At 40.5% G+C, this 144179-nt stretch overlaps 3 protein-coding genes and 1 long non-coding RNA gene across 9 annotated transcripts in view; 2 read left to right on the forward strand and 2 right to left on the reverse strand.

Moving 5' to 3' along the window:
* Positions 1–39718, forward strand: part of UGGT2 (UDP-glucose glycoprotein glucosyltransferase 2) — a 178333-nt gene extending 138615 nt beyond the window's left edge. For both annotated transcript variants that reach the window (XM_025875171.2, XM_073894385.1), the window contains 13 exons: positions 1802–1985; positions 5001–5159; positions 5718–5803; positions 7699–7783; positions 12435–12520; positions 14334–14432; positions 15979–16063; positions 19275–19457; positions 21432–21592; positions 22225–22339; positions 26486–26602; positions 30705–30831; positions 39494–39718. In XM_025875171.2, the coding sequence (XP_025730956.1) occupies positions 1802–1985; positions 5001–5159; positions 5718–5803; positions 7699–7783; positions 12435–12520; positions 14334–14432; positions 15979–16063; positions 19275–19457; positions 21432–21592; positions 22225–22339; positions 26486–26602; positions 30705–30831; positions 39494–39516 (1510 nt within the window). In that variant the 3' untranslated portion in view covers positions 39517–39718. The remainder of the gene's footprint in view (positions 1–1801; positions 1986–5000; positions 5160–5717; positions 5804–7698; positions 7784–12434; positions 12521–14333; positions 14433–15978; positions 16064–19274; positions 19458–21431; positions 21593–22224; positions 22340–26485; positions 26603–30704; positions 30832–39493) is intronic.
* LOC141373099 (uncharacterized) lies at positions 1871–11314 on the reverse strand. Of its 3 annotated transcripts, none has more exons than XR_012378750.1 (5): positions 11097–11314; positions 10837–10919; positions 4603–4796; positions 2198–2382; positions 1871–2005 (listed from the first exon to the last, which is right to left on the reverse strand). It is a non-coding gene; the product is annotated as an uncharacterized lncRNA (long non-coding RNA). The 3 variants fall into 3 exon arrangements; XR_012378749.1 differs by having other exon boundaries at positions 4236–4796; XR_012378748.1 differs by lacking the exon at positions 4603–4796.
* A 7600-nt stretch (positions 39719–47318) lies between the features above and the next one.
* On the reverse strand, positions 47319–116649 carry DNAJC3 (DnaJ heat shock protein family (Hsp40) member C3). Its single transcript, XM_025874670.2, has 12 exons — positions 116434–116649; positions 98973–99083; positions 89786–89910; positions 87738–87812; positions 71981–72133; positions 70067–70248; positions 69513–69632; positions 66044–66149; positions 65836–65956; positions 51327–51459; positions 50346–50494; positions 47319–48764 (listed from the first exon to the last, which is right to left on the reverse strand). The coding sequence occupies exons 1-12, from the start codon at positions 116513–116515 to the stop codon at positions 48607–48609; spliced, it is 1515 nt and encodes a 504-aa protein (XP_025730455.1). The 5' UTR covers positions 116516–116649; the 3' UTR covers positions 47319–48606.
* A 20277-nt stretch (positions 116650–136926) lies between these two features.
* DZIP1 (DAZ interacting zinc finger protein 1) overlaps positions 136927–144179 on the forward strand; it is a 49375-nt gene continuing 42122 nt past the window's right edge. For 2 of the 3 annotated variants that reach the window (XM_073894389.1, XM_073894390.1), the window contains exons 1-5: positions 136927–137203; positions 137865–137961; positions 138330–138543; positions 139493–139736; positions 139844–140401. In XM_073894389.1, the coding sequence (XP_073750490.1) occupies positions 139701–139736; positions 139844–140401 (594 nt within the window). In that variant the 5' untranslated portion in view covers positions 136927–137203; positions 137865–137961; positions 138330–138543; positions 139493–139700. The remainder of the gene's footprint in view (positions 137204–137864; positions 137962–138329; positions 138544–139492; positions 139737–139843; positions 140402–144179) is intronic. The other variant, XM_025874669.2, reaches the window with a different exon arrangement.

Below are 144179 nucleotides of genomic sequence, written 5' to 3' on the forward strand. Positions count from 1 at the left end.
CTATAAGTAGAGTTCTTCTCCATAGTATCTCTATAAAGCTTTGGGTTATATAATAAAGAGTAGGAATATTGAACATAAGCATAATCCATTAGGAGGGAAAGAACTTGACCTCTCTACTGTGAAATGACCCTTAATACTTTGGTTAATGACTCTGCACAGCGCGAGAACTCTGAAACTAGTTTGGAACTGTGAACTCAAAGGAGCATTATTGGCTCAGTAGCATCAAGCAAACAAGATAACACATTGATCCGCAGGCCTTTACTTTTTAGTATACTGCCCCATCCTTCTCAGAGCGGGGAGAGGTCATGGGCTGCTTCCTCCTGCGTCTCTCATCTCTCCTGTGTCCAGCCTTCCTCCGAGGCAGTGGCAGGGGGTGCTCTCTCTCATCATCCCTCCCTTTCTGTTTGAGCCCATGCTTTCCCACTTGTTCTGGAGCCTTCCTTCATCACATAGTCCCTTTGTTTTTAACCTCCCTGCCAGCCTGTTTCTTTCCATCCTGAGAGTTACTCAATTTAAAAAGAAAAATAAACTCTTAATTTCCTCTCCCTGGAGCCCTGACTTTTGTCTCCTCTTCTGCATTCTTTCTCTTCACAGCTTCTTCACAGATTACTCATACCCCCGTTCATCTCTTATTCACCGTACCTCCCCCTGCAGCTTGCCTTTAACTTCCTCTTTGCTGCTGGATTGTTTTTACTAAATCACAGACATGTTACTGTTGGCAGCATCCTTGGAATACTTCCGACTCAGTGACTTTTCCGCTGCATTGGACGGTACCGAGTATTTGTTTTGTCCATTTTCTTCATGGCTGCCTTCTCTCCCATGTCACCTCTTACAGACCCTCTTCTCCTTCAGTCCGCCTGCCTGCAGTAGGCAGCTTTGGACATGGCTGCCAGGGATCATGGTCTCCTGGGATTCATCTGCTCTGTAGCTTCTCCTTGAGCTTGGGCTGCAGCTAGTGATTTGCTTCTCATGGAAAGCACGAGGTGAAAGTAATGGAAGGTTTCTTCAGCAACTAGGTTATAAAAGGCTGTGACTGGTGTCTTGCTAGCATTCTCCATCTCTTGCTCTTCTTGCTTGCTTCTCTGACCAAGCGAGCTGGAGGGACCCTTGTGGCAAGGACCCGAGGGCACGCTGCAGACAGCTGCTGTAACCAGCTGCAGTCCTTTTTCCAGCAGCCCTGGGGGGGGGCGGATTGCGCCGGCCTCAATGTGGGTCCCCTCCACTGGGGAGGGGCTGGAGCTGACTACAGCACAGCTGACACCTTGACTGCTATCTCCAAATAGTGAAAGTCACGATTCTTAATAGTAATAAAGCTAATTCTTCATTGGGGGATAAGGCCAAAATACTCTAAAGCTCTGTTAATAAGCAGCTGTTTTCAACTCAGTCCTGTTTTTAACTGAACTTTTACCAGAATTTTAATTTGCTTGCATTTAATTGCTTTGTGGTTATCATTTCTCTTCATATGATTAGTGGTGCTAGGATCCAATAAAATGGCTGAAAAATGGGCCATGGTCAAATCTGAAGAAGGATCAGTGAGCAAATACAGATCATAAACTAGCAGAACTGACATAAGTCAGTATATGTTAAAGGCATTCTAATCGTGTTCATCAAGGAATAATTAACAAGGATATATAATATATATAATCTTATAGTAGATGATTGTCTACTGTTTATAAGCATTTACTCTCCTGCAGTATAGTGTGTTTTGGTTTTTTTAACGTGAGACTTTTTTTGGTCATGTTTACAGAAGAAATCTCAATTTTGGTCACATTATGTATTTTTATTTATGTTCTTTTGACAGCTTTTATCGTTTTGTTCTGGAACCAGAGCTGGTGTTAGTGGCTAATGGCATTACTGGACCCGTGGCAACATTCTTGGATATCCCTGAAGCACCCCTTCTAACCCTCAACATGATCACTCCTGAAGGCTGGTTGGTTGAAACAGTACACAGCAACTGTGACCTTGATAATATTCATCTCAAGGATGTAAGTGGTCCTGGAAAGTCCTGTCAGGAAAGAGGAAAAGGGAAAATTCTTAGCGCCCGTAGCTGCAGCAAGAGTGTGATCATGCTGTGGCTGCTCCCAGGATTGTCTTCCTTATGGTTCTAGGTCCTGATCCAGTCTTTCCTTTGATTTTTGAGTTGCTCTAACTTCCAAATTCAGCTTCCCGAGTTTCCCAGGTTCCTAGATGCTCTCACCTGCTTTGTGGCTTCAGCCCCCTGGTTCACAGGCACTCCTCTAAGATGAACAATGTAGAGAATACAGAGATGGATGCACAGCAACTTAGAATGACACCATGAAATACCTTGTTTTTAATTCTGAAAGGAGCAGTTTCATCTCAAGCTCTTGTTTTGCCCCACAACTCAAGGCCAGAGAAAGCAGCCTGAAAAGGTAGAAAGCAGGGAACAGTGCCCACTCAGATCTGCAGGCTGGGTGCTCTGCTTCCCAACCCTTGCTCTCCCTACCCGCCCTCTACCCCACTTCTCTGCATCCCCAACCCCACTCTGCCCCAGCCCCCCTCCACCCCACCCCCCTGCATCTCCACCCCCACCACCCTCCACCCCACCTCACTTCATCCCCACCCCTCCCACCACCCCCCAACAGTCGAACAGTCAAAAATTCACATAGAACTTTTGACCCCCCGCCAAAAAACTTAACTACTGATAGCCTACTGTTGACAGAAGTCTTACTGATAACATAAGCAGTCAATCAATACCTTTTTTTATGTTATATGTATTATATATTGTACTCTTAATAAATAATTTTTTAAATTCTTTAAGCTGAAGAAGAGAAGACATAATGAAAATTCTTATAAAGAAGAGAAAATACATTTACAGTACTGTCCTGTATCAAAAAAAACTCGCGTATAAGTGGGCCCGCGCTGTTCAAATCCGTGCTGTTCAAGGGTCGGCTGTAATTTAGACACCGATTGTCAATGTAATTGTTAAAGAACTCCTATTTCAGGGGCACTTGGGTGGCTCAGTTGGTTAAGCGACTGCCTTCGGCTCAGGTCATGATCCCAAGGTCCTGGGATCAAGCTCCACATCGGGCTCCCTGCTCCATGGGAAGCCTGCTTCTCCCTCTCCCACTCCCCCTGCTTGTGTTCCCTCTCTTGCTGTCTCTCTCTCTCTCTCTGAGTGTCAAATAAATAAATAAATAAAATCTTAAAAAAAAAAAACTCCTATTTTAGCGCCATTGATAATTGTAAATAAACCCAAATGATAATCTTTATAATTAAACTTACACTTCTTTTAAAGGAAGAAGCTAACTTCTTTACTATTTAGCCACAGAACAATACAATAAACACTTCTATTAGAGATATTAATATGCACCCAAAGTTCTACTTGAAAGGTATTAAATTCATTTCTCATATCAACAGTTAATATTTAGAGCAGATAATTAAATATATAAAGGAGATGTAAACATCACAAAAGATCACAAATTCCCATCCTTGCTAAAAATAAACCTTGATAATAGGAATGAATTTAACTTAAATTACCTTTATGAAATTATCAATAAACTTAAAATATTCACTAGAAAGAACTCTTTGGAAAACACATTGGGCTATTTGGTGTTGTGGTTTGAGTAAATCCACAGAATTGATGTCTGTTATACAATTCTATAGGGATGAGAGAAAGTTTCACATTAATATAAAATAAAGGTTTTATTAGTCACAACCTGATTGAACATATTTGGGCTCTGCCCTAATATCTAATTTATAAAGAAAAATATGTAAGCTTCATGACCACTGTGGGGTATAGTTCCCTTCTCTAAAATGAAGGAGTTGAACTAGATGAGCTCTACAACTTTTTTCTAACTTGTAATATTCTCACATTCTGAGACTGTCTCGTGTGAATGTTTCCATCCACACATGCGCACAGTGCTGTGAGAGCTGGGGACATGAGTCAGTGAAGTACATGAAACTCATTACTAGGCTAGTAAGAGTTCAACAGCTGATTCAGAACCCAGCTAAAGTTGAAACAAGCACTGTTGTCAAAGAAGGTACTTATTTCTTGTCCTTAAGAATTGGACTCAGAAATGCTATATACACAGGGGTTATAATTATTTCTGTGGTAATTACAAAGAAAAACAGCTACACAGTATAGAATATTTTCAAATACTTTATAGCCTAAACACATTTAAAAAGTGTCAAAACCTCGTAATGAAATAAGATACAGATAACATCACTGTCTTATCTGTTCAACAAAATTACCAAACTATGTAAAAATCATTTACCGTTGGATTTATTCTTGTGTTTGCTTATGTTTTTCATATGAAGTAGAGAAAAAGTGTTATCTCTAAAATATTAGGACATTTGCAATAGAGGAAAAGCTGGAAACAACTGGAATGCCCAGCCATTCAAAAGGATTTTTGTAGAGACAGGGATATGTTCATAGAAAACTATAATTAATGAAAAAGCAGGTTGTACATATTCAGAAAAAAAATGTATGGAAAAGAGAAAGAAATCAATGTGTTGATATGTATAGGAATGTTTAGTCTGTAGGTGATTTCTGTTTTTCTACTTTTCCACATTTTTTATTTGCTAATTTTTTTTGATGAGCATATACTATTTTGAGCACAAACATTAATTTTTTTAAATTACAAGAAAGATGATGGATGATGATAGGTTGGCTTTTTTGCCAGATCTGAAGGAGCTCTAGGGCAACAACCAGTGAAGCAGATTCTTTGAGGAGTTTCCCATCTCACTCTGCCTTGAAGAGATCTTCAAATACTACAACTTTATGACCTCTTTCCTGCTTGTGATAGTAGTTCATATATCATGAGGCTGGAGTAGAGCTGATGTCATGGGAAAGGAAAAAAAAAAAACTCATCATGAGTTTTGGTCTTTAAGAAATTGATTCAACTATTAAGTCACTCATATAAAAGACTTGACGTTGCCCCCACAATACATTGGCTGATATTAAAATAATTACATTTATTTATTACAAAATTTGTATGATGAGAGTACTAATACCAAAACAATGACCTATTTTCCCACAGATTGAGAGAACTGTTACAGCAGAATATGAACTAGAATATCTGCTACTTGAAGGACATTGCTTTGATACAATGACTGAACAGTCTCCTCGGGGCCTGCAGTTTACACTGGGCACAAAAAACAAACCTGTTGTGGTTGATACAATAGTGATGGCCAATCTCGTAAGTATTATACATAGTCAATTGTATTTAATTACACATTTTGATGAAATCCTCTTAAGTTTCCCTAATAATAAGATGAAATCGATTTTGTCCTGCTGTTGCTGAACAGCTCCCAGAAAACAAAATTGAATCCTTAAATAAGGTAATTAAATAAAACAAAAATGAAGGGAATCATACTTTCATGATGTGTTATTCAGGGTATTGCAGAATCTCCCTTTTGGAATTCATTTATAGATTTTATTCACTCCAGTTACTCTCTCTCTCTTTTTTTTTAAAGATTTTATTTATTTATTTGACAGAGAGACATAGCGAGAGAGGGAACACAAGCAGGGGGAGTGGGAGAGGGAGAAGCAGGCTTCCCGCAGAGCAGGGAGCCCGATGCGGGGCTCGATCCCAGGACCCTGGGATCATGACCTGAGCTGAAGGCAGATGCTTAACGACTGAGCCACCCAGGCGCCCCTAGTTAACACTCTCTTGAGTCATTCATGTATAATCGTTTTTGAGCAATTGGATGTTTTTAGTCTTATAACTGTCATCATATTTTTCTCATCCTAAAAGGGATATTTTCAATTAAAAGCAAACCCAGGTGCTTGGATACTGAAATTACGTGAAGGAAAATCTGAAGATATTTATCAAATAGTTGGGTGAGTTATATAAACCACTTCAAAGTTTTTATGTGTAAATTAAGTTTTTAGTCTTTTGGATAAGAAATGAGAAGCAGGGTGATTTATTTTTCCTCTACAAAAATTTAAATGATTTTTATATTTTATATTTAGAATTCCCAGAAAAATAGGTATGTGTCCTTTTATAAAAAAATATAATGCTTCCTGAGATGTAGTGAATCCTTTCATTTTGAGGTAAATGGCTTTTACTGAGATACAATCTTCTTTGAAATCTCATTGAGTATATAAATTATTTGAATTCTCCCCCTTTTTTCTGCATTCTTTCTGAAGTGAAGTCCATGTCTTCTGCTTGCTTGCTTAGCTTGTTCCCTTCATTTAAGCTGCTGACTGTACTCATGTATGCAATGAGTTTTAGTTGCTTAGCTTTACCTAGGAAGATCAAATAGTACAGTTGGGAAGATCCAGGCTACCTGGGCTGTTTGGATCTAGGATAATAATTGTACCCTCCTCAAAGGATGATTATATGGATCAAATGAGTCTACATCTCTAAAGTGCTTGAAATGATGCCTGAAATAGAGTAAGAGTCTTCGTCACTACTACCTCTACCATCTGGTTGGATGGAAGGAGTTTGCTTTAGATCTTGTGTGGGTCTAGCTACAGCGTGTATGACCGGGGTCTGCCCTGCTCTCGCCAGACAATGGATTCAATGGCTGAAGTTGCTGATGCCCTTGAGCAACATTTACGACTGGAAGCTCTTGAAAAATTTAAGAAATTTGACATTACTAGTACATAAGTTGGAACCATTTCTATTTCCTAGTGGTAACTGGTGGGTGTGGGTGTGCCTTCTGCTTTGGTTTAACCACTTCAGCTGGGGAGTTGGAAGAAAGGGGTCAAAGGCATAGTCAGCATAGTCCTATAACCCCTCAGAATTTCCTTTTAGGAAAGTATTCAGGTGTGTTGTGAATCTGACTAAACTCAAAGTATCTACTAATTTGACCTCTGATTGCATTCCCTCTTTGACAAAATTCAACTTTCTTGTAAATGTTTTTAACGGTATTTTATGTATTTTTGTATACATAGAATGGTATCAAAAATTATTGGTCAGAGCTGTCATATTTGATTAAGCAGTTTTGAAAATTAGACAATGAAATACATTATAATATAAAATAGAAATATTCAAGTGATGCAGGTGACCATCATAGACACATTTTCAGTCTTATAGGTTTAACAGTACACTTCAAATTTTGGTATTTGAAAATGGCTGCTGAATATTGAAAAGTTGTTGGATGGTATAGAATTCCTTAGATTATGATATATAACAACTTATTTTAAAGTCTCAAAAACATTTCATATTTTAATTATCATTGTAATATATCAAAGATATATGGTAGATTTGACTTTTGTGATAATCTCGGTATATAGTAGCAAAGATAAGCAATAATTGGAGCTTGCTCAGTGATTAGGCAATATTGAATTTAGTGAGTAGCTTTTGTACAATTTTAATTTGTATTAAGTTAAAATTGGATAATTTTGAAAATTGTAGTTGTAGGGGCGCCTGGGTGGCTCAGTTGGTTAAGCGACTGCCTTCGGCTCAGGTCATGATCCTGGAGTCTCGGGATCGAGTCCCGCATCGGGCTCCCTGCTCGGCGGGGAGTCTGCTTCTCCCTCTGACCCTCTTCCCTCTCGTGCTCTCTATCTCTCATTCTCTCTCTCTCAAATAAATAAATAAAATCTTTAAAAAAAAAAATTGTAGTGTATTATAGTGTATCTTAATTGACTATAGAAACAGCAAATATACACAGTGATCTTATGTTTATGCTTATTGCAAAATGAATTTATTCTGTTATTTATACCATCATAATTATATGTCTTTTCTGGAGCTGATTATGGACATTTACACGTTTTTCTGCTTGTAGGCATGAAGGAACTGACTCTCAACCAGACGAGGGAGATGTCATTGTTGTGATAAACAGCTTCAAGAGCAAAATACTGGAAGTACAAGTGTGTGAGGCAGAAACTTGCTGTTTTGTTCCTAATATTAAGAATTATCTTTTTTGCCCTTAATTGATTAATATTATTTTACAACTAATTTTGCAATTTTACTACCTAAAATGTTATATTGGAATTCTGGCATGAAAGGAAGAAGAGGATTAAGTTCATGAAGGGAAGGCAGAGAGCTTGAAGATAAAAGAAAAGGAACAACGTTTTCTAAGTTAGAATGTCTGTTATATCTGCTGTATCCACAGCCAGCCAGATAGTGTTCCAAATTAGGCTCTAGACATGAGCTCAGGAGCACAGGTTGAAAAGTTAGCCTTGAAAAGAAAAAGTGATGTTTCTTTCCTTTACCCCCCCCCCCCCCCCAAAAAAAGGAAGAGAGTGAGAGAAGAGGAGTTTTAATGATGGCAGATTTATCTCTTTGGACCAACTTACCACTCATCTACTTAAAACTAGTAAAAATGTTGGGTGTTTTTGAAACATCTTAAAAGCAATGAGGAGCTGACAGTAACAAAATAATAAGGATAACAAGGAACTACAAAACCAAAATTAAAGGGAAAATAAGAGCCTAATGAAGTAAGCAAGCACAGAATCTTCTCTTGTCCTGAGAACATTTGTCCATCCTGGTACACCTGAACTATCATTTTGATTTAATTTGCAGGGTGATGGGGACAGAAAGTAAAACCCTGGACCCATATAAAGTGGGTAATGTATTAGAAGACCCTTTCAGCAATAAGCTGGCTGTAGCTTCAGGGTAGGGATGAACCTAGTAAATTATTCCACACAGTCTTAGCCCAAATTTGTTACCTGCAAGTAGTCCAGGAAACTCTGAGCCTTGAATTTGCACTATACTAGTTCTAGATTGATGAGGATGTATAGGGCCAAATTCCTATACGTCTCTGGAATAAGATTATACTGTATCCAAATACATAGAGAAAACCAGCAGAAACAACACAAAGCAAACATATAAACACTCTCTATATTAGAATTATTGACACTCTGAAACAACTGTTCATACAATATTTAAAGAGATAAAAGACAAGCTTGAAAACAATTGCAGGGAACAGAAAACTATAACAAATTCATATCTGATTTTTTTTAAAGTAGAACTTCTGAAACTGAATGATACAATAACCCCAATTAAGAATTCGATGGATGACTTTTACATGTCTAAGGAGGGAATTAGTGAATTGGAAGATAGACTAGAAAAAGTATTCCTAAAGCAACAGGGACATCAAAAAAGAGGATAATGCAGCAGAGAGCATAAAAGGCATAGAGAATAGACTGAGAAATTAAAGATTCCAGGATTGCACTGAACCTGGCTCCACCACTCTCTAGCTGCGTGACCTTGGACAGATTGCTTAGCCTCTTTCTATTTTCTTCATCTATAAATTGTGATTAATAATGGAGCCTACCTTACATGTCTGTTATAAGGATAAGATAGTTCAGTTTGTAAAGCGCTTTGTGAGTATTGAATAATTAAAATCATTTTAAGTGGAGTTCCAAAGGTGAAAGAGTGTGAGGTAAATGTAACATGGTGTGTCAACTATACTCACATTAAAAAAAAATAAGAGGGGCGCCTCTTTTTAATTCTGTATATTTTAAAAGAGAAGCCTGCTTCTTCCTCTCCCACTCGCCCTGCTTGTGTTCCCTCTCTCGCTGTGTCTCTCTCTGTCAGATAAATAAAATCTTCAAAAAAAAAAAAAAAGATACATTTAATATTTGAAGCAATAATGGCTGAGAATTTTCATGAATTGATGAAAGATACCAATTTACATGTTCAGGAAGTCCAGTGATTCCCAAGCAAGATAATTAAAATTTACACCTATAATCTGATAAAACTGCAGAAAACCAAAGGAAAAAATCTTGAGAGTAATCAGAAAAAAGGAAAAATTACCTTCAAAGAGCTATAGATAGTCTGATCATTGACTTCTCAGCAGTAAGAATGAAAGCCAGAAGATACTGGAATGATATTTAAAAGCATTGAATGAAAAAAAGGAATGCCAACTTAAAATAATTTACCCTGAAAAGATATCTTTCAAGAGGAAACATAAAACAAGGTATTTTCAGACAAATGAAAAAAACTGCATTTGTCACCAACACACTTACCCTAAAGGAAGTTCTAAAACCTGAGCTGAAATCAAGAGTCAGACACTTAACTGACTGAGTCACCCAGGCGCCCCTGGGATATTTTTAATACCCGTCTCTCAGTACCTGATATAACAAGCTGACCAAAAAGCAAGAGATAGAGAAAATGTGAACAGATTAGAAATTCTGACCTGGACACATAGAACACAACACCCAGTATCACCAAATGAGCGGTCTTTCAAATACACAGGAAATGTTGATAAAAATTAGCTTTACATTTAGTTGAAAAGCAAGTTTCAGTAAATTTCAGAAGAATGAAATCGTACGGAGTATATTCTCTATCTACAATGCGGTAAAGTAGAAATTAATTTCTAAGTATAACTAATAAATACTATGTGGTTGTAATTTCTAAGATCCAATAATTATAGGCTACCAAAGCTCACACCTTACATATTGCCCGGATTCTAAACTACTGTATCACCAAATTTTACCTTGCATCCCACATCATAACCTGTTCCTAGTCACCTTTATCCTGTGATCACTTATACATGTTGCTTCACATTTATCTTGATTCTCTTTCTCCTGTATTGACCTTGATTTTCTTTCTCAATAGTAACATAGTCTCTCCTTGAATACATTACTTTCTGGCCATTTCAGATGAAAAACCCCATGAAACCCAGACCAACTACTTAAGATACTAAGGTCCAAGCCCCGTAGGAACAGTATTCCAGATAGTTTTATCCTCGTCCTGTAAACAGGAGAGAAATACCATTTCTGCCAGGCTGGGGGCAGGAAAGAACATATCCATCTTTGAGCTATTTTGACCATTGAAAACCTGCTTAAGTTCTCTTGAGCTGAATTTTTTCACTCTGTGTATTGGTTCTAATTTGACTTGTTGGTCTGTAGTACAGAGCAGGTCGAACTCTTTGACCATAGCCACAAAATCTTTAAGGGTAATAATCATGCCCTACCTGCGTCAGATCTTCTGCAGCCCAACCACCTGGGTCTTTCAGTTGATTTTAATAACACAGTTTTATCTCCTCACTGTCCATCTCTCACAATGACATAGAAAAAAAGCAGAAAAGATAACATTAAGGATCAGCCCATCAACCCCAGCAGCCTATGAATAGGAATTCCCACAGAGAAAGAACAGAAAATGGAGGAGGGAAGATATTTCACAGATAAGAAAAGAAAAATATGTTCAGTCAAAAAGAGAAATATATTCACTCACAGATTAGCATGAGTAAAAAATGGCCCCCATGAGATCCTAATAACTATCAAGGAGGAAAAGCAGGTCACAGCCGTAGAATGACACCAACACTAGCATTGGACTTTTCATTTTCAAGATGGATGTTACAAGACAGCAAGACAAAGCCTTTAGTGTTCTGAGAATTATTTTGAAGCTAGGATTCTTTAGCCAAATTCTTAAACATAAAGACAAAGTTATTTTCTGAAGAGTGAAGATTTAGAAAAATTATTTTACACACCCCTTCTTGAAGGTGTTTGCCAGCACAATGAGGGTGAAGACCAAGAAAGAGGAAGATAGGTATTTTGAGAAACTGTGAAATTAATCTGAAAACCAATGCAAAGAAAGCCTTGAAAAAACTAGGCAGTTATTGGTTGAGCTCCAAGAAAAATATCTTCAAGAAGACAGGAATTCCATACAGTGACCATGAATAATAAACTGGAAAATATTAGATATATGGTAAAGAAGAAATTTATCTCACCACAAGAAAAAATAAATGCAATAAAATTCTAAGGAAAAGTGTCTTTTGGAGGAATGTGAGAAAGCAGAATCCATTTGAAATATCAAGAGTCTCTCGTGAGAGGCACAGTGGTCACGTTACTGTCACTACACAGAGGTAATCCAGTGCTGGTGGCCTTGCAGACTCAGTGAATAATATTTACATTGTCACAATAAGCACTGTCTACTGACTTTCAGTTGTAGAATAAACATAGCAAAGTGCTGAAGTTACAATTAGGTTTTACCAAAGTAAATGTAGTTGTTATCTGTATTTACAATGCTAAAGTAAAATTTGAGCTAATGTAAGGCAGGTGGTGGAGGGAAAAGGTAGAAATATTATGAGTATCCTTATCTTACAGAGTATACAAGGGAAATTTGAAGTTGTTGGAGCAAAAAAAAGTATGTATTATCTGAAGCTACAAAGACACTCAGTAGAACTAATGATGATGATATTACTGCCAAAACTTCCAGAGAGGAAGAGTGATATAAATGAGTTACTCCTCTGTCATCACAGAGAATGAAAAAGGTCTAAACCCTGTGGTTCCAGATATGCTAGTAGATAACGTCTGAAGTTGATAAATCAGTAATTAAAAGTATAAGCACATTATTTAGCAGTATGGAGGTAACCACCAAAAGAACTACCAACAAGAGGTTGACCTGATGATTGAAACCAGATTGTGTCTGTTATGTACTTCCCTGGCTCTGTCACTGCCCCTGTCTTAGATTTACAGGGGTCACCTTGCCCTGTGTGTTTCACTTTCTAACTATGTGGCATAATATTTAAAGCCGCACAGTTCTAAGACTTTCCTTTACCATGCTATCTAGGTGCAAAAAGAACCAGACAAAATTAAGGAGGATATCCTTACTGATAAAGATGAAAAGAAAAAAGGAATGTGGGATTCCATTAAAAGGTAATTACTAGTGAATGTTTTAACCTATAACAATAGATCCATCAGGAATCTAGTATGTGGCAGGCCTGCAGATTGTAAACATCTAAGTAAAGCACAGATCCTCTCCTCTTGTGGGATGAGATCGGTACATAAATGTTAATAAAACAGGACAGGAAACTAGAACTGTAAGACAGCTGAGAGTAAGGTGCTCTGTGAACCCTGGGAGCAAAAGACCGTTTCTAGGGAGGAGGAACCTCCAGAAAGATTCCATAGACAAGTGTGTGGTTAAGATGTGCTCTGAAGGAGTGATAGGATCTCAGAAGTTGGAGATGGAGCGAAGGTATGAAGTCAAAAAGGTTGAGTATGTTCATAGGAACAAAAAGTAGCCCAGCTTCGCTGAGACACTGGAACATTGAATATAATAGGGAATCTATAAATTAGGTTGGGGCCTATATTAGTTAAAACAGGACTGTGTTGGCTCGCATGTGGAGAGTCCAGCTTTGGACTCTGAATGCCGGCTTTGGGCATTCAGGTGATGTGGTCTAGAAACTCTTCCTCCATGTCTTAGTTCTATTCTCTGTGCCTCCTTCATTTTCAGATAAAGTTTTAGAAGAAAAAGTTTACCATCTCCAGTGGGAAGAGATTGGTTCTTTCCATAAAGTCCCAGGCTGACTCATAGGTCCAGTTGTTAACCATTTGTCCCAAATGGGGGTCACTGTAATTCTGATTATGCTTGGGTCGTATGCCTACCTCCAGAGCCAGTGAGAGGGCCTGTCACACTAGACCTCACAGAATGAAAGTGGAGGAGGAATGCCCCCCTCCAAATACTAGGTTACTGTTACTAAATGTATAAAGGATGTTATGTGAGCAAAAACAAAAGCTGTGTGCTGTAGATCCACATGGTAGAGAACTTTGAAAGTCCGTTTCAGAGATCTAAGCTTCTTGTGAGTTATGATGGAGAACCAGTGATCATTTTTATCAAGGGTAAGAAATAGATTCTTACTTTAGGCCAAATAGATTCAACAACATAGGCAGATTTTATCTTGCCAATCAGAAGCACTCCCATCATTTAGGATTGTGCCCAGTTTAGGCCTCTTTCTGTAGTTGACTTCTTGTTTGATAAGAATGGTGTTCCTATTCCTTTATGTGCATTGAACTGTTATTGAGAAGGGCTCAAGCCCCCTCATTTTGAGATCATTTGGAGAGTAGGTATGTTTGAGAGGATAATGAAGCAGAATAGGGGCATTTTAAAGGGTATTTGTCCATTAGCTTCCATTAAAACCAGAGGGTGGAGACCAGAATGAATACAGATGACCATCAAACTCTAGCACAGCCACTAGCTGGACAGAAGGTACCAGAAGCAGACACTGCTGTGGGAGGAAAGGCGAAGGTGTACCTTCGGGACGGGAACTCCTCCAGTCACATGAGTATTTAATGCTTTCACTTTTTTATCCTAAGTTTAATCAGCTCAGAGTATCAACTGTGTTTTTCTTATTGAGGAAATTACAAAAAAAGATTTGAAAAATGCTGTCATACAATTCCTATTTGGCAAAATATATCTGTAGTGAATTCTAAGTTTATTTTGTTCCAAATCTTAGTCATTCTAAATATCTGTGCATATAAAAATTTTAATTGAATAAAATTTTTCCCTAGGAAGAAAAAAATTTTACATTATGAATACCCCAAATAAAAGATTCTGTCACTTTTGTATATGAGATAGGGCTTATTTTGAGAGGCCTCCCTAATTTTATTGCATATTAAATTTAGTATTTAGGTATGTACAGTTTGTAAATCCATATTAAGAAACTGTCAATCACTACTTTCTTATTCCAAGTTTCACAAGAAGTTTGAATAAAGAAAAAGACAAAAAGGAAACAGATGTTCTAAACATATTTTCAGTTGCTTCTGGCCATTTATATGAACGCTTTTTAAGGTAGGTATATATTTTCATCTAATGCTTTGAAAAGTAATACATGGTTCAAAAAGAATTTCAGAAGTTCAGAAGAATAAAAGAATGTATGGTGAAAAAATCCACCTGTTTTCTTATTACCCAGTCTCCTTCCAATGGGAAACCAATACTATTATTTTCATATCTTGCCAAAGATATGTAAATAAGCAAATATATTTTCTTCATTTTTAACTTCTTTTACTTAAGTAGTAACAAAATTTATGTTGTTCTGCACCTTGCTTTTTTCTTTCTTTTTAAAGATCATTTGAGAGAGAGAGCGAGAGAGCGAGCGTGCATGAGCAGGTGGGGGGAGGAGCAGACGGAGAGGGAGAGAATCTCAAGCAGACTCCCCACTGAGCATGGAACTAGATGTGGGGCTTGATCTCGTGACCCTGAGATTACCTAAAATTATAAGAGCAGTATATATATATATTTTTAAGATTTTATTCACTTAGCGCAAGCAGAGGGAGGGTCATAGAGGGAAAGAGAGAATCTCAAGCAGGCTTCAGGCTGGGCATGGAGCCCAATGCGGGGCTTGATCCCATGACCCCAAAATCATGACCTGCACTGAAATCAAGAGCTGGATGCCTAACCGACTGCACTACCCCAGTACCCCAAGCGGTATATTTTTAAAATACAGTGAGGGGCACCTGGGTGGCTCAGTTGTTTCAGCGTCTGCCTTCAGCTCAGGTCATGATTGAGCCCCGTTTCAGGCTCCCTACTCATGGGGAGCCTGCTTCTCCCTCTCCTCCCCACTTAAGCTCTCTCTCGCTCTCTCTCAAATAAGTAAAATCTTTTAAAAAAGTAAAATACAGTGACATTTCATGAGTTTGATTGATTTAGAATGCTGGTGTTCTGTATGGCTAGGAAATGAACATATGTTATAACAACATAATATGTGAGGAAAAGTATATATAGTAAATTTCCCTTTTCTGGTGAGGAAATTCCTTATTTTATAAAAAAAGATGGGTGGAGTAAGAGGAGGAAAGCTTAAATTCCAAACTACAAAGGGCTATTTTTTTAACTTTGTATATAGAAGGATATCAGAGAATCCCTCAAAAATACTTGAATATGTGTTGATACTTTAATATGGAAATTTAGATACATCTGTATCTTCTCTAGTCAGAGACCTAGCATACCAAGACAAGTGACCTGTCCAGTGAATTTACTAATACAGGTTCTTCAGCTCTTGGAGTTTTGTACACCTGATATTAATGATGTAGTAAAAGAGTGGAGATTGGAGTGTAGTTCACCTAAACAAGATTATTTCAGAATCAATTGGAAAAAATGAAAAGCAATCTGTTTATTCTGCATGGTATATGTGTGTATGTGTGTATGTATATATCCTTACACATTACATACTTGATGAGGAACCATAATTTGTGAAGGTTCCTCAGTCTATTTCTCCATAATTCATAGTGAAAGCTTAATATCTTTAATTATATATATATATATATAATAAAAGCCTTAGGAAAAGCAGAGTGAACTCCTATTAACGTTAACTCACTGGGTTTAACGTTCCTTTATACAGAATTATGATGCTTTCTGTTTTACGTAACACCAAAACACCCGTGAAATTCTGGTTTCTAAAAAATTATCTCTCACCAACTTTTAAAGTAAGTACATTAATCTTTTTATTATAGAATGGTTCAATGTTTGAATAGTAAATTCTTTATATCATTGTAAGTTCACATAATTTCAGAATGAGTCTTGAAATTACTATTTTTAATCAGTTTTTAAAACTGATATTCACTATTCTTTTATCTAAAGAAAAATTCTGTGCTGTTTTTATTTAAAGAAGTGTTTAAAGGGACAGAAAGAGATGGTTTATTTTAAACTAAACTCAAAATCAGAAAGATTAGTGGTATTTCATGATAATATAATTAAATAAAATTTGGCAAAGAAAGATATGCACAGATTGTCAATAAAAAGACTTAGATTCTGTCATAATTTTACAAAGATAGGCTGGAACAGTAGTATCTGGAGAATATGAACACTGTACCGTAGGAAATAGTTCGATAGTCCTGAGAATAAAGAGGCTCTTTTATCTTTGTGCAGCACGGTGATTGCTGTGGTGGTGGTTCGGGTACTACATTTAAAATGAGGCATTTTAACTTGGGAAGTTTTCAGATGGTCAACCACTGTTACCCTTTACTCAGCCTCACACGCCTGCCACCAAGTGTACCATGTGTCTCCCTATTCTCATGACAGATTCATCAAATTTCATGTAAGTTAGGCTCTCATTCAGTAGCAGTTCAAAGGAGTTCTCTTTTTCTAATCCAAAACCAGTGGTAAAAGCAGAAATAAGACTAGCCAGCCATGTTTTTATTCCTATTGCAAGCACATTGCTAAGTGCTTTACCTACATTATTTAGTTGCTCTTCATAAAGTTCTATTCCCAGAAAACCGAGACTCAGAAATTACATAACCGGCCTATACAGCTGGAAGGTATCCAAGCCCACCCTTAGGTTCAGAGACTAACTAGAAGGACTCACAGAACTAAGAATAGCCATATACTCCCAGTTACATTTTATTACAGCAAAACAATACAGATTAAAATGAGTAAGGCAAAGAGATGCATATGCATAGGGCAGGGGAGACCGGACCAAGAGCTTCCAGCTGTCCTGTCCCGGTGGAGTTGGCGGACAGAGCTTATCTCTCCCAGTAAATGTAACAATACACATGGAGGGTTGCCAGTTAGGGAAGCTCACTCAGACTTTGGTGTCCAGACTTTTTACTGGGGGTTGGCCACATAGACCCACCTAACTGTCACAGTAGCTGACCTTCGCCTACAGCCCCCCAAGAGGTTGAGCTGATACCTTGTGGCTCAGAGTCCCAGCTGTAAGTCGCATTGTTAGCATAGACTATTTGGTGTGGCCCAAGGCAGGACAGGGCAAGGGTAGAGTTTACCTCCCAGGAGTGCAGGGCAAAGGGCCCAACCTTTCTTTGAACAAGATTTGTCCTTGAAAGCCCAGGCCTGAGATCAAACAGCTAATTAGGAACATAGCTGAGATCTGATCCCAAGCATCCTGCCCTCAAAGCCCAGGTGCTTAACCCTATGTCACAGCCTCTCCCGCCACCACCACCAAGGGTGCCACCTCGCGTGCTCATTTAGCAGAAGACAAACAACTGAAAAAGAACCTATAAATACAAACAAGAAGTCATACTAGTTTGTTACCAGCTTTTTGATGTTATCCTACTAGGCAAACACTACATGCTGGGATTATTTCTACATAAACTGAGCTACTACAATCTGAAGATTCTCTTAGCAGGCAGTGATACCATTCAGTAGAAATATATGCTGTGCCTGCATAAAGTTCTTGTTCTACCACATGGCCAAAAGTAATAGCATATCTGAAATAATATTTTTCTTCTTTTGGGAATTTCATTCCTTTCCCTCAAAATGTTTATCTTTTTGAAACTTTTCAGTGAAGTACAATGTGTACAAATCATAAGTGTGCAGCTTTGATGAATTTTTACAAAGTTAAAACACCTATGTAAACCAGCAGTCCTAAACAGAAATTACTAGTACCCTAGATCCTTTCGTTCAGTTTTCAAAACATCTCTCTTCCTTCAAATCTTTGATGAATTATACCTACTTAGGGAATAATCCTTTCCTGACTGCACAGTCTGAAATTACAGTCCCTTCTGATTTTTCACTCTGCTTTCCTCCCCTTTTTACTTTTCCCCTAGCACTATGTGCTATAGATGACTTACTCTTTCATTTATTTTCTACCTACCACCTCTAAAATGTAAGCCTTATGAGGGCCATGATTTTATATCTGTTTTGTTCACTTCTGTATCCCTAGGCCCTAAAATAGTGCCTAGCACCTAGTGCATGCTCAGTAAAAATATTAATGCATATTTGCTGATTAGAGAGCTTTTCTGCTTTCTCCTAATATATATTTTTAGTTTTGAAATCAAAACAATGATTCTCAGCAACCATTCTAGCCATAATTGCAGCATTTCAATTCACAGATAAAACCAGTGCTTACACTACAGAACGTAATTTAAATCTACACTGTTCTTACAAAAGCAGGAGGAAAATTAAACTAGGTGTATAACCAGCAACAAGCTACAAATGAGAACTGAGGAGGAAAAAGCGAAATCTCTGCTAACCAGTCTCCCTCCCTACCCCCACCTTTACCACTCTCCCTCTCAGTTTGGGGCTTATGAACCAAACTTAGCCAACAATGCATTTCATTAACTGCTCTGCTTTAAATAGAATAAGATACTCTAAGTCTGTAAGACTATGAACCAAATACCAAACATCCAGAACCACAATGACTACCCTGTATTTTTAATTCTTGAATTAAATAGGTTATAAATCTCAAACATGAAACTCACGTAGAAAACCTAATTTATCAATTTACGACTCATTTTGTGGGTTTTTGCACTCCCTCTTCCTATTGTGTCTGTCTGAGCAGCCAGCATGTTGACATATACACGAACTGTGTGATACATCGGTGTTCCAAGATCCAGACGCTTTTGCTTGTATAGTCAGGCTTTCTCAAGTCAAACATTGGTAGTAAAAACTAGGGGAACATTTTTTTTACTTAAACTTGCTATTCAATATGGTGTACCTATTTTTTAATGTCAGTAGATTATATAGTTTCATGTATACTTGTATTTTTGTATTTGTCAGTGTTTCCATATTCCTCATTAATAGGTATAAGTTGTAGAAGTAGTTTAGGCATTTTCCCAAGTCATTTGTAACAATTTATAGTAAACTCTGCTTTTTAAAATGTTAATTTTTTTCTCTAAAACAAAAACTACTTTCTCTTCCTTGAACATATTCTTTGACTTGTGTTTATGTGTATGTTTTTAGGAGGTCATTCCTCACATGGCTGAGGAGTATGGATTCCAGTATGAACTAGTGCAGTATAGATGGCCCAGCTGGCTTCATCAGCAGACTGAAAAACAGAGGATTATTTGGGGTTACAAAATTCTTTTCCTCGATGTCCTTTTTCCTCTAGCAGTGGACAAAATCATTTTTGTTGATGCTGACCAGGTAATAAGATTAACTGTTGTTTTTAGTAGTACTTACACTTTTTCTGCACTTCTGTTTGAGTGTAGGGACTCAACTGATATTGCTGGTGTTCATTATTATCTTTGTTGCCATGCTACATAAAAATATACGACATACATGAGGAAAGCGTCTTTAAAAAAAAAAAAAGTCAGAATTCCAGGGGAAAATGAAATGTTGTATTGCAAGAAGTACCATTCACTATTTAGGACATTGCAGTTTTCTCTCTGAAATAGTAGTTTTTTAATTTTGATAATTAAAAAATAAGTACTGATACTAGTCACAGTAAAAGTAGTTGTCTGAGTTCCTATGAATATGAGCTGCTTATTTAAAATGAGCTATTTCTTCTTGCTGAAAAAATTAACGATTACAGACATCTCTCCTTTCCTTCCTCCCACAGTATTCATGGGCATTAGCCAAATCCTCCTCATTCTACCACTTAAGGGGAAAAAAAGTCCCAAATTTGGCCCCCAAAAGCCATTATAATACTCAGCTTTCAAAATTTGTATATCTAAAAATTATGACTTTTCCCCTTCCCTCCCTTGCATGCCTTTGTAATCATTAATGGGAAAAAATAATTTGAAAAATACACAGAATTTTTAAGAACAGTAAAATGTAAATAGTAACATTCTATAAATTAAGTGTACAAGTTAGTACAATTTCTATTTAGGACAAAAAGTATATTTTTCAAATCCTATATTAGGATTTACTTATATTGTAAATTTTTATTATTTTTGTAGTATTTTCCAAAGTGATAAATATGAATCATTATAATTAAAAACTAAGAAAACAGGCAAATGGGGGTAATGACTAGGCACTTCCAAACATACCATCTAACATAAAATATATTTCTCCTATCTTCCCCCAACTTACACAGTGATACTTTCCAGCAGGCCTGAATCTGTTCAAAAATGCTCCTGGGTGGCGCAGTTGGTTGAGCATCCAACTCTTGGTTTCAGCTCAGGTCATGCTTTCAGGGTCATGGGATCGAGCCCTGCATCAGGCTCAGCACGGAGTTTGCTTGGGATTCTTTCCCTCCCCCTCCGCCCTTTCCCCTGTTGTGCTCGCTCTCTCTCTAAAATAAATAAAATCTTAAAAAAAAAAAAAAACACTGTTATTTCATTAAAGCCATTGAGGGTAACCAAGAGGGTTTTCTTTATCATTCAGACTAATATTTGCCAATATTACAATAATAGAGATTTATCATAAAATGATTTTGAATTATTCATCTATATCTTGATAAACTAAGAGTGATGTACTTGTGAAATATTTCATTTCTTCCCAAAATACATTTTGTTTAAACTATCTTGATTAAAGTGGTGTAATAAGGGGCCCCTGGGTGGCTCTGACTTCAGCTCAGGTCATGATCTCAGGATCCTGGGATCAAGCTCTGTGTAGGTCTCTGCACTTGGCAAGGAGTCTGCTTGTTCCTCTCCCTTTCTGCCCCTCCCCCACTCATTCTCTGTCTGTCAAATAAAATCTTTAAAAAAAAAATAAAATGACATAAACTATTCTTATTAATGAGTAAGACCACTGTTGTATAGACTAGGCATATACATTTTAGGTTTCTTTTCATCTTTTTTTTTTTAAAGATTTTATTTTATTAGAGAGAGAGAGAGAGAGAGAGAGAGAGCACAAGCAGGGGGAGGGGCAGAGAGAGAAGCAGACTCCCTGCTGAGCAGGGGCTCTATCCCTGGACTCCGGGATCATGACCTGGGCTGAAGGCAGACGCTTAACCACCTGAGCCACCCAGGCGCCCCGGTTTCTTTTCACCTGTAAGAACAAGAGAAAAAGGAACTTAGTAAACTCCCTACCACTTGAAAGAGCTGTGAGAAAAACACAATTCTCTTTATTTCTACAATCAGGTGATTTGAGATTCACATAAAAAGGGCTTTTTATATTATAACAACATAATATTATTTTATAGTCTTCATCAGAGAAACTATTTTAATTATTTAGATTGTGAGACATGACCTAAAAGAACTCCGAGATTTCGATCTGGGTGGAGCACCTTATGGGTATACTCCATTTTGTGATAGCCGCACTGAAATGGATGGATATCGTTTCTGGAAAAAAGGATACTGGGCATCACATCTTTTAAGAAGGAAATACCATATCAGGTAAGAAAATTTATATTCCTACTTTTTAGTAACTAAATAACTTACTGGATCACAATACTCAGTTTTCTTAGAAATCAGACAGTAATGGCAACCAGTTAGTGTTTATGGCATGCCAGTCACTCTTACAAGACTTTACATGTATTAACTCATAAAATCTCTATGACAACCTTTTGAGATACTGTTATCCAGATACCATTTAACAGATGTGGAAACCACAGCATGAAGCATTCATGTGAGTTTCCCAGGCTTGCACAGTTAGTGCATAGCTGAGCCGGCAGTTAAACCCAAGTAATAGGACTCAAGTGAGAGGCTCCTCACCACTACAGAATCAACTGGTTTGTTATGTAACAAAATGAGCATACTGTCTTCAAAACTGTTGTTTTGTAGAGCTATGACTTTCATGGTATCTTGGAAAAACTTGAGGTGACTCTACAAGGATATGAATCCTAAAGTATTATAAACAACTTCAGACCCCTCGGAAACAGTGTGGACATGGGGAGAAAACTTTTGAAAGGATCCATTATTATTAGACCTGGGGAGATCTAAGTCAGTCCCATTACTGTGGACCGTCACTGGGGGAAAGTAAAAATACATGAACAACATGGGCCACCACAGACTCTTCACTTTTGCAGCGCCTTGTATGTGGTGGATCTCAAGAAGTTCAGGAGAATTGCAGCAGGAGACAGGCTCCGGGGCCAGTACCAAGCTCTCAGTCAAGATCCAAACAGCCTTTCAAACCTCGATCAGGTAGGTATAATGTTCATAGACTCGTTTTCAGTACCTGGATCCAGACTGCTCCAGTTCCCTTCTGGTAGACTTCAAAATCTGACATTTTCAGCCGCTTTCTCCCCTTGGTACAGTTTTGTATTAGACATCTCAGCTGTCTCAACTTACATATAATTTTTCACTTTCAGCTCAACATTTTCAAAACTAACCATATTTTATCTTCACTTTTCCATCCTTAGGCCTCTTCCTCCCACCACATGCCCTGGCTCACTTCCTGTACCTTTTTCTTACTCACTTCCATCATCAGTTAAATATGTCTCTGTCTCCGATCTTTAAGACAGACTCCCTTTGTCCTGCATCCCACCTGGCTACTGCCTTATATTTTGTTTTACCTAATAGATAAACACCTTTTTTCTCCATATCCGACTAGTTTCCAGAGTCACTTAACCTAATGAACCTCCCAGAATTATGGGGATAACAAGCACAGCTTCCCCAAGCGGGTCACTGGGCATGTGGATGAGCAGGGCCACTTCTACTTTGCTCCCTTGGACCCATGTCATTCTTCCATGTGGTGACACAGCACCATATAGTGGTTGGTGATTTAGAATATAATGCTGCACCCCACTTTTGCAGGGTATTGTCTCCAAAAATCATTCTATTGCTTTGTCAGGCCAGCAGCTTCTGGGTGATGTAGTATGAGATGGGACCATGGGATCCCTTGGTCATGTGCCCTCTGCCAGGCTTCCTTTCCTTGCTATCAAGTAAGTCTGTTGGTCTACTGCAATACTAAATGGAATCCTCTCTCAGTGGGATAGCTCTACAAGCCCTTGGATAATGGTGCTAAGTCTCTGCGAGCAGGAAAGACAAACCCATACACAAAGTATCTGTATATTTCAATTCAGAAGAATCTATGGTTCCTAGTTAGTTAGAGTCCAATCTAGTCAGCAACTTAAAAGACACAAACTACCAAAATGCACTCAAAATGAAATAGTCTGAATAGTCCTATGTCAGTTGAGGAAACTGAGTTTAGTTTAAATCTCCATGCCCAGATACCTTCATTAGTGAATTCTACCAAACATTAAAGAAATAATACCAATTCTACTCATTCTACAAAGCTAACATTCCCTTGACTTTAAGACCATACAAAGACATTACAAGAAAGGAAAATTATAGACGAACATCCCACATGAACAGATGTAAAAATCCTTAATAAAATCTCAGGAAACCAAATCCAGCAATATATAAAAAAGACCCTATATCATAACTAAATGGACTTTATCCCTGGGTTCGTTCCATTATAGAATACCAGTCAGTGTAATTCACTATATTGACAAAAAAAAAAAGAAAGAAAAACCACATGATCAGCTTAATACAAAAGAGCATTTGATATATTCCAATATCCATTCCTAATAAAAACTCTCAGCCAACTAGGACAAGAAGGGAACTTCCTCAGCCTGATAAAGGACACCTATGAGGGGGCGCCTGGGTGGCTTAGTTGGTTGAGCATCTAACTCTTAGTTTTGGCTCAGGTCATGATCTCGCAGTCGTGGGATTGAGCCCCACATTAGGCTCCATGCTCAGTGCAGAGTCTGCTTCAGATTCTTTCTCCCTCTCCTTCTGCTTTTCCCCCCTATTGTGCTCGCTGTTTCTCTCTCTCTCTCTCAAATAAATAAATCTTAAAAAAGAAGACACCTATGAAAAACCTATAGCTAACATACTTAATGGTGAAATACTGAATACTCTCCCCTTAAGATCAAGAACAAAGAAAAGATATCTACTCATCATTTCTATTCAGCATGTAGTAGAGGTATTAGATAGTATAGCAAGGCAAGAATAAAAGGCATTGGATTGGCAAGGAATAAGTAAATTTTTTTCAGACAGCAGAATCATCTATGTAGAAAATCCTCTATAATCTACTAAAAAGTTACATGGAGTCAATAAGTATATTTAGTAGTACTGCAGATAAAAGATCAATATATGAAAATCAGTTCTGTATTTCTATTTACTAGCAACAGTTGGAAATTGAAACTAAAAAGACGATACTATTTCTAATAGCATTTTTAAAATTACATTCATATAGAAATGCAGTAGACCCGAAATAGCCAAAACAGCTTTGAAGAAGAACAGAGTTTGAAGACTTGTTTTGCCTGATTTCAAGACTTGATATAAAGCACTGTAATCAAAACGGTGTGGTTTGGTGTAAAAATAGTTCTAATCCATAAATAGGAATAGAGATTCCAGAAATAACCCACACATGTGAACAGTTGACTTTTGACAGAGGTGTGAAGGCAGTGCAGTGGAGAAAGGACAGCCTTCTAAACAAATGGTGCTGGAAGAATTAGACATCCACGTACAAGACAAACACTCCCATCCATAACACATGCCACATGGAAAAACTACCTCAAAACACATCATAGATCTAAAGATAAAGTGTAAAACTATAAAACTTTTATTTTTTTATTTTTTTTAAAGATTTTATTTATTTATTTGAGAGAGAGAGAGAGAGAAACAGCATGAGAGGGGAAAGGGTCAGAGGGAGAAGCAGGCTCCCCGCTGAGCCGGGAGCCCGATGTGGGACTCGATCCCAGGACTCCGGGATCATGACCTGAACCGAAGGCAGTCGCTTAACCAACTGAGCCACCCAGGCGCCCAAAACTATAAAACTTTTATAAGACAGGAGAAAATAAATCTCCGTGGCCTTTGTTTATGCAGATGCTTTCTAGACCCATTAAAAGTATGATTCACATAAGAAAATAATTGACAAATATATAAAAGACCTCTTAAAACTTCTTAATAAGGGGCACCTGGGTGGCTCAGTTGTTAAACGTCTGCCTTTGGCTCAGGTCATGATCCCAGGGTCCTGGGATCGAGCCCCACATCGGGCTCCCTGCTCAGTGGGAAGCCTGCTTCTCCCTCTCCCACTCCCCCTACTTGTGTTCCCTCTCTCGCTGTGTCTCTCTCTGTCAAATAAATAAATAAAATCTTAAAAAAAAAAAAGTCATTAATAAGAAAACGATCTCATTTAAAAGAATCAGATTTTAACAGACCCTTCACCAAAGATGATGACCAAGTGGCAATAAGTCCATGGAAAGATGCTGAAGATCATTAGTCATTAGGGAAATGAGAATTAAAACTACAATGAACTGTTCCACACACTATTAGAATGGTTGATATTAAAAAGACTGACCACACTAAGTGTTGACAAGGATGCAGAGCAGCTAGAACTTACATACACTGCTGATGAGCAGGTAAAATGCTGTAGCCATTTTGGAAAACAGTTGGCAGTTTCTTATGAATTTGAATTTACACCTACCCTATGACCAGTCACTCTACTTCAAGGGAAATAAAAGCTTATGTCTATACAAAGATTTGTGCATGAATAGTTGTAAGCAGCTTTATTTGGAAAATCCAAATCCTCCAACAACCCTATATTCATTATCTATCACTCCCTAACGGCTTACCCGAAAACATAACCGCTTGCAATAACACAATTTCAGTGGGCCAGGAATCTGGGCCTGACGTAGCTGGCGTTCTACTCCACAGTCTCTCACGAGGCTGGAATCATTGTGGACCCGGGGATGGCCATCTCCTCCCAAGACTTGACTGGGCTCGGTCACATACGTGCTTGTAGGCAGCACTCCGAGCTCTCTTGCCACTTATGAGGCTCATCTGCCTTAGAAAATTTCTTTAACTCAGGTGCCAGCAGTCTTTGCTTAGAAAGCCCGGAACATGAAGGGATGTGAGAATCCCTGGAACATTGTTTCCTAACAGGGAAATGAAGGGTCACCTCCAAATCTGGAGGGTGTGGTGGTGGCTGACAGCAATGGCAAGAGCAGGCCCAGTGCGGGTGACCAGTTGCACTGCTTTGGGGCAGGCAGAGGCAGGGAGGCTGTCCGTTTGGGGCTGTAGGGTGGTGGGTGTCTGGGCTTCCCGCTGTATCCCTGACACCTGGGGTGATGTCCAGGACAGCTGTGGGTGTAGTTCTAGTGCACAGGTTCATCATGACACAAGATGATTGGGTCATATTAAGTATTTAATAGCCTAAAAATTGGTACCTTAGATCTGTGAATGTGTTTTTGAACCTGTTTTTAATCTAATTGACATCATCAACCTTGTTCCCTCTGACTAATTTCTGTACCCCCTCGTTTAAATCATTTGTTTCCATAGGATCTTCCTAATAATATGATTTACCAAGTCGCCATTAAGTCTCTTCCTCAAGACTGGTTGTGGTGTGAAACGTGGTGTGATGATGACTCCAAACAGAGAGCCAAAACCATTGATCTGGTGAGTGTGTGTGCTGTACTCTGCGTGCAAGCAGGTGTGAACGTGTTCCAATAGAATCGTTTCTCTTTATAGACAGAATGGCACCCCTGTGGCACCCGGCTGCTTCGTCTGTTATGTACTATTCTGTTTACTTAGGTCGGCCAAGTACGGGGCTGTGTCAGGGGCCTCCAGGACCACCCCCAGCTTTGAGGAATCATAAGGAGGATTCCCAGGACTCAGGATATTGTCCTGCTCATGGCTGTACTGTATTCCAGGGGCTACAAATCCATGTCCACAGAGGGAAGAGGTGTATGGGGCAAAGTGCAGAGCAAGCCAGGTGCAAGCTTCCAAGAGCCCTCTCCCTGTGCAGTCACACAGGAGCAGCTTAACCCCGTAAGCTGTGAGGAATTCCACAACACTGGTGAGGTGTTGTGTCCCAGGGCAGCTGGTTTGGAACCCAGGGCCCAGGATTCCTACGGGGGGCTACTCGCATGAGCACTCCCCCTGCCTGTTGCATTGACCAAGCACTTAATACGTAAAAACACTGAAAATTCCCAACATCCAAAAGGAAAGCAGGTTCAGCATAAACCACGGGGTTGTCAGGGTTTAGGCACTGTGAGCCAGTCTTACCAGGGATGGTGGGAACACTGCTGATACCCAAGTGCTCAGACGCCAGCCAGGGGTCATCCTTGCAAGCAGGCCTTTCGAAGGATCCGATCTCGGGCTTGCTGCGTTACTCTTTTCAGCACTTTTCAGGGGCTTCTGAAAGAAAGGCCAGGAGCTGCCTGAAGTGTTCATGGATTAACTATCATCTTAATATATAACCAGTTTGGTTCCCCTGCCAATATTTTTCCCAAATTAAGACAACCGAAATAATTCTGTGTCTACTAAATTATCCTATACATGTCTGTTTTTCTTCCTTGTGAGAATTTTTTTTATTTTAATTTTAAGTAGATTATGCTACACAGTGTAAGTCTCCTAAACGTGAAATAGTTCAAACTAATTTATTGTCCAGCTGTCTCAAAGTCACATTCCAATACTTTATTGTCTTTAGTAGTTACGAGATGTTGTCATTCTTTTTCTGACCATCTTGTTTTTTGTGCTAATTTAAGTTTTTAAATAATTATTTACAGGATCTTCAGTAAAAAATAAGCTGTCAAAATATTAGCATGAACAAAAAAAGGACAATAAAATAGACATTTTTCTAGGTATGTGTAGAAATGTATAGAAAAAAAAGTAGCATGCCAGTATGTTAGGTTGCAGTCAAAGGTGATAGAATGTAGCAGAAACAAGTAAGATGGCACTGTTAAGAAGAAAGCAAGGGAATGTTCTAAAGCGAGGTCAAGAACATAACTGAACGAAACTCCTAAGAGATTGTTAAGGTTGTGCTGGGATATAAAAGGTTGTGACTTGTACATTAGGGACGGAAGGTCTCCTTGGGATCTCTAATACTTAGAGATAGTTAGCATGAGCTAACTATGACAAACCCCAAATTTCAGTGGTTTCTCACTCACCTGAATACAGATCTAAGTGAGTATTCTGTCAGTGAGTAGCTTCCCTGTCCATCATGACTCAGGGACCAGCCTCCATCCACCTGGGGCTACTTCGTCCTCTGAGGTCCTGTCATCATCTATGTCCATCTGGAGCTGATCTGTCCAGGATGGCAGCCACTTGCCACATGTGTCCAGATTCAGCACTTAAAATGTTGCTAGTCTGAACTGGGATGTGCTGTAAAGTATAAGATACCAGATTTTGAAGACTTGGTACAATAATAAGAAAGTAAAAATATCTCATATTACTAACTTTTATATTTATTACATATCGACTGATAATTTGGACATACTTGGTTAAATAAAATACGGTATTAAAATTTATTTCACCTGTTCCTTTTCTATGTGGCTACTGGAAAATTAAAGATGACATATGTAGTTTCCATCATATTTCTGTTGTCTGGAGGGGAGGTAAGAAGTGTGAGGAATGCTTCCTGACTCCTAAAAGCCGTGGCCCCTTGGGTGGGAATTGGTTGTGTGGCCACATCTAGATGTCAGAGGAGTTGAGAAATGGCATTCCCGGATGGGCTACTTCCTAGTGATGGGTCTACATAGAGAAAAGGTGGCATAAATTTTGGTGGACAGCTAGCCATCCCTCCCATTGAGAGAACATGCTAATTTGGGCCAGCTTCTTGGAGAAAAAGTTAAGGGAGTGCAGAAAAATCCCAAGGAAATGGCCTAATGAAGAGAAGAAAGCATGATTAATGGTATTGAAGGTGAGAAGGAGAGCATTTATGAATGTCATGATACTGTCTCAGCTCCATTTCAATAATCAGGTTTCTCCACCTGGGCATTATTTACATTTAGGACCATATAATCCGTAATTGTGGGGACCGTCCTGCGCTTTGTAGGATGTTTGGCAGCATCCCTGGCCTTACCCACTAGATGGCAGTATCACCCCACCCCCACCGCACCCCGAGTCGTGACACCCAAAATGTGTCCAGACCTTGTCAGAGCTCCCTTGAGGGGCATATAGCCCTGTTTAAGTACCACTGATAGAGATTATAGGGGAAAAAAATTATAGCACAAAAAGAATAAGGAAAACATAGTATTTTTAACAGTTTCTGACACAAAATGAAAGAAAATATTTCCATTATCTTCACTTTATAGAACATATTGTCTGTAACGTTAATTTCTGCAAAGAAAATCCTCTTTTCCCACTTACTTCAGGAATATATTACTATCGAAAAAGTCTATAATGAACTGAAAATATTTGGTGAGGAAAGGATCAAGATAACAGGTTCATGGCTCATAACCAATAGCTTTCCCACAAGGAATTAAGGAGAAAGCAAGCTGTGGCAACTATAAGAGAATGTCACATAGAGCGAGCTTCGAGATGCATCCTCTCTGAATGCCTTGTAGAGAGCGAAGGCGAGGCTTGTGGAACTTGGGGATGTTCGTGCTCCTCCCACCGTCCTTCATGTCTCAGTCAGTGGCATCTCCATTCTTCACATGGCTCCAGCCAAACACTCTGGGGGCACCTGTGACCTCTCTCCTCACAACTCCCATGCAGCCCATTAGCAGACCCTTGTCAGCTGTACTGTCCCCTACATCCAGAATCAGATCCTTCTCCTACGATACATTTTGCCTTTTAACCTTTTAACCTTTTATTTTCCCAAGGAACTCCATAGTAGGACCAATAGCTCACTGAGTAGTTTAAATGGATCCTGTGTCAGTGGAACCTTGGAGATTATCTACCTCCTCTATGATGAAGCACTAGACCCCCCCCACACACACACATATAACACACATGGACATATAGGTGAAATGTATGGATCTCACTACTAGAAAGAGTGGAGTTGGAACTGTGACTGAGGATCTGAATCCACTGGTTTCCCACTGTGTCTGTCAGATAGACTAGTTAATACTTTTAGACATGAAATTTATAAACTCTGAATTTTCACATCTATCAATATTTTGACAAATGAGTTCCAGTTAACTGATTTTTTTTTCTAGTTAACTGATTTTTAATATCATCACAGTTGCTAATTAGAACAGAGGCATAAGAAGGGGAATGAATGTTTTTCCTAAAGAAACTCAAGGAATTTCTAAAGGCTAACAAAATACTTTTGTCTGTGGAAAACATAAAGCATATAAACCAGACTTTAGTCCAAAGAAAAGATAAGAAAATATTTATTAATGTAGTCTCCTGTGGTCTTTTACAAATGGTCATGTAATTAGATCTTTTGTCAAAACAGTTTGCAGAATTGTTTGACAAACTGTTAACCATCAGAATGTTTTTAATTAATTTTTGTTTAAATTTCTGATTGAGGCGTTTGCATTAAACACTTTTTGCTTACATAAAGTATGATTTGTCATTTCACTTTATCCTTTCCCTGTTAAACTAATTTTAGTACTTTAAGTATTTAGTACTTAGGACTCAGCTTTTTACAAAATGTGTTTTGTTTGCTCTCAAGCATCTCCTTTGTGTTTTCTGAACAATGGTCAGTCAGTCCTTCCTTCCCTCTTCCCTCCCTCCCTCCCTCCCTCCCTTCCTTCTTTCCTTAATTGAAGTATAATTAACATACAAGGATAATAGTTTTTCATTAACAAAACTTTATTTAAACTTTTAGTGCAATAATCCCAAAACAAAAGAACCCAAGCTAAAAGCTGCTGCGAGGATTGTCCCAGAATGGGTGGAGTATGACACTGAGATCCGACAACTGTTAGATCATCTTGAGAACAAGAAGAAAAATGCAAGTAAGTCATCATTCTGCGGTGGTGTATGAACCATGTGTTGCATTAACTGAGATTATAATAGATTACAAACTCATTTCTTGGTGAATTTATTAAATGTAAATGTAAATTAGATCAGAATTTAAGAAATTTGTGACAATTATTAAGGATTTCCTTTTTGTATGGACTAAGCTCCCAAATTAAAAACATGGATAGAGAATCTCTTCCCCCATGGATAGAACTTCAGTTCATGTCACCACAGATCCGGGTGCTGTGGCATTAGCTTCCTGACACAAGTGGTAAAAAATAAAAGTAGAAAAAATGTTTGTCTTTAAGATTACATCAAATTTCCCAAATGGTAAAATCCAAGCCCTGAGATTTAGTAAAAGACTTACATAGTAACTAGAAATATTACCTCCTATCTCCTAAACTAATCTCCTACAGAATAGGGATTTCCTGTGTGTTCCTGATTCTCGCAGCCTTAGGGCTGGAGCGTGACTCAGATTCGATGTGCTTCCATTTCCAAGATTAAACTCTGGTTACCTGAGCATTTCATCACTCAGCATAAACCTTCAACAAATAAGTGTTGAATATGCCTTTAAAGCTGATATAAACTTCTTGATTGCCTCGTAATTCCTCCCTCATCAATGCCTAGTTCTCTGTTTTTCTTTACTCTTTTTTAAAAATAGCACTGAGCTCTAGTCCGTGTTAGAGACTTTCACAGGTTATATTAATCCTTAACAATAATTCTTTCCAGTGGTTCAGAATAAAATTCTTAATTTCCTCAGCTTTATTTTTTCAAGAAGTTCAAATGTTAAATATAAACATAAAAATGTTATAAATAAACTTTCTCACATAAGCATGAAATTGTGTTTCGTCTTGACTTTCTGTATTCCTTAACAAAACTACTGTGGTTATTTTCTGAGAAGGTCAGTATTTAAAACACACTCATGGGGGTGCCTGGGTGGCTCAGTCCTTAAGCGTCTGCCTTTGGCTCAGGTCATGATCCCAGGGTCCTGGGATCGAGCCCCACATCGGGCTCCCTGCTTGGCGGGAAGCCTGCTTCCCCCTCTCCTGCTCCCCCTGCTTGTGTTCCCTCTCTCTCTGTCTCTGTCAAAAAATAAATAAAATCTTAAAAAAATAAAACACACTCATGTATTTTTAATTAATAAATAATTTAAGACACCATTTCAATGCAGAAGAAGATTCTGTAAGTGGTGTGATGTAACTGTTTTGAAGGGAAAGAGATGAGAGAAGGGAGAGAAAAGGAAAAAAGTAAAAGGAAGAGAAAAATGAAATTTTACATAATTACTTCAAAAATTTTTAATGCACAGAACATGAGATGAAATGTTTCTCTTATCCTATTAGAAAGAGTTAAAGGATTAATAATATCCAGTGTTAGCAAGGGTAATGACAAGTGAGCACTCTCATGTACTCGTACATTCAGTCGCTGTATAAATTAAGGAAATATTACAGTATGTATAAAAATTTAAAATATGTGTGCCCTTTGACTCTGCAATTCACTTTAACAAATTTACATTTAAAAAAGAGAAATGACAGGGTGCTTGGGTGGCTCAGTCGGTTAGGCCGACTCTTAATTTCAGCTCAGGTCATGATGTCAGGGCCGCAGGATCAAACCCCACATAGGGCTCCATGCTCAGTGAGGAGTCTGCTTGAGATTCTCTCTCCTCCTCTCCCTCTGCCCCTCCCCCCACACACAGGCTCGCTCTCTCTCTCTCTCTCTCTCTCACTGAAATAAATCTTTAAAAAAAATGATATATGTATACACATGATTGTTACCATTGTTTTTAGTGAGATAGAATTAATTTATCCAATGGGGCACCTGGGTGGCTCAGTTGGTTAAGCATCCAACTCTTGATCTACTCAGCTCAGGTCTTGATCTCAGGGTCATGAGTTCAAGCCCTGTGTTGGGCTCCATGCTGGGCATGGAGCCTACTTTAAAAAAAGAAATAAATAATTTATCCATTAATAGACTATTGATTATATAAACATCATTACATACAAACAATGAAATATAGCCTTTCAAGAGAATTGAGATAAATGTGTTTTGCTGACAGAATATTTTAAGTTAAAAATATAGAGTAATATTTGTAATATGATTGACCCCATCGTAAAAAAAATGGCATGTTTGTATATGTTTATGTATATATTTGTATAAAAATAAGTTTTATGAAAGATTGTTGAATTTTTTACTTAATTTTGAATTACAAATGTAAGGTATGTTATAAACATTAAAACAACATGGAAGTATATAGGATAAAGTTGGAAGACCTCTTTTACTCAAACACAAAGAGGCAATCATTTTTAAGGCTATGGTATATATTTTATAACTTTTGCATTTCTCTTATTGCAAGCTATATTAGTTTTCTGGGGTTGCTCTAACACAGTACCACAGACTAGGTGGCTTAAACAAAAGAAATTATTTGTCTCACGGTTCTGGTAACTTGAAGTCCAAGATCCAGGTGTCATTAGGGTTGGTTCCTTTTGAGGGCAGTGAGGGAGGACCTGTCCCAAGTCGTCTTGACTTGTAGGTGGCCATTTTCTCTCTGGCTCCCTTTACCTTGTCTTCTCTATATATGTCTGCAGATTTCCTCATTCAACAAGGACACCAGTCATGTTGGATTAGGGTGTACCCTAATGGCGTCATTTTAACTTCATTACCTCTGTAAAGACTCTATTTCCAAATAAGGTCACATTCTGAAGTCCTGCAAGTTAGGATTCCACCATATGAATTTTGGAGGGAAACAGTTCAACTCATAACCTCAATGGAGTTGAGGCTGTTATCATGTTTAAGGGCCATTTGTAATTTCTTCTGTTTTCCAACTGTGTATTCTTTTCCTTTGCTCATTTTTTTCTAGAGGATTGTTGTCCAACACTGGGAAAAAATGAGTGATGTTTATTCCAGAGATTTGTGTTACCACCTTTATCGTATATTAAATTCCTGTATTATTTATCTCTCATTTGACACATTTTTTTATCCTGTTCCATTGATCTCTGTCTATACATGTACCTATTTCACATTCCTTTAATTATTGAATATTTATAGCATGTTTTAATGCTGAGTAGGGCTTCTCTCCCCCCATTGCTATTTTGTTGTTGTTTTCCGGGTACTCCTATTCGTTTTTCCATATAAGCTTTAGAATCATCTTATCTAGGTCAAAATTTTTCAGGGTTTTTTTGGGGGGTGAGGGGCTGGAGGGAAGATTACATTAAATTTATTAATTAGGTTAGGGACTATTGACATCTTCATGAAAACTGTTCTTCCCATTTAAGAACATGTTGCATCATTCTTTATGTTCAGGTTCAGTTTTATGTTTGTCAAGAATCATAACATTTTAATCATCTAAGCTTTATACATATCTTTTTAAGCTTGTTCCTAGGTATTTCATCTTTTTGTTACTATTTATGAATGGGATCTTCTCTTACAATGTATCTTCTTACTGGTGGTTACTTGTACATAGAAAGACTATTTTCTGCTATGAATTTTTATTTCTGTGATCATACTGAATTCTCATTTATAGTAATATTTAAGTTGATTCTCTTGATTTTTTTCCCTCCCAAGATTATCTGCAAACAAAAATGGTTTCTCCTCTTCCTTTCTAATCATTATACCTCACGTTGCTTTTTCTCGTCTAATCACTTTGGCTGACATTTCTAATATGATGTTAAATAACAGTAGTGCACTAGGCCTCTTTCTCACTTTGCCTGGCCAACCTTCTGTGTTTCCCTATTAAGTAAGATAATAGCTTTGGACTACAAAAATTTATCATGTTGAGGAAATAGCCATTGATTTCTATTTTAATAAATGTTTTTATCAGTAACGGGTTGTATTTAGCACAATATATAAACTAACTAGAATTTGAAAAGAATAAAAAGAATGGGTTGCATTTGATTGGCTGCTTCTTCAACAGAAATAGAGGTGACTATCTGGTTTTTATATTTGATTTATTAATATGTCAAACTATATTAATATATTTCCTAATACTGAATCATCCCTGTGTTCCAGGATTAAACTCAGCTTGGTCATGACGTATTATTCTTTATTTTTCCTTTTTTTTAAGTTGAGATATAATTAACAGATAAAACATTATATTAGTTTCAGGTGTATAACATGATTTATTATTGGTATGTATTGCAAAATGATCACAATAAGTCTAATATTCATTACACAGTTATAAATTTTTTCTTGTGATGAGAACTTTAAAAGTCTTTCTTAGCAACTTTCAAATATATAATACAGTATTGTTAAATACAGTCACCACACTGTTCATTATATCTCTATGACATTTATTTTATAACTAGAAGTTTGTGCCTTTTGACCCCCTAACCTATTTTGCCCATCCCCCACCCCCTCTGACAACCACTGATCTAGTCTCTGTATCTGTGAGCTCAGTGTTGTTTTATTTCAGATTCCACATATAAGCAAGATCATAGAGTATTTGTCTTTCTTTCTGACTTCATTCACTTAGCATAATGTCCTCAAGATCCATTCGTGCTTTTGCAAATGGCAGGATTTCCTTCTTTTTATGGCCAAATAATATTTCACTTTACACACACACACACACACACACACACACACACACACACACACACTCCCCACTTTCCTTATCCATTCATTCATACATCAATGGACACTTAGGTTGTTTCCATGTCTTGGGTATTATAAATAGTGCTGCAATGACCATGAGGACATAGATACCTTTTCAGGTTACTGTTTTTGTTTCCTTTGGATAAATACCCAGAGGTAAAATTCTGGATTATATGGTAGTTCTTTTTGTAATTTTTTTGGGGGGAACTACCATATGTTTCCCATAGTGGCTACACCAATTTACATTTCCCTCAGCAGTGCACAAGGGTTCTCCTTGTTCTCTCCACATCCTTGCTAACACTTGTTGTTTCTTGTCTGTTTGATAATAGCCATTCTAACAGGTATAAGATGGTATCTTATTGTGGTTTTGATTTTCATCTCCCTGATGATTAGTGATGTTGACCTGTTGGCCATTTATATATCATCTTTGGAAAAATGTCTCTTCAGAGCCTCTGTCCATTTTCTTAATTGGATTGACTGGTTTTTTGCTATTGAGTTGTATGAGTTCTTTATATAGTTTGGATATTAACCCCTTATCAGATATATGATTTGCAAATATTTTTCCCTATGCCATAGGTTGCCTTTTCATTTTGTTGATGGTTTCTTTGCTATGCAGAAGCTTTTTAGTTTCATGTAGTCCTACTTGTTTACTTTTGCTTGCTTTTGCTGCCTTTGCTTTTGGTGGCAAATTCAAAAAATATTGCCAACACTGATCTCAAGATGCTTGCTGTCTGTTTTGTCCTGGAGTTTTATGGTTTCAGATCTTACCGTTTGATCCATTTTGAGTTAATCTTTGTGTATGGTGTAAGAATGGAGCAAAGTTTCATTCTTTTGCATGCGGCTGTCCAGTTTTCCCAATACCATTTATTGAAGAGACTGTACTTTCCCCATTGCATAGTCTTGGTTCCTTTGTTATAAATTAATTGACAATATTTGTATGACTTTATTTTTGGCCCTCCATTCTATTCCAGTGAACTGTATGTCTGTTTTTATGCCAGTGACAACCGTTTTGATTACTATAGCTTTGTTAATGTAGTTTTAAATCGGGGAGCCTGATGCCTCCAGCTTTGTTCTTTCTCAAGATTGCTTTGGCTATTTGGGGTCTTTTGTGGTTCTTTATAAGTTTTAAGATTGTTTGTTCTATTTCTGTGAAAAATGGTGTTGGAATTTTGATACGGGTTGCACTGATCCTATAGATTGCTTAGGATAGTAAGGACATTTTAATAATAATGATCCTTCCAGTCCATAATCATGGAGTATCTTTCCATTTATTTGTGTCTTTATCAGTATCTCCTAGTTTTCAATGTACAGGTCTTTCACCTCCTTGGTTAAATTTATTCCTAGGTATTGTATTATTTTTGATGCAATTGTAAATAGATTACTTTCTTAATTTTTCTTTCTTATAGTTTGGTATTACTGTACAAAAAACACAACAGAGTTCTGTATATTGATTTTGTGTCCTGCCACTTTACTGAATTCATTTATTAGTTTTAACAGTTTTTTGGTGGAATCTTTAGGGTTTCCTATATATAATATCATGTCATCTGCAAATAGCAACAGTTTACTTCTTTTCAACTTGGATGCCTTTTTTTCTTCCCTAATTGCTATGGCTAGTACTTCCAATACTATGTTGAGTAAAAGTGGCGTGGGTAGGCATTCTTACGATGTTCATGATCTCAGGGGGAAAACTTTTAGCTTTTTGCCATTGAGTATGATGCTATCTGTGGACTTGTCATATATGGCCTTTGTTATGTTGAGGTAGAGTCCCCTCTATATCCACTTAGTTGAGAGTTTTTATCATAAATGGATGTTGAGTTTTTTCAAATGTTTCTTCTGCATCCATTGAGATGATCATATTTGTATCCTTCATTTTGTTGATGTGGTGTGTCGTGTTGATTGATTTGTGGATGTGGAGCCATCCTTGCATCTCTAGAAAAAAATCCCACTTGATTATGGTGTGTGATCCTTTTAATGTATTATTAAATTTGGTTTGCTAATACTTTGTTGAGGATTTTTCCATCTTTGTTTATCAGGAATATTGGTCCGTAATTTTCTTTTCTTGTAGTGTCTGGTTTGGGGATCAAGTTAATGCTGGCCTTATAAAATGAGTTCAGATGTGTTCCTTCCTTATCTATTGTTTGGAAAAGTTTAAGAAGGATTGGTATTAATTATTCCTTAAATGTTTGGTAGAATTCACCAGTGAAGCCATCTGGTCCTGGACTTTTGTTTCTCAGGAGGTTTTGATTACTCTTTCAGTCTCCTTACTAGTAATTGGTTTGTTTAGGTATTCTGTTTCTTCATGAACCAGTATATTCATGGTAAGTTGTATGTTTTTAGGAATTTATTCATTTCTTCTAGGTTGTCCCAGTTCCTTGGTGTATGATTGTTCATAGTAGTCTCTTACAGTCCTTTGTATTTCTGTAGTTATATTTTCTTTTTATATTTCCTAATTTTCTCCTCTGTTCAGGGGATTTTTTTTTTTTTTTCTTTTATTTTTTTTTTTTTTTGAAGGGGGCAATCCCATCTTAATTTTTGCAGATCTTTTTCTCTGCTGCCTTTGAATTTCAGTTTCTTCTTGTTTTATGGTTTCATCGAATTTCATTTTCAGAATAATCTGGAAAATATTAGAATTATCTTAAGTACCTCTTTGGTTCTCTTTGTTACCTTTATTTCTTTTGGGTATGTTGATTGTTCATTTGGTCCTTTTTTCTTTTGCTATTGGTCTTCCTCAAATGCCTGGAGATCCTCGGCTATTTTTATATTTTTAAGAATAAAAGATTAAATTGATCAATACAGAGAGCTGGCAAGCGTTTCCTCTGTCTAAAAATGTCTGTTTTTCCAATAGGCTTCTTCCCTGAGTGGGAGGGTTAATCAGTAGCTCTAGGTACATCAGCATGTGCAGAACTGACAGACTTCTCTGGATGTACGGGCATGGAACAGATAAAAGTCCGTGCTACACACCAGCCTAGACAAAAGCCAAAATGAGGGCATTTTATTCAATAGCATTGACACTCATATGAAAAGCAATCTCTGTCTCTAAGTAGATTGTTCAATTTTTTTTTTTTTTCCAAAAATCATCCTCTACTTTTTGTCTTGGAATAAACAGCCTGACCAGCTCTCTGTGAAACGCATGGACAGAATGAGAGTGGGAAGCCGAGAGGCACAGATTTTCCTGACAGTGTTTCAGTTATTGCTTCACCTTCTCACTCACGTCCCACCAGTGTTTGCTGTTAAGAGGTTCTCCTCTGTCGGGAAAATCAACTCCTCTTCCCAGCCGTATGCTCTTGTATCAGCTATAGGTTCTGTCTTCAGTTTTTAGAAATTCATTCATAACTCTGCTCCAAAGATGTTTCATAACCACTTCCCCCATTCTCATTGTTACTCCCTTTTATATTTCTTTATTATCTCTCAAATGGAATTTAGTGAAGAGAGAAACATAGTCTAACATCTCGAATTGTAGAAGAGGATGCATCTAAATTGTACTTTAATACATTTCTGCCTGAAAATGTCATTTTAAATATGTTAGTTTTAAAACCAGCATGTGACAGCTCAGTGATGCAGAAGAAGAAATCTTTTTGGTGTCTAAGAGTCTTCGCTAGTACTGATCCTCACATTTGTGTCAACTTCTGTCAGTGTTTGAGTGCTCTTGTCTCTCCCATCTCAGAAGAGGACCACATATGGCTTCTGCTCTGTTGTTCCATTATGTTAACCATAGGCTCTCTGTACATGGTGAGTAACCTATCGGTATTTTTCAAGGCTTCCATTGCCAGGTAGGGTGCTAGGCTATAGAGATAACAGAGATAAAAAAGATGTGGTCCTTGCCCTCCTAGACCCATGAGAACTCCCCTCTAAGTGGTAAAATGTAAGTGCTTGTGATACAATCTAATAAGTACCATAATGTACAAAGAACTAATCTCATTTCACATAAGGAAGCAAATAGGTACTAAACAAATGAAAGGATCCTCAGTCAGCACCTATGCTGCTTTTTCTGTATCTCTTAATTTGGTGAGATTTATGCTAATAAGCTAATTTGATATTTAAGATTTCAATAACTAAATAAATTTTCCTCCTCTGCAGTTTTGACTCATGATGAGCTCTAGCAGTGGCTTCTAGGAGAAGAGGAAAGTATGACAAGAAATCTGCCACCTGCTGGGGAAGTGTGGAACTACTGCTAAGACTTCTGGAACTTTCATTAAAGATCAGCGACATATTCTTCAATTTAAATAATATTAATTATTTAAAAATACATGTATTGAATAAGTTTAAGTTATATAAAAAACGGCCATCGAGTATTTAAAACTAGATTATTTCTTTTTCTTTATTGCTTGAAACACTGGGTTTTCACCCATTAAAGCGATACTTTGCCACATTGCCCAGTAGAAGAACATAACTGACTAGCTGGTCCTCATTGGGATTTATCAGACCATCTACGTCTGTGTTATTCCCTCTTTGTGCATCCATATTTCTTTAATCGCAAAATGCATTTAAAATTAGAGAAACCTCTTGTGTTTTTTTCTTCTAAGAAAGAAAAAGGACTCATGGTTACCTCTGAATAATAAAAAAAATTTAAACCCATTTATAACTTGCTTTAAAATGAGAGAAGTGTGATACTATACTATAATCGTTTACTTATCTTAAGTGATATGATACAATTCTGAGCTGTATTTGTATTAATGTTTCTAATTTTTATTTCACAAAATTATATTCATGGGCTTATGAGGTATGTATGCTTTTAAAAGAAGGAGTATAAAAAGTATCAAGTAGTCACTTTTATAGAAACTAAGTTAAGCATATGAAGTTTGTTTTCTTGCTATGTATTAATAATAGATGAATAGAAATAGTCAATGTTCAAAAACTATCCCCCATTCTAGAATCTGGATCTTGGGAATGGAAGAGACCTCAGTGTCACTTGAACCCCATCCCCTGAAGAAGCTGATTCGATGGGCGGGACTGCGCACGGGCAATCGTGATTGTGTACGGAGCGCCCCCTATGACCTGCCGAGTGCGCTGTGGGAAATGTCTCACAGAGGTTCGCCCCAGCCACGGCGGCACGCCCCCTCCCGGGCCCCGTCCACTGGAGCTGGGGACACCTGGGAGCCCTGCCAGGCCACAGGGAGCAGTCTGCTTCAGGAGACAGGCAGGTCCATCTGCGCTCCACAGTGAGCCAGAGCTATCTACTGGGGTCTCTCCCGTTCCTGGAGCTCTTTGGAACGGGGCTAGCCCTCTATTCGGCAGCACAGCCCATAGAGTATTTGAAAATAGCCTCCCTGTTCCCAGCTGCTTCCTTCATTCCTAATGAGAAGTCACAAGAGCCCTCCCTCTCCTGGTCACTCTCCCTTTGTCACTTGTTCCCCTCTGTGGTAAAATGGAGTGTTCCAGGTGTGGCCTGCCCTGATGGAACTAGATTATTCCTGTGAGTGCGTTCCAAGGATCCTCAAGGATGCTGTGGGAAGGCTGGAGTGGTAACTTAGCCTGGGGTGGCCAGCTCCGTGGTGCTGACTCCTCCAATGTCTGGGCTTGTGGAGAGGTAAGAGACTCTCTAAGCTTGTGTAGACCCAGTCAACTGAGGCGTGCCATGGGGTTTGGGGCAGAATCCCCACCTGATGGTAAGATGGCACTGTGCTTTCCTTTACTGTCAGCTCAATTTCACTTCCATAAGAATCTTGTGGGGAGAAGGATCGGCTAGCCAAAGGCACCTGATTCCCGTGCTCGGGACTAGCTACCATCTCCAGTATGCCAGACTTCCTATTTCATGGACTATAAGCTAAAATTGCAGAATAATGTAAACGGTCTTGGTGCTCCCCTTCTAGTTTGTATGTTGTGATTCAAAGGGCACAGTGTCCATGTCTCATTTCCAGATGAGTGAGAGCTTGTATCTAAAAATCCAGATTTAAGGGGCACCTAGCTGGTTGTCAGTAGAGCGTGTGACTCTTGATCTCAGGATTGTGAGTTCAAGCCCCATGTTGGGTGTGGAGCCCACTTAAAAAGAATAAATTTAAAAAATTTTAAAAATCCAGATTTATAAATAAGATACTTCTTTACAGGCAGATTCTTTTATAAAATGGTTCACTTTTAAATTTCTACGTTAAGTGCATATAGACTGCTGTGCGATACAAAAATCCGCTCTTCTCAGGGGCCCAGGGCGGGAAGTGACCTGCAGCCCTTATAGGGAAAGCCGCCAGCTCCCGTGAGCTGCAAATGCTGACGCGTAGCCTGGGGCCTTTGCGCCATTCTGGATCCCGGTGCAGGCCCGCTGTCAAACGATAACAAAAGGCAAATCCTGAAAGAAAAAGGAAACACTTTCTATGAGAAGTTATAATCCACTTGTCTTTCCCCCTCCTTAAAGGAACCTGTCAACAGTTTATTCAAGAATTAGGAGATTTTGAGCTTATGGAAAGACCTGTAAGCTTTAGGCATAAAGTAAACCCAAAATATGAGACTGAAGACCATCCAGTCTTCTACCACTCGGAAGCTTACATTCAAAAGGTTAGATTTTGGAAGTGCCCATCCTTTGGCTCCAGGTATCAAGTTCAGAGGACAGTGGAGCCTCTAGAGAGAGAGAACTTTGGAAAACACGTAGGCCATCTTAGCCTGGAGTTATAGATAAAATCAGGCTTTTCTTTGATGGGAAAAATGTAGTTTGACACAAGCGGGAGCCAGGCCCCAACTCCGGCCCCTGGGAAGCGGCCTGGCTGCTGGCCCTGCCCCAGGGCATCCTTCGGTGACTAAAGCGTGGCTGAGACCATTTTCTGCTTTGCTGCTGTATCTCCAAGAAGTTAGTGACATTTAGGGGGCAGGGGGAAAAATTAATGACATTTAACTTTCCACTAGAACAAGTAAGACTATTCACCAAAGGACTCGGACAGGTCTCAGCTCCAGCGATGAAAGGCGCCGATGAATCAGATCAGGACCACAAAGTCTAAGCTACTGTCCCACCCCTGTCTTGCCCGCTTCTCTCACCTGACTTGGAAGGCTTAAGGCAGTCCATTCACTTCCAAAGAACCGGTGGGATTTGTTAAAATCTTACCGTCGATGGCAAAGTGAGGGAGGGGCGGCAGGAAGGCCCAGGCTCTGAGAGCCCGAGCTCAGCTTACAGGAAACTGTGTGGCCTGGCGGTGCTTGGCCGTGGGTGCGGGGCCGGCGGTGCGCGGTCGTGGGTGCTCGGTCGTGGGTGCATGGCCCGCGGTGCTTGGTCGTGGGTGCTCGGTCGTGGGTGCGGGGCCGGCGGTGCGCGGTCGTGGGTGCTCGGTCGTGGGTGCGCGGCCGGCGGTGCGCGGTCATGGGTGCTCGGTCGTGGGTGCGCGGCCGGCGGTGCGCGGTCATGGGTGCTCGGTCGTGGGTGCGGGGCCGGCGGTGCGCGGTCATGGGTGCTCGGTCGTGGGTGCATGGCCCGCGGTGCGGCCGGCGGTGCTTGGGCGTGAGTGCTCGGTCGTGGGTGCGGGGCCGGCGGTGCGCGGTCGTGGGTGCTTGGTCGTGGGTGCGCGGTCGGCGGTGGGCGGCCGGCGGTGGGGGGCCAGGCTGCCGCTACTCAGGAGTCTGGAGGGATCCTGGAAATGGGACAGCCGCTCCCGTCTTGTAGCGGATTATAAAGCTCAGATCATCAAACACAAACTTCTGTTCTCTGGAGAATTCCAGAGTGGAACCTCTTGACTTAAAAGTTACTGTTAACAACGTTGTTCTAAGATTCCAGATTTGGGAAATAATCTTGTTCCCTACAGTTCTTAATTACTTGAATTTTAAAATGTTTCTTTGATCACATGGACATGCCCAACTATATCAGGCTTGTTTCCTACCTGATATGATTCCACTTTAAAATGAAAAGTTTTTAATTAGAATTGAGGGAATAAAAATTACTCAAATTTTGGAAAGACTGGTTCAAAACCAAAACATTTGAACCACAAAGATCAACCTCATGTTTACTCGGAAACTGAGGAGAAGGCAGAGAAGGCATCATCACAAGCCCCGCTGAGGAAGGGGAGTTGTGAGGTCAGCGTAACTCATCACTGGGCGGAGAATCTGGACCAGAACAGCACAGACTTTCTGCAGAAGTCGTGAACGCTCCCCCGCACGTGGCCTTTCCTTTGTCTTCCCACCGTCCGTGGCTACCAGAAAATGTTTCTAAAAGGCTTCCTCTGAGGAAGGCCAAAATAGAAGTCTCCATAAAACCTGGACCAATCCAGTGACTACTTAAGTACCTACTATGTGACCTTTTGAATTTACCAGACCAGCATAAATGGCATTAAATAAATATCCAAATGAAGAGGTTATGGAGGGAAAGTGTCAGGAGGTGACACTGGGCATGAAGAGGTGGGAGAAGCCTGCTAGCCAGGAGGGTTGGGGAGGCGGGGAGGCACAGAGTCCTGCAGGGGAGCTTGTGAACCACGTGGACAGCTTTGGTGCTCTGGGCCTAAAGTGCTGGCATGGGCTTTGGCATCCGCTAACACTTGCCCAGGAGAGCTTGGCGCGGCTCTCTCCGGATCTCTCCGCCTGCACTGTTTCCTGAGGGTCCTGTTTATGCTGGGTGTGTGTTCTACAGCGGCCTGTCGGGCCACAGCTCTTGGACACCGGGACAGACAGGCCGATCTGGGATTTGGTGATGCCGTTCTTCGCCGCCGCACAGCATCCATCATAAAGTTGGCCTGCTGTAAAGGCCACGGCCCCGCCACGTTAGCGTAGCAGAGGGCATCCAGTAGGAGGAAGACATGCTGTTTTGTGTGCACTAAAATTGTACAATTTCCACTCTCTTGAGGTCCTATGAACTTGAGGTAATAAAAGGCATTAAACCACAGGAAACAAAACATTACAACAGGTGATAGGGAGAGGTAATAAAATCCTAAGAAAAACTTAACATGGTGAAATGTCGCTTAGAAGAGCTATCCTTTGCTATCTTTAAAGCATCTTTCACACCGAGAAGAGTCCTGAGGATCTGGGAAGAGAAAATGGATCTGCCCTCCCTCCCTCTCTTCTGGCAGCCCTCATGCCTGGGGGGATTTTCATAGCCTCAGACGCAGGCTGAGTGCTCCTATATTGCAAAGATAGCATTATTAAGAATTTGGAAACTGCACTTTCTGGGAAGGTTCTAAATAAGTGTTTTAGTCCTTTAATTTTAGGGTGTGTGGAATACTTGAGAAGAAAGCTGCTTGGGTTTGTAGTTAGAAATCTGTGACAGGGCACCTGGCTGGCTCAGTCAGTAGAACATGAGACTCTTGATCTCGGGGTTGTGAGTTCAAGCCCCATGTTGGGTGTAGAGATTACTTAAAAAGAAAAAAGAACTTTGATCGAGATAAACAGCATTCCCCCCACCCCAAGCAAAACCCTTTTAAAGACTTTTACAGAAATGTGCAAATTATGGTATAAAAACCAAAGGCTTCAAACAAAGCCAATTTAAATACTAGATTTTAATAGTATTGAAACCAAAGAACTGTCCACTTAAAGTCCTAGCTGTCCTAGGACTTTTGGGGTTAAGAGGTTTTAACCATTTCTGCTTTTCGTGCTTGGACTTTCCTTCAGCTCCACATACATGGGCCGCCCTCCCGTCACCCCAGCTCTGGACTACATGCAAAGCAAAGTTGGAAGATAGACTTCTCATGAATCGAAAGCAAGAAAATACTGATTTGACCATAAATATTTTTATTAAATGTGAAAATACACGGGCATAAAAATAGTACCCATATTTGAAGACATATGAGATCCATTTCAATTAATTTTCAGGTTTTTTTTAATTAAAACACTAAACTGAGATGGATTAAATTAGTCTTGTCTCAGAACCAGCAACAGCCTTACAGTAGGAGTGGTAGTTTAACTTCTCAAACATCTCCACGTTTTTCCTCGTCCAGCTGCTTTCCACTGCAGGCCAAGAGGTCACCACAGATGAGCGCAACACCTGTCACTATACATAAAGCCACGCAGTGGCTAACTGTACTCTTAAATCATTCAGCAAATGAGATCGATCATTAAAAAAAAAAAACCCCACCTATTAATATCATTTGCAATTGCAGAACAGACTCTGCTACTAACAAAAGGAATGATCTGATTTAGAATAAGGATATTATTTGTTGACAAATTAGCATTTGCCTTCCTCCCTTTATAAATATGGGAAAGTCCACTACGTTCAACGAAGTTGCATGAATTTCTCTAGGTCACACCACGCACGGTACTTAGAGCTTTTGCAAGGCCCGTTGCCAGCACCCTGTGCTTTAAGGCAGGCAGCTCTAACCCAACCCGACTGAGGAACCGGTTTCAACTTAAGCCATCTTATGCATTTTTTCCATAGTAAATGTCACAACTTCTGACCAATTTCTTGTGTTTAAAGTGAAGTCTTCCATTTTCCACCATGAATAGGAAATGCTGCCAATTTCAAATTGTGATTCTGTTAACTTTTTTCACACTTGGTTGTCAGTATTTTTCCCTTAAAAAAAAAAACAACTATGGGTAGTTTTTACATTCCATTATCAGAGTCCCAGAAAGTTGTTTTCATACTGGCATTTAAGATAAATTTTTAATACTGACTAAAGATATTTTAAAGTTAGCATTACATCCATCCAATTCACAGTAGTAAACTGTTGGTTTTCGTTTTCCAGTTTTCATTTATCCATGCTAAGAAAGCACAAAGTTTCAAAAATGGGCAATAAATTTATTCTTTTTAGAACCATCTCATGTCTATAGGCTGATGTGTTTAATACTTGCTGCTGTGGGAAATATCCACGATGTACAGACAAGGATTACTTCATTTCAGGAGCTTACCAAAAAGGAAGGAAGGAGTTTAAGAAAGGAATCTACTACAGCGAAGGCTAGGCAGCCTTGTGAGTTGACTTTTCCAGAAACAGCCGTCACGGTTACCGGGCAGTTACAGGCCCCAGAAACAAGAGCCAGGAGACTGGCAAGTAGAAGGAAGCCAAGAACAAGTCAAATGTTCAGTCCCGAGCTCTCCGGAGTGTGAGCGTGAGGACGTTGCCCAGCAGGCCGGCGGGACGCAGCTTCTGTCGGCGCGGGGCTCACAGTCACAGGCCGCACTGTCCTCCTCGGGTCTCTCTGTGGCGCTGGCACTTGGCCCCGTAGCTCCTCTCTCTTCACTGAAGACCAGCAAGTAGCTGCGCATTTCAGTTACGGTGACTAAACTGAACCCACGGTAAAATTTCAGGACCAGGACTTAGAGTCATTACCAGTGCGGACAGAATCATGCAAACGGCTGTGTGGGCAGCACCCGGACGCATTGCCCACCGGCCAGCCCGCCACCGTCCTGACTCCCTCCGGCTCCTTGGGGCGACTCCTCGTCTTCCCTGCGTGGAAAGGCAAGTGATTTCATATTTCCTTGTTCTGATTTTGTGTGAAAATTCTTACTTTAAAAGTAGGTAGAGGCCATTGCTAGATCGCAAAACGGTCACAGTGACCTCATGTACCAAAGAACCAGGCTGGCAAACAATATCACTGATATAATGCAGTCATGAGCATACTACGATGAAAGAATAAACAAAACTGAATTTCCCTCGGAAATCCTTTCAGCACTGACTTGAATTCTGAGACCTTAAAACGAAAGGAAAGCTGTGAACTATTCACTAATTTTCAAAATGCATTAAGTTTATTGGTAAGAAATAGACTTCTAAATAGATGCAAAAAGCACACAGGCGTTTTGCTCAGCTCAACTATGTGATTTTTGCCCCTCCACTTAAGGAAATCTCCCCGTCTGTTTCAGGATGACTGCGGAAGGTAAGGCCCTGCACTTACTTGGCTGCTATGGTCAGGACACCTCCCGCCACTGAAATTAAAATGCTTGATTTCATAAAAACAACATATTAGACCCATACTCATCAAAATGCTCTGAGGCCAAAACAAAAAAACCTTTCCAGAATGAAGGTAGTAATTCTTATCTAAAGTAATTCTCTCAGAGTTTAAATGCAGCATCAATAGTTCCATAAATATTTAATGTTCTTGATTAAAGTAACACTCAGTTTTTAGGGAAAAAATTATCCAGTATACAAAGACTGAATAAGTTCATTTCTTAAAGGTAAGAAGGTATCCCAAGAAGAGATGCCATCGCGATGGTGGAAATGTAGCCAGAGCTGACTAGATTTGTAAACGTGTATTTTTTTCTAGGCAGGAGAACATCCAGAGGCATCAGGGTCGGGTCAAGGGGCAGGTCTCCTGTGTAGCGCCCACCTCAGACAGTCCCACATGGGGGGCGGAGGGACTACGGTTCAGGAGGGTCGGTCAGGATGAACAAGCTGCTGCCCCACTGCCTTTATTAAAAGTGGGGAACATGGCATTCTGTCTCTGTCAACCGAGGCAGTTGTACATTTCTAAGGCAGTCCTGTTAACAGGAAATTCTGTATAACTCACAACTTCAGTTCTTAAAATATTACATTCTGCACTTCAAGCTTGTTTTAAGTGACACCACTGCTCTATTATCTGAACCTGTGTTTCATAGTCTCTCTTAATTTGTTTCACGTTATTAAACAAAAGGGCCCATATGTTTTTACGGTTAATTCTATGTCCGTGGTCTTCTGTGTTCTCTCGCAGGTACCCGACATAAAATACATGCTTCACATCCATCCAGACACTGCACCTGGCAACAGCAACTACCGTTTGGTAGCAAGTTTTCTAAAAGATGGGCTCCGTCCCTCCTCCTGTGACAGCCACGCTCACGCCAGCAGAGAGGGAAATGCATGTGGATTGGCCGAGGCTCTGTAATTTACAGGTATTTGCAAGCAACCGGACTGACCAGAACCTAAGCAAAGGTGTCCCCAAGGACGTACAACTCAAAATGTTGATACTCTCCTTAAGAATCCTAAAACACAACCCCGTCTCATGAAGCTCCTGGCTCCTCCTCGCCCACGTGGGCACTGCTGCCCTCTGCAAGACTGGGAAGAAGAGTCTCGGCGGGCTCCAGCGCAGACACATACGGGAGCCCTGCCGCAGGTGCGCCTACCGCAGACCCTTCTTCCAGGCCCTCCAACCACCTGCATGGGCTGCTTCGTCAGAGACACACCCGGTCTTCGCCCCCCTGCCTCCGTGCACCCGTCAACCTCCAGTCTAAAAGGGACATAGAACGATTTTTCCTATTAAAACAACTCTTTGGTCAGGGACAAACTAAAAGATTTGAATTTTCTTTTTCATTAGGATCCCGGAACAAGGTTTCTTTGTGTTTAATCTTTAAAAAAAAATTAAGGAAGAAGAGCAGAAAAACAGCTGGTTTAATTGAAGTGGAATTTAAATCTAAAAGGTCCGCCTGAGCTGAAGGGATTGAACCCCTGCCATGAGTTCCAGCTCCTGTGGAAAGGGTTGCCGCCACCTCCTTGTTGGCTCTCTGCATCCAGCGGATCTTCTCCGTCATCAAACTTCTTCCTCATTTCTAGGAACGAAACGAGCAAATTAAGACCCAGGTATTCACTAAGCATGGGGGTGGGGGGAGGACTACTTCCTCTCCTCTTATCCAAACGGTTGTGCCTGATACACATCCCGTTCCCACCCAGCCCCGAGGTTTGGTCTCAGGAGAAAGGTCCTAGAGGGGACCCATCACGGAGAAGGGGTTGACGTTCAGGGCTGACAATGGGAATTCGTTGAAATTCAGGCCCCCTGAATCTTCTCACCTCACAAGCATCTACCCAAGGAAATTCTTCTCTGGAAAAAAATAACTGCAGTGGAGGAGACCTCCAAAAGTCCCACTCAAAGAGCCATGTCACCATCCTGGCCCCAGCAATGCAGTCCCAACCTCGCCAACACTCCAGGCGTCTTTCTGGGCCTCCGTCTTAGATCCGAGCAGAACTAAGGTTCCCTGGCGTACAGCTCAGGAGGCCGCCCCGACTGCCATGCCCAGCAGTCCCGAGGAAGGTCTCCGATGAGACCGAGACTAATGCCGACAAATGGGACAGAGGAACACGTCCGGGGGGGGAGGGGGGTGGCTAGGAGAGCAGACTAACATCCTCAGAGACCAAAAGAACTATTTCATCCTTAAAATAAGAACGGGGCTAAGAAAAACCAACGGAACACAAAAGAACCCTTAGTAATGGCAACTGCAGTTCCTGATGCCTCTGTGACCGCCCCCCTCCCGTGTGCACGGGGTGAGCTCGGAGGACAGACCAAGGGGCGGCCGGCACTCAGCTGCTGAGTAAAAGAACGGAGCATCCTGCTCTACTCCGTAAGTACGGCTCGACCTCTCGTGCGGGATCATAAATGAGCACAGAGGCTCACAAAGCTTCGCTTCCATAGCATAAGCAGATGTTCAAAAAAGATTGGCCAAATGGGCATAAAATGTCATTTCCTTCTATTTCCGATGAATTCATCTAGCCCTAGTCATAGTTCCTGCTGACATGGAAAGACAGAAGGAATAGTTATTAGCTTAATATTCAATTCCCTCTGCAAATCTCTCAACATTGTTCACTATTACCTAATTTCTTTGCCTTCTCTCTCATTTTCCAGGCTATTTTAGCATATGATAAAAGCATTTCCAGCAACTGGAAAATCTAATGAATATTTGACTTTGGGCAGGATTCCTGGGGAACACAGGATAAGCTAGTACATTCCAGCCTGGCACCCCGGTTTCCTAATCACGCTCCTACAAGTTTGGTATGAAGAGTTCATCATTGGGGGGGAGGGGGGAAGAACCTGAGACCTCCCCCTCACTGTTGTGCTTTCCTATCGCAAGTGGACGAGCGGAGACTCAACAAGCTCTAGCCACTTGTGCAGAAGAGAGGAGTCGAACCAGGCTTCCTGCTTCCGTGTTTGCTCGTCTTCCCCCTGCGCCAGGCCCACGGGGCCCTGAGTCTGGCAGGGGCAGGCCTGAAACTGGACTTCTGGAACTGCCAGGCTGGGGAGCAGACCCCAGCTCCTGGGGTGGGGGGCAGCTTGCCCACCCCCCACGTCTAACACCGGGAACAGAGCTAGTAGTAAGTCACCAACCACTGACTCAGCCACTTCGAGAGACAAACAATACCTGGATCAGAGAGAACTTCTTTAGCAGCTGCTATATCAATGAACTTTTTCTCCGCTTTTTTCTTTTCTTCTTCATTCTGGAAGTTATCTGGGTGCCACTGCAGTGCTAGTTTTCGGTATGCTTTAATGATTTCTTGCTTTTTGGCGTTTCTGAGCAGTATTAAAATTAATGCTCATTAGTCAAAAAGTGCCAGACATACCACCCCCAAAAACTGACAGTTACAATCCCACTGGCAAATCAGCAGCCTAGTTTTCCTAATCGTGCCAATGTCGTCACAGGCCAAAAGCTTAATGTCCGGTTCAAGGCGATCATTAAAGCTGCTCAGGCTTCCGAATTTCAATGGGAAGAAATTACTTTTGATCTTTGTGATTTTTTTTTTTTTTTTAAGAGAGAACTGCACAGACCCATTTTTAAACTTTCTGGATTTCCAAACTACCTGATACAATTCTTGGTCTTAAGAGCTAACGCTGACTCTGAACCACACTTCCTGTTTTGCTTCTGGTTAGCTTCCTTAGTTCTGGTTCAGACTTTTGATTGAAAGACTGATGGTTCCCTTGCTCAGGGAAGGTGGATCTCGTATAATTTACCTAGCTTTTGTCTATCTCGGTGCCTTTAAGTTAATTCTCAAAGCGCCACTTTATAATTTGGCCTAGAGAAGTTTGCTTTTCCAAAACCCTCCTGTCCCCACCAAAAGAAAGCTCACTCCTCTTTACCCTTCCCGAAAAATCTAGGCTAGGGCCTACTCATGCTACAGTGTCATCCCTCTGTCACCAACTACTTATTCCCCCATCATTGCAGTACTAGTCTAAAGAAATCCACCTGTAACAAAATGATGGTTACGATGTGAAAAAGATGCTTAGGTTTAACCCAGGACTGAAATTATATAAAGCAAGGAACTGAATCAGAGGAGAAAAAATAAGAGCAATGATAAACTTTAAAACAGTTGATTAAAAATAACAATGTAAATTTTAAATAACTCACCTTTTTACTCCTAAGATTTTATAATAATCTCGTTTCTGCGACTGTTTCAATAGCCTCTGTGCCTTCTCTAGACCTTCCCGAATCTGCTGATCATTTTCATTGTGTTCCTGCGCAGTTTCATAATCCTGAATAGCTGTCAAAATGTTTAAGATAATGCTGTTAAAGGAACTGGAATTTATAAACTCTACTTATCCCGTAAGATTGATACTCACATCACCATCCCAGCCCCTTCACTCTTTTGCCATTACTGCTAAGAGCCTAAGGGAGATGGTGATGATTTTGTTAGCCAACTTACAAAAGGCCTAATGAAGGCTGAATTTAGGTAGCTTTTTACTCCCATTCAATAAAACTCACTGCTGTTTACTCACCTACCTTCCCACCGCCACACCTTCATATCCGTACTTTATACAAAGCAGTCTTTCCATCACTACGACTGAACTGATCGTTACATAGGAAAATAAGACCGTGGCAAAGAAAATCTGCATGGTCAGCTACAGGTCCACAATTCAGAAGAATCAGAGGCTTAGAAAGGGAGCAAGAAGAACCATCAGCAATCAGAATGTCTAAGTCATCTAGGGGTTTCAAAAGGAACTATTACAAACCTACTGTTTTTAAGCTATCGATCAAAGCAGATGACATTGTCCTGGTATGGGAAGTCTGGTAACAATCCATATTACAGTTTTTGCCTTATTTTAGAATACTTTACTTGACTATCTAGAACACAAGGCATCAGGATATCTGATGTAGAAAAGAGTCAACATAGCAAGCCTGAGACCGTTATCCTTAGAAAGGCCTCCTGGCAAGGTTGGTCCTGGCTGGCAGATCAGAAGATGGCCTTCAGGAGTGTTCCCACCATTTCCTGGTAGGAATGGCTCACTGTGCCTCAATGTTTGTACAGACAACGTGGTTTACGTTAAACATCATCTTTCTTTCTGGGAATCTGAGTGCTGGCAGGGCAGAAGGTGCCTGGCTGACCAACCCCTCATGAATGCCCCGGGCACGGGTGCTCTAGCAAGCTTCTCCAGCAGACAGCACCTTGCACGTCTTAAGGAATTACAGCTTGTCCTATGATTTCAAAGAGAAAGACTCTTGGAATCTTCTTCCTGCTTTTCTCTGGATTTTGTGCCATGTGTCTTTTCCCTTTGCTGATGTTACTTTGTATCCTTTCAGTAGAATAAATCTTAGCCTGGGTACAACTGTGTGCTGAGTCCTATGTGCCCTCCCACTGAATCACCAAATCTGGGAGTGGTCTTGAGAAGCAGACATCTCAAATAAGGAACTGTTGGAGTCCAAAAAACCTCTCTCTGGACAACTTGTCTGAGGATTTGTCTTGGCAACAGCTAATCCTAGAAGGCATTCAGGAAGGCCCGTGATCCTTCTGGCATACTGCTGGAAGGTCACTAGCAGCCTAATGCCATGTCACAATGCGTAGGTCATGTCTTCACTTTATCTCATCACGCAGACATCAGCCATTTTATTTACCACCATCACAAGAACAAGGATGAATACAGCATAATAAGATACTTTTGAAAGAGACCACTTTCATATAACTTTTATTACAGTATACTGTAACTGTTCTAGTATTATTAATCTCTTACCATGCCTAATTTATAAGTTAATCATGGGTATGTATGTATAAGAAAAAACAATATATATCGGGTTGGATATGATCAGCAGTTTCAGGCATCCACTGGGGGAAGGTACCCCCTGCAGATAAGGGAGAATGACTGAAATCAGCCTGCACTACAGAGAAAAATGAACCAACGCTACCTCTGGTCCAGGGGTGGGGGGAGGGAGGGGTACGTTTTAAGCTTTTATCTTAATTCCTGCCTCAATGCATTAATATTAAATATTAATATGAAACATTACTAGTCACCCAACCCACAGTGACAACATAAAATACCTTTCCAATTTAGTACACAAAACTATCATAGTAGTGAGGTTTAAATTATCACAACCTAGTAAGGAAATGTACTTTGAAGGAATGTAATACAAGGGGAAAATGTTTCAATACATGCAATCTTGCTATTTATGCAAACTCTACATTTAAAACATGTTTTTCATTCTTAAATGTTCAGAGTATCTCCCCCAAAGCAGTCTTCTATATCCTACCCTTTTATTAAAATTTAAGGTAGACACATTTTCCCCAATCCAGAAAAAATACAAAATTATAGGTTGTTTCCTACTTCACATCATTACAGGTAGGTAATTTAATTAGAAACAATATGGGTGATGTTAAAACTTCCCATAGACATAAACTAGATAGATCATTTTTAATTATATTTTCTCAGATTCTACACTCCAAGGAGTCATCTTTTTTTTTTTTTTAAGATTTTATTTATTTATTCGACAGAAAGAGAGACAGCGAGAGAGGGAACACAAGCAGGGGGAGTGGGAGAGGGAGAAGCAGGCTTCCCGCCGAGCAGGGAGCCCGATGCGGGGCTCGATCCCAGGACCCTGGGATCATGACCTGAGCCGAAGGCAGACGCTTAACGACTGAGCCACCCAGGCGCCCCACCAAGGAGTCATCTTTAAAGAAAAACTAAGTAACATCCAATTATGTTTACCCTATACTGTAATTAAGCATCCACGAAAAGTAAAGTCAGAAATATTAAGGCCCTGAAAAAAAAAATTATTACGTATTAGCCAATTCATTTTCTATCCTCTGAACCTAAGAAAAACGTTTTCTTCCCATACTCCCCCCACTCATTCTGAAGGGACAATGCAAACAAGGGAAGTGCATGAGTGTGCCTCCCTTCCACCCCACTCCCCCACTGAAAGGACAAAATTAATAAAAAGAATAATAGAACTGTGGCAGCACTGAAAACAGCAGACCAGAAATTTTCTTAATCTGAAAGAGAGGAAGCAAATAGGATCCTAATAATAATGAATAAACCTAAGTATAGAGAAGCACCATCCAAGTAGAAGCTCTAGCAGATTTGGGAGCCATTCTTTTTGGCCAAGGATCCTCAGTTCAGCATTTAGCAGGAGCAGCTTAAAGGCAACCACCAGGACAGTCTGTGGATGACTAAAGCTCTCCCCTTGGGTGTGGAGCAGCTAAGGCACCCCCCCCACCACCACGGGGGCCCAAGAACCAGTGTCTAGACTGAATCACAGCTGTGTGTGCGGAGGGGCCACGGAGGGGGCTGCTGGGACCAGGAAGAGCTGCAGAACCAAGCCCACAGGCACTCGAGATCTCCACAACGGATCTGGAACAAACCAAGGAAAAGCAGTTCCACCCAGAATTTAAATACACCAAAGGACCCCAGCAGGTAAGTAAGGAGCTGCTCACTTTGGCAACTGGGCAAGATGGCAAGGCCCGCGGGGGAAGTCTTCCTGTGAACCAGTCCTACCCACAGAGAGCCCGCCCGCAGCTCCCCAGGGCAAAAGCAGCATTTCAGAGACAGTTGTGCATGGCTGCAAATGACTGGGCTCCTTCACTGCACAGTCCATGAGCAAATCCCCAGTCAGCTGCCCTTCAAAACAGACCCAGGACCGCACTGCTGCTCACCACTGTACCGCAGCCCGTCATTAACACACCTGAACGGCTGCTCCCAGCTTCCATGCTCATTCCCTCAAAGTCTGTTCTCAGTACGGGGCCTTGGAGAGCCTTTTAAAGAGCACATCAGACCCCAGTATAGATATGCCCATGGAATACTCATCTTCTCATCCAAAATATCATGCAAAACAAACTGCACCAGGCCCGCTAAAATGAGCTAGTATCTGCCATGAATCCAAGATGAGGGGGGAAGCAAATAGTGAGAAAGCCCAATGGCAAAAAAATCACAGAAAATGCCAGCAAAATACACTTTCCAGGTGTATGGGCTCACCCCAGAGTGACAACCCCTATCCTTTGCATATCACGAGAACCATGAAATCCAGAGCCAGAGAGTGAAGATAAAGCAGAGGCCTTACTGGGGAAAAGATAGGGGGGAACAAAGAGACGAGCAAATCACCGTGGGCAGCACATCTCAGGAACCCCCAGCAACCATGTGCTCTGTGAAGGTGAGGGGTTCACCCTCAAGTGCAAAAGATCTACCCCCCTTTGGTGTAGCAAAGGAAGTGGGCAGACGAGGAGCCGGGCTGGCAACGGAGGACCTCCTGGACATGGTCTGGTTCAGGGAAGCGGAGAGGGCAGGGCCGTAGAGAAAGGCCCTTTTAGTGGGAGGCAGAATGTCTGTGGAAACTGAAGCAGAGAGTATCGCAACTGTTAAACACAGAAGGCTGCCCCGGGCCTGGCACTCCCTTACACACGCATGCGCACACGCACACAGCCAAGGCGCTTTCCCACAAATAGGGCAGGATAAGTCAAGTCATTCTAGGGTCATTTTTTGTAAATGGTACAGCATCAATTCAAAGCCAATTTTTAAACTGAAACAGGAAAAGAGCACCTAAACTTACCTGATGAACATATATCAGGACAAAAGCCAAATACATGAAAATTCTGAGCAGACATTATGGCATGATTTTTTTTAAAAATCCAATCACCTCGGGGCGCCTGGGTGGCTCAGATGGTTGGGCGTCTGCCTTCAGCTCAGGTCATGATCCCAGGGTCCTGGGATCGAGTCCCGCATCGGGCTCCCTGCTCGGCGGGGAGCCTGCTTCTCCCTCTGCTTCTCTCTCTGTCTCTCATGAATAAATAAAATCTTAAAAAAAAAAATCCAATCACCTCTTTTAAGGGTACTCACAAAACAGAATAAGAACTCAGCAAAGAGACAAAGAGGAGATAAAAACGTGAGTAGTCAATACTCAAAAAGAAGACCAAAATGATCACAGAAGCACAGATGAAATGAAAAGGAGCCCAGGAAGCAGAAGCATATGGGAAAAAAAGAAGGACCTAACGAAATGGAAATAAAGAGTTTAAAGCGCCTAGAGAAAAAAATGGCAGCTTGATAGAACAATCGGCTGGGAAAGCGAGAGCGCCCAAACCATGTGAGTTCTTCCAACCAGTGGTGCTTGAAGCCTGGGGCTTTAGGGCTCAGCCTGCTGGGCTCTGGGAGCGCCGAGGAGCGCCAGACGCGGCGCTGCGCCTAGAGAACGCGCGGGGCAAACCGGCCACCGGCACACAGCGCCGCGATGGCCCGTCTGAAGACGCCTGGGGCACACAGCCGGGGGCTTGCTCACTCATTTCAGAGTGTGTCCCAGAGAGGCCGCGTTCCCGGAGAGAATGCGGGGCACAAAGGCGCTGGTGGCCCGTGCCCTCTCCCTGCCCCGTGGCTCAGCAGAAGTACAGAGCCACTAGCAGGAACCCGGCAGCGCCAACACTCGCCACCTAACATGCTTATACCAGGTCCCCCCAACGCTGTGCTCCAGAAGAACCACCCATGCTAGGCACACCTGCCTCTGTCCCAGTAGGGTGAGCAGCCTCCCCGAGACCCCACAAACTCCGGCTGGCACCACATCTCCCCCTCTGGGAGTTGTGCACCTCGAGGCCTTGGTCCAAGCAGCAACAGGTCACATTTTACAAGCCAACCAGAGCACATGGGGTTAAAACTCACCGTCTTCAGGCCAGGGACCACACACTGCCCCCGACAGGCAAAGAGAGCCTCTGCAGACGACCGGCCTGAAGGACAAAGCGGCCAGGACATAAGAGCAGAGCTCATACCAGACACACTCCGGGGAGCGCCAGGCCCTGGGGGGCAGGGGACAGCATACGGCAGGGGCCCACAGCATGTCTTCTTCATAAAGCCATCACCCTCAAGAACAGGAGACAGGGCTGACTTTCCTAACAGAGAAACAGGCACAGAGACTTAGACAAATGAGAAGACAGAAGACTTTCCCAAATGAAAGAAGAGGACCAGGCCACAGCCACAGATCTAAGTGAAACAGATCTAAGTTACAGGCCTGATGGAGAATTTAAAGCAATGACTGATCATAAGGCTACTCACTGGACTGCAGAAAAGAGCAGAGAACATCAGTGAGATAATTAACACAGAGATAAGGAATAACATAACAGAGAAAAGGGGCTTAATAAACAAAATGAGAAACACACCTGATATAAAGAAGAGCAGGCTGGAAAAAGGAGAGGAAGGAATTAATGACCTATAGAAGAGTAATGGAAAGTGATCAAGCTGAACAAAAGAGAAAAAAAGAATTACGCAAAACAAAAATACACTTAGGAAACTCAGTGACTCCATCCAAGGTAGTAACGTTCATATTAGAGGAGTCCCAGAAGAAGAAAGAAGAGGGGACAGAGAATTTATGTGAAGAAATAATAGTGGAAAACTTCCTAATCTGGGGAAGGAAACAGACATCCAGATCCAGGAGACACAGAGAACCAACAAAATCAACAAAAGATCCACACCAAGATACACTGTAATTAAAATGGCAAATATACACGATAAAGAAAAAATATTAAAAGCAGCAAGACAAAAGAAGATAGCTGCATACAAAGGAAAGCCCACGAGGCCATCAGCGGATTTTTCAGCAAAACCTTTGCAAGCCAGAAAGGAGTGGCATGACATATTCAAAGTGCTAAATGGGAAAAATCTGCATCGAAGAATACTCTATCCAGCAAGGCTATCATCTGTACAGATGGAGAGACAGACTTTCCCAAACAAACAAAAACTAGAGTCCATGACCACTACACCAGCCCAGCATGAAGTATTAAAGGGGATTCTGAGTAGAAAGACCAAAAGCGACAGTATGAAGGTAGAAAACACAAAAGCAATAAAAATGAATATTTCTGTAAAAAATTGGTCAAGGAACTCACAAAATAAAAGGATATAAAATATGACACCATATACCTAAAACATGGGGAGGAGAAAAGAACAGATTTAAACTTAAACGACCATCAACTTAATAGAGATTGCTATATGCAGAAGAGGTTATATACAAATCTAATGGTAACCATAAATCGAAAACCACTAATAAATATACAAAGAATAAAGAGAAAGAAATCCAAATATATCACTAAAAAAAACCCCAGCAAGCCATGAAAGAGAGAAAGACAAGAAAGGATCACAGAAAATCTTCAGAAACAATCACAAAGCAAGTAATTAAAATGGCAATAAATACATATCAATCAATAATTACACTGAATGTAAGTGGATTAAACACTCCAATTAAAAGACCTAGGGTGACAAAATGGATTAAAAAAACAAGACCAATCTATATGCTGCCTACAAGAGCCTCATTTTAGACCTAAAGACACCTGCAGATTGAAAGTGAGGAGACAGAAAAATCATTAATCACGCAAATGGATATCAAAAGAAAGCTGGAGTAGCAATAGTTGTATCTGACAAACTAGACTTTAAAACAAAGACTGTAACAAGAGACAAAGAAAGACACTATATAATAATAAAGAGAACAATCCAGCAAGAACATATACAATTGTAAATATTTATGCACCCAACACAGGAGCACCCAAATACATACAATAGCTAATAATAAACATAAAGGAACTAATCAATAATAATACAATAATAGTACAGGACTTTAACACCCCACTTACATCAATGTACAGATCATCTAAACAGAAAATCAATAAGGAAACAACGGCTTTGAATGACACACTGGAACATACGATTTAACAGATAATATACATATATATATTTTTAAGATTTTATTTATTTGACAGACGGCACAAACACACAAGCAGGCGGAGCAGCAGGCAGAGGGAGAGGGAGAAGCAGGCTCCCTGCTGAGCAGAGAGCCCGCCCTGGGGCTGGATCCCAGGACCCTGGGATCATGACCCTAGCTGCTGAAGGCAGACACTTAACCGACTGAGCCACCCCAGCACCCTGGATTTAACAGATATATTAAGAACATTCCATTAAGAAGAATACACATTCTTTTCAAGTGCACATGGAATATCCTCCCCACAAAAGATCACATATTAGGCCACAAAACAAGCCTCAACAAATTTAAAAAAGGCTGATGTCATATCAGGCATCTCTTCTGATCACAGCACTATGAACCTAGAAGTCAACCCCAAGAAAAAATCTGGAAAGACCACATGCTACTTAAATAACATGCAATTAAACAATGAATGGGTCAACCAGGAAATAGAAGAAATTTAAAAGTACATGGAAACAAATGAAAATGAAAACACAACAGTTCAAAACCTTTGCACAGAGCAAAAGCTGTTCTAAAAGGGAAGTTTATAGCAATACAGGCCTACCTCAAGAAGCAAGAAAAATCTCAAACAGCCTGACTTTACAACTAAAGGAGCTAGAAAAAGAACAAACAAAACCTAAAATTAGCAGAAGTAAGGAATAAAGATTAGAGCAGAAATAAATGATATAGAAAATGAAAAAAAAAATAAAACAGAGCAATGAAACCAGGAGCTGGTTCTTTGAAAAAAAAAAAAAAACAATAAAATTAATAAACCTCTAGCCAGACATATCAAGAAAAAAAGAGAAAGGATGCAAATAAATAAAACCACAAATGAGAGAGAAGAAATAACAACCAGCACCACAAAAATACAAAGTTATAAGACCATATTATGAAAAACTATATGGAAACAAATTGGACAACCCAGAAAAAATAAATTCCTAGAAACATATAACCAACCAAAACTGAAACAGGGAGAAACAGAAAACTTGAACAGATGGATTACCAGCAAAGAAATTGAATCAATAATCAACTCCCAAAAAAAAAAGTCCAGGACCAGAAGGCTTCACAGGGGAATTCTACCAAACATTTAAAGAAGAGTTATTACCTATTCTTCTCAAAGTATTCCAAAAAATAGAAAAGCAAGGAAAACTTTCAAGTTCATTCTATGAGGCCAGCATTACCCTGATACCAAAACAGATAAAAACACGACAAAAAAACAGAACTACAGGCCAATATCTCTGATGAACATAAATATAAAAATCCTCAACAAGATACTAGCAAACCAAATCCAACAATACATTAAAAAGATCATTCAACACCATCAAGTGGGATCTATTCCTGGGTTGCAAGTGTGGTTCAAATCACAGCATGATACATCACATCAATAAGAGAAAGGATAAGAACCATATGATCATCTCAATAGATGCAGAAAAAGCACTTGACAAAGTACAACATCCATTCATGATAAAAAAAAACCCTCAACAAAGTAGGTTTAGAGGGAACATACTTCAACATAATAAAGGCCATATAGGAAACACCCACAGCTAACATCATCCTCAATGAGGAAAAACTGAGAGCCTTTCCTCTAAGGTCAAGAACAAGATAAGGATGTCCACTCTCAACACTTCTACTCAACATAGCACTGGAAATCCCAGCCACAGCAGTCAGAAAACAAAAAGAAATAAAAGGCATCCAAATCAGTAAGGAAGAGGTAAAACTTCCACTCCTTGCAGATGATATGATACTACACACAGAAAACCAAAAAGACTCCACCGAAAAGCTGCTAGAACTGATAAATTCAGTAAAGTCACAGGATACAAAATCAATCTACAGAAATCTGTTGCGTTTCTATACACCAATAATGAAGCAGCAGAAAGAGAAATTGGGAAAACAATCCCATTTACAACTGCATCAAAAATAGTAAGATACCCAGGAATAAACCTAACCAAAGAGGTAAAAGACCTGTACTCTGAAAACCGTAAAACACTGGGATGAAAGAAATTAAAGACGACACAAAGAAATGAAAGACATTCTGTGCTCACGGATTGGAAGAACAAATACTGTTAAAACGTCTACACTACCCAAAGCAATCTATACATTTAATGCAATCCCTCTCAAAATACCAACAGCATCTTCCACAGAGCTGGAACAAACTATCCTAACCTCTGTATGGAACCACAGAAGACCACGAATAGCCAAAGCAATCTTGAAAAAGAAAAGCAAAGCTGGAGGCATCACAGTTCCAGACTTCGAGTTAATTACAAAGCTGTAGTAATCGAACCAGTATGGTACAGGCACAAAAACAGACCCATAGATCAAGGGAACACAATACAAAACCCAGAAATACACCCACAATCATATGGTCAATTAATCTTTGACAAAGCCAGAGAGAAGATCCAATGGGAAAAAGAGAGTCTCTTCAACAAATGGTGTTGGGAAAACTAGAGAGCCAAGTGCAAAAGAATGAAACCTGGCACCTGGGTGGCTCAGTCATTAAGCATCTACCTTCCGCTCAGGTCATGATCCCAGGGTCCTGGTATCGAGCCCCGCTCGGGCTCCCTGCTCAGCGGGAGGCCTGCTTCTCCCTCTCCCACTACCCCTGCTTGTGTTCCCTCTCTCGCTGTGTCTCTCTCTCTGTCAAATAAATAAACAGAATCTTTAAATAAATAAATAAATAAATAAATAAATAAATAAATAAATAAAAAGATTAAACCAGACCACTTTCTTACACCATACACAAAGAAATTCAAGGTGGATTAAAGAACTAAATGTGAGATCTGAAACCATTAAAGTCCTTAAAGAGAGCACGGGCAGTAATATCTCTGACATTGGCTATAGCAACTTTTTTCTAGATATGCCTCCTGAGGCAAGGAAAACAAAAGTAAAAATAAACTATTGGGGCTACATCAAAATAAAAACCTTCTGCACAATGAAGGAAAGGATCAACAAAACTCAAAAGTAACCTACTGAATGGGAGAAGATATCTGTAAATGACATATCCAATAAAGGGTTAGTATCCAAAATATATAAAGAACTTATAAAACTCAACACCCAAAAAACAAATAATCCAATTTAAAAATGGGCAGAAGACATCAACAGACATTTCTTCAAAGAAGACATCCAGATGGCTAACAGACACCTGAAAAGATGCTCATCATCACTTCTCATTAGGGAAATGCATATCAAAACTATAATGAGTTCTTCACCTCAAAGCTGTCAGAATGGCTAAAATCAACAACACAAGAAACAACAGGTGTTGGCGAGGATGTGGAGAAAAAGGAACCCTCCTACACTGTTGGTGGAAATGCAAACCGGTACAGTCACTCTGGAAAACAGTACAGAGGTTCCTCAAAAGGTTAAAACTAGAACTACCCTACGATCCAGCAATTGCATTACTGGATATTTACCCAAAGAATACAAAAACACTAATTCAAGGGGATACATGCACTTCTATGTGTATAGCAGCATTATTCACAATAGCCAGGATATGGAAGCAGCCCAAGTGTCCATGGACAGATGAATGGACAAAGATGTGGTATATATCTGCAATAGAATATTATTCAGCCATAATAAAGAATGAAATCTTGCCATTTGCAATGACATGGATGGAACTAGAGAGTATAATGCTAAGTGAAATGAGTCAGTCAGAGGAAGGCAAATACCATATGATTTCACTCACTGAAATTTAAGAAATACAACAACAAAAGGAAAAGGAAAAAGAGACAAATCAAGGAGCTGACACTTTTTTTTTTAAGTAATCTCTACATCCAAAGTGGGGCTCAAATTCACAACCCCAAGATTAAGAGTCACATGATTTACCGACTGAGCCAGCCAGGTGTCCTTCAGGCTCTTAACTATAGAGAACAAACTGATGGTTACCAGAGGGGAGGTGGGAAAGGGGATGAGTGAAATAGGTGATGGGAGATTAAGGAGTGCACTTGTCATGATGAGCACCCAGTGATTAAAATAAAAACTTGGAGGAGGGGCGCCTGGGTGGCTCAGTTGTTAAGCGTCTGCCTTCGGCTCAGGTCATGATGGGATCGAGCCCCGCATCGGGCTCCCTGCTCACAGGGGAGCCTGCTTCTCCCTCTGTCTGTTGTTCCCCTTGCTTGTGCTCTCGCTCTCTCTTTCTCTCTGACAAATAAATAAAATCCTTAAAAAATAAGTAAATAATAAATAAAAATAAAAACTTAAAAAAAATGGCTAAGATGGCCAATTTTATGTTATATGAATTTTCCTACAAGTAAAAATAAAAAATAAAATAAATAGTATAGTCAGACTAAAATTCAGGACTAATTCTAAATCCCATACTCTTTCCACTATGCCCTTCTTGATAAACTACATTCATTCATTCAGCAAATATATGAGGGCCTGCTACGTGCCAGGCACAAGTAGCAGAGACGGATCAATTAATAAAATAGACACAGGTCCTCACATAGCTTAACTTCTAGCCAATATAACTGCTTATCTCAGAAGGACACCTGAATCATCCCTATATTCAAAGGAACTTTACCTACTGTTTAGTAATGCTTCAATGTCAGTTTGCTCCTCTCAAAAGCTATGAAAAGAATTACTTGTATAGATCTGAAGAGCCTCCTTCATTTTTCATGATCTCAGAGGCATCCTCAAACAACAGGCTTACTTTACTTACTTTCTAGTGAATGGAATCCCCTAATATCTTTCCTGATAATTCTGTCATAATCCCCAAATTAATAAATCTCCATGTTCCATTATTCACTAACCTAAACCTTTTCTCTCTTTATTCATTAGCTTCCTATCATCATTTTAAACTGCTTATTTAAAAAAAGATAAAACCAGTAAACAGAATATAGAAAGCCCTCATATTTTAGCTCGGGATTTCAAAATATGATTTAGCCTAGCTAAGTAAGATTACCACTCATCTATCTCATTTACTAAACCTCCAACTCAAATCTAAACAAGTAATACCCTTCAGTTTTAGTTATACAGGCCTCCTTGGCACCCCTCCACCCCCCAAACTGAGAGACCTAGCAATCCCATTCTCAATCTCTCCATGAGGCTGCTTAGTTGCCATACTTGTGACTCAAACAACATTTTATTCTAAAACAATAATTCAGAAAGATTCCCCAGTGTATAATCCAAACATACCAACGAAGACAAAGAATAAACTCCTATTTAAAAGATATTTTTAAAGGAAAAAACAGACTCCGAAGACAGATCTATTCTATTAAATTAGTACTAAGCATCTTTTTCTTCAAGAATTAAGCTGTCAAGTTTCCCTAAAAAACAAGTCAGTTTAGCATTCAAGTTACAAAAGCATCTTCAAATTACCTTTAGCAGCCTACAAGATTTAACCTTCTTTTAACAGCTAAGCTTTTTATATTCAGCAAATTCTCTAATTTCACAATTAGAGCTGAGGATTTAAATACAGAAGACAAAAGTATCTTTGATGAAGAGTTCCAAAAACTAATGGGAATGCAAAAATCCTAGAGTACAGCCAATCTCACTGAGTAGACACAGTAGCTCAAAAGTGAAAAGAAAAGGATGCTAACAGGATCTTCTTGAAGATCATTTCCATTACATACACTTCAAGCCTCAATCAAACCAAGGACTGTACTACAAAATGTCCCACAAATAACAGTAACCAGCGCCGTCATCACTCACAGGAAACTGCTTAGGAGCAAGATTCTTTTCAAATTGTGAAAAACAGGAAAAAAGTGAATGATCAGTGTGCCTTAAAAAAAAAAAAAAAGAGAGGCACCTGGGTGGCTCGGTCATTTAAGTGTCCCAACTCTTGATTTCAGCTCTGGTCACCATCTCAGGAACGTGAGATCGAGCCCCACTGGGCATGGAGCCTAAGATTCTCTCTCTCTCTCCAACTCCCCCTGCCCCTCCCCACCTGCATGCTCGCTCTCTCAAAAAAAAAAAAAAAAAAGAGTACCACAAACCTACCTGAATTATCACTGTTCCAGATGCATTCTCAGTGCATTTAAAATGTTATCCAGGATTACCACTTACCATAATATAATTACTTTAACATGACATTAATACATATTAACAGCCGCATGTTTTATTATATAAATATTCAGCACTTAAATGGAGGGGGGGAAAAAAGAGTACCACAAGCCAAGTTTCACCAGAAAAATACTCTTACCATTTTCAATTTAAAATGCTTTTACCTGATTTGAAATGAAAACTTTGCAATAAGGGCTATAAGGCTCACTTCTTTTAAAAACCATCGTACTTAAATGTTCATAGCATAATGTCACAGGAAAAAGTCACAAAACAATAAATGTGAAAGGATTCTTTTTTTTATATTACTGTATGCGCCTTAGTTCTCTTCCAAAAATAGGATACTGCTCTTGTTTATTCAAGGCCCTTACAACATCTAACAGGAAACTCTTTCTGTTACTTCAACTTGAACAAAGTAGGATAAGCAACTACCCTAATGTTACTCAACAGCTCAGTGGTCACAGGAGATCATTTTATATGTAGGCATATATATGACATATATTTGTATGTTGTAGGTGTAACATGTGTACCATGCATATGCATAGAATATATATATATACATACACATGCATAAAACATAGACTAATATACATGCACAAAAAAAGTCTGAAAGATATAAATCCCAGATGAACAGTGATTACCTCTGGATGATATGAAATCTAACACTTAAATTGTCTATGTTGCTATTCAACTATTCTAACTTGTCTACAACAAATAAGGCTAAAATTTTTATTTTTATATGCCACTGAACTGGTTTTAACAGCAGAACGCTCTCCTCATACAGTATACCTTTCAAGTTCCACTAAGGAAGAATAATTTTCAAGTTCTCTGCCATCTTCCTACAGTTGTCAACATTTCTAGCTACTCTGGCAAACTCGTTCTAAACAAAAGGATGTTAAACGTGCTGATTTCATATACATTAACTTTTAGATACTGCAAATCAAATTCCTTAAAGATTTACCTTCATCATACATTTCTTCTATTAAATAGGCCTCTGCTCGATCTTTCAGAGCATTCACATTGTCGGGTTCCATCTGTAAAACTTCAGAACATACTCGAATAGCTTCAACAGGCTGCTCATCCTATAATAAATAAATGTGAGAAAAGGATTTATGGTTGTTATTCCATATATGAAGTTTTTACATTTCTGGGAACCATTCAACTGTTACCTTAGAAAAGCAGTGGCAAATCCTTTCTTTTGAACGAATCGTATATTCAGAAACACTTGGCTCTGTTTTCATGACAGATTCATATTTGCTGGTTGCATCTGTGTATCTAATGAATGAGCAGATCATGATGAGTACCTAGAGCTAAAGAAAAGGACCCTCTACTCTTCACTATGTTACTTAATCAATTCACCTGAATGAGCCAGTGCCTTCAAACACTGTTTTTACCTTATTAATCTAGAGTGGCAAAGAAGGTACCTCTGCCAGGAAAAGTTGGGAGATAAAACACATGACCACAGAAAATGTGTATGTACAAATCAAAGCATACCTGTGAATACCAAACAAAGTGACGAATTTCTTTACAGGAAAATGCTCACAATTTCGAAACTGAGTAAAACACCTTGTTAAAGTCTGACTCACACAAAGCAATTTCAGCAAAACAGAGATCAGGTTTTATTTCTTGGTCACTACACACCTTCACAAAATAAGAGAGCCCATTAGCTACAAGCCATTTTAAAATAATGAATGTCAATCTTCACAGCTAAGTATAATGTAGTTCCCTGCAGAAGGAAACTGCTTAAATTCCCAGCTTTCTAAGAACGATAAAAGTTATTTCAGCATTTAAAAAAAAACACTAGTGAAAAGTATTAGTAATGTTATACACTAAGTTACTTTCCTTAGTAATGGCAAACCAGAAGATATTATTTTTATAACACTGTGGCACATTATTCCCAAAATGCATTACAATCTTCACATTTAAATGCTGATATATTAAAACACAGACTTAAATATAACATTTAACATGGAAGCTATCAATGTCAAAATTGTAGCTGAGATATTATTCTGTAGTTTTCCAAGATGGTCCAACAAATGTAGGAAACTGTACAGAGAATACAAAACCTCACTTTATGTCTTACAACTACATTTGAAACTATAATTAGCTCAAAATAAAAAGTTCAATTAGAAAATAACTGCATTTCACTTAAAAAAAAAAAAAGCTAGCTTCTGAGAAAGTGAAACGGATGTACTTTCCCCAGTTCCTCCAACTAGGTACAATTAAATTAAAATACCTAGACATTGCATATTTGTAAAAATATGAAAAGAGTCAGAGAGAGAAGAAAAGAAGGTAGACCATTTGAGGATGGCACATTTAGACTGAATTAATCCCAAATGCTGGGTTCTTTTTAATGCTGATATGCTTTTATGTTTTATGCATACAAATCATAAAACTCTATAGATGATAATACAAATCTAATATACTTGTTAATTCTACATTGGGCACTTGTGTTGCTCTTTTTGACCTGTCTGGGCAGGTAGCTGTAGTTGCGGGGCTGGAAGCTTAGAGGTGGGGTGGGAAGAATTCTCATGTTCACCATCAATATCTTGGTCAGACCTGAACTCTTCAGTCTCTTCACACAAAACTGGATAAGAAGACAGTTATGCCTGTTTAGAGTTAACTTCCAATTTGCATACTTTGCTTAGAATTTGGGGGAAATTTTTTGAAAGATAATTGTCAAATTATTGGAAATTTATTATGGTAATACTAGTATGACATTTTGTCATATAAAAGTCATATTTACCTCTTACATCTGTTAGAAACATTGTTGCACATAATTTGACTTATGTTGATTTTGTTCACTAATTAAAACGATGGTAAAACTTGAAGAAAAAAAAAACAAAACCAACAGCTAGGGACCTTGGGACCTGAGGGAAACATACTATGGTAAACTTACTGGATTTTTTTTTTCTTCCTATACCCCAGATTTGGAGCTAAAGCAGCCAGCAACCCAGAAATGCCAATGGGTGCAGACAATAAAATCAAAAACCCAGCAAGAGTCTGCTCTCTCAAGCCAAAAAACCTGGGAAGGGCAGCCTAGCAGGATGGAAAACTTTGACAATAACAGCACTACTCCAGCCGAACACCACAGAAAGAGAGTAAAAGCCCGCCTCGACCAATGCCAGCCGGTCAAGTGGACAGCCTTGACTTCCTGCTGAGGCTCTGCCAAGGTGTGCCCACACCTGTACCAAGGTGGTACAGAGAAGGCCAAGTGGGGAGCCAGGACTTTCATCCATGGCTACAAATAGTCCCGAAAACTCTCACCTGCTCCAAGCAGTAGTGAGAAGCCCCACACCTCAAGTATCAACAAACGTCAAGTGGGAAACTTCTACCTCCCTGACAGTAACAACGCAATGCCCATCCTCGCTTCGCTGGAACAATGTCAGAAAAAAACAGCCAAAACGGAAGATTTAAATTAAAAAAAAGTCTTACAAAATCAAAGTGTCCAGGTTTCAATTAAAAACCACTCAGCATACCAAGAAACAAGAAGATCTCAAACTGAATGAGAAAAGACACTTCCAACCCTCAAAGGACAGAGGTGTTAGAATTACCTGACAAAGATCTTAAAGCAGCCATGGAAATAGCAGCAGTGACAAACATGCTTAAAGCAAATGAAAGCAACAGACAGCCCTGGCAAAGTAACAGAAGAGATACAAGAATAACCAAATGGAATCTGTTTATTAGAACTGAAAAATAGAAAAACCCAAATAGAAAGTTCATTGAATGTGCTTCCACAGTAGAATGGAGGTGACAGAGAAAAGAATCAGTGAATTGGAATGATAAAAAATGACCAAATCTGATCAGAAAGAAAATGAGCTAAGAAAAATGAGGAGAGTCTCAGGGACATGAGGGGCTATAACAGAAGAGCTAACATTTATGTCAGTTGGAATCTAGGATGGAAAGGAGAGAAGACTGAAAAAGTACTCAAGAAATAATGGCTGAAACTTCCCAAATTTGACAAGACATAAACCTACATGTTCCAGAAGCTAAGTAAACTCCAAACAGGATAAAAACAGACACCCACACCCAGATACACCACAATTAAACTTCTGAACACTCAAGACAAAGAAAAAAACCTTGAAAGCAGTGAGGAAAATGCCTTATTTTTAGGGAGAAGACCATTAGAATGACAATGGAAACCAAGGAGGTCACAAAGAAGTGGTACAATATTTTTCAGGGCTGTAACAAAAGGGCTGTTAGCCCAGAATCCTACACCACAAGAAGATCTCTATATACTCTGTATACACCTCTATCACTCTAGATACCACATTATCTTTTAATAATCAATTTCTATGTCTGTCTCCCACCCTAATCTAGAAGCTTAAGACCAAAAACCATGTCACATTCATTTCTACACCACTAGTACACTGTCAGTGCCTGACACAGGAGATAGTCAATAAATATTTGGTGAAATATAAATAAATCTGCCGGTAAGAATACTATGCAGTTACTATTATTTATATTCTGCCATATTAAAAAAATGTACAGTTGTAGTAGTTTTGCCAAGGCCCAGTGCTTTCTAGGATATTCTATCCTCAATGGCTAACGAGTAAAAGAGCGAGCAGTTCAACTGTTTTTTGTGCCCAGAAAAGATGTGTAAGGGAGGCTGTACAGTGCAAACAAGCGTATTCTTACCTGCCATCTCTGATGAGCTCTTCAGCTGACTCAATTAGCTTATTCAGTTTCTTTACTTGTTTATAGTGTGCAAAACACCTTTTATGATCCTGGTCAAGTTTAAGACATTCACGAACTTCGCTGCTCATGTATTTAAAAAGAGGAAAATACTCCAAGTCAAAATAATCAGAGTAGTTTTCCATACCAAATACAGAAATCACAATAAAAGGTATTTTTTTGGTAACAATTAAACAAAACACACAGACCTAATAATCTATCATACATTTTACATATGGTATTGTCACACACACATATTAATTCAAATTAAAATGACTTAAGTAGGTTATACATAAAACACCCCACTTTGCTTCTGCAAATATCTCTAGTTTCATAAGCATAGCTCATGAAAATAAACTATGTGGAAATAGAATAACTTAGGGATAACACAAAATATATAAATGAAGAACGCAGAAACAGCCTTAACCACAGTTTTAACTTAAAATTAAAAAGAAAATGAGATTATTATCTTACTGCCAACAAGAAAAAGATGAGACATGCATGTCAATGGAACTGACCTGAGGGACAGCTCATGGTCTCCTAGTTGATAGTACAGTGTGCTAATTTTATAAAAAGCCTCAGTATTATCACTCTTCAACTTTGATGCAGCTTTTAAGTCACTTATCGCTTTCCTAGGTTCTCCTTCTTTTATGAAACATTCAGCTCGAAGTTCCCGTAGTTCTGCATCCCAAACACAAACCTTGAGAAACAAGAGAACTAGACTTTAAGAAACAGTAAACTATGCATACTCATGCTTCCCTCCCACATATTTTGCCTACATATTTATCAACATGAAACCATCTTCAGGTAATGTGATTTCTACCTCGTAAATAGTATTAAAAAGTCTGATACAATTTAGATGTGACAAAATAATTTCTCCAAGGATATCTTAAATAAAGTATATACTAATGAGGCCCCTTTCCCACTTCCTTCAATTATAAATTTTAAAACCTTGAAAATAAGAATACATAGCATTACTATTAAAAGGCTGTTCCTAGTTAAGCATATCTGATTTTGAAAAGAATATTCCATAATCAGATTTTTGTACTTAACAATTCTAATTTCTAGTCTCAAAAAAATAAAATCTAGGTTCTACATCTGCAAAATATTTCTGTTCTACTAACTAAATAGAATTCTTTTATAAATTGTTGTCTCTTTGAAATTAAATCCTCATATCACAAAAAGAAAGAAAAGAGGAAAACAATGTGGGAAGGCTGAGGCTTCACCATTTCTACTTTATCAAAAAGTCAACAACGTTCATAAATGGACTAGTATCCTTTAAAACTTAAGCCCAGGGGCACCTGGGTGGCTCAGTTGTTGAGCATCTGCCTCTGGCTCAGGTCATGACCCCAGGGTCCTGGGATCGAGCCCCACATCAGGCTCCCCGCTCAGCAGGAAGCCTGCTTCTCCCTCTCCCACTCCCCCTGCTTGTGGTCCCTCTCTAGCTGTGTCTCTCTCTCTTCTCTGTCAAATAAATAAATAAAACCTCTTAAAAAAAATTTTTTTTAATAAATAAATAAATAAAATCAAACCCAAAAGTCCACCAATAAAGCCTGTGGAAGGATCTTTTATATATTTCTCAGAGTTGTTCTTTCTAAAGTCATGTCAACTCTTCACATATATTAAGATATCAAAATCAACACTGTACATTAATTAAATATCTTGACTAATAAGCTAGGTCAAAATGGAGAGTCTAGCTACTGGAAGGTAAAAATTTTAACTTTGTATTTCCTTAATAAAGGATTAACAAAACACTGTAATAAAACATGAATTCCGCTAGACCACACATGATTTCCTCTACAAAATCATCAAAGAAGCACCTACTCTACATACATCCCAAGTTCATTGCCAAGATTAAGTGAAACTATACATCAAAGTGCTATGAAAATGATAAATAAACATGAATTATGATTGCTTCTACTGTAATATTTTAGTAGACTTCCTTCTGAAGCCATGTGTCATTCAATCCTTCAGAGGCAAGCAAACTACAGACTTAGGTTTCCTATCTAGAAACTCTGGATCTTGTCAACTCCATCTGCTTCTTCCCTAGAAACTTACTCTCAACACTCCTCTTCACCACAAACATTATTTTTTCTTTTCCTTCAAGCAATTCTTTCATCTTTTATCCCATTATCTAACCTCCCAAGTTCTCTCCCCCAAACACAAAATGTAAAATCAAACAAAAATAGCAAAGCAAGCAATATATAAAAATATGTTAACTCCTCCACAGTACATTCAGTACATTTACTGAAAACTTCAGTTCCAAATTTTGTTCTATCTAAACATGTCAGAGCTAAAAGCCCAAAGACCAATCTGATTTTATCCTGTCTAGGTTTATTTGTAATACGTAACATGTCAAAGTGCATAAACATGCCTTAGAGTAAAAAGCAGTGTGTGTCAGGCCTGCCAGCTGCAATGTCTGAGAAACTTACCTCTAAAATCTTATCAAGGAAGGTTATAGCAGCAATATGATCTGAGCTCTCGAAAGCATCAAGTGCTTGGGAGCGCAAACGCTGCATTTCATCAGATTTCACAAGTTGCAACTGGGCTTCCTTTTCTTCATTTTCACTTGGGTTAGATTTGAGCTGTAAGAATGAGAAATTAATGAGAAATTTTTAATCTCTTAAATCTAATACCTGCAGTACACACCACTATCTGACCATTTTAAATCCTTAAGTTCACTGGGGGGAAAGGGTAAAGAGACGCTGGCCACATGGGCTCCTCCCAGGACTTGCCCTGGCACTGACCAGCGGGAGGGCATCTTTGCCTCCACTCGGGCCGACAGTACACAGGCGCAAGCTGGAAGCTGGGGGCAAAAGACCCGGGTCCCCCGAACCTGACCAGGAAGCAAACAAACACATTTAGGAACGCGAAAGGGCAGAGAAGAACGAAGTATGGAGAGCTCTCACCTCACTCTTAGGTACAGCTCTGCAGAGTCATGTGAGTTTTGTGTATTCTGCCTTCTAGCTCTATTTCCTAAATATGTATTTTTAAGTATAATTTTACCAAAATAATGAAAAACAGGGAAACTGAGGAGAGGGCATGTTTTTTAGAGGTTATAGGACGAAGATTTGATACCAGAGAGGCTAAGGTGTAATGAGAAAGGAAGAATTTATGGGGAAAGATGAGAGAGTAATACTTTATATTAAAAAGACTTAGAGTTTTAAGAGGTCTACACATTTTCTCTTTTTTAATAACTTTATCAAGGTATAATTCATACCATAAAACTCATCCATTTTGAGTGTGCAATTCTGATTTTTAACATATTTAGCAAGTATGTACCCACTACCACAGTGTTAGACCATTTCTGTCAACCTTTTAAGATCCCTTGTGTCTGCTTATAGTTCATTCCTACTCCCAGACCAGCCTCAGGCACAGCGACTCTTAATAATTTCTAGCTCCAAAAAAAAAAAAAATAGTAATAATAATTTCTAGCTCCAAATGGAAAATCTTAAGCTTCATGACTTAGAAAAATTGGGTGCCTACATTAAAAAGCTCTGACTTGGGCAAAGGGGGACTTTTTTCCTGGCGATTATAGTTTGTGTAATAATTCCTGAAATCGAATATTCTTACTACAGATGGGAATTGTAGTTGGAAGGTTCCTATTTTGGGTGAGGTGCAGCCAATGGTAGATTGTTTCTAGAAATGTCTCTCCTTCAACTGACCAATCATACTGCTCCCCCTTTTTAGCTAAAAAACACCCCCACCACTAGCTACCTGGTAGTAGAGAACACTCCAAACGAGAAACCTCAAGAATACTATTTCTGAGTAGAGGCTCTATATTTCTCCATTTTGGTTTTTGGATACTTTAGGTATTGTTTTGTCTGTTTAACCATTGGCTTTTGACAGAATGGATAGGGCTCCAAGTATTCACTGGTAACTAGGAATTAACAACCTCAGCTTGCTCTGAGAATTGTCCCTGCATGACTGAATTCCCCAGGTGAAGGGAGTTGCTGTAAGCCATGGCATGCTAACCTATGACTGTTCTGTCATCATCAGGATGGTCCTGAACACTTCTGGCACACCACGTCAGAAGAAAGACAAATGTGTAGGTCCTTTGCTCTGGGTAAAGGTAATTTATTGATTAACTTGTTTCCTATATGTACATTACTGCTCCATTTTGAACAGAATACATTAGAATGATTTAGAGACTGCCTCTTCTGGATGGGATTTGCATCCATTTTCCCTCAAACTTTAGAGTCTGATCTCTACCACATGATTTTCCTTGTTGGAAGGTGAGAGCAGGGAAAGCCCTAAAGCTTGAGGTTGAGGATGGAGGGCTCAACCTCGCTCAGTGGTCAGACAACGGGAATGGGCAAGAGGGAGTGAAGTCAGGTCCTCTGGACCTCTCTGAGGATAGAGGGAGCTAGGAGAGAAGGAGGGGATTCTTGCAAGGAGGTAAGAAAGGAGTCTGAAAAACAAACGAAGGACTTATAACCCTGAGAAGTTTCCAAGTAAGTTAAGGGAGATGAACATTTTCACTCTTACCACAGGTGGGGGACTCCTCCTAGGATACGTACATGTGGAGACTGGACCTGCTAGCATTTCCCTCTCTCCTTTTTTCATGTTTCTTTTTAGTGTTTCATATTTCTGACCCTCTCAGACAAACCTCTACCTATGACATTAATTTATTTCTTATTTCTTACCATTTACTGTGATCACTGAGCTTTTGGATAAAAGCCCGTACTAGCTATGGGATGGGGGTTTGTTAAAAGGGATGAGCTGCTCTCTAATCTAAATACACCCCTATTCTGGGACTTCACATGAAAACAATGGGTTGGTAATTGTAGTGGGCAGACTTCTAAGATGGCCCCAAAAGACCCCCACCGCCTGGAATTCATACCTTTGTGTGATCCCCTCCCCTAGAGTACAGGATAGAGCTGGTAACTCCCTTTAACAAACAGAATATGAGAGAGGTGACAGGATGTCACTTCCTTAGTTAGGTACAAAACTCTGTGACCTCCATCTGACTAGCATTCATTCTCTCTTGCTGGCAATCTCTTGTGATGAAGCAAGCCGCCATGCTGTGAGATGCTTTATGGAGAGACCCACAAAAGAAAGAACCAAGGGAAGCCTCTAGCCGGCACTCAGAAAAAGAGGCCTCAAGTCTAACAGCTCAAGAGGAATTAAATCCTGCCAACAATGAAATGAGTTTCATTCAGCCAAATCTTCAGATAATACTGCAAGCTTACCTGACACCTTGACTGTGGCCTAGGAGAGGCCCCGAAGCAGAGGACCCAGCTAAGCCCGCCCCGATTCCTGACCCCATGAACTATGTGTTGCTTTAAGCTGCTAACTTTGAGTAATCTGTTTAGCAGCAATAGATAATATAGTAGTTTTACTATTTTTCAATGGCTAGATTGTGAATATTGCCAAACAGATTTTGTGTTATTAATGTTTTAAAACAAAGTCTAAATGGGGAAAAAAAAAAACACCTAAGCCCAAACCTTGATTTTATCACTTATTATCTGTATATTATTTACATTATCTTCACCAAAAAGGGGGGGATAATAATGATGTGGGAAACAAAGGCAAAAGAAAAAACTAAATTTCCTTACTATTTATAGTCCTTGAAACAAGCAGAGTGACCTTCCTCTAGGAACTCAAGTACCTCGATGTTGATACTTTGCTAAGGGCAAAAGGCAATCTTAGCCCAACGCCCAGGATCCTGTGAGTCTACTTTAACATATAAAAATTCCTTTGGAAACTTCCTTTATCTCTACCTGAACCCCACTCCCTGCCAAGATACATGTTAGCAATCATCCTCCAAGTATATGGCCCACTGATACATATCTGAAAAGGGTCTCAGGACTAAGATTTCACTAGACAGTAATAAATGACCTTTTCCGAACAATGGCAAGCCCCCTCAAGGTCCTGGAAATCTTGTTTCCAAAATACCTTGGAGGTTTGTACTGTCCCTAACCCCCTCCCAACCTCAAAGTATATAATCAGTCACCCATCACAACCCCAGTGCAGCTTTCTGCCCATGGGTCCTACTGCCATGCTTTAATAATAACCACCTTTTTTGGACCAATGTCTCAAGAATTCTTTCTTGGCCATTGGCTCTGAGCCCCAACATTTCCTACATCAATAATGCTTACACCCTGAGGAATAGTCATTGAGAAATTAAAAAGATACTTCATGCAGCATGTACTCCAAAAAATGCTAATAAAAATTCCAAGCTCCTTTTTTGAACTTTCTATAGTATATAAATTGACAATGAGGACAGAATGCAATACTTTAAACGGCTATTCAATTTATTTCCCTCCCACTGCATTACATATCAGCCAACTTAAACTGGGTGCCCTCTATGGAAGTTCGCATAATTAAAGTCCCAGAATAGCACCTGGGTGGCTCAGTCGGTTGAGCATCTGACTCTAATGGTTTTGGCTCAGCTGTGATCTCAGGGTCCTGAGATCGAGCCCCGCCTCGGGCTCTGTGCTCAGTGCAGAGTCCGCTTGCCCCTCTCCCTCTGCTCCTCCACTCCTCTCTACCCCATGCACTCTCTCTCAAAAAAATAAGATCTTAAAAAAAAAAAAAGTCTCAGAATAATAAGAGCTTAATTTGATGCAAGGTCAAAATAAAATTAGATTTTGGCATAAAATACATTCACCAAACCGCTTGTTGCTCAAGAAATTAATCTTTCCAACTCTATTAAATTTAATTATGGTTTTAAGAGGTAAGTAGCACAAATTTCATTTTTCATTTGATACTAATTGATAACATGGAAAAATATGTAATATTTGAGGTATATTGGAACATTCCCCAGTGACTTCTAAAGTTTGCCTTCACAAATTCTTTCTGCAGTCTTTGCTAAGGGAACTATACAAAAATAATACCAACTAATTTGAATGTCAATAAAAAGAAAAAGTAAGACCCAATTTTTGAAAAGCAATTGTATCCAAGTCAAGGGGTGGGTGATTGAGTTACTGTTTTAACGTACTTGTAATTTTCTAGAGGAAGCTAGTGATTACCTGTAAACCTTATTAAGCATGCATGTTGAAATTCCTGAGTGATGACTAAGAGAAAAAGACACAGTATGTATAACAGTATAGAAAGAACAGAATAAGGAAGAAAAATCTCAATCAGTTACAGGAGGGAAGAAAGAGAAGGGTGGACTGACAGAAAAGAAACAGTTGGATAAACAGAATCTAATAGAAACAGACACAAAAGACGTCAAGTTGCATTTCTTATACCAACCAAGCCAGCAAAAATTACCCTGTTCATACCAAGTGTTGTTGAAGATACGGGGCACATGGAACCCTCGTACGCCGCTGGTGGGAATATACGTTTGGATAACCACTTAACAGGACAGTGCCTAACTGTCTGGCCAGGTTAAAAATGCCCAGAACTTTCAAAGCAGCAATTATCCTCTCAGGTATATACCCTAGAGCAGCAATTGGAGTGTGATCCAGGGACCCTTGGGAATCCTTAATACCCTTTCAGAGGTGTGCGGGGACAAAAGTATATATGGATAAAAGACAACGCATTCAAAGTGCAGGATAAACCAATGGATTTCATTATGACAGAGTACTAAAAGTTCACTCATAAGATTTCAGAGTCCACATTGCAACTAACCAATAATAACTACTGGAGTTTGGTATAACCTCAAAGAATATCCACAGCTATATAAAAACGTTTATTAAAACATTCTTCCTTTTTCCAACCACTTAAATGTGTGAGCCACATTTTCTTCAGTAATACTTCAACCAAAATATAAATCAGATCTGGGAACCTGATTGTCTTCAACTAAGCCAGACATTAAAGAGATTTGCAAAAATGTAAAAAATACCACTTATTAATTTTTTAAAAAGATTTTATTTATTTGACAGAGAGAGAGACAGTGAGAGAGGGAACACAAGCAGGGGGAGTGGGAGAGGGAGAAACAGGCTTCCCGCGGAGCAGGGAGCCCGATGCGGATACGGGGCTCAATCCCAGGATTCTGAGCCAAAGGCAGACACTTAACTACTGAGCCACCCAGGGACCCCTAAATTTTTTATTGTTTTTGAAAATATAATCAGGTTGCATGCAAAAAAAATCTATATTATCATATAATGGGTTTGTTACTTTTAAATTAGTATTTTTTTAATTTCTAAAATTAGCTTCTAGTACTGTAAATATTGATATAAACAAAAGCTCTTTGGAGTCCTCAATATTTAACAGTATAATGGGATCCTGAGACCAATCCTGAGCATTGCTGCCCTAAAGGGATTCACCATCATAGGAAAAATGAGCAAGAATGTCACTGAACCTTGAGGCGCCTGGGTGGCTCAGTCACTTAAGCATCTGCCTTTGGCTTGGGTCATAACCCCGGAGTCCTGGGATCGAGCCCGACATCAGGCTCCCTGCTCCGCGGGAAGCTGGCTTCTCCCTCTCCCACTCCCCCTGCTTGTGTTGCCTCTCTCGCTGTCTCTCTCTCTCTGTCAATTAAATAAATAAATAAAATCTTTAAAAAAAAAAAAGAAACTCTTAACAAGGAAGTAATCTAAGAAATCATCTTGCTCAACCAACTCCCACTTTGTAAATGAAAATACTGAGTCTCATAAATGGTAACTTGCCCAACATCACACCAGCTAATCAGGAGAAAAGTGGGGTGGGTCTCCCAACTTCTAGTCATGTATCACTCTCTTTTTTTTTTTTTTAAGATTTTATTTATTTATTTGACAGAGAGAAACACAGTGAGAGAGGGAACACAAGCAGGGGAGTGGGAGAGGGAGAAGCAGGCTTCCCGCCGAGCAGGGAGCCTGATGTGGGACTCGATCCCAGGACCCTGGGATCATGACCTGAGCCGAAGGCAGACGCCCGACACAGGGCTCAATCCCAGGTTCCTGGGATCCTGACCAAGCCAAAGGCAGATACTTAACAACTGAGCCACGGGTGCCTGGGTGGCTCAGTTGGTTAAGCGACTGCCTTCGGCTCAGGTCATGATCCTGGAGTCCCGGGATCGAATCCCGCATCGGGCTCCCCGCTCGGTGGGGAGTCTGCTTCTCCCTCTGACCCTCTTCCCTCTTGTGCTCTCTATCTCTCATTCTCTCTCTCTCAAATAAATAAATAAAAATTAAAAAAAAAAAAAAAAAAAAACAACTGAGCCACCCAGGCGCCCCTCATGTATCATTCTTAATCTTATCTTGTTATCTAGACAAGTTTATATGTCACTTTTTATAAATATCTCTGTGCTATTAACTTTTCACATATTTAGGGCTTATTTCTTCCAACTAAAGGGTAAACTGCTGAAGAACAGGATCTATGTCTTAATGCCTCAAATGAATGCCTATTTTTTCTTTTTCATTTAATACTAATTCACTTAACCTATGAGCTAGGTTGTTCGATCTCTAATTTTAGATAAAGAAATTGAATGATTATATAACTTGCCAGAAATCTTGCTTTGGATGATGGTAATGAAGATCAATCATGACAGGAGAAAACATTTACTAAGAGCTTTCTGTATTTCAGGCCCTATTCTAAGCTAAACCAAAAAACCTAAAGGACATTTTGGATTATCCTCCTTTTACACACAGGGGGATTCTGTGGCTCAAAGTCACTTCCAGAGCCTACATTCCTAACTGTTCTCTCCTATGTGTACAATGACCCCAAAGATGCAAGCTGCCTACCTGACATCTCCAACAGACATCTTTTTTTTTTTTAAAGATTTTATCCATTTATTTGACAGAGAGAGACACAGCGAGAGAGGGAACACAAGCGGGGGAGTGGGAGAGGGAGAAGCAGGCTTCCCGCCAAGCAGGGAGCCTGATGTGGGGCTCGATCCCAGGACCCTGGGATCATGACCTGAGCCGAAGGCAGACGCCTAACGACTGAGCCACCCAGGCGCCCTCCAACAGGACATCTTAACAGCAACTCAGTAACAAGGCCAACACAGAATTCCACACCACATTTCCATCCCATTGCCACCATCACCATGCCATCCTGTTTAAACAATGGCTCCTCTTATTATTTAGGACAAAGCCTAGGGTCATGCTAGATTCTTCTTTACGTAATTATGAGTCTGTTTTACTGCTGACATCTTTTAAGCCCCATCCCTCCCTCTTCCCCTCTGCCTCACATCTGACCAAAGTGATAGAGCATAGTTCAATTTCTCTCAAAGTGGAATGAGTCTTAAAATTGATAGAGTCTTACCATTAGCCCATCAACATGACTGCATATGCATAAAAATAGTCTGGCCCACTTCAGTCCAGTTATTAACACTGTTGGTACCATACAGACCGGACCGAGTTTAACTACCATTTAAAGTCTCCAAGAAGCTAACATGACAAAGGCAATGAATAGAGCAGTGTGATAATAAAAATGTATATCTAAGTCTCAAATGGCTCTTTCTATAAGCACAAAGTAAATTTATTAAGTAAAAATATTAAGTTAAAATATTAATATTAATAAGGAGGCATTATTTAACCAGCAGCATTTATTCTTTTAATAGGACATAAAACAACGTGTCTTACAATTGTTGGCTCCTTATATTTGATGACTTATGGTATATGATCCAGTATTACATCTGATTGAAAGAAAACTAGAGCAACTGTATTGAGTTATAGCACAGACTGCTATCTTTATATTAAATTATAACCAAATTTATTTCTTGCCTTTAAAAAGTACTACTCCCAGGACGTCTGGGTGGCTCAGTCAGTTAAGCATCTGCCATCGGCTCAGGTCATGATCCCAGGGTCCTGGGATCGAGTCCCGCATCGGGCTCCCTGCTCAGTGGGGAGTCAGCTTCTCCCTCTCACTCTGCCCCTCCCCCTGCTGTGTTCTCTTGCGCGCGCGCGCGCTCTCTCTCTCTGGCAAATAAATAAAATCTTAAAAAAAAATAAAAAAAAAAAACAAAAAGTACTACTCTCTTTTCTTCCTAGCTCATGATATGTATTGTTTTAAAACTCTGGTTATTTCTGATTTACTGATCTTGAGACAATACAAGCATCCTTTCTGTACTAAAAGGTTAAGATGGAAAAAACAATGCCAAAAGTAATACTGATGCATATAGTGGATTTATGTTAGTTTGATTTGTTTTCAATTAACACAAACTACCAATGAAGAGTTTATTTAAAAATCTTATCAAAGGTTTATACTTGACTTAAAAATTAAATTGGAACTGGCACTGATACTTACCTAATAATATGGTTGCTCACCACAAAAAATGCAAGTTGCTAGCTTTGTCAAAATAATATCAAAATATGAAATAAACATTTAAACTCATCATTGTATTTGGATCTTATGGAATGCTGCTTCGATCTAAATACTTTTCATTTAAACCCAAAGCATGGATAGCAAAGATAAATAAGGAAAAGATAAATAAAACACTGAACACCAAAAACAGAGGAGTTTAAACTACATTTACTGTATCTTGGAGTTGATAAGAAGGAAGAATTCACAGATTACAAATTACTAAATGAGTTGCTGAGAATCAGGATTTTTATAAGAATGAGGGAGCCGAACCTATCATCATTTCAATAGATGCAGAAAAAGCACTTGACAAAGTACAACATCCATTCATGATAAAAAAAAAACCCTCAACAAAGTAGGTTTAGAGGGAACATACTTCAACATAATAAAGGCCATATAGGAAACACCCACAGCTAACATCATCCTCAATGAGGAAAAACTGAGAGCCTTTCCTCTAAGGTCAAGAACAAGATAAGGATGTCCACTCTCAACACTTCTACTCAACATAGCACTGGAAATCCCAGCCACAGCAGTCAGACAACAAAAAGAAATAAAAGGCATCCAAATCAGTAAGGAAGAGGTAAAACTTCCACTCCTTGCAGATGACATGATACTACACACAGAAAACCAAAAAGACTCCACCGAAAAGCTGCTAGAACTGATAAATTCAGTAAAGTCACAGGATACAAAATCAATCTACAGAAATCTGTTGCGTTTCTATACACCAATAATGAAGCAGCAGAAAGAGAAATTGGGAAAACAATCCCATTTACAACTGCATCAAAAATAGTAAGATACCCAGGAATAAACCTAACCAAAGAGGTAAAAGACCTGTACTCTGAAAACCGTAAAACACTGGGATGAAAGAAATTAAAGACGACACAAAGAAATGAAAGACATTCTGTGCTCACGGATTGGAAGAACAAATACTGTTAAAACGTCTACACTACCCAAAGCAATCTATACATTTAATGCAATCCCTCTCAAAATACCAACAGCATCTTCCACAGAGCTGGAACAAACTATCCTAACCTCTGTATGGAACCACAGAAGACCACGAATAGCCAAAGCAATCTTGAAAAAGAAAAGCAAAGCTGGAGGCATCACAGTTCCAGACTTCGAGTTAATTACAAAGCTGTAGTAATCGAACCAGTATGATACAGGCACAAAAACAGACCCATAGATCAAGGGAACACAATACAAAACCCAGAAATACACCCACAATCATATGGTCAATTAATCTTTGACAAAGCCAGAGAGAAGATCCAATGGGAAAAAGAGAGTCTCTTCAACAAACTGGAGAGCCACATGCAAAAGAATGAAACCAGACCACTTTCTTACACCATACACAAAAATAAATTCAAGATGGATTAAAGAACTAAATGTGAGCTCTGAAACCATAAAAGTCCTTAAAGAGAGCACGGTCAGTAATATCTCTGCCATTGGCTATAGCAACTTTTTTCTAGATATGACTCCTGAGGCAAGGGAAATAAAATAAAAAATAAACTATTGGAATTACATCAAAATAAAAAGCTTCTGCACTTGGGGTGATGAACACAGAGTAATGTATGGAAGTTCTGAATTACTATATTGTACACATGAAACTAATTTAGCACTGTATGTTAACTGAAATTAAACTTTAGGGGCGCCTGGGTGGCTCAGATGGTTAAGCATCCCTCTTGATTTCAGCACACGTCACGATCTCAGGGTTGTGAGATCGAGCCCTGGTTCAGGGTCTGCACGGGGCATGGAGCCTGCTTAAGATTCTCTCTCTCCCTCTCTCTCTGGGGCTCTACACACACACAGTCTCTCTCTCTCTAAAAAAAAAAAAAGAAAGAAAGAAAAGAAAAGAAAAAGAAATAAGAGAGTTGTATTTTCTCTACCCATCCTTCTCCCCTACATAATTTCTCTCCGGGCTCCTATCTCATGGACATGTAACCAATCTGAACAATCCAGAAACCTGGGCATCATACCTAATTCTTCCTTCTCCCTTACCCCATTCATTGTATCTCTCTGGATCCAATCTCCTAAATGTCTACCTATTTCTCTCAATCCCCACCTACGCTAGCCTAATCTTTGGCCTCCATAAAGTCATACTTGGATTACTTACTGTAACAGCTTCACTATCAGACTGTCTGCTTTCACTCATGTCTTCTTCCAATCCATTCTCCAGAGTAGCCCGGATTTTATGGAAGAAAACCCTGATTCCCAGCATAAAGCCTCCATGACCATATAAAAACAAAACAAAAACCAAAAAACCCAGCTCCTGGGCCTACATATGTCTTCTTTGCAATCAGACCACTGCTTCCCTGTCCAGTTTTCTCAGCTCCTACTCTCATCATACTCGAGGCATTATTTTCTTAAGTGACAAGGATGCTTACCTGCTGCCAGGATGGCCCTCCCAGCCACTTTGCTAACACAGATTCATTCACCCTCTTAACATTCAGATTTCCAGTACATCCCCTCCTTTAAGAAAGCCCTTCTTGACCAGACCCCCAAATCCCAGTCAAGTTAGGGGACCATTCTGTCTGTTCCTGTAGGGCTCAATCACAACACTTTAGTTATATGGTATCATATTTGCCTGATTATTTCTTACCCTAGTATAATCTTTCCAAGGCAGAGACTAGTTTTCTTCATCAGCAACTCTCCAACATCTACCACACTGCCTTGCAAATAATATGCACTCAGTGTTCGCTGAACTAACAAGCGACTAAACGCACTGGGGACAGCAGGGGTCAGTGATCGCTCAAAGACAAACTAAACTATGTAAGACACTGTTTAGGATCATGACAGCTGATATGGACCTGAGGTGATGCTTATTTACAGGAGACCCTCCAGCAGCAGAGTAACCTGTACACACAACAAAGAACAAGATCCTCACTGTAGCCCAAAAAGAGATTAAGTATATTCAAACTTCTATTCCACTATGTAAAATGCAGCTGAGTATACTTACCTGGTTGTATATATAGCACTTTATTAGTAAGATTAAATCTTTGCTATATCTAATAGACTGATAAATGCTCTTACTACCACAAAAAGCCCATTTAAGTAAAAACATATAAAGGAAACAAGTTATTATATATCATCTATAATCACAAATCTCTAAAAATTAAAGTATAAGAATTCTTTGATTGATAAAGATAAAATACAGTCGTAACACAAAATTTATCTTTTCAAACCAGACCCAGAAATCATCTATTTTATGATACCAAAATATTTTTTAATATTTTATTTATTTGAGAGAGAGAGACAGAGATAGCAAGAAAGAGAGCACAAGCAGGGAGGAGAGGGAGAAGCAGGCTTCTGGCTGATCAGGGAGCCTGACATGGGGCTTGATCCCTTCCTGGGATCGTGACCCAAGCCAAAGGCAGACGCTTAACCGACTGAGCCACCCAGACTAGGGATTCTCTTTCTCTCTCTCTCTCTTTCCCTCTGCCCCTCCCCTGCCATTTGCACACATGTTCTCTCTCTCTCAAAAATTAAATAAAATTTAGGGCGCCTGGGTGGCTCAGTTGGTTAAGCGACTGCCTTCGGCTCAGGTCATGATCCTGGAGTCCCTGGATCGAGTCCCGCATCGGGCTCCCTGCTCAGGGGGAGTCTACTTCTCTCTCTAATCCTCCCCCCACTCATGTGCTCTCTCTCTCTCTCAAATAAATAAAATCTTTAAAAAAAATTTAAATAAAATTTAATTTAATTTAAAAAACACAGGAGAAAAACTTTGGAACCTAGGGATTGGTGAATAGTTCTTAGGACACCAAAAACACTATACATAGGAGAAAATAGAAAACTGATAAATTGGACATCATCAAAATTAAAAACATTCGCTCTCTCACAAACCCTGTGAAGAGGAAAAGACAAGCCATGGTCTGAGCAAGCACATTTGCAGACCACACATGTGATGAAGTATTTAAAAACATAAAGAACTTCCAAAACACAATAGTAAAAAAGCAAACAATCCAATTAGAACATGGGCAAAAGACATGAACCAGCTTTACACTAAAAAGGATGACAAATAAGCACAAGAATAGATCATTAAACATTAGGGAAATACAAATTAAAAAAACAATGAGCTGTCACTACAAACTTCTCCGAATGGCTAAAACAAAAAACAGTGACAAAACTACATACTGGCAAGGATGCAGAGGAACATAAAATGGCACAGTCACTCTGAAAAGCAATTTGGTGGTTCATTCTAAAACTAAACAATTATGATACAACCCAGAAATTGTACTTCTAGGCATTTATCCCAGGAAAATGAAAACTTCTGTTCACACTAAAACCTGTACAAGAATGCTCATAGCAAAAAAAAAAAAAAGAAAGAAAGAAAAAGAAAAAAGAATGTTCATAGCAGTTTTTTTTTTAAAGATTTTATTTATTTATTTGGCAGAGAGAGACACAGTGAGAGAAGGAACACAAGCAGGGGGAGTGGGAGAGGGAGAAGCAGGCCTCCTGCTGAGCAGGGAATCCGATTTGGGGCTCGATCCCAGAACCCTAGAATCATGACCTGAGCCGAAGGCAGACACTAAACGACTGAGCCACCCAGGCGCCCCGCAGTTTTTTTGATAATAATGAAAAAGTAGAAATAACCCAAAGGTCCATCCACTGATGAATGGATAAATAAAAGGTGACATACACATACCATGGAATACTTAGCAATTAAACAAGCAAAGTGATATATATGCAACAATCTGGATGAATCTTCAGGGAATTCTACTGAGTAAAAAAAGTCAATGCCAAAAGTTTATATAATGTTTTAAGTCCATGTATGCAACATTTTGAAATGTCAAAATTTAAGAAATGAATCACAAACTAGTGGTTGTCCAAAGTTATGGATGAGGGGCCGGAACAGTATGTGAGGAAAGTGGGTGTAGTTATAAAGGGGCAACAGGAGGGGTCCTTGTGGCAACAGAAGCACTCAGTATGTTAACTGCGGTGTAAAGAAAAAGGGTATTGAATTAAACACACACACAGAAGTGAACACTACAACTAAAACTGAGGAAAACTGAATAGACAGGTAGATTGTATCAATGTCAATATCCTGGTTGTAATATCGTACTACAGGTTTACAAGACATTATATTGGGGAAAAGTGGGTATTGGGTAAAGGGTACACAGGATCTCTCTGTATCATTAATTACAACTGTATGTGAATCTACAATTATCTCAATAAAAATTTCAACTAAAAAGAAAAAACCATTCAGTACAGCTGCACATTCTCATGGAAGAATCCTGTAATAATAATAGCAAGGGTGGTTTTAAGAATACACTAGCGGAAGTGTGACTGTCAGAAAACAATCTAAAAATGTAAAGTCTCATCAAAGTCCCCCTTCTTGTTTCTGAGAGGTTTTAATATCAATCACAGAAAAGACATTAATCAAGACATACCCAGAGTTCCAAGAACTCACTTCTCCAAAAGGATACATCCATTGCCCAGTAAGGATTAATTTTTGCTAAAGCTTTATTCTAAACTGTGTTATTTCTAAAAGGCTACTCTAATGTTGTGATTGGAAAAAAGTTCTAAGTAATAGATTTAACCATCTGTTAAAAAGAAGGAAACCCATTCTTATGCTTTATCATTCATCCATCCATTCAACAAATTTCTCACAACACTTGCTATGTACAAGAACTGAGCTGGGAAAAGGTAACCCCAACACCATGGCCTCCCCACCACCTGTCCTTCAGCCTGCTTTCAAGCATCTTCCCAAAAAGTAAGGAAAATTAGACAAACATAAAGGAACATCCAGTTTTACTGAGACCATGAGACAGCTACTGATTAGACTTTAATACAACTAAGTCTAATGTTTTTTGGATTTCTCTGCATATGACTGAGCATTGTGACAAAGGTTATGAAAATATAGAAATTTCAGTTTTATATTCATAGTGGTTATCATCTCATAACTAAGCATTTTTATAAAGTACAAAAATGCAAATAATGAACAATGAGGTTTATACAGTTGACCCTTAGGGTTAGGGGCACCGGCACCACTCACCCCATACAGTCAAATCCACATATAACTTGACTCCTCCAAAACTTAACTACTAGTAGGCTACTGTTTACCAGAAGCCTTATCAATAACAAATAGTCAATTAACATATATTTTGAATGTTATATGTATTATATACTGTATTTTTACAATAAAGTATGCTAGAGAAAAGAAAATTTTATTAAGAAAATCATAAGGAAGAAAAAATACATTTATAGTACTTATACAGTCCACATGTAAGTGGACCCATGCAGTTCAAACCCATTTTGTTCAAAGGCCCACTGTATATATGCTCTTTCTAGACCACTACAAAAACAAATCCAGATAGAGTAAAAATGCAGGTCTTAAAACAAGCTTCATGAGGGAATGAAGACTTTGGCTATCTCTCCAAATCATTTTTCAATTACATGTAATCTGTACCATCCCCCAACAAATCCAAAACACTTTACACATTGTAAAATAGCCATATGGGTAATTATAAAATTCTGTTTTAAGAATGTCTCATTATTCCTTTCAAATCAAATGAAGGGTTTCCCAAGCACTTTTAGAATAGTTCAGCTGACATCTCTAGATTCTCATGGAAAACAAAGCAGAACATGTGAGCTATATAAACTGAATTAAAATTATGTATTATTGGGCGCCTGAGTGGCTCAGTTGGTTAAGTGACTGCCTTCGGCTCAGGTCATGATCCCAGGGTCCTGGAATCAAGCCTCATGTCGGGCACCCTGCTCAGTGAGAGTCTGCTTCTCCCTCTGACCCTCTCCTCTCTCATGCTAATAAATAAATAAAATCTTTTAAAAAAAATTATATATTCTTTCCACATATTTTATCTTCCAACTATTAAAGTGATTCCCTCATGTCAGTCACTATGTATTAATTCAGAAACTGTGATTTTTATATACACAAATCAGATGATTTTCCCTTTTAGCTATAAAGTTACTGCTAAATGTCTTACTATAAAAAGTCCAATATATTCACTCATCTCCATAAAGATGTTCAACATCTTCATAAAGCCAAATGCAAACTGAACTTACCACTTTTTTAAAATCATCTTCTGCTTCATCAAGTTTTCCTTGTTTGAGTAATAAGTGACCTCTCTGTAATCTTGCCTAGAAAAAAGAAAAAGTGTTCTGAGTACCATGCATTTCCAAATTTTCTTTAAACACAAAGAATAAAACCAAATGCGCTAATGAAGCATTAATGAAATATTTATTTTTCCAATGTCCATTTGACAAAGGACTCTTGAGAACAATTCCTGGAACCACTGAATGTGTATTACTTTTATTAAAGTATGCCTTCTTAAAAATACTTTTTGTGCTATATCCCCAAAAACTGAAAATAGGTGTCCATACAAAATCTTGTACATGTAATATTCATAGCAATAGCTAAAAAGTGGCAACAACCCAAACTCCCACCAACTAATAAATCAATAAGCACACGTGATCTATCCATACAATGGAATATTATCTAACCATAAAAAGGAATGAAGTGTTGACATATGCTACAACATGGATGGACCTTGAAAACAATATGCATAGTGAAAAAGATCAGACACAAAAGGCCACAAACTGTACAATTTCATTTATATGAAGTGTCCAAATAAGCAAATCCATACAGACAGAAAGATACATGGCTGCCAAAGGCCAGGGCATAAATGGGGAGGGGCTGCTAATAAGTACTAGATTTCTTTTGGGGGTGACAAAAGTGTTCTGGAACTAGACAGTGGTGATGCTTACACAACCCTTTGCTCTTCTAAGAATACCAATTCTGTAATGACCAATGTGACCATAAGACAGAAACCACATTGATAGTCCATTAAAACTTATATATAACTTTTACAATACATAAAAATGTCCCTAATCCAGTTAAGTGCATCAACACACATAAAAAGCAAAATGAAAGCCACTTCCACTACCTAATAGCTACTATAATACTAGGAAAATGAACTACTTAACCTTTGTGAAACGTTGTGCTTAGCTAGTTAAAGTAACAGATTAAAGAAAAAAATCTGACGTTTGGGAATTCCATCCTAAAATAGTATTTCAAACCAAACATTCACCCATATCTAATCAGTTATCCCTAGTCCTTTTTGGAATATGGCAAGATATAAACAATAAATGCGTTACCAAATTAATTTTGAAACCATCTAACTTACCCTATTATTTTAAGCCATTACACTGACCTGCCAATCATCAGGATATCCCATTAGACTATAAATTCCTCCATTTCTGAAGCTTCTGTGTTGGTTGCAGGGGAGAATCAGTCTAATTCATGACTGTGTCCTCACCACAAACCACTGCTTAACTGACCTATCTCCTTTTCTTTATTCTTCCTGCTACAGCCTTAATTGGAACTATTATCAGTCACCTGACAGCCTTTTAATTCAACAGCTTTTATGTTATTGCGTTATGTTAATCACCATACATTACTTCATTAGTTTTTGATGTAGTGTTCCATGATTCATTGTTTGTGCATAACACCCAGTGCTCCACGCAGAACGTGCCCTCTTTAATACCCATCACCAGGCTAACCCATCCCCCCACCCCCTCCCCTCTAGAACCCTCAGTTTGTTTCTCAGAGTCCATAGTCTCATGGTTCATCTCCCTCTCTGATTTCCCCCCCTTTATTTTTCCCTTCCTACTATCTTCTTCTTTTTTTAACATATAATGTATTATTTGTTTCAGGGGTACAGGTCTGTGATTCATCAGTCTTACACAATTCACAGCGCTCACCATAGCACACACCCTTCCCAATGTCCATCACCTAGCCACCCCATCCCTCCCACCCACCTCCACTCCAGCAACCCTCAGTTTGTTTCCTGAGATTAAGAGGTCTTTCTAAACCACAAAGCTAACACCACTGCCAATCTTCTAAAAATCAGCGGCTGCACCCGCTGTTCCTCTTTCACACAGACCTTTGATTGCAGAAACTTTGAATTTTTCTTATTGCCCAGTCCTCTACACCACAGCTGCTTTCTCCGTCCTCCAGCTATGCCTAGCAGGCTGGTCCTCACCTTAAAAGACAAATTACCTCTTCCAAATTCCCATAAGTTCTCCTTTAAAGAAAGTTTAGATGCACTTACCGCAGTGAAATCCATCTTCAATTCAATCACTTTAGTTAAATCAGGAAGTGCTGCTTTTGATTTGCCCATAGCTAAAAAGACAGTAGCTCTCCGATAGTAAGCAATATAGTTATCTGGGTCACCATCTGAAAATTAAAATAATAAGTATTAGCTCTTGGTAATTTATTCAAAACCCAAATAACCTGACCAGTACTTGAGTTTGCAATTCTCTTAAGAAAGGTATTAAGAAGGGGCACCTATGTGGCTCAGTCAGTTAAGCATCTAACGCCTGGTTTTGGCTCAGTCATGATCTCAGGGTGGTGAGACTGAGCCCCATATAGGGCTCTGCGCTCAGCACAGAGTCTGCTTGAGATTCTCTCCCTTCTCCCTCCCTCCCTCTCTGCCCCTCCTCCTGCTTGCTCTTTCTCTTGCACCTGCTTGAGTGCTCTCTAAAATAAAGTCTTAAAAAAAAAAAAAAAAGAATTTCTTCCATCAATAATGCATCATGTTGACTAGCAAGATCACTGCAAATAAAGCCAGAACAGGAATGGGATGCCTGGGTGATTCCATCAGTTAAGCATCTGCCTGCAGCTCAGGTCATGATCCTAGGGTCCTGGGATTGAGTCCCACATCAGGCTCCCTGCTCAGTGGGGAATCTGCTTCTCCCTCTCCCTCTGCTGCTCCCCCTGCTTGTGTTCCCTCTCTCTGTGTCAAATAAATAAATTCTTAAAAAAAAAAAAAGAGTATCTTTTATATTTTTAAAGAGGTGCCAAAAAATAAAAATAAAAAAGTATGCACACAGACTATATGGCTACAAAGCTTAAATATTCATTATCTGAAAAGAATTCATAATCTGGCTCTTTAAAGAAAAAGTTTGCCAACGTCTGGGTTAAAATATTAACTATATTCAACTCATAACTTCTATAAGTATGCAATTCAGTCTTTGTCTTTGCTGAAATTTCCTTAAGTAAAATACTGATTGAGAATGTGACTGTGCCTTATTCATAGGACTTTAGAAAATTATAGACTTCCAATTAAACTGACATAGTAAATGTGCAATCTTGGGGCAACTGGGTGGCTCAGTTGGTTACGCGTATGCCTTCGGCTCAGGTCATGATCCCAGGGTCCTGGGATAGAGCCCCACATCAGTCCCGCATCAGGCTCCCTGCTCAGTGGGGAGTCTGCTTCTTCCTCTCCCTCTGCCCCTCCCCCTGGCTCATGCTCACTCGCACTCTCTCTCAAATAAATAAAATCTTAAAAAAAAAAAAGTGCAATCTCTGCTCCCTCACAAATTCCAACTAAAATGGCAGTGAAGAAATAAAGGTACAAATCTTAGGACAAAGGAGGAGAATGGAAATGAGAGCAGGACTAATTAACAATATTTGAAAGAAGGAAAACAGATGGACGCGTTAGGTTTTGAGCTAATTCCACTCTGCTCAGTGCCTACAATTAGAAGCAAACCTCGTGCTGTCAAACAGTCCTTCTAGAAAGCAATTTTGAAACATATATGTTCTTGACCAAATCCAGCCATGTGTTTTAAACAAATAAACATTTATTTATGCACACAGATGTTCCATCATTATAAAATTTACAACTAAAACTCTCTGAAAGTTCTACCCCTGAAGGTCTTATCATTTGAAAAACATGACAAATGGGAATCTATATGGCAGGATAGTATATAATCATTCAAAATCCTAGTTTTGAGCAGTTGTTAATGGCGTTAAACTACCTGAAGTACTGCTGGGCAAAGGTGGAACAGGAGGAGAGAGTAGGCTATACACCATGTATGAAAGAGGTGTACAAATGGCCAAAAGCACACGAAAAGGTGTTTACCTTCACTAATCATTAGGGAAATGCAAATCAAAACCACACCAAGATACCACTTCACATCCATTAGGATGGCTATTATAAAAAGAAAAGAAAAAAGAGGGAAGGAGAGAAACACAGACAGAGATATGGGGAACAATTGCTTGATGGGTACAGAGTTTCAGTATGGGATGATGAAAAAGCTCTGGAGACGGATGGGGTTGCGGGTTGTACAACAATGTGAATGCACTGAATGCCACTAACTTCATACACTCACAAATGGTCAAAATGGTAAATTTTGAAATATGCATTTTATTGTACTACATATTTTATTGTAGTTATATTTTTGAAAAACTAAGAGAACTGGGCATTTTAATTAAAAAAAACTTAATCTTTTTCTCAAATCTAAAACAAAAACCAAAAACAACCCATATACCACAGATAAGCATCACTGAAATTTCTTTCCTGGTCAATTTTGCTTAGAAAACAAGGGAAAAAGAGCACTGTCAGCAGCTGTATATAGGGTATTTCCTACAAAAGACTGTAATTAGCCTGAAGAAAAAGTAAGAAACAGAGTTACTACATTTAGAGCATACATGATATAAATTATTTTTAGGTTCAGTTCATATTCAACTTAGAGTGTGCAATAAATTAAACATGTGGGTCTGGCCATAAGAATGATTTGATACCTAAGGATTTCTGACGCTTAAGTGACTGCCTCTGAACGGAAAAGGAAATTCACCATTGGTCAACAGCAGTTACCTGGGCAGACAGATCGGGTTTTCTTCTTTATACTGTATCTACATACTCCAAAATGTGTCACAATGAACATGGAGTACTTTCATGCCTTATTTACACTAAGCAAAAAATAAATACTAGAAACGACATGATTTAAGACCTGGAGTTTACATCACACACTCTCACCTTCGTATGTCCAAATCCTACTCAGTCTCTGAGACACAGCTTAAATGACCTATTTGATTACACATGTGAAAATATACCTTCCATTCCCTAAATTTCCATAGCCTTCTGTAATACAGTATACCTCTCTTACTATGCCCATAACACTTACCACTCCCTCTGACATTATTTATACATACACCTCAAGCTAGAGAAAATAAATTCCTTGAGTAAATTCACTTTCGTGTCTCCCTATCACCTGGCCCACAGGGACTCAAATAAAAGGAAATGGAAACAAATTCCTGATCACCACAATCAAGGCCAACACTGAGATCTGCCTAGGACAAGCGAGGGACTAGAAGTCAGAATGGACACAGCTTGTTTGTTCTTTCTCTCATTTCCGTAGGACACTGTAATAATACTTGGCAGGTCCCTGGAGCTAGCCAGCTTCCCCACAGGCTCTCCTCACCCCTACCCTCCCCCAGAAGCTCCTCCCTTGCTTCGGGCCTCAATTCCTGGGTCCTTCTCATCGAGAAAGGCTTCTATTTTGTTTGTTTTCCCTAGTGCCATCCTGCTGTGGACAAGAAGGAAGCACACACCAACATCAGCCCAGCCACAGACCAAGGAAAACATTTCCCAGCCTCCGGATGAATGTGGCTCCCTTCCCGTCCGTCCTCCTTCCAGAGCCAGGTCTGTAAACCTGGAGAGCAAATGGTTTGTTGCCACACTCTGTTCCGCCCAGAAGAGGTTTTTGTCAGAGGGGACCAAAGAGGGTGAGGGCTGAGGTCTCTGCTCCATCGCCTGCCCTCTGGTCCCAGCAGCCTTCCTGAGCTGGTGCGGAGGGTCTGGCAGACTCTGCTGTCACTTGCTTTTGGAAGAGGAGCTGCTCATAGATTCTGACCTCACTGGCCCGAGAAAGTTTTCCATTTGGAGTACTTTCCATTCAGGAGGCAAAGCAAACATCTGGTCACATGGCTCCCTTTTTCCCTGCCAGCCACCCCACTCGGGGATTCCAGAGAATGGACATAGCTCTTAAAGAGATGTGCCTCACCAGGATATTCAGATCATTCTCTCATGAAATTAGCCATGGATTTGCAAACACAGATGTTGCTTATTTTGAACTCTGTATCTAGCTAGTTCTTTCAAGAAAAGAAGAATGCTTAGTGCTAACGTTGGGCATTTTATCAAGAAGGCACTTCCACTAAAAATTGCATTGGACTTCACTTTGGGAAAAAACTGACCATTTCAGTCTATGCAGAAAAACCTGCAAGGAGGATTATATATGACACAGCTTTTGTATTAAGTATTTGATTATTCATATATTCAAAATGTCTATATAAAATAATTCTGGAGCATTCACTTTCATTTGCTTTATTCTTCAGTTTTTAGGTATTTTTTAAGACATGAAGTGGGAATTAGAACCCCAATTTATAACAATAAACCTACAAAAATGAGGAAACAAATGGTAATGGCTCAACGTGTGAATCAAGAATCAATGTTCTTAGCTGTATAGGGTCACCTGAATGGCCAAACAAAATAGCTGTCCCTGTAGCTTCATCTTAAAATACCAACAGTTCCTAGAAATCATGTCCATTCCTTTATCACTGTGCATGAAGTAGCAACTGAACAAGGGTTGGTTTAAGAAATTCATGCTTAGTGTCTCATAATACAAAATCTGATAACCTTGAAAATAATCACTTATCCTGTTATCCATTCAATACACAATACAGTTCATTATTTAAAATACAAGTCTACATATAGAAATACCAGATTTCATTTGAAAACAGGTCATTCCAATTGTTATAGTAGTTTATTAGAAATTTGAACATGAGGGGTGCCCGGGTGGCTCAGTCAGTTAAGCGTCTGCCTTCAGCTCAGGTCATGATCTCAGGGTACCTAGGATCCCTGCTCAGCGAGGAGTCTGCTTCCCCCTCTCCCTCTGGCCCTCCCTCCCACTTGTGTTCTCTCTCTCTCTCTCTCTCTCTCAAATAAATGAATAAAATCTTAAAAAAAAAAATATGAACGTGAGAGTTCATCCTAATCCTCAAACTACCAAACAACTCAAATATGAGAAAATTAGCCATAATAAAAAAAACCCACAACTACTATCTGGAGAAAATACATCAGAAAGCCAATTATAAATGATGTAAACAGTGGCAGTGGAAAGCAGAAAGACCACCACCCTTGCCTAGATACAAAAAATGTTTATTCTTGCTCCCAGCTAACCCAACTCTACCTCTTCATTCAAACTTTTACTGAGTACCTACCAGAGATTAAAATAATGACTAAGGGGCACCTGGGAGGCTCAGTCATTAAGCATCTGCCTTTGGCTCAGGTCATGGTCCCAGGGTCCTGGGATCGAGCCCCACATCGGGCTCCCTGCTCAGCAGGAAGCCTGCTTCTCCCTCTCCCACTCCCCCTGCTTGTGTTACCTCTCTGTCAAATAAATAATCTATAAAAAAATAAAAAATAAAATAATGACTAAATAGGATACTACCTATCCTTAAGATGGTGGCTGATACACACAAGTGCGCACACAGAGGAATATTACTCAGCCATAAAAAAGAATGAGAGCTTGCCATTGCAACAACATGGGTAGACCTAGAGGGTATTATGCTAAGTGAAATAAGTCAGAAAAGACAAATACCATATGACTTCACTTATTTTTTTTAAGATTTTTTTTTTTTTTTTTAAGTAATCTCTACACCCAATGTGGGGCTCAAGATGAAGAGTTGCATGCTCCACTGACTGAGCCAGTCAGGCGCCACTTCATCTATTTCATTTTTAAAGATTTTATTTTTAAGTACTCTCTACACCCAACATGGAACGTGAACTTATAACCCCAAGATCAGGAGTCACACGCTCTACCACCTGAGCCAGCCAGCCGCCCTCCATATGACTTCACTTATATGTGGAATCTAAAAAACAGGACAAGCAAAAAAACAGACTCTTCGATCCAGAGAACTGGTGGTTCTGGGGGTGGTGTGGAGAGATGGGTAAAAGAGAGAAAGGAGATTAAGAGGCACAAACTTAGTCATGTTGTAAATAAGTCAGAGATGAAATGTACAGCATGGGGAGATCGTCAACAATACTGTATAACACTGTATGGGGACAGATGACTACACGTATTGTGGTGAGCACTGGATCATGTGCAGAACTGTGAAATCAATGTTGTACAATGGAAACTAATATAACACTGTATGCTAATTATACTTCAATACAAATAATAATGATGATAATAACAATAATACTAAGATTCTACCTATCCCTAGGAAGTTCACGATCTTTTGAATTAGAATGTGACGTCTGGAAAGTTACTAAGTACTCTTTGTTCCCTTCTGTCTAGATGTGACTAGTAATGCCCATCCCCATTTCACAAATGAGGTACAAACGTGATGAGAAAGCATCATGATATGTTTAAGTGACAAATAAATGTAGACATGGATTTTGTTTTTTGATTTAGCAAATTATAAATGGGATGCTGATTTCCTTCCCAAGCAAATGGGGAAACCTATCATTTCAGAAATGCCCACCACTTAATCCACCGCATTAGACATTCATTCCTGCCAGATACAGATAGCTAAGACATTCTGTTAAGTCTGTCAAAAAAGGGATTTCAGATCCTAGAATTCATTGTCTCCGTAAGATCATGATGCAGGAATAAAAGGGCATTTTTCACACTGCACTGCAGTCCCTCTAATGATAAATCTCTAAACAAAACTTGTGTCTGCTTCAAAACACGGAGGTAAGTGCAACTGTTTCAGAAGACTAATTAGAAAGTGGTAATCAACATTCTTCCTTAAATCACAGTTTCCAAGAGATCAAGAATGTTTCCATCACTTCCAAATTTTAAAACTCCTGCCAAAAAATATTCATTTGCCAGATACAAAAAAACTTCAAATCAAATCACTGATAGATCTGTACCATACCGTAGAAACCATTTGTGTTGCTACTGAGTTTTAATACAGAAACCTTTTACTGTGTTAAAAATGTAATCATAAAACATACCAAGCCCAATTTTCAAAATGCACCTAGTAATTTTTCAAAAATGAAAATGGAAGGGTGCCACAACCATAAATAATGTCAACTATAGCATTATAATAAAAAACAATCCCTCGATAACTCACAAGGCTGCTAGCCAAATTCTATTACAAACCCTACTGTCAATTTCTAATCACAGAAGTTAAAGAAATAAAGTACATCACAAAACTGAGCAGCTGGGAAGTATAATAAATGAGTAAACATTTAATGATCTCTTTATACAGTCAGTGTAAAGTAAAGCAACGTGTGAAGACACGAATGCCATTTCCCCACCGCAGCAGAGCTCCTCGGCCTGCAGCAGCGAGCGCACCCTTGGCAGGGTCTACCAGGCAGGAGCCAGGACGGCTCACTGCTGGGGAGAGGCGCTCACTAACTCACTGCACTGCCAGAAGCAGCCAGAGGGGTCATTATAAAATCAGATGTTGGTAAAGGAGACCATTGAAATGGAGGCTCTAAAGCTCTTTTCTGATAAACACACATACACATCTCATAAGAGATTCAATGGACCATGACACCACCCCCATCACTATCTCTCACATAGTGTCATCATATACAACTTAAACTTTATTTTCTAAAGTTAGTTATGATCAGTGTTTTACACAAACTAAAATGATGAATGTCCCAAACTACACTGGTCCTCCTCAGAAATTATGACATGGGCACCATCTGAGAATGGCTGCAACCCGCCAAATCATGACAGACAGGACACTGCTCTGAGCTCTGAATATACAGTAGTGCTTCGCTTTCTACCTTCAATGAATTCCATAAATCAATTACCATGTTCTAGCTTTACTAATTTACGTCTTTTGGTGACTACAATAATATTTTATTGGGTATTTTGGGAAAGAGACATCTCAAGAATTCTTGTATGGCACTGAAGCTAAAGAACAACAGGTAGTCATTTTAAACTACTGTAACAATATTACATGGCCCTAATGTTTCTGCTAAATGTGATATTAAAGAAAGCAAATAATAAAGTATAAAGTAGGTAGGAGGTATAAGTTTCTGCAAATATTCTTGCACTACTAGGGAAGAATCAATATTTTTTTAAGACTTGCTTTATCTAAGACAATAATGGAAATCTTTTTTCATTACTATGCTGCAGCACTGAAGACAGGTCAAATCACCAGAAAAGTGTGGCCTCAGTAATGACATGGTCACATGGTATATGGTCTCTATTGAAAAGTAACTTGTGTGAATTGTTGTGCCAATTACCCACCACTTCCCAAGGTGAGCTAATTGCCAAAATGAAAAAATTTCCTAATAGAAACTTCACATAATTAAGAAAATCCTATTAACACATCAAGTCTGTTTTTTAAAAGTCTTAATTTTCAGAGACATAAAAATTTTATTTCTACATACCTTACATGTGTGATTGTACCCTATTTTCAAAAAAATCTTTATATACATTATTCTCCACCTAACCTTCACAAAGAAATCCTTTTTTGGGTAGCACAGTGAAAACTGCTAGGAATATGCAGGTAACTTGTTTAAGCCAAAATTTACTTACATAACTTGACCAATAATCATAGGATTATCAAGTGGCATAGCCAAGATTAAAATTTAGGTTTCCTATTATTCCAGAGAGCTAATAACACCAGTAATAAAAATCTGAGTTTTCAAAACAGCATGAAGAAAAATATTGCCAAACCAAAATCTAATCATGTTCTGTTTACAAAGTAAATTATAAGAGTAGGATGATAATTTTTCTGGTGAGCAGAACTGTATCTTAGTAAAAATATACAAAAAACAAAAAAACCCCACCTCATTACCCCGCAGTTAACTTGTCACTCTTAACCATCCCAAATAAAGGTGAGAATGTATAAATTTAAAAAAGGATTCAGAAAGTCAATGTCAAAAAGTCCTAGCACAAAAGCGTATGCAGTGACTCATAAGAAAATCCTGTAAGCCCTCACTTAGAACCTATTCATTGTGGCCATCTCGTTTCTCTCGATCCCAACAGATTGAAAGGTGCAAAGACAGCTGACACTACAGACAAATACAAGTGAGCAACAGAACAGCCTAAGAGATGGAGGAAGTTTGGCCAACACGGAAGAGGCAATGGACAACAGGATCCCCCAAAGGCCTCAAAGTAAAATAACTATACCAATGTTCTCAAGTCATCAAGAAAATTAAACCGTCTTCAGTGAAATCTTCTAGGGGGGCAAAAAACTATATAATACAGTGAGAAAAGCTTTCTGTCAAAATTACCTTGAATTATTCTTGGTACTTACAGTAGAAAGTCTTAAGTTACCTGGATAATTCTCTCGTGTTAGATACATATGCATTTAAGTGCTGTGCATTTATTTTATTAATCTATTTCACCCAGAATCCTGCAAATATTTTTAAATGTTTTCTTTAAACATCAAATAATGTTTATTTTAAATGCTATCCAAAGAAGGAGCTGTTAATTATAATTCACTAGAATGGCCCCTGAGGGTTTTGGTTCCAAGATACAAACCTACTGCAGCATGAAACTGAGATAAAGCATCAGCTAGCTGTCCAGCTGCAAGTAATTTCTTGCCCAATTCAAGATGTTTCTCAACATCTGCATTTACTCCACATTCAGCACCTAAAAACAACAACAAAAATAAGTTAACTTTCCATGACCAAGATTTAATTCAGAAGAATAAAATGTTAAAAATATGGGGCACCTGAGTGGCTTAGTTGGTTAAGCATCTGCCTTCAGCTCAGGTCAATGATCCTAGGGTCCTGGGATCACCCTGTGTCGGGCTCCCTGCTCAGCACGGAATCTGCTCTTCCTCTCCCTCTGCCCAACCCCCCAATCGACCGCACTCTCTCCCCGTCTCTCAAATAAATAAATAAAATCTTTAAAATATATATATATAGTTATCTGCTTCAGGAATCTGCTCAGATAAGAAGAGTCACAGAAGCTAAAGAGTGACATAGAAAAGGTAACAAAAAAGCACAGTTCTTCGTTTTACGAAGTACAAGTGACCCCAAAATATACGCCTTATCACCCTGGTCAATCAGAAGAATGTAACCAGTCTCCAAAATATAAGGGAAACTGCATAACACAGTAGTAGTTAAAATGTGTCAAACAACAAAATCATAATTGCTTTGTTAAACTAGAATTTCATTTTTTAAAAAAGATTTTATTTATTGGGGCACCTGGGTGGCTCAGTCGGTTGAGCGTCTGCCTTCGGCTCAGGTCATGGTCCCAGGGTCCTGGGATCGAGCCCCGCATCAGGCTCCCTGCTCCGCAGGCAGCCTGCTTCTCCCTCTCCCACTCCCCCTGCTTGTGTTCCCTCTCTCGCTGTGTCTCTCTCTGTCAAATAAATAAATAAAATCTTTTTTAAAAAAAAGTATTTATTTGACAGAAAGAGAGCACAAGTAGGGGGAGTGGCAGGCAGAGGGAGACGGAGAATCAGGCTCCCCACTGAGCAGAGAGCCAGACGTGGGGGCTCGATCCCAGCACCCCAGGATCACGACCAGAACTGAAGACAGACGCTTAACCAACTGAGCCACCCAGGCTCCCTTAGAATTCCATTTTAATGAGTATATCGAGTCCACTCTAATATTCACGTATTTATTGAGCATTTACAATGCACCGGGCACTATTCTAGGTATTTGGGATAAGTGAGCAAAACAAACAAAAACCTCTGCCACTCATAGCACTAGACATTATGGAGGGAGGAGACAGGCTTTAGAAATACATAAATTACAAAGCATGGTAGGTAAAAAGTATCACGGAAAAAGTCAAACCATGTGAGGACATCAGGAGTGCTGGGGCTTTCAGTATTAAACAAGGTGGTCAAGGGTGGGCCTCGCTGAGAAACTGACATCTGAGCAAAGACTTACTTGAAGGAAAGTAAGGAACTCACCATGCAGATACATAGAAAAAGAGCTTTCCAAGAAGGAGCAGCTAGTGCAAGGGCCCTATGTCAGGAGCATGGCAGGTTATGTCCAGAAACAGCAGGGAGACCAGGATGGCTACCCCAGAGCAACAGGAAGACAGTACTGTAAGATGAGGGCCTGACTGTATGGCTTTGGTTTCACTCTGGGTAAAATGGGGAGCTACTGAGGAATTCTGAGTAGAATAACATGATCTGACTGTCTATGACAATTATCAGTGTGCTACTTTCTCTGCTCTCAATTCATCCATCAGTACCTGGCTTTAAAAATGGACTGGTTTTTAAGCATTTCTTCTTTATACTGAGCACAATATTACACTCTGTCACAGTAAAATGTACCAAAGGGGCATTGCAGGAAGGACGCTTTCTGGATCTTGTTGCTGTCTTTATTTTTTTCTGGCTCCTGCTGCATGGTGCAAATGGGAGGATATCCAATGGTGCCCTATCCTAGCCATATGCCCACAGGTCCAGTCCCTCAGCAATCTGGCTGGCTTGACCGGGCACTATCTCCCAATGAGGACATCATACACTCCAGGCTGCATGCCCACAACAGCACCCCAACTTCCCATACTCATAGGCCAACCAACCTAGGCTCACCTATACCTGAGAAGGTTATTTCCTGCTTGCTCAGCTACAGTGGACCAGCTCTAGTCCCAGCAACTCAGCAAATTTTTCTATCAGCAACTTTAGGTTGCATCTGTAACTTTTCCAATAAAATCTAAACCCCAGACTTGAGTAGGGGGATCCTCTCTCAGTTGGCCCTTCTTTGGGGAATATCCTGTAGAGCTTTGTTTACATCTTTATAGTTATTCTCCTATCAAAACTTAACAATTCTTTATATTAAACTTCCCTCTTTTAAAGTACTCTGTGGTCTTGGTCTCCTGAATGGACCCAGACTTATGTACTGTTGGCACTGGGGAGTGGTCCTAGACCCACAAAGATAGGGTTGTTGTTTTTTTTTAAAGATTTTATTTATTTACTTGTTGGAGAGATAGAGAGCACAAGCAGGGGGAGTGGCAGGCAGAGGGAGAGGGAGAAGCAGGCTCCCCGCCGAGCAGCGAGCCCGATGCAGGACTCGATCCCAGGACCCTGGGACCATGACCTGAGCCGAAGGCAGTCGCTTAACCGACTGAGCCACCCAGACGCCCCAAAGATAGGTTTTGAGAACTGGTTTGGTCATGCCCTTGAGCCTCTTGAGTGCAGTGCTGAGCTCACTGTCAATGAGAAATAAGATGTCAGTAATCCATAGCAGGTATTAGAATCAGAATTAATCACGATACCATTTGTGGTACACAGTAATCACATGCTAACTGGAAAACCAAGCTAACTGGAAAACCAAGGCTGCTGCACTTGACCCGAATGACAATAGTGAGGAAGGTAAGGACTGTGGTGCGGGAGCAGGGGGGGTGGGGTCTTTTAAGTGTACTAGAGCACTTAACAGAGAGAAAGAACCTGCTAGCTTGATCCCTCAGCTCAAAGTCTCCATGAGCTTCCACGGCAGCCCTAAAACAATCTATTTTGGGTAGCCACAGAGCTGATCTAGCTGAAAATCAAACACAAAATTTAATTGAATGTGTATAGAAGGGTGCATATGGAAACTAAGAAGCCAAGCATTTCTCTTTTACAGTGAGCATGATGTTAAGCTATTCAGGGTGTTAAATGGACACTGCAGAAAAAAAAAAAAATCTTTGGAACAGTCATCTCTTGGGAAAGTGAGAGAAAGGACACACTGGGAAGGGGCAAGAGAGAACTTCCTGGGGTGATGATAATGTTCTAATTTTGATAGAGGTATGGGGTACACTGGGATGTGCAATTATCAAAACTTAGCAAATAGATACTTAAAATATGGACAATTACACATAAACTTTACATCCAAAAAAGCTGTTGATGATATGCATGTTAAAGTATTTAGGGAAGGAGTGCCTGGGTGGCTCAGTCGTTAAGCATCTGCCATTGGCTCAGGTTATGATCCCAAGGTCCTGGGATGGAGGTCTGCATCAGGCTCCCTGCTCAGCGGGGAGTCCGCTTCTCCCTCCCCCACTCCCCCTGCTTGTGTTTCCTCTCTCGTTGTCTCTGTCAAATAAAAAAATAAAATCTTAAAAAAAAAAAAGTATTTAGGGGAATGAGTACTGGTATTATTTTGAAATGTATTTTTAAAAAAGAATTAATGGATGGATAGAGAAAGGCCCAGATGGATATGTGTTAAAACCAAGTATGGTACTTGTATTAATGGTAGAATCTAGGTGACAGATACAGGAATGTACACTAAAAAATTCTTTCAACTTTGTGAAATGTTTAATAATAAAAATTTAGGAAAATATATAGCGTTAGGGGAACACACACTGGATTCTGTAAGGACACAAGTTAGGGCACCTAACACCTATAGTTAAATGAAATTTAAAATGCAATTTCTCAGTCACACTAGTCACAGCTTAAGTGCTGGAAAGCTAGTGATAGTACAGGAAACACTGCAAACAATACAGAACATTTCCTATCATCATAGAAAGTTCTATTGGACAACACTGAGGGGGGGTTTCCTGAGGTCTTACCTGAAACCTGAAGGAAAAATGGGAATACCACCAATAAGACCAAAAGGTCTTAACAGGGAAAAAAACCAACATTCCAAACACAAAGAACATTGCATTTAAATGCCCATAAGTAAGAGAATTAAGGAGGCTTTCAGAGAAATTAAAGTCCTACATTTCGGGTAGCTGTCCTCTCCGTCATGATTTCATTATTCTGGAGTGGGTCGCTTCAGGTGCTAGGTAAGTCTCATAAATAGCCGGAGGGAGAGGGAAACCATAAGGTATGTTACAATAATCCAGGTGACGTGATGGTGATCTGACTGTGGAGTAGCCATGGAAATAGAGAAGAACAGACTGCTCAGAGAAACAGAAGAGAGAAAGAAGACTACACATGGCTTACAGCGACTGGATGTGGAAGCCAAGTGAAGAAAGAACAAGAGTCCAGGATGCCCACGGCAACTATGTGAGAGCAACTATGTGTGCCTGCCATTTTAGTCAGCAAAAGCAACTGAACTCTTTTCCTCTGCTACAGCAAAGAGCTGAAAGAAATTCACTTTATCTTGCTATTTGCCCTACTGAACAAAGTAGCTTTTTCAGCTTTCAGTGTTCCTAGTTCCTGCACGGTATCTTATTTCCTTGGGTCCCTGATGGACCCCTCCAGGCAAGGAAGAAAGGGAAGAAGGGGAGAGAGGCAAGGAGGGAACCTTAACTTGATGGCCTCAAAAACTTAGGGTCCTGAAGAGCCCTGTTTGTCTGGGGCAACAACATAAAGATGTCTAAACCATTTAAGACTGTATGGGTAACACTTAGAGAAATTAGTTGGAGTTTTCAATGGGCTAGGAAAGCATTTGCTCTCCCCTTTAAAATGAGAATATAGACTCTTGCTCTGAAAATTCACTATGCAATAAAGATTCAGAAACCAGTTCTACTCTGACAGGTCACCTGTAGTTCCACCTAATTCCATACCATATCCAAAAATATAACGGGCTTTTCATAATGAAGATTACAGAAACGAATATATTTCATTCAACAAATGATACTGAATATACACTATGTGTCAAACTGTGGCCATAACAGAGATGAATAGGGTGGTCTTTTCCGAAGACGCAAGGAGGAAATTCCGCCAGGCTTTAGCCATTTGTGAGAATCCTCTAGGCAGCAGGGTTACCAGCAGTGACTGCAGGAAGACAGGCTGCTTCTGAGCATTACACTGGCATCTCTGCAACATACTGAAGTCTTTATAGAATACATAATACGAAGAATGGGACTGACTTCAAAGTAATCTTGAAAGGAAAATGAAAGTACAGGTGAAACAAGATCGGCCATACGGTGATAATTTTTGAAGCTGGGCAAAGTACACCAGGGTACACAATATTATTCTCCCTACTTTTTAAGATTTTCCCAAACCAAGTTTTTTAAAAAATTTAAATCCCTTCAATAAAGAGAAAACCAGCAGATAAAAATCTCATATATTAAAAAAAAAATGTTCTGAAGTGGACCACAGGGACTAGATCAGGACAGCCAACTGAGAACACGAGCCTATCTCCCAACGTGCTCAAATTCCAGAAATGACAGAAGTTATTTAAAGAATACATGCATAACCTTTCCAGAGGGTGGGGGGGACTTCTAAAAGAGGATGGCCATCAGAAAAACAGACATTTTAGGGGACAAAAAAAAAAACACACGGAAAGGAGAGGATAGGGTTAGTGGGCAAAATCACATCCAAACACCTTCCGGAGGGAAGGGTGCCATGGAGGTGGATGCGGTTCTTTGAGTGCTCCAAACTCTGACACAAGGAAAAGGAAGGAACCCTTGGATTTCCCGGCCTCCAGCCAGGCAATGAGTCTTCTCCCACAGTCAGTATTCACAGATTGGCAATGAGCAATTCTGAAATTTACAAAGATGATAAAATCAATCTTTAAGAAACTAACACCAAATAAGAGATTTAAGGGGAAAAAATAAGTGGGACAAACAGGAAAAAAATTTCTAAAAATGAATATAATTGACATTCTTACAACTTCAAAAGATGCAGCGTTCATAAAAACCAGACCAAGTATTTTTGCACTTACTGCTCTTGCAGTGGATAAAAAGACAGATAAACCCATTTCTAAATGCCCTGACAAGCTGCCAGAGGAAAGGAGGAGGAAGACTTAATATAGACAAAGGGGTCAAATAAGTTTCCCCTGAGAAGATAATGTTTGAGTTAAAAGACAATGGAGGTGGGGGGTGGGGGGAGGATCCTGAATGACAAATGCCTCCAGCAAGCCAAAATATGACCAGGCAAGGAGCACAGAGCAAGTGCAAAGGGCTTAGTGTTATGATGGGGGAACACACCTTCAAGGAATCAAAAGGAGGCTCAAGCATATCAGGAAGGACAGAGAATATAGGCAAGGTAGATCACACTGGGCCTTTCAGGCCCTGGTAAGAAATTTACAGTTTATTCTAAGTAAAAAGAGACGTCATTAGAATGGGTTTTATCAAGGAACTCATTATGTGATTTACATTTTAAAAAGATCCCATCCAGGGCTGTGTGGCCACAGGGTGGAAAAGATTCAAAGCAAGCCAGGATGGAAAGAAGTGTGGGAATGTGAACTAAGGATAGCAAGTTGCCTAACAGTACATGTACTCTGATTTTATGCTTTAAAATATATATATATACGGGTGCCTGGGTGGCTCAGTCGGTTAAGCGGCTGGCTTCGACTCAGGTCATGATCCCAGGGTCCTGGGATCAAGCCCCGCATCGGGCTCCCTGCTCAGCAGAGAGCCTGCTTCTCCCTTTCCCTCTGCCTGCTGCTCTGCCTACTTGTGCTCTCTATCTCTCTGTCAAATAAATAAATTTAAAAAATAAAATAAAATATATATATAACATGTAATTCTATATTTTTTTCCAGTAAAAATGTATTAATGTACTACTAATACAGTAAAAATTTAATAGTGTGAACTGAGGAACGTGTTTGTTAAAGATGATCCTGATTGAATAATCACTTGCAACTGAAAACTCTTAAAAGAATATTTGTAAACACTACAGACATATTTTACAATTAAGCAGGTAATTAAGTCAAGAAAGAAAAGCAAAATAACCTATCCTCCTTTCAGCGACTGTGAAGCTGGGGAGATTCCGGTCCAGATGTCACTGTCCTCCTACCCTTTGACCTTTCCCCAAAGCATCTCAATAAAATGGTTTGATTCCCCCAAAACAACAAAACCCAACCTCAATGTTTTTGTTAAACTATAGTTCAAAGGGACAGCACTGTAATCAGATACTGCCGAGAATATAGGTGAGATAGATCCTAACACTTAAAACAGTACTTAGCCTTTATAGATTCTAAAATATTTACGAATGAAATGATGGCATGTATGATAGGTTTCAAAATAATCCATGGGTATAGATAAAATAAGATCAGTCATGAGCTGGTAACTGTTAAAGCTAGGAGATGGGTACCTGGGGGTTCATATACCATTCCCTCCTTTTGTAAATGTGTCAAATTTTCCATAATAAAGTTTTATATTAAATCTCTTTAAGGGACTAGGGGCGGGGATATTAAAACAGTTAAAGGCGTACCTGGGTGGCCCAGTCGTTAAGCGTCTGCTTTCGGCTCAGGTCATGATCCCGGGGTCCTGGGATCGAGCCCCGTATCGGGCTCCCTGCTCCTCCCTCTCCCGCTCCCCCTGCCTGCCTGTGTTCCCTCTCTCGCTGTGTCTCTCTCTGTCAAATAAATAAATAAAATCTTAAAAAAAAAAAAAGTTAAAGATAGCTCATTTTCATTTTTTAAATATAATTTCTAATATGAACTATCCATCCATAAACATTTATAGTTCCTAGTGTAAAAACAAAAATCTGTGCATCACTCATGCTGAGAGAAACAGGTATATAGAAACCAAGGTAAATTACACGAACAAATGACTGAGAATCAAATAAGAATGATGAAAGCTCTGTATTTGAACTCTGGAACACTTCAGCCTATTACAGGGGGTACAAGTAATTATAGGGGCACGTTGACGGGACTCTGTGTATTCTCAAAACACAGAGGGTAGGAAGGGGGTAGTCAGAATAGCATAAGCTTTCAAACATTTCCCTATCACATTTTCTCAAAGGAAAGATCAGATCAACGCACTGAATAGAGGATTCCATTACTTGAGGAAGGAAGAAATTTGGGTATGTGATAAACTATTAGTCAAAATGCTTTCCTTATCCAACTATGAAAACGTTTAACACGAAAGATGTAACACAGAAAGAATTAAGAACCTATTATGTGCTAGATACTTTCAGTGTCATAATTTCACTTAATTTTCACAATGACTATAGAAAGTGAACATCTTTCATACTCTTATAACTCAGGAAACTAGGCTCCAACTCATCCTGCTGGAAGACTCACAGTAACTGTCAAAACAAGATTCAATTCCAAAGTCCAGCTTTCTTTTCAGCACAGCCCATGATCCTTTCCCCTATAATCCAGGCTAGGTGCTCCACGGTTACTAAGCCCTGGATGCTTCACTCATGCAACCCATCATTTAATATAACATTTCAGCAGAATGGTTTGCAACCTCCAAGGTTGATCTGAACCTAAGTTTAGTGGGAGGCAAGAATGCATTTGCAATGTTCTTTGAACTGTTATATCAAGCTATTTCAAGATAGACATTCCTCACTGAGAGTCATTGTGGTTTCCTGCTTTCACAGTGCTTGGAAGGAACCAGAGCTCAACCCACCGGCTCTCTACCACCTCCTCAAAGTGCCCTCAGAGGACCCCTTCTTGGCCACCCATCACAATTATGCATTCCTCTTACAGATGTGCCAAAACTATAACCAGGAATCAGAGACACCATCAACTGCCAGATCAACCTGGAGCTCTATGCCTCCTATGTCTACCTGCCCATGTCTTACTGCTCTGACCCCAATGGTGTGACTTTGAAGAACCTTGCCAAATATTTTCACCAACCTCAACAGAGGGAACATGCTTGAGAAAGTGAGGAAGCTGCAGACCAACAAGGTGGCCAAATCCCAAATTCTTCAGGATATCAAGAAACCAAACCACAGTTAACTGGGAGAGCTGTCTAAATGCAATGGAGTGTGCAAATGTTACGCATGAAAAAAAGTATAAATCTGTCACTACTGGAACTGCACCAACTGGTCACTGACAAAAATGACCCCTATTAATGTGACTTCATTGACATTCATTACTTGAATGAGCAGGTGAAATCCATCAAAGAATGGGGACCCTGGAATCTGGTATGGCAGAGTATCACTTTGGTAAGTGTATTCTGGGAGACAGGACAATAAGAGCTAAGCCTTAGGCTGGCTTCTCATAGCCATGGGGCTGACTTCCTTGGTCACCAAGGCCAGGCATGCATGCAGGGGTGACCTTTACCTTTTCTCTAAATTGTACCAAAACATCCACTTAAAGTTATTTCATTTGTACTAGTCCTTCAAATAAAATTTGGTATGCCCTCCAAAAATGTTAGGTCATTCTGTCACCCCAAAAGTTAAATTACTCTTCAAACTAAATTTCTCTCACCTTCTAGGATTAAAAGAGGTTTCCAGATTTCTCTCCCTTCTGAATAAAACTCGGATCTTTATTACGTTATAATTTTATCCAATATAATTTCCATTTATATTGTGTAAGTAAATACAACTTCCTCTAAGAAAATCTTCCATGGCCTACCCCAATCATCCAGAATTATTATTCCTTCAGTGCATCTTGGTCACATTTCCATAACAGATTCTGCCACAGTGTAAGTGTTGTTGTGTAGGCTCCTTTCTCCCTGCAAAAGATGGTGTGCCTCCTAACTGGGATCTTCCCCCCCACCTTCCACCAAATCCAGCCCCCATGCTGCTGCCAGAGCAATCCTTCCAAAATGCACTCCTAATAAAAATTATGCAGTATTTTCACATCACTGGCTAGATTCAGTCTAAACCCCTTCAGATCTAAAGGCAAACAAGACCCTTCATGATCAGATCCCATGATGTGGGTCCAGCCTCATCATCCCTCACTCCTCCACCTCTTACTTTACACCCCTAGACCATAATGAACTGGTTGTACTTCCTTGAACAGACTATATTCTCATGCCACATCAGTTTGCATTTGCTGTTCCATGAAAAGACCTTTCCCACTTGCCCCCTGGGAAATTGCTCCTCCTCCAACAGGATTCTGCCCTCAAATGCTGGCTCCTCTGTGAGACCCCCTCTAACTACTGCAGTGAGAGGGTGGCGAAAGCCCCTTCTATGCTCCTGTGACATCACCACACTCAAAAGTACATGACTTCACTTTGCAATACCACCATCTCAATATATTGACCTTCACAGTTTGCCAGCCTCTCATAACCCCTGATACCCCAATCCAGATAAAAAGTGAGTTTGAGAGAAGAAACCATCTTTTCTTCTTTATATCACTCAGTTCAATACCTTGCACAATTGGACACTCAATATTCACTGAGTGAGTGTACCCATCTTCCTTCTGACTTAAAAGTATCACAAGTCATCCAATCAATAGAACTGATGTCTGGTTTAGTTCCTCCAGCATGGGCTCAACCACCTGAAGGTTTCCCAGGCAGCTGCAGATTTGAAACAATTCTGTCTGCAGATTATTCAACACAACCCCCTGCTGACTGGAGTAACTTCAAGTAGGAATCCCTTCAGACCCCAAAAAGTCTGTTCTTTTTTGTAGTAAAATGAATCTTTGGATGGTTTTCTAAACCACTTTTCATGAACCGGTGAATATTCAAAGGAGAACTAAATTTGAAGCCTGTACAAAAACTTATCCCTAAACAGGTGCCACATGAAACTTCTACCTTTATCAGTCCTTAAATCTACTTCTCTAAATTTTCATAAATTTCTATTTCACAAGGGTAATTATTTTATATACACTGACAGAGGCATACAATAAAATACTTAGTGTAAAAGTTTAAAAAAAAAAAGAAGAGAATCCAAGGTACATAATAACAATCATCAAATCAAACTGATACTACCAAACATTCATAAAGACACTGATATGTAAAAAGAAAAAATTATTTGTAAGTTGTGGCTGTTTCTGTAGTATCTCAACCCTATTTTGAGCCATGGGTACTTTTCTATTCCTTTGCCACATACTAGGAGACAGGGACAAGAGCAGTCTCCTACTTTCTAAGAGATAAAGCAACCAAACATCATGCCTAATCGGCATTAAACAATAAGTTTCTCCTTAGATGAGCATAACCATAGGTCAGCAAAATATACAGGAAGTGTAAGGAAAAAGGTAGAGTAGCTAAGTCTTTTTAGGAAGTTAGTGTTAGAATCATCACATTTTGGCAAGAAATAAAGAATTTTAAGAAATGTAAAGTTGAGGGACACCTGGGTGGCTCAGTTGGTTAAGTGTCTGCCTTCGGCTTGGGTCATGATCCCAGAATCCTGGGATTGAGTCCGCACTGGGCTCTTTGCTCAGTGGGGAGCCTCCTTCTCCCTCTGCCTCTGCTGCTCCCCCTGCCTGTGCTCTCTCTCTCTCTGGCATATAAATAAAATCTTAAAAAAAAAAAAAAATGTAAAGATGAGGGGTTAAGAATATGACGTGGTGAGAGTCACAATCAAGAGTTCAAGAACAAGAATGAAAAAGGCAAGAACTAGTGGTCAAATTACTAAGGTTCGAGCTAAGGCCAAGTGACATAGCAGGTAGCAAGCCCAGTGTGGTTATTCAGATTGGAGCACTCAGAATGAGGACAAGAGGGGCTCCTGGCTGGCTCAGTCAATAGAATGTGTGACTCCTGATCCTGGGGTTGTGGGTTCGAGCCCCATGTTGGGTGCAGAGATTACTAAAAATAAAATCTTAAAAAAAAAAGAATGTGATGGATGAGGAAAACGCAAAGGTCATCCTACAAAGGCACATGAGGCAAAAAAGACAAAATACTGTTTGAAATAGATCTGATCTGAATCCAAGATTCAAGCAAGATGGGGTAGAGTCTAAAAGAAGTCTCATGGCAAAAACACAGAAAAAGTGGAAATTGGCCACAGAAAGAGCAAGAAGTGCAACTAAGTGCAACTAAGGACTGATGACATAACAGTTTCAATAAAAATACACTGAGGCGGAAACCCTAAGCATCTCTTTCCAGTCACTATGACCCAAAAAGTGGTTGAGCCAAATTGAAAGGAAGAAAAGACTGAGTAGTTGTGCGGTACATCTGAACTAAATGCACTAAAATCTTCCTAAGTGAACTAGGAAAATAAAATCTGTTGTAACCAGGTTTGCTCAATTACAATGGACATTACTTGTCTTTGCTTCAGTTAACTGTGAACACAAACGTTTTGACAGTATCCCTTGAGTTTCAACTTAGAAAATAAGTTTAGAAGAGTCCATGCAAAAAAAAAAAAAAAAAAAAACGAGCTTAAATAGTCAACTTCACTCATCCATTTAAAAAATATTTATTGCACATCTACTTCATGTCAATGTGTTTCAGGTAGAGACAAGAGCCCTTTCCACAAAGCTTATATTCTAGAGAGAACAGGCAGGAAAGAAAAGTAAATGTGGTAATTCAGACAATGTGAAGTTTTAAGAAGTAAATTCAAAAAGGTAAACAGAAACTATTAACTGAAGAAGAGAGTCCTTTTTACATAGTGTGTCAGGATAGGCCTCTCTGAAATATGAATGTTCATTTGAAGACCTCAAGTGAGGCTTTCCAGATGGTGGGGACAGCAAGAATCAGTCAGAAATGAGGTTGGCACTTGAAAGTAAAAGAAGCTGGTGTGGGGGCGCCCAGATGGCTCAGCCGGCTAAGCATCCGACCCTTGATTTTGGCTCTTGTCATGATCTTGGGGTCGTGAGACTGAGCCCTGCAAAAGGTTCCGTGCTGGGCATGGAGCCTGCTTGAGATTCTCTCTCTCCCTCTCTCTCTGCCCCTCCCCAACCCACCCACACCATCCCTGCTCTCTCCCTCTCTAAAAAAAAAAAATATATATATATATATATATATAAAATAAATTAAAGAAGTTGGTGTGGTGAGAGCCTAATGATGAGGGGAAGATTACGATAAGCGGTGTAAGTAAGCAGGAGTCAGACAGTAAGGCTCTGCAGTTATCATGCGGGAACGTGTTGAAGAGAGAACAGAAGATGAGGAAATAGAGACTATCAGCAGCTCTTCAAAGTCCTACTGTCTACAGAAGCAAAGACACAGTTCAGTAGCTGAAGGGACACATGACATCAAAGAACAGTTTAGGATGGAAACACTACAACACGTTGGAGTGCTGATGTTAAAGATCCCACAGAGAGAAACAAAGTGATGACCCAGGAGAGACACACTAACTCTAGGAGCAGTACTTTCAGAAGATGAGAGGAAATGGAATCCGGGGCATAAGTATAGGAATTGGATTTTGCCAGGAATAGAGATGCTTTATCCATTTTAATATAAGAAAAGTAGCAGACTGGGTATAAATATAGGTAGGCTGGTGACTTTAGTGGAAGAAAGAAAAGGAAACTGCCCTGTGGTGGCTTTCAGTTTCTCAAATAAAGACAAGGTCTAAAAGAATGAGGTAGGTTCAGAGGGAGGAAAGGGGGGGTTACATTGGAGATTTAAGGAAAAGAAAAGGTCTGAAATGCTGCTTTTCAGGAATGGACATATTAGGGAATTGTAGGAATGCTGGCAATATTGAGTGTGCATTTGAAATTGAGATTATATGCTTACAGTGAGACCAGTCAGCAAGGTTATTTCCATTTTTCTCCAGCCATGTTCAACTCTGAGGTACAACAAACAAGTTGGCCAAGTTGGGTTTCACAGGTGTCAAATTTTGCCACATGAGTAAAACAAAATACAGGGGCAAGGAAACTAAAAGATGTTTGCAATGGAGTGACTATAAGGTGGACCAATAAATCTAAATTGAGAAGAGGGAAGAGGACATGCATACTTCACAAAGCATGTCTTATACCCTCGAGTGGTCTGTAAACTCAATGGCAAAACCATGAGTTCAATACTATATCTCACCAGAAAGCACTACAGTGTAAGCCTCCGCTGATTCCCATATTCCAGAACCCCAAATGACACAAACTTATCAGATGTACAAAACATTTTTTTTTAAACCAGCTTTCTAAAGATCTTGAAAGAAAAATAAATCTACAGTTGAAATGTCTTAGTTCTAAAGAGCAGGTGATTGGGTTCCCATATTTCCATATAAACAAAGATAAACTGCTGGACATTAATCAAAGGAAAACCATGACAAAAGAAATTAAACTTAAACACAATTAATTCACTTCATATGAGAAAATAAAGCCTAATAATTACTGCAGGGAATCTCATCTCAGAACAACAACCCCTGTCCCACAGAAAAAATTTTACTGCATTTCAGGGCCTTGCTCAGCAAATGCTAGCTAGTCAAGTGAACTGGAACTTTTACACTACTATCTATAGCCTATCACATTAAAAGAACTCTAGAAGCTATCTGACCATCTACTAAAATACTCAGTTTGTATAAATTACTTAAAAGTCATTCATTTTCCCTACTTTATGTTTCTTTACAAATTTAAATAATACCAGAAAAACCTAGAGAAACAAAGCATATTTTAAGTAGGTTAAATGAATATAAAAATTTCAGTATCATTTATACCTACAGATTTCCAACTATCCTTTACCTACGGCCAAATAAATGGTTTAGTCAGGTCAGTTCAGTGAAATACAGAAAAACTGGGTCCAGGAAGCATGTTAAGGAAGAAAAAAAAGATAAAAGGCTGTGTTCCTACTCAAGGCACCACACAGAACAAACCATTAGCAAAGAATTAAAATAGCTATGTTATCTGTAACATGAGAATACTAGATACTACTAAAGTTTTCTTTCTGCTCCAAAAATTCTATTCCTAACCTAGTGCTTTGGACTTCTTTCAAAGGCCTTTTTGAAAGACAGTGCTAAAAGACGTAATCTTTCAATTCATAAGACTATTACATAGTCTTCTTTCTTTGGATCACAATTAACAGAAAAGCCTGGCGGGGGGGCTACAAAGACGAATATTTTTAAATCAGAAAAAAACTAGGCCAACTAAGCTAATTACTGGTGACCCTCTCTGTCGCATGCAACTCTGTGTTTCACACTCACTATTCTCACACCCTTCTCCTTCATCTCCTCTCCCTCTGAACCTCAGACCTACATCCCCCTGGAGAACTCTGAGGTTACTGAAACCAAACACAACTTACTTTGGAAAACAGGAGTTCACAGTGTGTCAATTCAGGTCAAAGGTTCTTTCTTACCTTTATATCCTCATCACCAAATTTAGTGTCTAGTACATGCAGACACCTAACTTTACTCCTCTATATGACTTATTAGACCAGTGATTCTCACCAGTGATTACTTTTTAGAAATGTGAAATTTCAGGTCCCACCCAGACCTACTGAACCAGAAATGCTGAGAGGGGAACCCAGCACTCTGCTTTAAAAAGCCCTCCAGTTAAGATTCTGATACACACTCAAGTTTGAGAACCACTGTATTAACATGACAGGAAATCATCTCATTACCCCCAGTGGCAAAGAAACCAAAAAAAAAATGCTGATTTCTCTCAGCTGCCACCACTTACAAATGCTGGGGCCCACATGATACACAAGATGAACTTTAGAGTCAAATAACTGAGTTTAACTTATGGTTGTTGGATTTAACAGCTCTGTGACATTATAGCTAAAGTTCCCTCATCTGTAAAGTAGAAATAGTATCACATACCTCCATGAATGAGAGCTCACTTATAGAAAGACGCCTGGCACACAGAAGACCTTTAATGAATTTAACATCTTTTTCCTTTTTTTCCTACTACCTGTACCAGGTTCCCTGATACTTCATACAGGCAATGCTCCTCAAGAACAGCACTCTGGCACTCCTCTGAGAATGCCTTCTACACAGAAAAACTCTCTAATGAAGTTTTTCTTAAGGAAAATACTCTAGGAGGGAAATGAAGTACTGAGTCCTACAGAACAGCCATTCCAAAAAGGTAGTCCAAAAGCTAGTAGGAAAAGCAAGTCATATAAAAGTGTGCACTTTCATAACTTAAAAAGCATAAAACAGAACATAGGCAACTTTCTCTTAAGTGGTCAAAATAAAGCACTTGTCGTAACTGGACAAAATGTGACACTTGGGCGGAGAGGGTGTTAACATTAGAAAATGCAAGAGAACTGGAATACATGACCCATATTAAAGTGGTCCGGGCATTCAAAGTTCAATTCCCTAGATTGTCTAGGGCAACCTAGACAACTTCTTTGTCCCAATGTTGTCACGATTATATGTTCTGATATGGGGTCACCAGGAGAACAATATTAGCACTGCCATGAATGAGACCTAAAATGTGGAGAGTGTATTTCTTTTTATTTTTTTAAAAGATTTTATTTATTTATTCATGAGAGACACACAGAGAGAGAGGCAGAGGGAGAAGCAGGCTCCCCAAGGAGCAGGGAGCCTGATGCGGAACTCGATCCCAGGACCCCGGGATCATGACCTGAGCCGGAGGCAGATGCCTAACCATCTGAGCCACCCAGGCGCCCTACTTTTTTTTTTTTAAGTTTAGAATTTTGAGGGGATTTTACCATAAACAATTCCCAACTGTGGTTCCTCAGTCCCTCCAAATCTAACATTAAGTCTCATATTGAAATACGTGACCCCCTTGACTAACTAGCCCTTTTCATAGGAATGAAAGCAGATCAGTGCATGTGATACGACATCACACTCGAATATTTCTTGCAGTCACCAGGCTGGAAGCATTAGTTCAATTGGCACTTTCAGCTTTAATTCTTACTGCTCTCGCTGACATCTATGATGGGACAGCCCTCTGCTTTTGCTATTCTGTTAGAGTAGCCAACAATTCAATCTGTAGGACTCAAGCTTAATTTAAGCGTTCCGTACCTTTTAAGGGGACCTTTTTTCAGAGAACTCGGAAAAGGAAAGCCAGCCGTAAGTTGAAGGGCACCATGCTGGGAGTAGTAAAACCACAAACTTCGTGCCTCGCCCTCCGGGAGCTTGAATTCCAGCACCCGATCCTTAACGCACCAACCCAACAACTTCTATCCACGATACACACTAATGCGAGGGTTACTCAACTTTTAACAGTCAACACTGTCCCCTCCACTGAGCGCAGTCGGACACACTCCCCCCCCCCCCCCCCGAACTCCAAAGCGAAAGAGGCCTCCCCTTTGGCCACCTTTACTGCCTCCTCTAGCACCACCGACAAGTGTCCCCAGAGGGTCCCAAGCAAGGCTGGGACCCGACGGCTGCTCCGGTCTCCGCGTCCCACGACTCTTAGGAGTCGCTGCCGGGTGCCCCGCTCCCCCGCACCCCCTCGACCTCCTTCGGTCCCGCTCCTCACTCGGAACCCGTCCGTCCCCGCCGGGCGGCCCGCCGGTCCCACCGCCTCTTCCCCAGACAAACCCGGAACCGGGTGCCGGCCCCCGCCCAGGGGCGGTCTCAGGCCCAGCCGGGCCGCGCGGACTCCCCGGCTCCCGCCCAGCCGCCCCGAGACTCGCGCCCGGATGCAGGCGGGGAGGCGCCAGGGGGCCTGGCCCGGGCGCCCACCTCCCCCGGCCAGGGCAGGACAGGACTCACCTTCGTACTGCAGGTCCACCAAGACCAGCAGGAAGGGGAACACCGAGCCCAGCCGGCTGGTCACGGAGCCGGGGGCCACCATGTCCGAGGGCGCGGGCGGCGAGAGGGAGAGAAGGTGCGGGGCCACCAGCCCCGCCGGCGCTAAGGCTGCAGCTGCGCCCGCCCGCCGTCGGCTCTCGCTCAGGCCTAAGCGGCAGCTGGCGCCCAGCGAAGGAAGGCAGCGGTGGGCGGGGCCCGGGCGACGCTACGCCCCGAGCGCAGCCGCCGCCCAATCGCCTTCTTCCCGGCCGCTCTCCTACTGGGCTCGCCGGGGTCGTGGTTCGCGTTGATAGGCTGCGGGGGCCGCCGCCCCGCCCCATCTCTGATAGGGTAACGTGGAGGCACGGGACGAGGCTGCGTCCGCTGGTCGTGGAGCTGTCAGGGAGCTCCAAACGGCCGTGGCCGGTCGGAGGGAGGAGGCCCCGGGGCGTCTGTGCGGTGGCCGCCGAGTCCGCATGCGCAGGCCGCGGATGCCTTTTCGGGTTGCTCCCGGAGCTGTAGGTTAGCGAGGAGGAGGTTTTCCGTGTGCTGTTTAGAGAGGCAGGTGAAGCCGCCGCGTCCGCGAATAAAGGGCCAAGCGTCGTCCCAGGAAGCCCGAGCGCCTGGAGTGGAGGTCTCGGAATGGACCGGTGAACAGCACGCTTCACAGAGCCTGCTACCGCCAAGCCGAGCGTCTCGGAAGGAGTGCAGCCTCCACTGAAGAGTGCGCGAGAAACGGTCAGAAGCCGGAGCTCAGTAGAGTAGGAGGAACTGATGGAGGTTGAAGCATTTCAGGGACAGCCGAGAAGGATCTTAGTGACCTGAGGCCCGGGAGAATGGCTTGGAAGCCTGGAACACCCCTCCCCACCCCTGGCCAGCGTGCCCAGGAAAGAGAGCAATTCTGGAAGATTCTGCGAGGAAGAAACCAGGAGGCACAGCAGCTAAGAGAGCAGGGGGCTCTGGGGAGTGTAGCCCACGTCAACGGTGGGTTGGGGGGGCGGCAGGAGAGTCCTGTTAGAACGGATCTTGCATCTTGTACTCATCAGAGGAAACTCAACAAGAGAGCTAGAAACCTGTACAAGATAAGACTCAAGTTACTCAATTTAGCGTTAAGTTTGTTCAAGGCCATTTCCTCTGGCGTCCCCAGCACAATCCGAAGTGCACGCTATACACCAGTGATGTTTTAGCTGGAGTAAAAGAGTAATGCTTTTCTGTGTTTATTGTCAAATGCAAACTTACTAGTTTACCAATAAGTATAAAAATGAGTTAAATGAAACGTTCATGTAATATTTATGATAAATACATGAATCTTTGGGCAGTTAGAATGAATAATTGATTTTTTGCAAACTGCTCTGTGTCCACCCCCCCATGTTCATTGCACCATTACTTAAAATAGCCAAGACATGTTAACAACCTAAGTGTCCATTAATAGATGAACGGATAAAGAAAATGTGGCACGCATGCACAGACATGTGCACACACACAGAGGACTATTATTTAGCCATAAAAAGAAGGAAATCTTGCCATTTGCAACAACATGGCTGGACCTTGTGTGCATTATGCTAAGTGAAATAACTCAGAGAAAGATAAATACTGTATGATCTCACTTATATGTGGAATCTAAAAAAAACTCATGGATACAGAGAAGGAATTGGTGGTTGCCAAAGGGGGGAAGGGAGGAATGGATGAGGTGATCAAAAAGTTCAAACAAACATCCAGTTATAAGTCCTGTGGATATAATGTACAACATGGAGACTATAGTTAACAATACTATATTGTATATTTGAAAGTTGCTAAAGGAACCAATTTTTTTTAAGATTTTATATATTTATTTGAGAGCGCACAAGCAGCGCACAATCAATGAAATCATTGATTTCATATAATCAAATCAGAAGAAATAGAGCTCTGTTTTTAAATTTTTTATTGAGATATAACTGAAATATAACATTGTATTAGCTGTAGGTGTACAATGATTTGATATATGTACACATTGCAAAATGATTATAAGTTTAGTTAACACCTATCACCACATAGTTACACTTTTTTTCTCACGATGAGGACTTTTAAGATCCATTCCTTTAGGGGTGCCTGGATGGTTCAGTTGGTTGGATGTCTGCCTTTGGCTCAGGTCATGACCTCAGGGTCTTACAATGAGCCCCCCATCGGGCTTCTTGCTCAGCCAGGAGCCTGCTTCTCCCGCTTCTCCCTCTCTCGCTGTGTCCCTCTCTGTCAAATAAATCAATAAAATCTTTAAAAAAAAATCTTTTAAAAATATTTATTTGACAGAGTTAGCAAGAGCAAGAACACAAGCAGGGGGAGTGGGAGAGGGAGAAGCAGGCTTCCTGCCAAGCAGGGAGCCCAATGTGGGGCTCAATCCCAGGACCCCAAGATCAAGACCTGACCCGAAGGCAGACGCCTAAGAACTGAACCACCCAGGTGCCCCTCAAATAAATAAAATCTCTTTTTTAAAAAAAGGAATAAAGTACTGATACATGCTAAAATATGAATGAACTTTGAAGAAGATTATGGTAAATTAAAGAAACTGGTCACAGAATTGTATGCTTCCATTTATGTGAAATAACCAGGATAGGTAAATCTATACAGGCAAGAAGGTATTTGGGGCTGGGAGTAAGGAAGAATAGGGAGTGACTACTAATGTGTATAGGGTTTCTTTTGAGAGTGATGAAAATACTCTTACATTAGGTAGTGGTAATGGTTGCATATATCTATGAATATACTTAAAAACATTTAATTGTACACTTTAAATGGGTAAATTATATCAATTATAACTCATTAGAGTTCTTTTTTTAAAAAAACAGTAAAGGGATGGAGGGGCCCATGGGTGGCTCAGTAGGTTAAGTGTCTGACTCTTGATTTCAGCTCAGGTCATGATCTCAAGGTTATGAGATCAAGCACCGCATCAGACTCTATGCTGAGTGTGGAGCCCACATGGGATTCTCTCTCTCCCTCTGCCCCTCCTACCTCTGCTCATGTATGTGCACTCTCTCTCTCTCTCCTAAAAAAAAAAAGTAAAGAGATGGAAGAAAATATTTATCTTTCAGACACTAATCAAAAGAACACTGGAGTGGATATCTAAAGTAGTTGGGGCACCTGGGTAGCTCAGCCATTAGGCGTCTGTCTTCAGCTCAGGTCATGATCCCAGGGTTCTGGGATGGAGCCCCGCATCGGGCTCCCTGCTCCGTGGGGAGCCTGCTTCTCCCTCTGCCTCTCCTGTGTTCCCTCTCTCACTGTGTCTCTCTCTGTCAAATAAATAAATAAAATATTAAATAAATAAATAAAGTAGTCAAACCTATAAAACCAAAGTAGAATCGGGATCTCCGGGGGCTTGGGGGAAGAAGAAATGGGGAGCTATTGTTTCAATTTTACATCATGATAAAGTTCTATTGCACAACAATGTGAATATACTTATCCTACTGAACTGTATGCTTAAAAATGGTTAATGTGGCTAATTTTGCTATGCATTTTTTACCACAATTTTTAAAAATGTACTAAATCTCTGTACAGCTGTGGAAAAACACATTAAAAAAAGAAAGAATGCGGGCGCCTGGGTGGCTCAGTTGGTTAAGCGACTGCCTTCAGCTCAGGTCATGATCCTGGAGTCCCGGGATCGAGTCCCGCATCGGGCTCCCTGCTCAGCAGGGAGTCTGCTTCTCCCTGTGACCCTCTTCCCTCTCGTGCTCTCTGTCTCTCATTCTCTCTCTCTAATAAATAAATAAAATCTTTAAAAAAAAAAAAAAAGAAAGAATGCTAGAATGACTGATTAATATCAAACAAAATAGAATTCAAAGAAAAACAAAATTACCAGGGATAAAGAGGGACATTACATAATAATAAAAGGATCGATTCAATGAGAAGATTATCAATCCTAAATGATACACACCTAACAAAAGGACTTCAAAATACATGAAGCAAAATACTAGCAGATCTGAAAGGCAAAAGAAACAAATTCACAATTTTAGTTGGAGACATCAACATTCCTCTCTCAGTAATAACTAGAATGAGTAGACAGAAAATCAGCAGGGAAAATCAATAGAATTATTCATCAACCAACTGAATATAATCGACATTTATAGAACACTCTACCAAATACACATTCTTTTTAAGTGCACATGGAACATTCACCAAGATAAACCATATCCTACATCATAAAACAAGCCTTAACCAATTTAAAATAATTGCAATTATAAAAGAAATTATATAAAGTATGTTCTCTGACCATGTTACAATGAACCTAGAAATCAGTAACAGAAAGGTAAGAGGAAAAATCTCCAAATACTTGGAAACAACACCCTTCTAAGTAACCCATGGGTCAAAAGGGAAGTCTTGAGGGAAATTAGAAAATATCAGAACTGAATAAAAATGAAAATACAACATCCCAAAATTTCTGGGGCACAGTCAAAGCACACAGATTCCAACATACTTCCTGAAACTCCCTACAAGGCAAATCCTGTACAACCCTCTACAAGTAGTGAATACCGTAATAACATAGCCAACGTCTTGTGGTTGCCCAGGCATGGAAAGAAAACTAGAGCTTGAATCCAGAAGTGACAGATGCCATTTACATTTCCATTGGCCATAATTAGTGACATGACTCCACATAACTTCAAAGGCACTAGGGAGTCTGTTGGGGCACCACGATAGTCAATAAGCCCTAATATATCTGTTTCAGTGAGCAAGAACAGTAACAGAGTTACCAGGTGGCAGGTTTTATACCCAAGATGGTAATGGTGAAGATGGAAAGAAATGGTAGGATTTGGAAAGTATCTTGGAGGCAGAGCCAATAGGACTGCTCGTGAATGGGGGTAGAGGGGGAGGACAGAAATGAGGCCTGATTTAGGAAAAGCAGCCAGCCGGTTTAGGAGCCTAGCAGAGGAAATAGCAAATACAGAGGCTCTGAAATGGAAACAGTCTTAGTGTGTTTTAGGAATAGCATGTTGAAATGTGATAACCTGGTGGGGGGGGGGGGTGGCAGCAGAATAACATGACGTCAGGAGGCAGACGGAAGCCAGATCTTATAGTGCCATCTAGGCCACTACAAGAGAGGCTTCCTCTTATTCCGCCGAACAATGCAATTACCAGAGGGTTGTAACAAAGGGCTGACATGATTGGATTTAAGTTTACAAGCGATCACTCTCGCTGCTGTATAAGCAACAGATTATAGAGGGATAAGCAGCGTGCGCAGTTAGGCGGCTCTTGCGCATTCCAGATGAAGGTGATGGTAGCTTGAAGTACGGCGGTAATAGCAGAGATAGAGATGGAGAGAAGCCAACAAATCTGGCATGTATGGGGGCGGGTACTCGATGGGACGGATGGCAGTAGGACCAGGTGAGTAATCAGGTTACATTCATGTAGTTAATTTCTACTCATTTGCGATACAAAAGTGTAGCCTACAATATTTTTTTAAAAGGGAGAGTTATATTTTATTTTTTTAAAAGATTTTTATCTATTTGACAGAGAGGAGACAGCGAGAAAGGGAACACAAGCCGGGGGAGCGGGAGAGGGAGAAGCAGGCTTCCCGCGGAGCGGGGAGCCCGATGCGGGGCTCGATCCCAGGACCCCGGGATCACGACCTGAGCTGAAGGCAGATGCTTAACGACTGAGCCACCCAGGCGCCCCTGGCCTACAATCTTTTTGATAGGCTCTGGAAAGGCCAACTGGCAAGAAGACACAAAAGGTTCACTCGCTGAACCTCTATTTCAAATTCACAGCAGTGATGTGGAAACTAAAATGAGAAAACAAGCAAACAAAAGGACCTCGCTAGAGTATAAGCCAAGATAAACATTTCCAAGGACTAAAAGTAGGGGGGAAAAAAACCCCACAAAGTCACGTGTAAGGAGAAGCCATGGCAATACTAGCCTGTTTTAGATCTAGGAAGGGACCAAAAGTAAGCCCAGAGACAGCCTCCTCATTCTCCCTGGCGCTGACTCCATCACCAGCAGCTCTGTTATGACTACTTGTTTACATGGAATTGTAGAAACCCAGAAAAGGGGAATCGAGCCGCTCCTGACTGGCTCTGCAATATCAGCCTGGAACCGATGTTATACAACAGGAGAGAGTGAGCCTAGAAAAAAAGAAAAGTGGAAAAACAAGCAGATAAACAAAAGCTTCCCTTTCCACCCAAAATAGAACTGCAAAATAAAAGTTCAAAACATCGAGAACTGTAATGTTAAAGGGATGCCTGGGTGGCTCAGTCAGTTAAGCATCTCCCTTGGCTCAGGTCATGATCTCAGGGTCCTGGGATCGAGTGCCGCATTGGGCTCCCTGCTCAGTGGGGAGTCTGCTTCTCCCTCTCCCTCTTCCCCTCCGCCCCTGCTAGTGCACCCTCTCTCAAATAAATAAATAAAATCTTAAAGAAAAAAAAAAGAACTGTGGTGCTAAGAAGGACAGGCAACAAATCAACAACTGAACCTGAACTCATTTAAGAGGAAATTAACTTTATAGACTAAGGATGCTTTATAGACATAAGTACAAGAACATCCATACAATACATCCAATATAATACATCCATAAATACAAGAAAGGAAGTACAGAACAAAACAGGCATAAACAAAATGAGAACAGGTGGATGCAAAAAATATTGTATTAATTTCCTAGGGCTGCCATAATAAATCGCAACAAAGTGTACGGTTTTAAAGCAACAGAAATTTATTTCCTTATAGTTCTGGAAACCAGAAGTCCAAAATCAAGGAGTTAACAGGGCCGTACTCCCTCTGAAGCCTCTAGAAAAGAATCCTTCCTTGCTTTTCCCTCCGTTCTGGTGGCCCATAGCAATCCTTGGCATTCCTTAGCCCGTAGTACCTCACTCTAATCTCTGCTTCCATCTTTGTGTGGTATTCTTCTATATGTCCTCTCCTCTTCTTCATAACCAATTACATCTGCAAAGACCCATTTCCAAATAAAGTCATATTCTGAGGTTCTTTTTTTTTTTTTAAAGATTTTATTTATTTATTTGAGAGAGAGAGAGAGAGAGAAACAGCATGAGAGGGGAGAAGGTCAGAGGGAGAAGCAGGATCCCCGCTGAGCAGGGAGCCCGATGTGGGACTCGATCCCGGGACTCCGGGATCATGACCTGAGCCGAAGGCAGTCGCTTAACCAACTGAGCCACCCAGGCGCCCCATATTCTGAGGTTCTGAGCAGACTTGAATTTTGGGCTGAGGGGAATTATTTAACCCATCACAACAATTAATAAATACTCTTAGAAATAAAAAAAAAAAAAGATTAGCCCCTGAAATTTGAAAAAAAAAAAAACTACCTAATACACACACACACACACACACACACACACACACACACACACACACACAGAACTACTACTAGATGGAATAAACTCTGGAACACAAAATGAGAGATTTAATGATTAGGAGACATTTTAAAACATCACCATCAGAAACTCTTAGACCAAGCACACACAAAAATCTTAGTAAGGATTGGAAACTCCTAGAAAATCTTAGTAAATGCGAGCAAAAATTTAACGAGCTTTATCTAATACTTTATCTAACAAAGAGAGAGAGATGATACTCTGCCTACCAAATGGGACTTTTTTTTTCAAATATGGAATAGTTTTAAAAATCTACCAAATCCTAGTTCACAAAGAAAGTTCTACAAATTCCTAAGAATTGTTATCATATATTTCATGTTCTTTGACTTAGTGCAGTTAAATTGAAAGTCCACAATAAACAGATTTTTCCAAGTCATGTGCTTAGGAACAATAACAACAAAAATTATCTCTAAATTAGTCATGGTAAAGACAAAATCATCACAAAAGTTCCAAATTACCCAAAACAAGATGATAATGAAAATGCTACATTATCATAATTTGTGGAATGCTGCTAAAGCAAGTGAAATGAATGATGCATTCAGCTCAGGATGCTAGAAACACTATTAAGACAGAAATAAAGAAACAAAAGGGAAAAAGTAATGAAAAAATGAGCAGAAATTACTGTATTGGGACTGGCAAAGAAATATGAGAGATCTAGACCAAAAAGCTCAATATTGATAGAAGTTACAAAACAGACAAAAATAGAGCAAGCCTAAAAAAAAGAAACAAAACAAGAAAAGACATACTAGAATTTAAAAGGAGCACACATTGGGGTGCCTGGGTGGCTCAGTCAGTTGAGTGGCTGACTCTTGACTTTGGCTCAGGTTATGATCTCAGGGTCCTGAGATCAAGCCCGTGGGAGGCTCCATGCTGGGCATGGAGTCTACTTGAGATTCTCTCTCTCCCTCTGCCCCTCCCCCCACCCCTGCTCTAACTCTCTCTCTCTAAAAAAAAAATTAATTGAATTTAAAAATAAAAGCACATAACTACAAATATGGTGGAGATGTTTTAATTTATAAGATAAAACACTTAATGTCTTTATGCCAACAAATTTGAAAGTAGAGATGAAAAGAAAAATAGAATGCCTGAGTAAGCTAATAGCTATTAAAGAAAGTAAATTAGTAATTATGTGTCTCTTCCTAAAAAAAGCCACTGGCCCCCACAGATTTGTAATCCCTGCTTTATACAAAGTATTTCAGAGTATTTTTTAAAAGAGGAATATCTCTGACTCATTTTAAGAGGCTTGATGCTAAAATTGGAAAGAAAAAAAAATCATCAATTATAGCAGTCTTAAATGGGATATTTCCAAATCAAATTCGTGCAGCTAAAAATGAAAGGTAACTACGAAGATTGGATCCAGGGACACAGGATAGATCAACATCAGAACATCTTTCAGTGAAATACATCAAGTTAACAGGTGGAGGGACACCTGGGTGGCTTGGTCGGTTGGGCGTCTGCCTTTGGCTGGGGTCATGATCTCGGGGTCCTGGGATCGAGTCCTGCATCGGGCTTTTTGCTCGGTGGGGAGGCCTGCTTCTTCCTCTGCCCCTCTCCCTGCTCATGCTCTCTCTCTCTCTTTGATAAATAAATAAAATCTTAAAAAAAAAGTTAACAGGTGGATGAAAAATCATTCTAATATAATCAATCCCTAAATAAAATACAGCCATCGTTCATGTTTAAAAGAAAAAATAATCTCAGCAAAATATGGAAGCAAACTGCTTTAACTTGGTAACTGATATTTATCAAAACTCCTACTTTGAAGATGGTAGTGTCCTGTCAGTATCTCCTTTCCCTCTTGGAAATCACCCAAAGCCACCACCATCACTGCAGCAAATAAGAAACAGAAAAGCTAATTACATCGGTAGCAAAATGTAGGAGAATGTTGAATCTCCAACTCTCATCTCAATAAGTGGGAGTAATGCCAAACAGCAGAGGAATCAGAGAGAGGATGCCTGCTTTAGAATGCACATCTAAAAAAAAAAAAAAAAAAAAAAGCGGCAAGAGACTTTTTCAAGGTCAGAGGCATTTCCTATAGCACAGAACCCAAATATCTTGTCCGCAACAAGAAAAATGAGATGCATTCGTTGGTGACAGAAGCACTTAGGACACGCTTCGGTTCCAAGAAGCAAAAGATATGGGCCTGAAACATGACTCACTTATTTGTTGATTCTCATTTCCCGGAAGCAATTTATCGCCATGGCAGAGGGAGAGAAGAGAAACTTCACACGATGAACAGCTTTACAGTTACACGTCTCCCTTTGCACGGGAGAAGTAAAACCTGGACTAATTGGATCATAAGAAACATGATGACCAAGTATGGAACACACACTATACAAACTTCCTACAAAAACAATTTTAGGAAAACTTCACCTCATTCAAAGATATGTAATCAAAAAGGACAGAATCAAGTGCCCCAATAAGAACATGAAACAGTGTGCAACATCATTTATCATCAAAGAAATGCAAATTGAAACCTGAAAGAGGTACCACTACTACACTACACGTTACATTAGAATGAAAAACAATCCATAATCCCAAGGGTTGCAAGCATTTGGAGCAGCTGTTAACTCTCATGCTTGCTGGTGACCATGAGATGGTACAAACGATTTTGGAAAACTGTTTGTTAATGTGTTACAAAGTTAAGTCTATGTGTGCTCAATGACCTAGCAACTCCCCTCCCAGGTATTGGTATTAGAGAAATGAAAACATATGTCCATAAAAAGCCTCATACAATAATGTTCTTAGCGGCTTTATTCATAATAGCCACATACTGAAAATGTCTCAACAGGAGAATGGATTAAAAAAAAAAACTATGATAAACTCATTCATATAATGATTTTAAAAATGCAAACACAAAGGACTATGTACTGTAACAACAATGTGAAGATACTTAATAATACTGAACCGTACACTTAAAAATGATTAAAATGATAAATTTTCATTATGTATATTTTACCACAATTAAAAATAGTAACACAAAAGACTATTTACTGGATAATTCCATTTATATGAAGAAATTCAAGCAGAAACAACACTAATCTAGAGTGATAGAGGTCTGAACGGAAATTATCTCTGGGTAGGGGGTATTATCTGTTAAGAATATATGGGATCCTATGTACTGGAAATGTTACGTATTTTGCTCTGGTGATGGACCACAGATCATTACGTATTTAGATGTTGCATGTATTGTGTGATTATAGACAGTGTATACTTAGTATCTAGCTTTTTCCTATAAATATACAATATACTAAAAGAACATAGTAGAGATAAAGAGCCTAGGAAGGAAATGGAGAAATAGCAATGAGAGTTGAAAGCTGACAAAACTCAGGAAAAATGTGGAAGAAAAAAAAGAAGTCATTACAGCAGTGTGGGTCAAACTGGAAGGAGAATCATGCTGAAAACCTAGAAAGACTGGGGCACCTGGGGTACCTGGGTGGCTCAATCAGTTAAGCATCTGCCTTCAGCTCAGGTCATGATCCCAATGGTCCTGGGATGGAGTCCCGCATGGGTTTCCTTGCTCAGTGGGGAGCCTGCTTCTCCCTCTCCCACTCACCCTGCTTATGTTCCTTCTCTCGCTGTGTCTCTCTCTGTCAAATAAATAAATAAAATCTTAAAAAAAACAAACCACCTAGAATAGGAATGAGAAAAGAAAGCGAAATGAAATTAAATAAAATGTTTTTAAAAATTAGAGTATGAGTTGTGGCTACATGGGTATGTTCGTTTTGTGATAATTCAATGAGCTATGCATTTATGATTTGTGCAGTTATCGTAGGTATATTTTAACTCAACAAAAATGTTCATTAAAATAAGAATTGGCAGAAAAAAATATGGAGGTGAAAGACAGGCAAGCAATATCCAATTATACACACAGTTCTGAGTTTCCAACGCAGAAAATGGAAATACAGAAAGAGAACACATATATCAATCAATACATAAGACAATTCTCTAAGATTAAAAGAGGACTTGAATCTGTACCTTTTTAAAAGATTGTATTTATTAAAAAAAAATAAATAAATAAAAAAATAAAAGATTGTATTTATTAATGTACTGGGGGGTGGCAGAGGGAGAAGCGGACTCCCCACTGAGCAGAGAGCCCAAGGTGGGGCTCAATCCCAGGACTCCGGGATCATGACCTGAGCCGAAGGCAGATGCTTAACCAACTGAGCTACCCAGGTGCCCCCTTGAATCTGTACCTTAAAAGAACACACTTTGTACCAGGAAAAATAGTCTCAGAACTGTCACTCTTGAGACCTATCCAGGTAAAAGTGACAAATTCTAAGGAAAAAGAAGTAATACTATGGACAGCCAGACAGAAAGTTCAAGTCATTTATAAGAGAAAATTTGGACCGGGTCAGTCATTGCTAAGCATTCAATGCTATAAGGCATTTGAGCCAAACTTATTTAAGAATAAAGGCCACAGATCAGCCATTTTTACCATCCCGAGAACACCAGAATATTGTTCCTATGAGTCATTCTGGAAGAAATTTTTTTCTGGACTCACATATTATATTTGCCTCCAAGAAAAATAATCTCATGAAGCTTCACGTCTTATTAGATCCTCTTTCCCCTTTGATGATCCCCTTTGTCACAATCCTAAATCTCTAGTCCTTCACACTTCTAGAAATCCTAAATTTCTAGTCCTAAATGGCTAGATTCATCACTGTCAGGAACCCCATTCTGATACCTAGCTAAAATAATTATCGAAACTTCATTTTAAAAAGAAATGTGCTTACACAAATCACTTGTTTTTCCTAACTTTTTACTTTGACATAATTTTACACTTAAATGTTACACAGATACTCTCCCCTTCCTCCATGCAGAGACCCGGATTGAGGGCGACGGTGGGGACTGCAGCACCCATCTTCAGCCACAAGGAGGCAGGACACATCTAAAGTTGCGGAGAGCGGGGAGAAGCTGGGAGTAACTTCATGGAGCCGGTATACAGACCCACACTGCCTCCTTCTGGACTTCCTTTATTATTTTTTAACGTTTTTATTGAAATTCCAGTTAGTTAACATACAGTATACTATTGGTTTCAGGTGTACAATATAGTGATTGAACACTTCCATACAACACCATAAGTTGTTTAACATGCAACACCTTTAAATAAGACAAATTTATACAGGTACCCCGACCCCACCGCCTTTTCAAAAGGTCAAGATATGCCACTTCACTTTTACAAAAGACCAACATTAGTACCTGTTTACTCTAACCAAAAGAAATCGGAAGAGGATTTTCTCTTTTATGAGAAAAAAAGCAAAAATGGCATTCAGCAGGGCACCTGGGGTGGCTCAGTCATTAAGTATCTGCCTTCGGCTCAGGTCATGATCCCAGGGTCCTGAGATCAAGCCCCGGCATCAGCATTGGGCTCCCTGCTCAGCAGGAAGCCTGCTTCTCCCTCTCCCACTCCCCCTGCTTGTGTTCCCTCTCTCGCTGTCTCTCTCTGTGTCAAATAAATAAATAAAATCTTTAAAAAAAAATAGCATTCAGCATGTGTTTTGCAGCAGTGAGCACCGTCAGCTCCAAGAGTGATGTCACCAAGTCCCTTCCCCAGGAGCTACACTCAGCATCGCCGCCCCAAGCCACCAGAGTTTTGAAAGGTGTTTCTGAGCATCGGCGCTTTATCTCGGTTTATTCTGTGCATCCATTAGCAAGATGTGTCATAAGGTATCAGAAAAGCCTAAGGAGAGGTAAATTTTGGGGTCTGGGAGTGCTCAAAACATCTTGCATATAAATTAACGTAATCGCTTCTTCGCTTTACATCGTTTCGGCTTACAGAAGATTTTATAGGAATGCCCTATTTTCAGATATTGGGGGGAACCTATATCCTAGTCTAAAGAGTTACAAAGATAGTACAAATTAACCTCATGTACCCTTCATCCAGAGGGCCTGACTTACCACTTTTGGTTTCTCATTCTCTCTCAGATTTTAAGAGCCAATATGCGACTTGGCTATTTTGCCAAAAGAAAAGCATGTCCCAGAAAGGGGCTGCTTCTTTTTTTTTTTAATTTTTTTATTGTTATGTTAATCACCATATATTACATCATTAGTTTTTGGTGCAGTGTTCCATGATTCATTGTTTGTTCATAACACCCAGTGCTCCATGCAGAACGTGCCCTCCTCAATACCCATCACCAGGCTAACCCATCCCCCTCCCCCCCTCCCCTCTAGAACCCTCAGTTTGTTTTTCAGAGTCCATCATCTCTCATGGTTCGTCTCCCCCTCTGACATACTCCCCTTTTCTTCCTCTCCTGTTATCTTCTTCTTTTTCTTTTTTCTTAAAATATGTTGCGTTATTTGTTTCAGAAGTACAGATCTGTGATTCAACAGTCTTGCACAATTCACAGCGCTCACCGTAGCACATACCCTCCCCAATGTCTATCACCCAGCCACCCCAACCCTCCCACCCCCAACCACTCCAGTAACACTCAGTTTGTTTCCTGAGATTAAGAATTCCTCATATCAGTGAGGTCATGTGATACATGTCTTTCTCTGATTATTTCACTCAGCATAACACCCTCCAGTTCCATCCACGTCGTTGCAAATGGCAAGATCTCATTCCTTTTGATGGCTGCATAATATTCCATTGTGTATATATACCACATCTTCTTTATCCATTCATCTGTCGATGGGCATCTTGGCTCTTTCCACAGTTTGGCTATTGTGGACATTGCTGCTATAAACATTGGGGTACACGTACCCCTTCGGGTCCCTACATTTGTATCTTTGTGGTAAATACCCAGTAGTGCAATTGCTGGATCGAACAGTAGCTCTAATTTCAACTGTTTGAGGAACCTCCATACGGTTTTCCAGAGTGGTTGCACCAGCTTGCATTCCCACCAACAGTGTAGGAGGGTTCCAGAAAGGGGCTGCTTCTTTTGTCTGGGTCCTGTAAGGAGACCACTTGTCAAAGCCACAGCAAACATACAACTGATGGAAAACATAAACAATAGACTTTTCTATCATAAATATGATATTTTGGGGATTGTTTGATACTTCAGCATAATCTGGTGAAAGCCAGCTGATACAATTTCTGGTTGCCAGCCACTCTGGTACTTCTAGACTGTGTATTGGCTCCTGTAAGTCATCTTGCCCGTTGGGATACAGATTTGATGTGTGCTTGAGAGAGAGAAGGACTGGCTTCCACAAGGAACAGGGCCAAGGAACAAAACCAGCTTCTGAACCCTGCCTCCCCTTACTATTCCAGGTGAAGGTAAAATTAGAAGGCGGGAGAACAAGAAAGAAGGAAACACCAAGCAACAGCATATATCCCTAAAAGAATGGGAAAATTCCTATGAATGTATTTGGTTTTCTATCCTTTTCTTTCTTTTTTTTTTTTTAAGATTTTATTTATTTATTTAGGGAAAGAACTCAAGCGGGGGGGGGAGGGAAGGGAAGGGGAAAGAATCTCAAGCAGACTCTTCGGGGAGCCCAGAGCCCAACATGGGTTTTGGCTTCGGGCTCAAACTCAAGACCCTGAGATCATGACCAGAGCCAAAACCAAGAGTCAGACACTCAACCAACTCAGCCACCCAGGAGACCCTTCTGTCCTTTTCTAAGCAACAGTGACTGTCCTGTCTTGAGCTGGTTAGGATCCTAGTATCTGAATGAAGGAAACCGAGACCCCAGAATCTAGACAAAGAATCTATAAGCGAAGAGGACGTACTTCCCTGAGAGACAAATATCCAAATTATTCAAAGGGATATAAAGGTGCTATCCTTTGTTCTGTGATACCTGCATCTTCAAATCTTGACTCTTCAGTTTAGGGAGAGAGAATGTTTTGAAGAAAAGCATCAGGATACCTTTCCTAAAATAAAGGTCATAGAGCTGGGTGATAAAGGGGAGAGTTGGTGCTGTTCATATTAGACATCTGTTCGTATTAGACATGTTAATCTTCTGCTTGGAATATCTTCCTTTTGGGGAGTTTCCCTCTCCTTTCTGTGCAGTTGTGTTGGGTACTGGACTAGTGACTGTATCTCTATCACAGCCCATCACCACCATGACCCACGCTAGGTCCATCCCATTCCCTCTCACAGGAATTGGAATCTGGAGTGGAATTCCAAAGGGCTGGAGGAAGAAGGGGCTGGAGAACTCTGGAGCTCACCTGGTTACTGTCTTTCATGAAGCCTAATTGATTTTTCCTTTGGTAATGTGAGCTATCCACTATCCTGCCAGTCACCCCACCCCTTTACGTTAACAGAATCGGTTTCTCTTACTGACAAGCAAAGCAAAGAATCTTAATTAATACAGAAATTGGTGCCAGAAAATTGGCATCCTTGGGGAAATGTGGGGTATTTGGAATGAGTTATTTGGCTAATAGGAGGCAAAAGAATATGAAGCTCCATTAATATTCACGGGCCTTGTTCTTTCACTAAGGTTGGGGCTCTGGGAGCCTAGTAGTTGTTGCACTGACCAATTTAAATGATGAAGAATGGCGGACAACCAGGCATCATGGTTGTTTTCCACCCAACATATAACTTAAAACAGGAGAAGGAGATCAAATCTCAAAATTTCACCTTTGTGATATTCCAGTTTTTTCTGTGACTTTGACAAACAAACAAACAACAACAACAACAAAAACCAGAAGCAATTCCTATCTAAAGCTGTAAGACCGAGAATGTACAAACCAAACCCAGAAACTGATTTTGTGAGTTGGGTTCGCAAGTCTTTCTAGGTCCTTCATATGAAGGTTGGAGAAGTGATCAGAAGGCAGTGCATCCTGGCAAATGGAAAAGGCAACATTTAAGAGGATCTGTAAGACTGAATGTAGTACATCTCAAAGATGCACTGGTCCCCAGACCAGTGGCATTGGCATTCCCTGGGAACTTGTTAAAATGCAAATTTTCAGGGTGCCTGGGTGGCTCACTCTGTCCAGTGTCTGCCTTTGGCTCAGGTCATAATCTCAGTATCCTGGGATTGAGCACTGTACTGGGCTCTCTGCTCAGCAGGGAGTCTGCTTCTCCTTCTCCCTCTGTGATCTCTCTCGCTCTTGCTCAAATAAATGAAAATAAAATCTTAAAAGAAATGCAAATTTTCCAGCTCTACCCCAGACCTACTAAATCAGAAACTCTAGGGGTAGGCACAGTTCTGGGGTTTGGCATTCCTCCAGAGGATGCTGATGAAAGTTTGAGAGGAACTGACATAAAGGAACTGAAGACCTCGAACCATCCTGAAATAACTCCTCACCCTGCTTTCTTTGGCCGAGGACACTTCGCCACCTTTGCATGTGAGAACTAATAATTTCCCTCAGAAGCCACGTCACACTGTTGCTATGGCAACCAGCTACAATTCTCATGGCCTTGGTAGGGGGAGGGGAGGCAATCCCGAATATTGGTACATCAGAGTTAGAAGCCTAGAAGAAGTTGTAGAAATTTGCTAACTTATAGCCCCCCAAATTGGGAGAATGTGGGACTAGACTTTGAGGTTGCTAGATCAGGAGCAGGGTCCCTATAGTCTATCTGGCGGAATGTAGAGATAGAGGCACCTCCCAGAGATTGTGTATTCAGAGTATAACAAGTTGGGGTAAGACTGTCCATTGTGAATGTGCACTGAACCTTGTCCCACAACAAATTATATCCCAAAAGTCAGAAATCCCTTAACAAGTATAAAGGAAGGAATTCAGACACTCGAGGAAGAGGGAATAAAGGATTGGACAGATGATGCTCACGGAGTCCAGGCACCTCCTGACCACATCTTTGATATAAACTTTCATTTTAGTAAGGAAAAGTATAGGTTAAGGGGTATCAGTACCGTTTTATGGCAGGAAGGTGAAGCCGCTCCGGATAGTTTAAGCAGTAAGATAACTGCACCCAACTAGACGCTTGCAAAATCACTGAAAGAGACGGGGGCAGCGTGTGGAGGGGGGAAGCACCAGAGCTGTGAAGTTCTGGAGTTTGATCCTCTGATAAGAAGAAAAGCCACCACTGTCTCAACCGCCCCTTGACAGTGCTGAAAGTTGTGATTAGACACGCTTAGGTCGGCGGCTGCCGTTACCTACTGACGCTCAGATCCGCATGGCCTTGTTTGCCAGGAAAAACAGCAGCAGGAAAACAGCTTCTGTCTCACGTCTCTCTTTGATGTCATTCAAGAGTATGTCTAATCGGCAGAAACCAATTTGCTTCCAGAATATGAGCTGGAAAGGAGTTGGGGAAGCATGGTTTTTCACTTCCCAGCCTCAGCAGAGCAGGAAGATACATTCAAGGAAGGGGCACGAAGGGATAGTGAACTCATTCTGTACCCATCTCCCATGAGAAGCAACAGCTCTGTACAAAAAGCCTTCTCTAGACTCAGAATGCTGTGTGCGAGAGCGTCAGAATGCTCTGTGCGAGAGCGGTCACTGGGATGGATTCCCAGATCTCAGGGGCAGCTCAAGATGCATGTGCCCATGTAGAAGCTGCTAACAGAGGTAACCAGAGGTAAACGGAGCTTGGTTATTCTAGCAGACAGCACCGTGGCCAGGGTAATCAGGTTCCAGTAAAAATAGCCTGACTCTCGTGAGTATCCGGTTGTGATAAATGAATCAGGTGGCTCCAAAGTGCGGCATATCCGGAAACCGTAAGTCCTTATTTGATTTTTTTTTAAGATTTTATTTATTTATTTATTTAACAGAGAGAGACCCTGAGAGAGGGAACACAAGCAGGGGTAGTGGCAGAAGCAGGCTTCCCACAGAGCGAGGAGCCTGATGCAGGGCTGGATCCCAGGACCCTGGGATCATGACCTGAGCCGAAGGCAGAGGCTTAACGACTGAGTCACACAGGCGCCCCAGTCCTTATTTGATTTCCACCCCACCACAAAGGCCAGGACTGAGCCACCTTCCTCGACAGTTAGGTTTGGGTTTTTGTTTTTGTTTTTAACCTATCTTCCAGATCTGAGTTAGTTCAAGGCAATACATTAATGGTTCAATTGAATTGTAAGTTGAAATTGCCACCAGGCCATTTCACTGCTCAGGCCACCAGGAGCCACCAAAGGGAGCAATGGGTTGCTGTGGTGAGTTCAGAATACGGGCCTGAAATCTCAGAGGCTTTCTCCCTTCAAAAGGCAAACCTAAGTGCTCTCCCCCTTGGGTGTGAGTCAAAGTGACTCACTTCTAACCAGCAAATTTCCTTCTAAGCCCTACTTGTACTGCATCTCACAGATGTTGATAAGTTCCATTTTTATTTAGTTCCAAATTAAATTTTTCTCTTGAGATTTCTTCTTTGAGCCATGTACTATATAGAAGTGTGTTGTTTAATCTCCAAATATCTTGAAATTTTCCAGCTATCTTTCTGCTATTGATTTCCAGTTTAATTCTGTTATCTGAGAACATACTTTGTATGATTTCTATTCTTTTACATTTGTTAAGGTGTGTTTGATGGCCCAGAATGTGGTCTATCTTCCTGAATGTTCCATGTGAGTGTGAGAAGAACATGTATTCTTCTGTTGTTGGATGGAGCTGAGTTAACCATTGAACAACACGGGTTTGAACTGTGCGGGTCCATTTATACATTGATTTTTTTTAAACAAATACAGGACAGTACTATAAATGTATCTTCTCTTATGATTTTCTCTTAATTTTTAAAAATTTTTTAAAAAATATTTTATTTATTTGACAGAGAGAGAGCATAAGCAGGGGGAGGCAGAGGGAGAGGGAGAAGCAGGCTTCCCGCTGAGCAGGGAGCTGGATGCAGGGCTCCATCCCAGGACCCTGGGATCATGACCTGAGCTGAAGGCAGACGCTTAACCAACTGAGCCACCCATGAGCCCCTAAATAGTTGTGTAAAATTGAATTATTTAATTATCATAGCCACTCCCTGCTGGGCTGTGCTAATTGGTATAAGAAATTTGAAAGGATCAAGAATGTATGATTGCTGCTGTGCCAAGCCAAAGTCAACCAGTTCATTTCTTCCAACTCTGCATATAGGGGGTAATGTACTGACAGTGGGGAATCTGGGATACAAGTAATTCAAATGGTGTTATCATCAAATACTGTTAAACATCATCCTACACACACACACACACACACACACACACACACACACACACTCATTCACACATACCACAAAGGGCTACAGAGTATAGACTTTGCAAAGCAATGACCTTTCTACTTCATAATGCCTGAAAATTCTACCGAGAGATCTTTACCCATTCTACTTCAGAGGATTCTTACAGGATCTTGGATTCACTTTCAAATTTAAGCATTTTAATATTCAATAAATTAAAAAATCTTAGCAAGGCTTTCCTAGGCCTAATGATTTCAAGTAAAAACTAAAGAAAGGCATTCACATAAATCCTTATTAAGCCATTACTGTGTTTGAAGCCTTGTGCTAAATAAAGTATGGTACAAAGTTGATTTGGTCAGGGAGAAGCCCAAGGAAAAGCATTTTAGGTTAACATGTTACCATCCAGCAAAGATTCTGTAGTTAACTCCTTTCTAAGTGAAGAACAATTTTTGCTGCAGCAGACACTAACATTTTGCACTCAATACACTCAATGCACTCAAATTCCTCAATCTAGGTCAATCTCATGGTTGTTATGCATACTTTCTGGATTACTCCTTATTTTAAAATACTGAATTTTGCCCAATTGTCAGACCAAGTGTTCCAATTTTAGGTTAAAAATATAGTCATACTACTCTTGTCCCACGGCATCTCCTCTCCTCCCCGCCACTGTCAAACTTTCTACCAACAAAGAACCGTGCTTTGCGTCCTAAAGTGGACATAACCGAAAGACGCAGAAACCTACGTGGGTTTAATCCTTGCGTGCTTGCATGCAGAGTCCCTAATCCCGTTTTCCACGTCACTCAAACGCAGAGCTGCATCAGAAAGCCTCTTCAAGGTTCCTTGAATCTGCAGACTTCTGCGATTAAAATGCATCTCTTCTTGGGAGAGAATTCACATAAAGCACCCATAGTAAATTAGCTAGCTGAGGGCCAGGCCAACCGCAGGGTTGAACTGAATCTTGTTTCTCTTTGAAAAGCCTTCCCGGGGAGAACATCCCACGCCAGCAACAGAGCGCGCCCCGGCACCACGTGTCTGCACCGACAGCGGGATTGGCGGAGCGCATTTTAGCGCTGCGGTCTAGACGCTCACAGTCCCGCCCAGCTGCCAGAGGAGCTGGGACGCGGAGAGGAGACGCCGGAGGGAGATCGCAGAGGGGAGGGGGGCGGGAGGGGGGTGGGGGATTCCCGAGGAGCCGGCGGACCGGGAGTCTGGGAGGGCCCGAACGGCGCCAGGCCCGCCGCGCCACAACTTGCCCAAACCAGACAAGCTTCGTTCTGCGCCCTGGAAGAAGGAGTCGGCCCGCCGCTTCCAGCTCGGCTGCTCCTCGGCCTCGGTGGGCCCCGCCTGCGCCAGCAGCGCTTCTGGGGTCTGGGTCCCCAGCGTCGCCCCCGTCCTCCTGCAGCGCCCGGCGCCCGCCACGGAGCGCGCAGCTGGGGTGAGCCGAGGAACCCTTGGGAGCCCGCTGCAGACCCGGCATCTCCGTGCCGGCGTAGCCAGGGCCTCCTCCGCTTCCCCCGACCGCGAGCCGAGGCACTGCAGACCCCGATGGCGTGGCTGCGCCAGCCCCCTACTCCCCCTTTCCCTTCTAACGGACAGTGCGGGGGCCTCACTGGAGCCCGTGTAATCCGGCCTTTGTCTTTGCGGTTCGGCGGGCCACCCCGCAGTGCGCCCGGGACTGGAGGCGCCGCGCCGGGCTGCAGCCCAGCCCCGGGATGGGGGGCGGAGGGAACGGGAAAGCGTGCCCCCTTCTTTCCTGTTCCGGCCATCTTGGGACCGAGATTCAGCCAAGGGGCAAGGATGGCCCGCAGCGCGGCTCTCTGCGCCCAGAGTAGCGGCAGCGAACGTAGATGGGCACTTCAGCCCCGCGCACCTCCTCCTCCGTCCGCAGTGCGGGCGCTCAGAGAGCACCCCCGCGTTCAGCTCCAAGGGCCTGGGCCCTGAGCATGGGTAAATCCCCCTCACACGCCAGACACACAGAGAACAGGAGAGATACGGGCTGACATTTACCTAACTAAACGCCGAATTCATTCAATCATTCTTTATCCACGTGTCCATTTGGCAAATTCTCAACCCTCTCTGGGCCTGACCTTTGCCAGGTGCTGAGGACAAACGGTGAGCAAGAGAAATCACGGCCCTTGTTCCCGCTGATCCTGCAGCCCAGTGGATGGAGCCCACAGTCCACAGACGTGCCAGGTCGGTATCCTGACGTCCTTTAAACAGGTTGGGAAACTGAGGCCTGGGGCTGACATAACTTGTTCTAGGTCAAGCAGCAAGTAAATGGAAGAATCAGACTTTGAACCTAGGTCTGTAAGTCTTTTACGCCAGGTGCAGTGAACCGTTAATAGTTTTTTTTTCCCCCAAAGGCCCATTAAAAGTTATTTGGATGTACAGTTTATATGAAGTCATATGAAGTGCGTTCTGTATTTCCTGGGTGCTTTTATATGGGTTTCTTTCTGGTTCACAGTATCTGGAAAGTGCTAAAAATATTTGACATTACAACTTTGCTTTAAGTTACTCTGAATTGTATTTTCCTTTCTTCTATTCACATATCTGGCTGTTAGGAAAGAAAAAAAATTTCCTGATGGTTGTTCCAAGCAGGGACTCCCCCGTGGATTGAGGAATGTGTGGCTTTTCCTCAGCTCATTGATCTCTGTGGTAGCCACGGGCAGCACCCAAAGGACCCCAAGAATGAGAGGCCTGTGGTCTGCAAGTTGCTGCTAGAGATATTTTAGCCTCTCCAGATAACAGAATGCAACTGCCACACAAGTTCCTAAGGTAAACACCAGGGCCCTCTAAAACTTGATGGTACAAAGCTGATGGGTAAAGTTCCCCTCCATATAATTTTTTTTTTTAACCTTCACATTTTGAGAATGTATTCTTTTGGAAAGACAAGTCAAGTATTACTGTCTGGGGAAATTCCTTGATTTGTGCTTTTTTTTTAAAGATTTTATTAATTTGTGAGAGAGTGAGAGAGAGCATGAGAGGGAGGGGGGTCAGAGGGAGAAGCAGACTCCCCGCTGAGCCGGGAGCCTGATGTGGGACTCGATCCTAGGACTCCAGGATCATGACCTGAGCCCAAGGCAGTTGCTTAACCAACTGAGCCACCCAGGCGCCCTTGATTTGTGCTTCTGTCAGTGTCTTATATTTAGGTAGGCAACTCATAGAGGAAGAAAGACTCCATTTTAAAAAAAGGGTCTTGGGTGTAAAATTGAGAAAACCTGCCAACAAATATAATGAGCCTCGCCACTAATTTAATTTTTTAAACAATTTCATTGAGGTATAATAGACAAATGCACCCTTCATTTTCAATGTACAATTGGATAAATTTTGATAAATGTATATACCAGGTAATCAACAAACAGCAAAATTAAAATACAGAACATTCCTGTTAAACCGCAAAAGTGTCTTTCTGCCCCTTTGCTGCCAATGCCCCCCCATCCCATTTAATTTTACAGTTTTGTTGCTGAACGTTTTTTAAGTTGTGTGTAAAAGATGAGGATGAATAGGCATTTCTAATCTTAAAACCTAAGGCGAGGACAGGAGTGAATAACCGGAGGCTGGTAGCTGGGACCGAAAGTGCCGGGGGAATGTGGCTCTCTACGCCTTGGGGACATGGAGTGTCAGCCCCAGAGCCAGGGAGGGTAGTGGCCCAGAGAGCCAGCGCCCAGGAGATGCCCTCTCCCGGTGGACGCGCTCGCCCACGAGGTCTTCTCTGGTCCCGCAGGGCCCTGGGCGCACGCTGACCGCTCCGGGGCAGGCGCGCCCTTCGCTCCAGGTCCAGGCTGGGGCGCTGCCATAGCAACGGCCTGGACGCCCGGACCTTAGGCCGCCGCCGCCGCGGGAGACCCAGCCATCTCCCGCTCCGGAGGGGTGGGGCGGCGGCGGCCCGGGAGGCGGCCCGGGCCAGGTAGACGGGACCGCTCCCTCTTCGGATGCCAGCGGAGGCGGCGGATTTGCTTCCAAGCATGGTAAGAGCGGGGAGATCGGGCTGCCTGGGGATGTGGGGCTGGCGGCTGCCGCGGCTCCCCGGGACTCCCAGCTCCCCCCCCACCTCCACGCTGTCTCCTTCCCGCAGCCCTTCCAGAAGCACGTCTACTACCCGCTCGCCAGCGGCCTGGAGGGTCCCGACGCCCCCGCAGCTGACTCAGCCGCGCGATCCGCGATGGCCAATGCTCCCCACAGCGCGGCGTCGGGCCCCCTGCCCTTCTTCCAGTTCCGGCCGCGGCTGGAGAGCGTGGACTGGCGGCGGCTGAGCGCCATCGACGTGGACAAGGTGGCGGGGGCCGTGGACGTGCTGACACTGCAAGAGAACATCATGAACATCACCTTCTGCAAGCTGGAGGACGAGAAGTGCCCGCACTGCCAGTCGGGGGTGGACCCGGTGCTCCTGAAGCTCATCCGCCTGGCGCAGCTCACCATCGAGTACCTGCTGCACTCCCAGGAATTCCTCACGTCGCAGCTGCACAACCTGGAGGAGCGCCTGCGCCTGAGCATGGCCGAGGGTGAGCAGAACAAGAAGCTCCTCGCCAAGCAGGCTGGGGAGATCAAGTTACTCAAGGAAGAGTGTAAACGCAGGAAAAAGATGATCTCGACCCAGCAGCTGATGATCGAGGCCAAAGCCAGCTATTATCAGGTGGGACCCTGCGTTGTGATTCTAATTCATAATCCAGTAAGATTTTTGGTCCCCAGCAGCCAGGATATCCAGAATCCTTTCCTAGATCACTGCCCGCCCCCCCCCCTTTTTTTCCCAATAGTTAAGCAATATAGTCATTGTAACCAACAGGTGACATGGTTCATCACCTTCCATAGAGAACCACAGGATTAATAATTAAGAATTAAACAATGCCCTCAGTGCTTTATTGAAGCCATCTAAATACTGGTTGTTTAAGAAACTGCGTCCTTCCACGCGTGATGTAATGAAAAATAAACCATGTACAAATTGTTGAGGTCTGCCCCAGATGATGTGGTACGATTAAATTTGTGGGGGTTTTATTTCAAAATATTTTCAAACTTACAGGAAGGTTGTAAGAATAGTGCAAAGAACTTCATAAACCCCTCACCCAGATTCTCCAGTTATTAAATTTGCCACATTTCATTTATTTCCTCAGTCTCTATATACGTACTATTATTTTTGAACCATTTGACAGTAAGTTTCAGACTCCTGAATATTTCAGTGTCTATATTTCCTAAGAACAAGAACAGTGCCTAATATAACAATATTAGTGATATGGGACAACTGTGTTTTAATTGAACAGGTAGTATTTAAAATATATTTTATTACTAAAACAACAGTATTTAAAAAAATTAAAACCTCTTGCTTTTCTGCTTTTAATCTCTATTATGGGTTAGACATTGAGCTCAAGATAAATATTGTAATTTTTGAGTATAACAAATCAATGTACTTATTTTTTTAATAGAGTATCAACAATGTTTGATAAAAATAAAGATATCTTTGATAAAGATATTAAAGTAAGCAACAGGCTGACAAGATTGATTTCATTCCCTTATATTGTAGTTACTTTGGCTCAATATGAGTAAAAAGGCCTAAGTGAATGGGACGCCTGGCTGGTTCAGTTGGTAGAGCATGCGACTCTTGATCTTTGGGGTCGTGAGTTTCAGCCCCATGGTGGGAGTAGAGTTTATTAAAAAAAAAAAAAAAAAAGCCTCAGTGGACTTAGGTACTAGTGCTGTGAGTGATTGCAGAGGACTGGCTATAGACACTAATGGTGTGGTTCATAGTGCTTAGGACTAACCCAACAGGAGCCTTGGGAGAAGTGTACTTCAGATAGGTGAACAGTTAGGAGACAAAACTGTTAGAAAGCCTTAGTGTTTAGCCTTGGGTACCCAACCCTGAGTATAATCCTCAAATAACACCTGATGTTGCTGATTGCCTATTTGTTTCATAAATGCCATTTAGAAACTACATATTTATAAAAGTGCTGATATGGCCTTTTATAAATATATTTATTATACATTGAATAGAATGGATTCTATTTAGACATTAAAATAGTTTAGCTTGGGGCGCTTGAGTGGCTCAGTTGAGCACCCTACTCTTTGTTTTGGCTCCGGTCGTAATCTCAGGGAACGTGAGATTGCATCAGGCTCTGCACTCCGCGGGGAGTCTGCTTGAGATTCTCTTTCCCTCTGTTCCTACCTGGTGCGTGCCTGCACATGCGCACACTGTCTCTCACTCTCTTTCTCTCTCAAATAAATGAATCTTAAAAAAATATTTTAGCGTTGGTGGTAATCAGTGAAATGTTAAAACCTGTAACATACAGAAATTTTAGACTTTTAGGAACATTTTTTCATTCTTTTAGTTACCATAGAAACAGCTGTCCGCAGAGATTTTCAAGGGTGAAGGGTATACATGAATAAAGGTAATGGCTCATTTTTATCAAGTGAGTGACACCTGCCAACTTGGCCACTCAGCAGACTCCCTGAATGAAAATGTCAGGTGTATGGCGTGCCCAGGTGTGACCAAGAAAAGATAGAGGTGATCAGACCACTTTTTCCTACTCAGTGTAGTATACACTCTGCCGTTTTTGGCCGCTTGCCATTCTCTCTTGATGGAGTCCTTAAGCAGTTGAGTGCGTTAGGGTGACAGTTCCAGAGTTCGACTGCGAGTGTTCGAATCCTAACTATTCCACCATGCAAGTCATGTAACCCCTAGGCCTCCTTCTCCTCATCTGGAAAATGAGAACATTAGCGGTAGGTACCGTAGCAGTAGGGCTATTCCGAGAATTCCATGAGATAATGCGCGTGTGGCATCAGGAAGTCTCGGTAAACGTCGCCTCTGACGTGTGCATGTTGATTTCTCTGGGTGGTGAGCTATGGCGACCCATGACCTCTGCGAGTCCTGGCACCTTTCCTAGGAGCTGAATAGCAGTTGCAGTGAGAATCAGTGATTCAGGGAGGGGACGTCAAGACCGCTGCTAAGAAAAGTTGGCACATAAACTACCGGGGGTTCCACGGTGTTACAGTTATTTCAACTTCAGGTTCCTGTGTTTGGGGACATTTGGCCTACGATAAAGTTTACAGGAAGACAATTGATTTTGTTGAAATAGCTTAGCCTGCAGTCATTAACTTGTGTATAGAGACCTCCAACAGCTGGGGACGTCTCATGGCCATGGGTGCAGGCCAGTGTGTACCAGTGTTCTAGCTATCAAATTATTTTTTTTAATTAAAAATGTAAAGATACCAGTGGATCATAACAGGACCTAGGCTCATTCTAAGAAGACCTTTTGTTCTCATAGTTGGAAGACTTAGATTCCTCTCCATGCTTTAGCACGACAGGCAGATGTGGGGATCTGTCAGTGAATTTCTGACCCTGGTTGCAGTTTTTCAGTGTCTTGGAGTTGGAGATGAGTGTTGGGGATAGAAAAAGCATGCATTTTACAGTCAGAGAGACATAGGTTAAAATATGCATCTGATAACGCTGTGACCTAATTCATTCCCCACACCCCCAACCAACCTGCTCAGCGGGGAGCCTGCTTCTCCCTCTGCCTGCCACTTCCCCTGCTTGTGTGCACTCTCTTTCTCGCTCTCTATCTCTTTCTCACAAATAAATAAAATCTTTAAAAAGAATAAAAATAAAAAGGCATCACCAAGGTCATCCAGGTTTTCTCGTATGGTATTTTTTAGGAGTTTTATAGTTTTGCATCTTACATTTAGGTTTGTGATCATTTTGAGTTAGACTTTGTGAAGGATGGGAAGTCTGTGTCGACGTTCATTCTTCTGCACGTGGATGTCCAGTTGTTCCAGCACCATTGTTGAATAAACTATCTTTGTTCCATTGTATTGTTTTCGCTCCTTTGTCAAAGATCAGATGATGAGATTTATATGGGTTTGTTTCTGGGCTCTCTCTTCTGCTCCGTTGATCTGTTTGTCTGTTCTTTAGATAATACTATACTGTCTTGATTACTCTAGCTTTATCTAGTGAGTCTTAAAGTTGAGTAGCACAAGTCCTCCAACTTTGTCCTTTTCCTTCAGTACCATATTGGCTATTTTGGGTCTTATAACAAACTTTAGAATCAGTTTGTTGCTATTCACAAATCACTTGCTGGGATTTGGATTGGGATTGCATTAAATCTATAGATCAAATTAGGGAGAATTGACATCTTGACAATATTGAGTCTTCTTATCCATTAACATGGTTGTTCACTTATTTAGTTCTCCTTTGATTTGGTCTTCAGAACTTCGAAGCTTTCCTCATATAAAGCTTGTACATATTTTGTTGGATTCATACCTAAGTACTCATTTTGGGGGGTATTAATGTAAATGGTGGTTGGTTTTTATTTCAAATTCTACTTTTTCATTACTGGAATATAGGAAAGTTGACTTTAGTATATTACCCTTACGTCCAACTTTGCTATACCTCATTATTAGTTCTAGGTTGTGGTTTTTTGGTTGTT

This window comes from Callorhinus ursinus, unplaced genomic scaffold, assembly GCF_003265705.2.
Source record: "Callorhinus ursinus isolate GAN/ISIS: 27379988/994484 unplaced genomic scaffold, GSC_fseal_2.0 scaffold7, whole genome shotgun sequence".
In the NCBI taxonomy this organism is placed as follows: domain Eukaryota; kingdom Metazoa; phylum Chordata; class Mammalia; order Carnivora; family Otariidae; genus Callorhinus; species Callorhinus ursinus.

Bases quoted from the DNA above. Each gene is read 5' to 3' on its own strand.
- DNAJC3 (XM_025874670.2), bottom strand. From the start codon at position 116,515: ATGGTGGCCCCCGGCTCCGTGACCAGCCGGCTGGGCTCGGTGTTCCCC. The intron at 99,084-116,433 runs GTGAGTCCTGTC...TGTTGTTTTTAG, and splicing joins GGTGGACCTGCAGTACGAAG to GTGCTGAATGTGGAGTAAAT. The intron at 70,249-71,980 runs GTAAGTTTCTCA...TTGTTTCTCAAG, and splicing joins TCCTTGATAAGATTTTAGAG to GTTTGTGTTTGGGATGCAGA.